At 41.8% G+C, this 144,179-nt stretch overlaps 1 protein-coding gene across 2 annotated transcripts; it reads left to right on the top strand.

Moving 5' to 3' along the window:
* Positions 1-2,637: 2,637 nt before the first annotated feature.
* On the top strand, positions 2,638-87,289 carry LOC141132027 (CD276 antigen homolog). Of its 2 annotated transcripts, XM_073619977.1 has the most exons (7): positions 2,638-2,764; positions 3,439-3,556; positions 3,675-3,749; positions 58,943-59,025; positions 59,648-59,983; positions 70,734-70,859; positions 83,243-87,289. In XM_073619977.1, the coding sequence occupies exons 4-7, from the start codon at positions 58,977-58,979 to the stop codon at positions 83,338-83,340; spliced, it is 609 nt and encodes a 202-aa protein (XP_073476078.1). In that variant the 5' UTR covers positions 2,638-2,764; positions 3,439-3,556; positions 3,675-3,749; positions 58,943-58,976; the 3' UTR covers positions 83,341-87,289. The 2 variants fall into 2 exon arrangements, with proteins under 2 accessions (XP_073476078.1, XP_073476079.1); XM_073619978.1 differs by lacking the exons at positions 2,638-2,764; positions 3,439-3,556; positions 3,675-3,749 and adding an exon at positions 39,591-39,610.
* The last annotated feature ends 56,890 nt before the right edge of the window (positions 87,290-144,179 follow it).

Here is a 144,179-nt window from a genome sequence, read left to right on the forward strand (position 1 = left end):
ATAATCAGCACTAAACCTGAACAGTCACTGAACACAGTTTGAAGCACAAAGTAACTTTTAAAACAGTTGGACTATTTTTCCACATTTTTTATTTTTTATATTCAATATTTTATATTCAATATCTAACTGTTTATTATGGAATATTCACTATTTACATCTGTGGTTATATGTTTATGGTTTGAATTCTGATACAGAGGATCAAACACACTTATTACTTTGCTTGCAAAAAGTGTTTACTTTAAACATCCTCTATTCCCAGAGGGTGTAACACTTCTAGTTTATTATAATTTTTGGTTTCATTACATGTTTGCTGCATGATTATTGTATGAGTGCAATTCATCACTTTGACCCCTACCAGAGGGTGTAACACACCTATTCTATTTGTGATTTTTGGCGTACATTTTTATTTTTTAGTTTATCACACAACTTTATATTACTAGGAACATTAAATTGCACCATTTGCACACATCTACTAGCTTTGTGACAGGCAGGGGGTGCAACACACCTTACACCAAATCTTCAGAAAATTTTATATCCTGCTCTCAAACTTTTTGTGTCGGAAATTCCGACGGAAAAAGTCGATGGAGCCCACACACGATCGGAATTTCCAACAACACAATCCAATCGCACTTTTTCCATCGGAAAATCCTACTGTGTGTATAGGGCATTAAGGTTTGACCTCATATTATATGGTTTTGGTAAATCTGAAGACAAAAATTTGCAGAAAATCCAATAGCGTATATGGGGTCTTAAACTCTGGAGTGCACTGATTTTCTCTAAAGCCTCGTACACACGATCAGATTTTCGGACGACTGTTCGTCCCTTTTTTGTTGCATGCTAGTCTCATGTCGAAAGTGAAGGTTACTCACCATACGAAAATTTTCGCATGGCAGAACTTCAGAAGTGACGTAATGTGTTGAATAGGTTTGTATGTATTATTTTGTTTCTGAGCATGCGTAGTCTTGCTCTTACGATTTTTTTTCGGATGAAAACCGTATTAATTAAACGAGTTCATGTACGACAAAAATTTTATAGTCTGCACATCCAGCTTTTGTCAGACGAAAAACCGGAAACGGCTGTTGAAAGCTCCATGCTAACGATCCGAAAATCGGCAGATCGTTCATCGAACGAAATTTTACTTCCGATTTTTGTATCGTGTGTACGGGCCTTAAAGCTGGCCATGGATCGAAATTTGGCCAGTTCACTAGGAACCTAAGTTTTGATCCATCCATGGCCATTCTTTTTCGAGAGGAGGCAATTTAATGTTCTACGTGAAAATGTTGGATGATTTTGCTGATCAAATGAAAGTTTTTCAACAGTCCTGTTTGTAAATTCTTGTTCAATCATGTTCCTAATCGACTGCTTTGCTGGTCAGTATATTCTGACAGCAGAGGAGTCGCACTGTCAGAATACAAAAGCGTAGGATTTCCCTGTCCACCTCAAATATGTGGATGGGACAATCATTTCAGTTTTTTTTGATCATCCCGCTGGCTGATGTACATTTGGCACTGTTAGGCCCCTTTCACACGATCGGACCGTTCAGGTCCGCCTGTCAGTTTTGACGGCGGACCTGAACGGGCGCTCCATGTTAGCCTATGGAGCGTCGGATGTCAGCGGAGACATGTCCGCTGACATCCGACCCCGTCCGATCCGCTAAAAGCAGACGGATGGCTTTACGTCCAGGTCCGTCGCTATCGGATCAGGTGAGATCTGATGAAAATGGACACGCTGTCCGTTTTCATCCCATCTCTCCATAGGCGGCAACGGCGCCTGACAAGCCCCTTCCCGCTCAGTGAGCAGAGAGGGACCTGTCATCCGCTGGCTCAGCGGAGATCAACGGACTGATCTCCCGCTGAGCTGGTGGACCGAGGCGGACTCCGTAGAAACAGAGTCCACCTCGTGTGAAAGGGGCCTTAGAGCTTCCTTGGTGAAGCATGAGGCATTTTTTGAGGCATTTTTGCCTCACCACATTATGGTGAGGCAAAAACAATGCTTTGCAACTGCCTCTATTTAATTTTATTGAAATGTGCTACAAGTGTACCATAACCGTACTCAGGCTTGGTTCACACCTATGCAGATTGCTTTTGATCCATTTTTGCAGTGCCTTTTGCGGTGCATTTTGCATTTTTGCACATGCGGTTTTGATGTATTTTTGTGCGTTTTTTTTATGCATTTGGAGTTTGGCATTTTGATGCTTTTTTTTAATATTTTTGGGGAAATTTGTTGTTGGGTGGATTAAAAAACACAAAACGTGGCAAAATCACGGCAAAAACACACTACATGCTTTTCTGCAGCTTCTCCAATGAGGTCTATTGAACCAAAAACGCACAGTTTTTTAAAAAAAAAGTCCCTGACCCTTTCCAAAAACGCAGCAGCTGAAAAAAAGCATAGATGTGAATGTGTCCCATAAGAAACCATGTTAAATGGATTGTAGTGCTTTTCTGCAAAAAGCAATAAAAAATGCATAGGTGTAGCATGTTCAAGGCATGGATGCAATGTGTCCCGAAATTGTCAATAATGGTATAGGTACAGTAATGCAAGTTAATTGCTGCTGTAAAAGACAGCAGCTCCTATTACAGTTGTATTTAGCAGTTCAAATATTGTACTTCTGAACCAACTTTATGAAAATAGAAGGGTGTGTGTGTGTAGGTGTGTACACAATGATAAGAGACTGTCAGCTGCTCTGACCAACTAGTACTGTAAAACTAATACTGGAACTAGATCTGCAGGAGAATGAACTTCCAAGCAACAGACAGCTGAACAAGTAAGTATAAACACTCTTCTATTGTAGTTTGTGGCAGAATTGTTTTGCTGGTATCTTTTTCTACTTTGTCACAGATTGCATTTACAGTATGTCTAAACAACCGCTAATGAAATGCATAAGAGAAAATGTTTGCTCAGCATGTTAAAATGCTATGTTGCTGCTTTATCAGAATTTGTATAATATTGCATGTATAATTACTGCAGGAGAATGGAACTAAAGTGCATCATCTAAAAGGGAAAAAAAAAAGATCTTGCCCTGAAAACATTTTTGGCCTAGGCTAAAAATCCAAAATATTATATCATGCCGGATATACTGTATGGTCTAAATGTAAAGCTGAACTCTGGGCAGATGATACACACACACACACACCCTGCCCCTGAACACTGCTATAAATACAGATCTATGTACATGGACACATTAGATAGAATGAAACTACATTCACTGGCACAAAAAAAACAATGAAAAATGCCTCTATAAACGATTTTTTTTTCCTGCCTATGTGCATGAAGCCAAAGGGTTGAAAGAAAAAGAAGGCAAAACTTAAGTTAAAGTGCATAACCATAAAACTAGGGAGTGGTAAATATGTACCTGTGAGGTCTGCAATGGAAATCTTGCTGTTATTCTTTTTATTCGAGAGTACATCCTTGTTTAGCATGTTTTCTTCTTTTTTTTAGCATATTGCTGAGCAACTGTCAAAAAAAAACCCCCACAACACTCCTGACAGGGAAATTCCACAAAGCATAGTATGGAGCAAGCAAGGACTACGTGATGAAGATGTACAAGAGGAAAGTTGTGAGTACAGGAAACACAGAGATACAGTCCAAGACGCACCAACGTTGTTTTTCAGCTTTTGCACAAATATATCTCTAACCCCAATTAATAAGTGAATGTATTTGCATTTCTTTATCAGAAAGAAGTGAAAGAAGAAGACACGGGCCACCACCGAGAAAATGTCTTTTATATTGATGGAATCTTCAGCTTTCAGGTATGAATCTTTGGTTAAGGCCTCAAAGCACACTGGACATTTTCTAAACTCTCCTAGAAGCCTTCCTCCTGGCAGCAGTGTTTTGGCAAAAAAAACCAACACCTGGCGCTTGTAAAAGTGTGTATCACGTTTAACCACATTTACCCGGGTCAAGTGTTTGGGCATTAACCAGTTGCCGACTAGCTGCCGCATTTATACTGCAGCGAGTTGGCTCGGCTGCGCGGATCGACAAACTGATACATCGGTTTGTGCACTGGCTTATGCAGGCGCACGCACCAGCGGGAGCTCACCCATGGGAAAGAAAGGCAGGACGAGGATCTGCCTTTGTAAACAAGGCTGATCCCCGTTCTGACAGGGGAGGAGAAAGAGATCAGCTGTTCCTAGTGATCAGGAACAGCGATATCTCTCTACTCCCAGTGAGCCCATCCCCCTGACAGTTAGAAACACCTCCCTAGGGAACACTTAACCCTTTGATCACCACTAGTGTTAACTCCTTCCCTGCCAGTGCCATTTATACAGTGATCAGTGTGGTAGTTCTGACTCAACTACAAGGCGATAAACGTAATCTCCAGCTTCATATAGGGCTTATAGACCTGATAACTTTTTTTATCCCCTGCATCAATTCAGACCGCTTAACTCAATGAATAAACTTACTGTTGAGGAGACAGACGATGAAGCCTTTCGAATGTTCCGTTTAATGAAGGATATACATAGGTAGAAAAACGTTGATGTTGTTAGCCACGTGGAAAGATGATTACAGCATGATAGAATACTGATCAATGAACTGGAGAAAGGAAAGGGGAGGGGATATAGAGAAGTACATAGGGAGAGAGGAATCAACTTAGACAGAGGCAGACGGCTTAAAGACAAAGAGCAATAATTAACCAAATAGTGTAACACAGATGAAATGACAATAAATCACATAGTGTAACACAAAACTCCCTGTCTGAAATCTTTAGATGTCATGACCTTAAATTTTATATATATATTCAATAAGTCCAATACTTATAAATGTCCTGGAACCTGTAATGAGAAGCATGCAACAAGTAAACATAAACATAAGTTCAACAGGACTGCATAACATGTAGTAGTCCGATATATGACCTTTTCAGAGAATACGAAAGTTCCAAGTAGAAAATATGAATCTCTCTCCGGCCAGCAGTTGAAATGGAAGTTGGACCATAGCAAAAACATAGCAACGTGAGATTTGAAGTTTTTCTTGTAACCTCAAAGAATATCTCCACCTTTCCCACTTGTGGTGTTGCTAGGTAAAGGAGTATCCCAGTCTATGTTCTCAGTAGATAATAGGGATGGGCCGAACACTCCCCAGTTCGGTTCGCAGCAGAACATACGAACAGGCTAAAAATTTGTTCAAACACGCAAACACTGTTAAAGTCTATGGGACACAAACGTGAAAAATCAAAAGTGCTAATTTTAAGGGTTAATATGCAAGTTATTGTCATAAAAAGTGTTGTGGCGCATTTTCCCCGTGTTTAGAACAGTCCCTGCACAAAATGATATTTCTAAAGGAAAAAAAGTCATTTAAAACTACTCGTGGCTATAATGAATTGTCTATGGGAGAAATCAAATGTTCTAATTTTAAAGGCTTATTTGCATGGTATTGTCATAAAAAGTGTTTGGGGACCTGGGTCCTGCCCCATGTATAAATGCAAAAAAAGTTTTAAAAACGGCCGTTTTTTCGGGAGCAGTGATTTTAACCACTTGTTGACCACTGCATGTACAGATACGTCGGCAGAATGGCACGGCTGCGCAAATGGGCGTACCTGTGCGTCTCTTTCAATTTCCTGCCATGTGGTCGCGTGCGTGCGGACCCTGCTCCGAGCTCCGTGAGTGTGATCGTGGGTCCCGCGGACTCAATATCCATGGGGATACCCGCAATCGTCTCACGGAGCTGAAAAATGGGGAAATGCTAATGTAAACAAGCATTTCTCCATTCTGCCTAGTGACACTGTCACTGATCACCGCTCCCTGTAATCAGGAGCGGTGATCAGTGTAGTGTCACATGTAGCTCCTCCCCCCAACAGTTAGAATCACTGTCTAGGACACACTTAACACCTGCAGAGCCCCCTCCTGGTTAACCCCTTCACTGCCAGTCACATTTACACAGTAATCAATGCATTTTTAATCGCACTGATCGCTGTATAAATGTGAATGGTCCCAAAATTGCACCAAAAGTGTCCGATCTGTCTGCTATAATGTCGCAGTCACGATAAAAATCGCTGATTGCTGCCATTACTAGTAAAAAAAAAAAAATATTAATAAAAATGCCATAAAACTATCCCCTATTTTGTACATGCTATAACTTTTGCGCAAACCAATCAATAAACGCTTATTGCGATTTTTTTTTTTTTTTTTTAACAAAACTATGTAGAAGAATACATAAATTCGTATCGGCCTAAACTGAGGAAAAAAATTTTTTTTATATATTTTTTTGGGGGGATATTTATTATAGCAAAAAGTAAAAAATATTGCTTTTTTTTCAAAATTGTCGCTCTTTTTTTGTTTATAACGCACAAAATAAAAACCGCAAAGGTGATCAAATACCACCAAAAGAAAGCTCTATTTGTGGGGAAAAAAGGACATCAGTTTTGTTTGGAAGCCACGTCGCATGACCGCGCAATTGTCAGTTAAAACGATGCAGTGCTGAATCACAAAAAGTGCTCTGGTCTTTGGCCAGCCAAATGGTCCGGGGCTGAAGTGGTTAATAATGAAACAATAAAAGTGAAATATTCCTTTAAATTTCATACCTGGGGGTGTCTATAGTATGCCTGTAAAGTGGCGCATTTTTCCAGTGTTTAGAACAGTCCCTGCACAAAATGACATTTCTAAAGTAAAAAAAGTAATTTAAAACTACTCGCAGCTATAATGAATTGTCGGGTCCCGGCAATACAGATAAAAGTCATTGGAAAAAACGGCATGGGATCCCCCCAGTCCATTACCAGGCCCTTTGGGTCTGGTATGAATATTAAGGGGAACCCCGAACCAAAATTTTAAAAAAATTGAGTGGGGTCCCCCCAAATCCCATACCAGGCCCTTCAGGTCTGGTATGGATATTAACGGGAACCCCGCACCAAATTTTTTTTTTTTTTTAAAGCGGGGGTCCACCTATCTATCCTTCTTCCTTTTTTTTTTTTTTTTTTTTTTTTTTTTTTTTTTGAGTTCATTCACAAACTTTTCTTCTCAGCATTACATACTCACATATTGTGTGTAATATGTCCACCTGTGTCAGATTTCGTCGGAAAGAATAACTTATATTATTCACTGCAGGCGGTTTCCATTTTCATTGTGGGCATTTGAAGCCCACAAGCATTTATTTCCTGGATGTGGTGAATGCTGTGCTCCCAGCATTCACTGCTCATTCCCGCACATGCTCAGTGGCATCCTGGGAAGCCTGAGACTAGCTCCCAGGAGTCTGGGAGAGGCTAGAAACACGCCTACTCCCACGGGAGGAGAACCAGGAAGTGCAAAGAAGAATAGAAAAATAAAAGGTAATTACGGCGATTTAAATTTTTTTTTAAACGGCATGTCAGCATCTAGGCAAGGAAGAGAATACATACAGATATTGTTCAAAATTTGTGTGGAACTCCGCTTTAAATGGCGTAGGGGTCCTCCTCAAAATCCATACCAGACTCGAAGGGTCTGGTATGGATTTTAAGGGGAACCCCTTTCCAAAATAAAAAAAATGGCGTGGGGGTCCCCCAAAAATCCATACCAGACCCTTATCCGAGCACGCAACCTGGCAGGCCGCAGGAAAAGAGGGGGGACGAGAGAACGCCCCCCCTCCTGAACTGTACCAGGCCACATGCCCTCAACATGGGAAGGGTGCTTTGGGGTAGCCCCCCAAAGCACCTTGTCCACATGTTGATGGGGACAAGGGCCTCATCCCCACAACCCCTGCCCGGTGGTTGTGGGGGTCTGCGGGTGGGGGGCTTATCAGAATCTGGAAGCCCCCTTTAACAAGGGGACCCCCAGATCCCAGCCTACCTGTTTGAAATGGTAAGGGGTACATTGTACCCATAAAAAGGGGGGAGGGTTAAAAGGTAACCCTAAGAAACAATCAAGGGAGATCAGCCACAGTATATGAATTAGTTATTAGAAGCTTTATTGGTGAAGTACAAAATTATTAACAGTGTTCCAATCCAGGCAGAACAACCCTACCCTGGTTGGATAATCATGTAATTGGCAAAAAAATCATGAATCACTAATAAAATCACATGGTAATAAGACAATATTGTCACAAAGTAACCACTTCAGCCCCGGAAGGATTTTCCCTCTTCCTGACCAGAGCACTTTTTACAATTTGGCACTGCGTCGCTTTAACTGCTAATTGCGCGGTCATGCAATGCTGTACCCAAATGAAATTTGCGTCCTTTTCTTCCCACAACTAGAGCTTTCTTTTGATGGTATTTGATCACCTCTGTGATTTTTATTTTGTGCGCTATAAACGGAAAAAGACCGAATATTTTTGAAAAAAAATGATATTTTCTACTTTTTGGCCAAAATGTATTCGGCCACATGTCTTTGGTAAAAAAAAATGTCTATAAGCGTATATTTATTGGTTTGCGCAAAAGTTATAGCGTCTACAAACTAGGGTACATTTTCTGGAATTTACACAGCTTTTAGTTTATGACTGCCTATGTCATTTCTTGAGGTGCTAAAATGGCAGGGCAGTACAAACCCCCCCAAATGACCCCATTTTGAAAAGTAGACACCCCAAGGAAATTGCTGAGAGGCATGTTGAACCCATTGAATATTAATTTTTTTTGTCCCAAGTGATTGAATAATGACAAAAAAAAAAAAGTTGTCACTAAATTATATATTGCTCACACAGGCCATGGACATATGTGGAATTGCACCCCAAAATACATTCAGCTGCTTCTCCTGAGTATGGGGATACCACATGTGTGGGACTTTTTGGGAGCCTAGCCGCGTACGGGGGCTAGGCGTTTACGGGGGGCGTAAATTTTTTATTTCACTCCTCACTACCTATCACAGTTTTGATGGCCATAAAATGCCCCCCCAAATTACCCCATTTTGGAAAGTAGACACCCCAAGCTATTTGCTGAGAGACATGTTGAGTCCATGGAATATTTTATATTTTGATACAAGTTGCGGGAAAGTGACAAATTTATTTATTTTTTTTTGCACAAAGTTGTCACTAAATGATATATTGCTCACACAGGCCATGGGAATATGTGAGATTACACCCCAAAATACATTCTGTTGCTTCTACGGGGATACCGCAGGTATGGGACTTTTTGGGAGCCTAGCCGCGTACGGGGCCCCGAAAACCAATCACAGCCTTCAGGATTTCTAAGGGCGTAAATTTTTGATTTCACTCTTCACTGCCTATCACAGTTTCGGAGGCCATGGAATGCCCAGGTGGCACAAACCCCCCCAAATGACCCCATTTTGGAAAGTAGACACCCCAGGCTATTTGCTGAGAGTATCCCCATACTCAGGAGAAGCAACAGAATGTATTTTGGGGTGTAGATTTACAGAGGAGGTACTGCTAAAATTACTGCCCTCGATCTGACCTTCTCGGTGATACCTCACATGCATGGTGCAATTGCTGTTACATTTGACGCCAGACCGACGCTTGCGTTCGCGTTTGCGCGAGAGCAGGGGGGGACAGGGGTGCTTTTTTTTTTTTTTTTTTCTTTATTTTTTTTGCTTTTTTATCTTATTTTTAAACTGTTCCTTTCATTTTTTTTAAATAATTTTTATTATCTCAGGGAATGTAAATATCCCCTATGATAGCAATAGGTAGTGACAGGTACTCTTTTTTGAAAAAATTGGGGTCTATTAGACCCTAGATCTCTCCTCTGCCCTCAAAGCATCTGACCACACCAAGATCGGTGTGATAAAATGCCTTCCCAATTTCCCAATGGCGCTGTTTACATCTGGCGAAATCTAAGTCATGAAATGCTCGTAGCTTCGGGTTTCTTAGGCCACAGAGATGTTTGGAGCCACTCTGGTCTCTGATCAGCTCTATGGTCAGCTGGCTGAATCACCGGATGCATTCTCAGGTTCCCTTTTGGGACAGGAGAGCCAGAGAAAAACACAGAAGACGGTGGGGGGGGGGTCATTCTTTCCCACTGCTTGTAAAAGCAGTCTAGAGGCTAATTAGCCACTAGGATTGCTTTTACATGAAAGCCGACCGCTGGCTGAAAAGAATGATACCAAGATGATACCTAAACCTGCAGGCATCATTCTGGTATAACCACTCAAAGTCCAGCAACATACCAGTACGTTGCTGGTCCTTGTTGGGCATATATTGTAATCTTTTTTTTTTTTTCATGCAGCCTGTGGGCTGAACGAAAAAAAGAGATTGATCGGTGGGTATGCCCACCATTAGAATACCTCCTTTCATCCACCCACTTCTAATGATGGGCATACATGCACCATTTATATATGCCGAAGCATGGGGGCATCCTCCCGCAAAAGGTAGGAGCAAATCGCTCCGCTGCCCCCATGCTTCGGCATATATCACCTCCACTGGAGTCACGGCTTTATATATTGTGGGAGCAAACACTGTTGCTGTCAAGATAAATAAATCCGTGCTGCAGCTAAATGGCGTACCTGAAGACAAAAAAATGGTTAACAATAAAACACAGTAAACAGTAATGTATAAAAAATTGCATACCTGAAAAGCAAACATGATAAAACATAATAACAATTAAACAGTTGCAGAATAGAATACAGTAAAAAAAAAAACAGAACAATAGAGAGAATAGAGAGAGAGAGATCAATAAAACGACAACTATTTTTTTTTTATTTTATATATATATTTTTTTTTTTACTCTTTTTTTGTAACTCTAACTTTTGTAACTGTAACTGGTTCGGGTCTCTCAAAATGCGATGGCATCTTGGGAGACCCTGTGAAAGTGCGCCTAGTCTGTGCAATGCTGTACTCTACGCTAATACTCAACTAGTGTATGGTAGCGTTCAAAACATTCACCAATGCAAAGACCAGGATTGTCAGGACAGGAGGGACAATAATAGCGGGTGTCACGCCTATATCCGTGCTTGTTGCAGACACGACATCTTTTTTGGGAGGGTTCGTTGGGTAGGGGTACTTGGGAGGACATAACGAAAATGCCTCTCATGCAGCCGACTGCATTTGGTTGGGGATGTGAATGGGGGAAGTACGGGCGCCGCAGAAGTGGTGGGTTTCCAATTAGGATTGGCGAATGCAGCAGGAAGGGCATTATGGGCATGACGGGCCTGTGTTTGTCTTCTTCTTGGTGGCAGCGGGACACTACTTGTGCTTGCCACCTCACCAGCTTGAACTGCACTTATGGGACTCGCCACGTCACCAAGTGTTACTGCAGTGCTGGTTTGACTATGACCGGGGTGTACTAAGCCGCTGGTGCTTGCCAGTTCACCAAAATGCTACCAAAAAAACAGTTAGCGATCGCAGGGATCAGGCCTGACTCTGCGAACGCTGCAGTTATGCGTTTAGTGTTTTGTAAGTGACAGTGATCGATCGATACTGCACTTGGGTGGGCTGGGCTGGGCCGGGCAGAGGAGCAAAAAGCAGGTGCTAGCAGGTATCTGGGCTGATCCTGCTAACACTGCGTTTTTGGGAACCCTAAACTGCTGGGGACGCTAGTATAGATCTGATCGGATGAGATATTGATCCGTTCAGATACTATACCACTAAGGGAGGTGTACGGTGTGTGCGTGGGTGTTAGCGGTACTGGCGCTAACCTGAGGCTGCCTGGGGCGACGCAGATCCTATCTGACCCTAAAACCTAAGTTATATCACCGCCGGGCGATCAGGGGGCTAAACCTTTATTAGGTAATAAACAGCGGGTGCCCTGACACTATAAAAAATAAACTAACTAACCAGCATCACCCGTAACAGTTATACGGTGGGTACCCTAGACCTAAAGGGGGCTAACACTAACTGCCCTAGCACACTAACTGTCACAAACTGACACCAATGCAGCAATCAGAAAAAAAAAAAAAAACTGCTTGGTGCCACTGTGACAGAGGGAGGGGTGATTGGGGGGTGATCAGGGGGTGATGGGGGTGTACAGTATGCCTGGCGTGTTCTACTGTGTGTGTATGTGTTGTGCACTCACTTCGATGTCTTCTCTCCTCGTCGCCGGAAAATACCGAGCCGAGGAGAGATGACATCACTTCCTCTGCTGCTGTTTACTATACAGCAGCAGAGGAAGGATTTCATTGGCTGGGAGCGATCGCGAGGGGGGGGGGGCACGAATGGATGGCCTCCCACTCACCTCTGATCGCTCCCGGACAGAAGTCGACCGCCTCGAGCACCGTACAGTACAGGTACAGGTACGTGATTTTGCCTGCCCGTGCCATTCTGCCGCAGTATATCTGCGTGAGGCGGTCGGCAAGTGGTTAAAAAGCGCTAATGATGCATGACCCTGCTATATCAAGACTAATGCCGCGTACACACGGTCGGACTTTTCGTCTACAAAAGTCCGACAGCCTGTCCGACATACTTCCGACGTACCTTCGGCGGACTTGCGGCAGACTTTCTTACGAACGGACTTGCCTACACACGACCACACAAAAGTACGACAGCCTAGTACGCGGTGACGTACACCAAGTCCGACGAGACTATAAAACGGAAGTTCAATAGCCCGTACGACACCCTTTGGGCTCCTTCTGCTAATCTCGTGTTTATCTCGTGTTAGTAGAAGTTTGGTGAGAGACGATTCGCGCTTGTGAGACTCGTATTTTTCAGTTCGTTTTAACTGTTGTTCAGTCTGTGCTTGTGAGGTTTGTATCTGCTTTTCAGTGCGTTTGGTCAGTTGGCATTGAGAAATCTTTGTTTTATTGGCCGCTCGTTCCTGATTTTCAGGTCGTTCTTCACAGGCCTTGCTGTTCTTCAGTGCGTTCTGTTTAGTGCGTTCTGACCAGCCGACCATTTTGAAACCATGTTACCTGTACGTACTCGTCGTAGAGCTCGTGCATTGTATGTGCTTGGTGCTGTAGTTTATTCTTCAGCCCAAGACCAGTCCATGAACAGGGCGAGGAGGAGTTCATGGACCAAGAATTGGTTGCTTCAGCGTGACCAGTTCTGTCACATGCCTTTGCTCCGTGAGATCCGTGAGAATAATCCTGAGGATTTCAGGAACTTTCTCCGGATGACGGACCCCGTTTTTGACCGTTTGTTGCTATATCAGCAGGCAGGATACCTGCATGAGGCAAGCCATCACTCCGGAGCAGAGGCTGGTCGCTACCTTGCGGTATTTGGCCACAGGGAGAAGCCTGCAGGACCTTAAGTTCTCGACAGGCATCTCCCCCCAGGCTCTGGGGATCATTATCCCAGAGACCTGTTCTGCCATCATCCAGGTCCTGCAGAAGGACTATATTAAGGTAAGATATTTTTCTTTTATTAGCATCACATGTTCTTTTATGTAATCTTTGATAATGTAATGTATTTCTTGCTTCAAACACTACTTACCATCATTGCAATATAGTGTGAATGTCCCCTTTTTATCCTCACACATGCTGGATTTTTTTCCTGTTATTTTTTGTCATGCATGTATATTTTCCTTCAATAACCTTCCCAGCATGAAGTGATGGGAACATATCCACCTAGTCTACTCATTTTGAATGTATTTTGTTTGAGTGTATTTAGTGTGCTTATAATTAGCAATTAGCTAGATTTCCCAACCCCCCCACCCACCCCCACCTAAACTCAGTCCAAATAGTGTGCTGCTAATTAGCAATTATCTTGATTTCCCAACCCCCCCACCCACCCCCACCTAAACTCAGTCCAAATAGTGTGCTGCTAATTAGCAATTATCTTGATTTCCCAACCCCCCCACCCACCCCCACCTAAACTCACTCCAAATAGTGTGCTGCTAATTAGCAATTATCTTGATTTCCCAACCCCCCCACCCACCCCCACCTAAACTCAGTCCAAATAGTGTGCTGCTAATTAGCAATTATCTTGATTTCCCAACCCCCCCACCCACCCCCACCTAAACTCACTCCAAATAGTGTGCTGCTAATTAGCAATTATCTTGATTTCCCAACCCCCCCACCCACCCCCACCTAAACTCAGTCCAAATAGTGTGCTGCTAATTAGCAATTATCTTGATTTCCCAACCCCCCCACCCACCCCCACCTAAACTCACTCCAAATAGTGTGCTGCTAATTAGCAATTATCTTGATTTCCCAACCCCCCCACCTAAACTCAGTCCAAATAGTGTGCTGCTAATTAGCAATTATCTTGATTTCCCAACCCCCCCACCCACCCCCACCTAAACTCACTCCAAATAGTGTGCTGCTAATTAGCAATTATCTAGATTTCACAACCCCCCCCCCCACCCTCGTAAAAATTTGCTTGAATGTTCTGTGGTGTTGATTTGTCTAAAGCAAATATATGTTGCAGTTTGCAAAATGCATGTGCACTCTACAAGTGCATTTGTTCCAGTGCTTTAGTAAATGAGCAGAAGCTCTGCTGATTTCCATCATCAAATCATATGCAAGCCTCAAAGTGTTTTCATTAATTGCCCTTGCCTGTGATTGTGTACTCCTTGCAACATGAATGCCTTTTTACATTACCTCATTTACTGTAAGCTGGTTAGCAACTGCACCTGCAGAGTGCGACAACTGTAGTCTTGTAGCCTTTTTAGTCCCTAAATTCCTGCGTGTCCTAAAAGTAATCTTTTTTAGGGATTTCACAACCCCCTAAAATGTAATCAATGTTCCATCAGAGGGGGTGAGCAATCTGATAAGTGTGCCTTTCCATATTAGTTATTCCAGAAGAATTAAATTATTTAATGTTATACTGATGCTGGGGAATAATGTTTTTAATTGTCTAATTTTCTTGCAATGTTAGCTTCCAAATTAATTGATTTTGGTTTTCTTGTTTGATTCCCCAGTTTCCTTCAACGCCACAGGAATGGCAGACTGTGGCATCCCATTTTGCCAGCCATTGGGACTTTCCCAATTGTGGAGGGGCTATAGATGGGAAACATGTCCACATTGTGCCACCACCCCATTCGGGGTCATACTATTTTAATTATAAGGGGTTCCACAGTATTGTTTTAATGGCGGTGGTGTCGGCACACTATGATTTTTTATATGTGGACGTGGGGAAGAATGGCCGGATGTCGGATGGAGGAGTATTTGCCCAGACGGAGTTCTGCCAGCGTCTCCAGAGTGGTGGCCTGGGATTGCCACCTGATGCGGATAACGTGGAAGGACTCCCCTTTGTCTTCATTGCCGATGAAGCCTTCGCTCTCAGCAAGCACCTCATGAGGCCATTCCCCCAAAGAACCCTCACCCCGGAGAGGAGGGTTTTTAATTACCGGCTGGCCAGAGCTAGAAGAGTGGTTGAGAATGCGTTTGGAATTCTGGCCAGCCGGTTCCGCCTGTTTCAAACAGCCATTAATTTGGCGGAATACAAACTTAATTTTATCATTTTATCGTGCTGCATTCTGCACAACTTTTTAAACAAACATTCTCCGAATTATATAGGCACAGTTGGGCCTGAGGCCGGACAAATAGATGCCAACCTTACGGGCCTGGATACTGTCCGTACTGGCTTGGCCCCCCAAAGTGCCCGTCAAGTTAGACAGCAATATGTTAATTATTTTATGGGTAGGGGGGCCATTGCAATGGGCCAGGATATATAATTTTTTACAATAAAAAAAATATTGAGGAAATCTTGCATTATATTTATTGCTTGCCTTTCTTTTGGGCTGTCTCCTAGGTTATGGTCGAGCAGTTGTAGTGCCAACTGTATTTTAATTTTAAATGTCTAAATAAGCTCCATTGCCACTGTAAACAACTTTTTTACAATTATAACCAAACTGATACTGAGCCTTGAAATAACAAACCACACATTTATTTCATTCCTATAAGGAGATGTTTTTATTAATGGTTGTTATGCATTCAGTTCTGCATTTAGTATAAAATGTTCATAGACAAAAATATAATGATATCTTAATAATGTAGAAAAATATAATTATATTTAAATATTTCTACCTAATCCACAAAAAATATTTTTGGCTTTTTGATTTTCGCAAACAGGCTTTTTTTGTTTTTTGTTGAAAATCAAGTTTTGTTATTTTTTTTTGTTTTTTTAAAATCAAGTTTTATTTTTTTTGGTTTTTTTAAATCAAGTTTTTTTTTTTTGTTTTTTGTTGAAAATCAAGTTTTGTTATTTTTTTTGTTTTTTTAAAATCAAGTTTTATTTTTTTTGGTTTTTTAAAATCAAGTTTTATTTTTTTTGTTTTTTTTTGAAAATCAAGTTTTGTTATTTTTTTTGTTTTTTTAAAATCAAGTTTTATTTTTTTTGGTTTTTTAAAATCAAGTTTTATTTTTTTTGTTTTTTTTTGAAAATCAAGTTTTGTTATTTTTTTTGTTTTTTTAAAATCAAGTTTTATTTTTTTTGGTTTTTTAAAATCAAGTTTTCTTTTTTTTGTTTTTTTTTGAAAATCAAGTTTTATTTTTTTTTGTTTTTTTAAAATCAAGTTTTATTTTTTTTGGTTTTTTAAAATTAAGTTTTATTTTTTTTGTTTTTTTTTGAAAATCAAGTTTTGTTATTTTTTTTGGTTTTTTAAAATCAAGTTTTATTTTTTTTGGTTTTTTAAAATCAAGTTTTATTTTTTTTGGTTTTTTTTTGAAAATCAAGTTTTGTTATTTTTTTTGGTTTTTTAAAATAAATTTTTTTTTATTTTTTTTGGTTTTTTGAAAATCAAGTTTTGTTATTTTTTTTGGTTTTTTAAAATCAATTTTTTTTTTTTTTTTTGGGTTTTTGAGAAAATCAAGTTTTATTTTTTTGTGGATTTTTTAGGTATTTACGAGAAACAGCCCTCCTTTTTTAAATTAGGTTAAACAGCCATTTATGTTCAGCCAAAAAAAGAAAGAGAAGGCCCAGAATGGGGTCAGCAAAACAGGAAATGAAGGACATGATTGATGTTTTGGGGTTTAAAAAAGGGCATTTAGATTCGACCCAAAACATCAATCATGTCCTTCATTTCCTGCTGCATACGATCCAGCCGATTACGCATTTCATCCATGTCTTTATTCCAGGCCATTATTTGACCATTTAGCCGTTGGGCACTTTCAGAGGTGAAATAGTCACTTCTTGTTGTACCTAAAGTGGAATGAAACCAAAAAATGTCTTTAGAAATATGCACACATACATAGTTTACCTTACCATAATAAAGCTGTTGTCTCAGACACTGACCTGGTGGGGTGCCCATGTAGCATAATTCCTCCACATCCTCGGGGGTGGTGCTGTTGCTTGAATCAAGCACAACCAGATCCCCTAAAATAGAGTAGACAAATTACATTAAACAAAAGGCAGCCATGCATAGATTAACGTAAGCTGGTGTGTCAGACACTCACCTGGTGGGGTGCCCATGTCGCCCAGCTCTCCTTCCTCCACATCCTCAGTGGGACTTGGGCTGATTTCCCAATCATGTTTGGCTTGGGGTGGACTGTCTTCTTGTTGGCTGAGTGATTTTTCCCCTATGTGAAACAAAAAATTATTAATCTACTTAGCACACAGATATTTTAGTACATAGTAATTTTCCAACATTTGTAGTGAAGTGGTTTGTGTAGAGTTCCTATTTTACCTCAATATTTAAAATTATAAAGACATATCGGATAGATAGATATCAATATCTCAAAATATAGTTAATAATCTTTTGATCTCTCTCTCTCTATATCTGGAACAAAATCTCTAAATATCTAACTAAATGTAAAGAAAAAAAATAAAGATAACTTAAAATATTCAAAAAGAATGTTTTACATTTCTATATCTATCTATCTATCTCTATATTTCTCTCTCTCTATATATTTCTCTCTCTCTCTCTCTATATCTATATATATATCTATATATCTATATATATATATAGATATATATATATATATATATATCTATATATATATATATATCTCTATCTATATCTATCTATCTATATATATATATATATATATATATATATATATATATATATATATATATATATATATATATATATATATATATATATATATATATATATATATATATATATATATAGATCTATCTATAGATATGTAACGAGGTTTATTAAAAGATCGTTTAAAACGATGAACAAAAAATCGTATAGGAAGGAAAAGCACATGGAGCAGTATACAAGGTAATAAACACAAGAGAAAAACACGACAAGTACTTACTTTTTTTAAGAACTTTCCGGATACGTCGGTATTGATCCGGCTCCCTGAGTTTCAGGTCAGACCATCTTTTTCTCAGTTGATCTCTGGAGCGCTGGACCCCAAAAGATGCCGGCAAAGTGTCCACGACCTTCGCCATTATTTTGGCCTTGCGCAAATTTGGCCGTGCGTACGGCCCATACTTCCCATCATAGTCGTCTTTGTGAAGAATGGCCACCATCTCCACCATCTCTTTAAAACTCATATTAGAGGCCTTAAATCTAGGCCTCATAGATTTGGTTGACGTTCCAGCCTCCGGGCTGTCTCCACTACCTGAGGTCGTCAACATTTCAGGTGTCTCCGCCATTATTTAACTCCACTACGCGCCGTAACAAAAAATGGGCGGAGAACATGAGTTAAAATCGAACGTCAGGGGCGGGCGAAGCAGGCGGAGTTTCACACATGCGTAGTGTATAAAGAGGGGCCTTGCGCACGTGTCGTACGTACGTTCTGTGCGTCGAATTAGGGGGCGGAGAACATGAGTTAATTTCGAACGTCAGGGGCGGGCGACGCAGGCGGAGTTTCACACATGCGTAGTGTATAAAGAGGGGCCTTGCGCACGTGTCGTACGTTCGTTCTGTGCGTCGAATTAGGGGGCGGAGAACATGAGTTAATTTCGAACGTCAGGGGCGGGCGACGCAGGCGGAGTTTCACACATGCGTAGTGTATAAAGAGGGGCCTTGCGCACGTGTCGTACGTACGTTCTGTGGTAGGTGATAGTGGACCAGGACGTTACAAAACGAAGGTAATTTTAGATATATATTTTTTGGGTTTTATGGTCATGACTTTGTAGCAAGCGGCCTATATGGCTTGATAGATTGATGAGGCCTACATAGGGAGAAGATGATGAGGGGTTAGCAGAAACCTATAATAAAAGTGTTTTTTGTCTTGTGACTTCATCTTTTCCAGATATAATGAATCCCCTATTTAAGGATCCAGAGTTCCTTACAGCTTTTATTTCGAAATATCGAGAGATGAGGAATTTGTGGGAGGTGAAACACCCTCAGTATTATGCAAAGCATGTGAGGAAGTCAACGCTGGAGAGACTTCTGTCCTTTGTCCAGGCGACCATCCCGGAAGCAACAATGGAGACATTGCTCAAGAAAATTGGGGTCTTGAGAAACATGTATAAGAGGGAGCATAAGAAGATCCAGGAATCAAGGAGATCAGGAGCATCAGCAGATGATGTTTATGTACCCAGGCTGTGGTACTACAATCAACTCCGTTTTCTGGATGACCAGAATGAAGCCAGGCCATCACTTTCAACCCTTCCCTCCACCCTTCCCTCCACCCTTCCCTCCACCCCAGCAGAGGCTGATGAGGAGCAAGCTGGGTCTTCCATCCTGGATGAACCAGATATGACCATCTGGAGTCAGGTAAATTATTTTAACAAATATTTACTGTACTAATATTAATGATGTTAACTGGATGTTATAATTGTCTTAAATAATTTGTCACTCAAAATTGTGTATACATATCAATTGACAGTAGTGGCTAAATATGTTTGGCACCTGCTTGAAATAATTAGGGTGTCTGATTAGACTCTTTTATTAAAGAGATGTATTCACATTGAATTTGCTATTCATGAGAAGCAAACTGTGTGTCATTGATGAACCCAAAAAAATATACTCAAACTATTGTCCTTTTTTTATACACAGGATGAGTCCATCCAGGAGGAATGTGGGGAAAGTGGCAGGCAGGAGGAGACCGGGCCCATGGACAGCCTGGAGGAGGCCGGATTCACCATCATCCTGGAGGAGGCTGGGCCCAGTGTCAGGTAGGAGGTGGCTACTCCCAGTGAGGTGGCTGCTCCCAGTGAGGTGGCTGGGCCAAGTGAGGTGGCTGGGCCCCGTAGGAGCCTGACCGAATCCCAAGTGCCTCCCCTCCACCTTCCCAAAAAAAGGGCCAGGAAGGGGATGGTCACACAGGACGCATCCCTGCGCCTCATGCAAGAGGCCACCCGTTTTTTCAGGAGCCCCCCCGAAGCGGAAGAATCCTATGGCTGCTACTTAGCCAGCAGGCTTCTTCAGATGGATTGGGAGCAGCGCCTCATTTGTGAGCGCCTATTTGGGGAAACAATCCATAAGGGGCTGCAGGGCACGCTAACACAAAACACCCAACTACATGAGGCAGCCCCCCCTCCTCCTCCTCCTCCTCCTCCTCCTGCCACAACTGAAACACCAGAGCCACAGCCTCAAAAGAAGGCTACAGGGAAGGCTGCAGGGCAGCGTGGAGGAAAGGCTGCAGGGCAGCGTGGAGGAAAGGCTGCAGGGAAGAGAAGAAAGTGATGACCTGGGTTCAGTCTGGTCTGACAGAAGACGCAGGCTGTTGTAGGACCACAGTCTGGGGACATCTAGATCATCTGCTGGTGCTGTTGATCTCTGGGATTCTTGGACCAGATTGTGCTCCCTCTTATATGGACTCCGCAAGATCCCAATTTTCTTGTACACCGACTTTTTACAGCGTTGACTTCCTCTTTATTTTATTTTGACCATGAATAAATGGATCTTTTTTGAGTTTAGCAAAAGACTTTATGTGTTTTCTTTTAAATCATTGATTTTACACACAATGTTAAATTAACAAGGGACAACAATCTCATTGAGTTTGGAAAAAACACACCAAAAATACATTACTAATGTTAATAATGTTCAAGTGGTAAGTCTTGAAAATAAAAAAATTTACATAACCAAAAACGGTGCTTTGGGTTAACTTTATCTAAAAACTAAAAAATAATCACTATAAAAAAAAAAAAGAATAATGGGTTCTTTGTGGTAACTTTACAAACCTAAAAAAAAAAAAAAAAAAAGGGGAAAAAGTATTATTAGTATGGAAACATTGTTTTTAAAATGCATACTATATCATTCATGAGATCAAAGAGAAAAAGAATCCAGAAATCAGTTTGGGAGAACTCTGATTATGAACAGCAAAACACCTTCGTTCTTTAGAGCATTTGTAAAGAAGAAATAAAATGCGCTGCATTCAACGATCACAGATTTTGTAGCGTGATGAATGTGCTACCTACAATACGAACACTAGTTTTACTAGACCGAGTGCTTCCGTTTAGTTTTTGCTTATGAGCATGCGAAGTTTTTTTGTCCGTCGGACTAGCATACAGACGAGCGGACTTCGGGGTCCGTCGTAGTTACGACGTAAAGATTTGATGCATGTTTCAAATCTAAAGTCCGTCGGATTTGAGGCTAAAAAAGTACGTTGAAAGTCCGGAGAAGCCCACACACGATCGGATTACCAGCCAGCTTTAGTCCGTCAGCGTCCGTTGGACTTTTGTAGACGAAAAGTCCGACCGTGTGTACGCGGCATAATACCAAAGGAAGGATGAACTTGAAAGGAAATGAGTTTCCCAAGGGTGACACCAAAGCTAATTGTAGCAAAGGTGTCTCCAGCTTTCAATTAACTGCAGAGATCTGCTGTTTTCTGTGATTGACCGGTATAGGTCATTAAATATGCTTTAGTTGAAGATGATTGACATCCTATTGGCTGATTCAGTCAAGTTTGAAGCTGGATCAAGGGAAACAATATAAACACCCAAAGGTAAAGATTTTTCCGTTTGTGTTTTGTCAGGTGTCCATAGTATAGGTGTTTATCAAAATGTATACGGTCTCATGTAGATGACAATTAGACTGATATCACTACAGCGGAGGAATCATCCAGTAGATCATAGATGCTGTTTACCACCGACAGGACTCCTCTCTTAGGCTGGATTCACACCTATGCATTTTTAGTGCTTTTTGCATTTTGCAGATTTGTACTACAGAAAGTGTTCCATAGGAAACAATGTTAAATGGACTGTAGTTCAAATATGCAAAATGCAAAAAGCACTAAAACTGCATAGGTGTGAATCCAGCCTTAGTGAAGGGTTTGTCACAAATTGACATTTGGAAGGTGAATGTGTTCTTGTCTTGTTTGATGTTCCACAAAAAACCTAGACTTCATTGTACAGGAGACACATCTTCTTGGTTCTGGTGAGAAGATCGATTGCTTCTTTATGGTTGGAAAGGACTTAAGCCCGGGTTCACACTACAACGGGCTGCGGATCGCACAGGAGCGCTGTGCGTCCTCGTTCCTCGTTTCAGGGACGAATCAGGGCCGATTCTTTGCCTGAATTCGGCCCTGAAACGGAGCCAAAGACGCACAGCGTTTTTGTGCAGTGCGCTCCGCAGCCGCCCCGGAGATATGTGAACCGGCTCCATAGGGAGCCAGTCACATTCTCCTGCTATGTGAATTAGATGTGCGGAAACGCACATCTAATTCGCATAGGTGGGAACCCGGGCTTAGTGTGTCGTCAACATAGAGGTTTCTTTCAACAAATTGGCGAGCATCAGATCCATTTTCCTATTCTCCAGCCTGAGCTGTTCTCCTTAGCCCATAAGTTGCCACTGCAGGGGAAGGACTGTTACCGAAGACATGTACCTTCATTCGATAATCTATCACTTCCTTGTTGATGTCATTGTCTTTGTGCCATAGAAACCTGAGGTAGTTTCTGTTGTCTTCTCTGACAATGAAGCAGTGAAACATTACTGCTATGGGCTCTTGTCTAAAGCGAATCAAGACACACGGTCGGACATTGATCGGACATTCCGACAACAAAATCCATGGATTTTTTCCGACGGATGTTGGCTCAAACTTGTCTTGCATACACACGGTCGGACAAAGTTGTCGGAAAATCCGATTGTTCTGAACGCGGTGACGTAAAACACGCACGTCGGGACTATAAATGGGTCAGTAGCCAATAGCTTTCGTCTCTTAATTTATTGTGAGCATGCGTGGCACTTTGTGCGTCAGATTTGTGTACACACGATCGGAATTTCCGACAACGGATTTTGTTGTCGGAAAATTTTATAGCCTGCTCTCAAACTTCGTGTGTCGGAAAATCCAATGGAAAATGTCCGATGGAGCCCACACATGGTCGGAATTTCCGACAACACGCTCCGATCGCACATTTTCCATCAGAAAATCTGACCGTGTGTACAGGGCATTAGACTGTTGTTCAAGTTGGGCCTCATAAGGTGCATATTGTTAAGAGCAGGGCCGATGCTAGGGTCACAGGCGCCTGGGTGCAGAAATATTTCTGGCGCCCCCACATGGGCGTGGTCATTTTACTAGCTCCTCCCCTTTACAAATATTTCGATGGCAACGACTCAACCACAGAGATGCTCCCCCACGGAGTCTTCATTACCCTGGGATCCTTACATGATCTCTTAACAATAAAAAAAATACAGGAAGAGAAGCAGAGTACTTTATTGGGACCTGGAGGGGGGTTTCTCTAATGGACACAGAGAGGGGTTCTCTTAGAGAGTCTGTTAGAAAGAGCCCCCAGACATACTGCAGACATGATACAGGAGATGGTCAGAGACCGCAGACATAGTACAGGAGATGGTCAGAGACCGCAGACATAGTACAGGAGATGGTCAGAGACCGCAGACATAGTACAGGAGGCTGTCAGAGACTGCAGACATAGTACAGGAGACGGTCAGAGACCGCAGGCATAGTACAGGAGGCAGTCAGAGACCGCAGACATGATACAAGAGATGGTCAGAGACCGCAGACATGATACAAGAGATGGTCAGAGACCGCAGACATGATACAAGAGATGGTCAGAGACTGCAGACATGATACAAGAGATGGTCAGACGGCAAACATGATATAAGAGATGGTCAGAGACTGCAGACATAGTACAGGAGATGATCAGAGACTGCAGACATGATATAGGAGATGGTCAGAGACTGCAGACATGATATAGATGGTCAGAGACTGCAAACATAGTACAGGAGATGGTCCATTAGACCCCTTTCACACTGTTTTTCAGGCGCCTTAGCGTTAAAAATAGTGCCTGAAAAAAGCCTCATCTGCAATCCCAGTGTGAGAGCCCGAGTGCTTTCACACTGGGGCGCTGTGCTGACAGGACATCAAAAAAATTCCTGCAAGTAGCTTCTTTGTATACACCGCTCCTAAAGCACCCCTGCCCATTGAAATCAATGGGCAGTGCCTGCAAAGCGCCTCGGCAGTGGCACTTTGAACCCTTTATTCAGCCGCTAGTGGGGGTTAAAAGTACCTCTAAAATGACGGTAAAGCACCGCTAAAACTAGTAGCACTTTACCGCTGACACCCCCCGCACTGTCGGTGTGAAAGGGCTCTTAGTACATCTCATTATACATCACATCTGTAGATGGACTACTGAGGTGCAGGAAGAGACAGGGGCTGTGTATCTTATGCAATCTATCATACCATAAACATCTAGAGCAGGGGCAGCCCAGAGCACGTGTAAAGGGATGCTGGGATTGCCATCCTCCAGCACACAGCACACTGAACCATGTGACTCACCTCGGTTCTCTCTCTGTGCAGCCAGTGATAGAGATGGGAGTGGGAGGCATTCCAACTGGAGTTGGTAGAGACAGTGCGGGGTCCCAGTGTGAGTAATTCATTCCCGCACATCTGCACTCAGCAGCCACTGAAAACAAAGCTATAACCCTCGTGTCAGGAAGAGGAGCTGCCCTATGCTCACACTGGTGTTCTGGACAGACACACACAAGGAGAGAAGGAGGGGAGAACTCTGGCACTTTGGCACCCCCACCTCTGCAGGTGCCCGGGTGCCAAGCACCCTGCGCACCCGCCTAGGATTGGCCCTGGTTAAGAGTAACACCTTCATGCTAAGCACTGGAATCAAAGACAACTCTGATTTGGTCTGGTTTGCGTGGGTGATACACGCCAAAGGATGTAAGGTACCAGCATTCTTCTCTCTCCTTTAGTGGGGGTGCAGGCTCTGCATGATCTCTGTCAAATATATTTTACATAACGTCCACCACGTGCTTTTGCATCTCTGTTTTCCTGCTTAAGTTGTGCTTTAAGGAGGAGAATCTACTGATGGCCTGCTGCAAGTTCTTGGGCAATCTATCTCTTGGGAGACGAAAAGGTAGGGATGCTACCCAATTATGGGATCGTCTTGAAAGAACTCATTGTCCATTACCTTGATAAATTCTTTGTCTTCCATTGAAGGAGCCAGTATATCATCTTTACTGGTTGTATTAAAGACTGTAGAGCCAAGGTCATCATCATGGCAGGAGAAAGGGCTTGTGTTACCCTGGATACCATGTTGCCATTCAGTGGCTGGCTATTTTCTTTCACCCATTAGTGTTGTAGGCATGGCTCAAAGTAAGTGTTTTGGCCATTTGGCAGATTGTTTGTCTTGAGTGACAAAATGTTAGTAGGTCTCTTTTTGTATATACAGATGTTGCCTATGATGACCCAACCTTGATCCATGCGCTAGGCAAATGGGGCATCTGGGGGTCCACTGACTTGTCTGCGTACCTTGTGAACTCATAGAAAATCTCTTCCTAAGAGAATGAAGGATCTGAGCATCTTTGTCAAGTGGTGGTAAATTATTTTCTATTACCTACAGGTGAGGGCAATGGAAGGCAGCAGCTGGAGTAGGGATTTCTTCCCTGTTAGCAGGTATCTGATTGCACTAAACAAGTGTAGGTAGGGGTAATTGCAAGTTACCTTTGAGAGAAGATACCATGAGTCCATGAGCCCTTCTTCCAGAAAGCTCTATAGTTCCACTACAGGTACCCAAGGTGTAAGGATGAGCTTCACCTTTTATTTTAAATAGATCAAACTGTTGTGATTTTGCAAGTGATCTATTGCTCTGATCATCTAAGATAGCATACGCTTTTAGAGTCTTTTCTGGTTGATCCTTGAAAAGACGAAGAGTTCAAATTTCCTGGGATTGGATGCTGTCAGACGTGCTGTTAGCGTTTCAACCTATGTTGCGAGGTCGAGCTGTCAAGATTCTTTTGGACAACAAAACTACGGTGGCTTATGTGCCTCATCAAGGGGGCACAAGAAGTCACCCTCTCCTTCAGGTGGCATGTCAATCTTCCTCTGCACAAAGAAGAATCTCGGCTCTCTTACAGCATCTTAACTCCCAGGGCCTGGCAATGTTTTAGCAGATCGCTTGAGTCGAGGCTTTGGGGATCACAATAAATGGGGCCTCAATCCCAAGTACCTACGCAAGATCTTCAGGGTCTGGGGAACGCCTTCGATAGATCTTATGGCATTGGAGGATTGTCAACTGCCTTGCTTCTTCTCCCGGACCTAGCATCCACAGGCATTGGTTCAGGGTTCTCTGCCCAGGTCTTGGAACTTCCCCTTGGTGTATGTTTTCCCGCCGCTTCCATTAGCTCTCAAAATTCTGCTGAAGATTCAGCGAGAAAGGGTCAGGGCAATAGTAGTCCTACCTTACTGGCTCAGGGAGCTGTGTTTCCCTCTGGCTTGGAGGAAAAAGTTGGGCTCACCAATCCATCTGCCTCCTTGTCAAAATCTCCTTCTGCAGAGTGGGGCCTGACACCCGAACCGCAGGAGGATAAAGTTAATGACATTATTACAGGATCGTCAGAACGAATGTAACCTATCACCGGATCTGGAATACTATAGAAAGGGTTGGAACCTTGGATCTCCTTCAGTATCTAACATTTTGGAGTTTCTGCAAAGTAGTCTCCAAGGGTTAGCTTATATATCCCTGAAGGGTCAAATCCCTGCCTTGTTGGCTATGTCGTGTACAAGATATGCTCTACATCCATTGGTGATCTGATTTTTTTAGGGGTAGCCATAGATAGCAGACCTCCATTGAAATCGTTTTTTCCAAAAGAGGACTTAACACTAATCTTGGGAACATTGCTGGTTCCTCCGTTTGATCAAGCTTTCTCTTGTTCATTATTTCTTTTAACGTTTTTTTTGTTTTTGTTTTTTACTAGCCATGGCCTCAGCCAGAAGAGACTCCGAGTTGTGCACCTTCTCATCTAAAGAACCATATTGTTTGGTGCTCCCAGACAAGATAGTCCTTAGGCCGATACCGAGCTTTCTACCTAAGGTGGCCACATAATTTCGTATGAACTGGGAGGTCATTCTCCCAGCCTTTCCGGGGGATACAGCTGATGATGAGTGAAGTAGGTTAGACCTGGTGTCTGCGATTTCAACCTACCTGAAATGGACTAAAAGCTTTGGCAAACAAGATCAGCTGTAGGTTTTCCCAATGGGGCTTAAAAAGGGTATGCCTGCAACATCCAGAGTTGTGTCTTCCTGGTTTGTCAAGACCATGCATATTGCATAAAAAACGCTGGGCCTTCCTCCACCTTCAGAGATCAAAGCACATTCGACGAGGGGTATGGCAGCATCCTGGGCATAGGCGATGGTCGCCCCTGAGGTAGTTTGCAGAGCAGCAAGCTGGAGCTTGCTCAACACCTATGAGGCATTACAAGCTTAATATGGCTTGTCCGCCTGAGGAAATATTTGGCTCTACAGTTATTACGGCAGCTGTTGCCCATTAAAAATTTTGAGTAGCATTGCATTGAGGGTTTGGCTTATTTTTTATTTTTTGTCTTCCCTCCCTTCTTAATATTAATTGGTACATCTCATAGTAGGCTGACATGGGGAGGTCCAGGAATAGGGAAAATTGTTATCCATACTTACCGTAATTTTCCTTTCCTGGATCTTCTCCATGTCAGCCGGAGGATTCCCACCCAGTTTATCTGTCGCGAGGTGGGGTTTTTTTTGAACACTGGTGTGGGCAGACGGCCGCCTTTTTATGGGCTAGAAAAGAGGTGGTCCTGGAGGGGTCAGAGGGGGCAGAGCTGACCCATAGTAGGCTGACATGGGGAGGAACCAGGAAAGGAAAATTACGGTAAGTATGGATAACAATTTTCCCAAATAAATATATATATATATATATATATATATATATATATATATTGCATCCAGTTTAGCTATATCTGACTGCAGGCCATTCCTGGTGTACTTTTTTCTATTATATACTTCAGGCAGGTTATTCAGTTAGCGGCAGTGTATTTAATATAAATATATATATATATATATATATTACAGTCTCGTGTGTGTATATGTATAGGTGTGTATGTATGTATATATATATATGTGTATGTATGTATATATATATCCACTGCATACAGTTTAGCTATATCTAACTGCAGGCCGTTCCTGGTGTACTTTTTCTAATATACTTCAGGCAGTGTACACAGTACACACTGTGCACCCATAGTGCAGTTTCTACTACTTTTCTGGTGGTGTACACACCCATAGTTGGTATTACACTTCTGTTGGTGTACACAGTACTACTTTCCTGGTGGTGTACACAATACATACAGTGCATCCATAGTTGCTATTAGACTTCTGGTGGTGTACACAATACCGTTCACCCATAGTGCAGTTGCTACTACTTTTCTGGTGGTATACACAATACAGTACACCCATAGTTGTTATTACACTTCTGTTGGTGTACACAGTACCGTGCACCCCTAGTGCAGTTGGTACTACTTTTCTGGTGGTGTGCACAGTACACAATACATACAGTACACCCATAGTTGTTATTACACTTCTGTTGGTGTACACAGTACCGTGCCCCCATAGTGCAGTTGCTAGTGCTACTACTTTTCTGGTGGTGTACACACTACACAATACATACAGTACACCCATAGTTATTATTAAACTTCTGTTGGTGTACACAGTACCGTGCACCCCCAGTGCAGTTACTACTGCTTTCCTGGTGGTGTACACAATACATACAGAGCACCAATGGTTGTTGTTATACTTCTGTTGGTGTACACAGTACCGTGCACCCCTAGGGCCGTTGCTACTACTTTCCTGGTGTTGTACACAATACATACAGTGCACCCATAGTGTTTATTACACTTCTGTTGGTGTACACAGTACCGTGCACCCCTAGTGCAGTTGCTACTACTTTTCTGGTGATGTACACAGTACACAATACATACAGTACACCCATAGTTATTAAACTTCTGTTTCTGTACACAGTATTGTGCACCCCTAGTGCAGTTACTACTACTTTCCCGGTGGTGTACACAATACATACAGCGCACCCATGGTTGTTATTACACTCCTGTTGGTGTACACAGTACCGTGCACCCCTAGTGCAGTTGCTACTACTTTCTTGGTGGTGTACACAATACATACAGTGCACCCATAGTTGTTTTACACTCCTGTTGGTGTACACAGTACTGTGCATTTGCTACTACTTTTCTGGTGGTGTACACAGTACACAATACAGTGTAGTGTAGTTTTGCTAAACAAAATTTACAGGCCACCAAGGAGAGGGAGAAGCTCACCGGCCACTAAAAGAGGGCAAGCAGGCTCTGTGTCTACAGTCGACAGTGCTGGTCATGCTGGTCCTTTTTTTCTGCAGCTGGCCGTGTTATTGAGCCACAACATGCAGAAGAGTTGGTGGAATGGATAACAAAGCTCTCCTCATCCTCCTCATCCTCTGTCACCCAGGCTCAGAGTAGTTTGCTTGCCAATGCAGCTGCCAAAGCGACTCCATGTCAACAGTCACTTCTTCCCTATCCCCACCATCATCCACGGAGGAGTCCCCCGAACTATTCGTCCACAGTGTTGGGTACATGCTGCAGGAGGATGCGCAGCGATTTGAAGGCTCTGATGATGCTACCCAGGTTGAGGAAGGGAGTAACGTGAGCCTAGAAAGAGGGGGTGCCCAAGAATGTCAAGAAACTGGCAGTCATGTTCCCCGAGCTGCAGCATACTGCTAAGTTTGCTCCAGTGACGAGGAGGGAGGGAATGATGAGGTCACTGACTCTACTTGCCTGATAGAAGAGAGGAGGAGGCACATCTCCAATGAGGCAGGATGCCCTCCAGGGGGCAGCTTAAGGGCAGCCACCCTATTGCATCACACCGCAGAGCTAAGCAGGTGCAGGTGACTCCCCACATATTTTGAAAAGTTCTTTGGTGTGGGCCTTTTTTGAAACGTGTGCAGCAGATCGCACCGTTGCTGTTTGCAACATATGTCTGAAGCATATCAAGCGTGGCCAAAACAGCAGCCGCTTGTGCACCACATGCTTGACCAGACATATGACGACCTCCCATGCAGTCCGTTGGCAACAGCACTTAAAAGACCCACATCAAAGAACAAGGCGGACCTCTCCTTGCTCCTCATCAGCTGGGATCTCCAACCCCACTATACCTCCAGTCCTCTCAGAAACCTGAACTGAGAGGAATGAAGGTATAGAAATAAGTGCCCCAAGTACTTGCGGCCAATCTGCTAGCGGTACACCAACATCGGATTTTAGCAGGCAAATTTCCCTACCTCAGTTGCTAAACTGTAAAAAAGAAATTTGGTCCCAGCCATCCACATGCTCAGCGTCTGAATGCCAGCTTGGCCAAATTGGTAGCACTGCAACTGCTGCCTTTTCAGCTGGTAGACTCTGCCCCCTTTCGTTAATTTGTGGAATGTGCGGTACCTCAGTGGCAGGTTCCCAAATGCCATTTCTTTTCATGGAAGGCCATTCCGGCTCTCTACCAGCATGTGGAAGGCAATGTCTTGGCCTCGTTGGACAGGGCGGTCAGCAGTAAGGTGCATATTACTGCTGGTCCAGCAGGCATGGACAGGAACGTTGCCTTTCTTTCATGGTGCACTAGGTAACTCTGCTGGCAGCTGGGAAGGATGCAAGACAGGGTTCAGTATTGTTGGAGCTTGTTCCGCCACTACACCTCCAAAATGCTAGTGGTGATTCTGCCACATCTTTCTCCTCCACCCCCTCCTCTTCTTCTTCCTCTATTGCCTCTTTCTTTGCAGATTTGTCCTCTGAACCAGCGGTGCTCCGTAGGCATTCAAGGGGCTACGCAAGCACTCAGGCAAAAAGATGCCATGTGGTGCTTGAGTTGGTCTGCTTAGGGGACAGGAGCCACACTGGGGCAGAGATTCTGTCAGCTCTGCAGGGGCAGACTCAGAGGTGGTTGATGCCACACCAGCTTCAGCCAGGAATGGTTGTATGCGACAATGGCACCAACCTCCTCTCCACCCTCTGACAGGGACACTTGACCCATGTTCACTGTTTGGCTCACGTCCTGAATTTGGTGGTGCAGCGGTTCTTGAGCAGGTACCCTGGCTTACAGGATCTCCTGAGGTAGGTCAGGAAACTGTGGTCATTTCTGCCGGTCATATAATGCCAGTGCAAAGAGAATGCAACCTGCCCAAGAACCGCCTCATTTGTGACATGCCCACCAGGTGGAACTCAGCGTTGGCAATGCTGTAGCAGCTGCACACAGAGCAGAGGGCCATCAGTGAGTACCTGTGTGAGTATGGCACCAGGACAGGGTCAGGGGATCTTGGCTTTTTTTTCCGCTTATCAAGGATGCATGCACTGTCCTGTCACCATTTGAGGAGGCCACAAGGATGGTGAGGAGTGACAGTGCATGCAGCAGTGATACTGTTCCTCTTGTCTGGTAGCTATGACTAAGCATTGTTAAGTGGTAGTCATAGCTGGTAGCTATGATTAAGCACTGTTAAGTGTGAAACGCGTCAGCTCGTTTGTCCCATTTTTTGCTGTGGCTTGTATCTGTTAGACTTTTTACAAATAAAGGCTATATTCTGGAGTGCGGCTGTCCAGTACTTCCTTTTTGCCTCATGTTGCTATATGCTTAGCCGGCACCTGGTGTTTCAGTTCCGAGGAGAGTTCTATATCCACAATTCCACCTGGAGCGGTGATCCCCTTCCCTTCCCCTATTGGTCCTGGATTAAGCAGGTTGTGCAGAGCTGGGCTCAAGCGGATGGAGGGCTTGCACATGTTCTTTAGAGCCACACTCCATGCACTTGATGGACACTTTTAGAAAACGGTGAGAAGAGACTGCACTCACTGTAGGAAAAACTTGGATTGTTCTTGGTCTCTGCAATGTTCCTGATGAATTTGCAGAAACAAGAGAATGGAGGGAAGGAAACCTTGTTCTATTTTTTTGTATGATGACCCTAGTGGATACCATTTTTCTTGCAATCCATACAGGAGCTTGGAGACGATTGGGTTTACCCCTCTGGCAGTGTCCAGGTAACTGAGTTCGAGTAGTTTAGGGTCTGCCTTGGCTAGCTGTAGCTCAAGGAGAAGGTCACTCAGTCTCTGGAACTCCCTGTTGTCCTTACCAGATATCTTTGGGAAAGTTTCCAGACGCATGAACAGAGCATTTTCTATAGCTTCTGGACTGCCATAACATTGCTCTGGTCGATCCCATGCAGTCGTGGGGCCTGCTGTAGGATTGTCCATGAAAACTGATCTTAATGGCTTAACACGTGCAGCAGATAGAGGATTAAGCCATCTGATCAGCAGATCCAATTCTTCAGCAGCTGTAATGCCAAGATCACTGATTGCAGTTCTGAAGGCACATTTGCAACTTCTGTATTTCTCAGGTTAGTCATCAAAACTTGTAAGACCAGTCTTTGTGAGCTCTCTATGAAGTATGTACCTCACAAACTCTCTAGTCTCGGTTGTCTCTGCCTTTTATGCAAGTTGTTGTTGGCTGAATGGTGCTGATTTCGCTATCTTTGACATTGTTGTTGAAAGACACAGGGAAATATTGCACAGCAGATGCATTCAGGTGAGTTGCTTGCTGGAAGTCAGTTGTTCCAATGGTATGTTGATTTGAGGCTGTACTTACTGATGACAGGAGATTGATGACCTGCTTGCAGCTGTATCTGATGCTCTGTGAAGTATGAAGGAAGGTTAGGTAGGCAGGCAGGAAAGGCACGGTAGTGATTTATGCTGTGAAGAAGTCTCTGTGTTGTCAAGAGCATTGGAGACGACAGAGTGTACACTGCAGTGGCTTAGGACATAGTCTTTAGTGCGTTTGAGGGGATCTTCCATATCTGCTATGTTTAGTGTGATGTTGTCTTTCTCACTTGCACCTTCGTCTGCACTGATAGCTTGTTCTAGGACCCTTAGCTTTGCCATAGCTGCATCATGTTTACACTGTTTGTTTAAGATTTCTATTGCTGCTCTCTGAGTTTCCAACTCTACTTTGTGACGTGCTGTCTGAGCTTCCATCTCTGCTCTTTGACATGATGTCTGAGTTTCCATCTCTGCTTTTTGATGTGCTGTCTGATTTTCCAACTCTGCTCTCTTTCCTGCATATGCGACCTGCACCCTGCTGGCTTCAGTGCGGGCATTAATAAGTTGCTCACTGAGTGTTGAGTATCTTGAACAGTGGGATTTAGAGGGCTTCTTAGAACATCTGGTGGAAACAGATCTGTGAGATGCAGTGTCCTGTAGCAGCTCTATCTTTGCTTCTGCCTTTAATTTGGTTTGCTGGATTAAGAACATGCAAGCTCTTTAATTTCTCCAGGAAATCTTCTGTTTTCATAGTTTGTAAGACATTAATATACTTTTTGCTGGTAACAACTTCAGCCCCAGACCATTTGGCTGGCAAAAGACCAGAGCACTTTTTGCGATTCGGCACTGCGTCTCTTTAACTGACAATTGTGCGGTCATGCGACGTGGCTCCCAAACAAAATTGATATCCTTTTTCCCCCACAAATAGAGCTTCCTTTTGGTGGTATTTGATCACCTCTGAAAAAAACGCATTATTTTTTACCTTCTGCCGACGTATATCGGCATGAGCCGGTCGGCAAGCGGGTAAACTAATTGAGCTCATATGAGGCAGAAAGTTGTTTAATGGCGCCCTCTTGTGGCAGTAGTTCACGTTCAACAGACAGTTGAGTAATTTGAGTAATAAAAGACAGATTGAGTAATAAATTTTTCCCATAATAACTTCAAGCTAGTTCAGTCAATTCAGTTCTTAAAGCTTCATAATTCTCCATTACTTTCCAAGTTGGTTTGACTGATCGTTTGGGTAACTCAGCTGGCTCAGAGTCTTGTGCTGGGGCTACAGTGTGTTCACATTCAGAGCCGTGGTAACTCATGGCAGATAATGGCTGAGTGATCAGCAAGATAACTGTAGCTGTGTGTGCTGTAATATGACAGCATGCAGCCTGGACTCAGGTTATGAGGATTACATGTGCTGCTCTCTTGTTCTTCCTTGCAATGAGGGCAGTAAATCTTGTCTGTATCAGTACTGTCATGCAGAAATCTTGTAATTAGGCCGTGAAACTCAGTTTTTCTACTGTTTTCACTTAACATAAAGGCAAAAAAAACTTATCTCCAGCTTCGTATATGGCTTGTAGGACCTGATGACCCTTTTTGTCCCTTGCATCAATTCAGACAGCTTAACTCAAAGAATAAACTCACTGTTGAGGAGACCGACAATGAAGCCTTTTGAATGCCCCGTTTTTAATGAAGGATATTCATAGGTAGAAAAAAAACGTTGATGTTGTTAGCCACATGGAAAGATGATTACAGCATGGTGGAATACAGAGCAATGAACCATAGAGAAAAAAGGTGAGGGGATATAGGGTGGTACGGAGGGAGAGGGGGTTCAGCTTAGACAGAGGCAGATGGCTTAAAGACACAGAGCAATAATAAACCAAATAGTATAACACAGATGAAATGACAATAACTCACATAGTGTAACACAACATTGGTGTCACTGGTCACCAAAAAGTGTCACTTAGGGTCAGATTTGTCTGCCACGATGTCGCAATCACGCAAAAAATCGCAGATCGCCGCCATTACTGGTAAAAACAATAAAAAATAAAACAAAGTCCTTAAATCTTTCCCTTGTTTTGTAGAGGCTATAACTTTTGCGCAAACCAATCAATATACGCTTATTGCGATTTTGTTTTTACCAAAAAAATGTAGCAGAATACATATTAACCTAAGCTGATGAATAAATTAGTTTTTTTATATATATTTTTTGGATATGTATTATACAAAAAAGTAAAAAATATTGTTTTGTTTTTTTCAAAATGTGTCAGTCATTTTTTTGTTTATAGCACAAAAAATAAAAATCGCAAAGGTGATCAAATACCACCAAAAGAAAGCTCTATTTGTGGGGGGAAAAAAAAGGACATCAATTTTGTTTGGGTACAGCATTGCACGACCGCACAATTGTCAGTTAATGTAACGTAGTGCCGTATTGCAAAAAATGACCTGGCCGGGAAATGGGTAAATCCTTCCAGGGCTGAAGTGGTTAATTTATTTCATTGGCCAGAATAAATAAATTTATTCTGGCCATTGAAATTAATTACTGCTCAAGCACTAAACGCGCCTAACATCAAATGTTTTTTTGCCCAAACTCTTCTACTCCCAGACACACTGGCAGAGGTTTTTTCTCCTGCCTCTAAACTCTCCTGCTATTAAACGCTGCTAAAAGCCTACCTGTGCATGAACACATAGGGGGTAATTTACTATAGCGCTATGGCGCTAATTCGCACTAATTGCCGCGAATTAGCGCTAATTCGCGGCAATTTAGCGCGAATTAGCGCTAATAGCGCTAATTCGCGCTAAAACGGTATTCACTATAGCGCTGGTGAGAAAATACTCCCAAAATCGAATTTACTATAGCTCCCTGAAACTAAATAGAGCCCAAACTCTTACTCTGCTAAAACCTAGAGAATTGCACATGGAAATAATGTTTAGAGCATGATATAATTGCCTAAATGGTACTGAAATATGCGGTATATTATTTAAAGATTATCTGCTTTTAAACTGTGTGAAAAAGTGATTTCTACACTGAAATATCTTTAAAAGTCTGAAAAGTGAAAAATTCCCCATTTTGGACAACTAGGTGCCAAAACAACTGAGCATGCTCAGACCTGAAAATAACTCTCATTTTAACTCAAGTGTCTTTTTTACCTGGAGGTATAGTAAATACCAAAATGAGAGCTAATTAGAGAGCATTTTTGGGAGTTAAAATCTGCTTTAATTTAGTCCAAATGAAGTTTCAGTCATTGATTCTAATGGAACAATTCTAACTTTCACAAAAAAACCTTTTAATGTTGAGATGAAATGTATCTTTCTGTGAAATAAATTTTCCTTTGCAACATTGTTGCTTCTACTTAAAATATTTTGATTTTAAGAATGCTACAATGTGGAATGTTTTGATGTTTTGGTAAAATATATTTTTCTCTGTCACTTTCACTTGTTATTCTTCATCTCACAACAATCTTTACCCCAAACTCACACAGGTGTCTTTATAATCCACAAACAATACCATTGCTGATGAAAATTTAAAATGAATCACAATTTTTTGTGCTTTGTATTATTTCCAAATATTCATAATTTGAGCCCAAAAAATGTGATATGTGTACCAACATCAGAAATCAAAATGTAATTCCCAAAAATTTAAGGGTAATATTCTACTGTCACCCACAAAAAAACACCAAATATCACAGAATAAATCAAGAAGAATAACTCTTGAGTAATGTAATTCCATCACCTGTATGTCCATAGAAATGCAGTATTTATGTGTTTTTATGTGTATTTATGAGTAGTTATGGGTAGGAGGCTCTCACACGTGGCAGCTCTGTGGCTTAGAGGTTAGAACTTCTGCTTAGTATCTCTGAGGGTCTGGGTTCAAATCCCAACCATGTTACTTCATGTAGAGAAGTTGTCTCATCTCCCAGGTCCTATAACTATGTCTAATTGTAGTAGTTATGTGTAGGAGGGTTCCACCACCATTGTAAGTCTTTTCCAGATACACTATATAGCCAAAAGTATTGGGACGCCTGCCTTTACACACACATGAACTTTAATGGCAGCCCAGTCTTAGTCCGTAGGGTTAAAATTTGATTTGGCCCACCCTTTGCAGCTAGAACAGCTTCTGGGAAGGCTGTCCACAAGGTTTAGTCTGCCTATGGGAATGTTTGATCATTCTTCCAGAAGTGCATTTGTGAGGCCAGGCACTGATGTTGGATGAGAAGGCCTGGCTTGCAGTCTCTACTCTAATTCAGCCAAAGGGTGTTCTATCGGGTTGAGGCCAGGACTCTGTGCAGGCCAGTCAAGTTTCTCCACCCCAAACTTGCTCATCCATGTCTTTATGGACCTTGCTTTGTGTACTGGTGTGCAGTCATGTTGGAACAGGCAGGAAGGGGCTTTCCCCAAACTGTCCCCACAAAGTTGGGAGCATGAAATTGTCCAAAATGTCTTGGTATGCTGACGCCTTAAGAGTTCCCTTATCTAAAACTAAGAGGCCAAGCCCAACCCCAACCCCTGAAAAACAACCCCGCACCATAATCCCCCTCCACCAAATCATTTGGACCAGTGCACAAAGCAAGGTCCATAAAGACATGGATGAGTGATTTTGGGGTGGAGGAACTTGACTGGCCTGCACAGAGTCCTGACCTCAACACAACAGAACACCTTGGGGATAAATTAGAGAGTAGACTGTAGGTCAGGCCTTCTTGTCCAACATCAGTGCCTGACCTCACAAATGCACTTGGAAGAATGGTCAAACATTCCCATAGACACACTCCTAAACCTTGTGGACAAGAAGAGTTGAAGCTGTTATAGCTGCAAAGGGTGGGCCAAATGAGTTTTGAACCCAATACTAATACTGGGATGCCATTACAGTTCATGTGTGTTTAAAGGCAGGCATCCCAATACTTACGCCAATATACTGTATATTGCTTGTGACACTGAGCATGGCTATGGACTTAGGGCTGGTTCACACCACAGAGATGCAGAGAACATGTGTGGGTCTGCCCTGGTGGCTTAGTGGGTAGCAGTTCTGTCTAGCAGCACCTGGGATGTTGGTTCAATTCCCCAACATGCTAATCCTTGTGTTGAAGTTTATATGTTCTCCCTGTGTGGGTTTCTCACCACAATCTAAAGACATGCTGGCACCTTATTTGTCTCCTGTTGAAATAGGTTCTAATGTAAGAAAGTTAATTTTGGACTTTATATTGGAAGCTCATTGCAGCCAGGGACTGATGTTAATGTTTATTAGCACTAATCATGCCCAGGGACTTGGACATTTCAAATTTTAGGGTTTACACTGCACAGGTACATATGATTAGAAAACTGTTTCTTTGTTTATGAGGATGCAAATGGACTTTGATCTTTGTCCTGTAGTTGGAGATTTGATGCACATAGCCAAGGCTAACACAGTTGTGAATACTATTATGTGTTCCTGCTCATCAGGTGCAATCACTTTAGACATACATGAAGAGACAGATTGAAAGATACTGGTGGGCGTGTACTTCTATTGGGTGTGTCAGTGTGCTAACAATACAACCTCTCTTATATAAAGGCTTGCAGTAGGGGGGTTCGTTTGGCCTGAGAAGGTCAGGTTTTTTGTTGTGATGGAGAAGGAATGATATTGGGAGATTTGATGAAATTCTTGTGCATTTTTTCAATCGAAAGTGGCTTTATGTGGCCATGCTGTCAATGTTGTGGGTGTATTGTTCCTGTCTGATCATGCAAACATCGTTTGGAAGCATCTGTTGACCTACTATTTTTGATCTCGTTTAATTGTGTACACCGAAATGCAGCTTCCAGCAGAACATGGTCACCAATGTATGTATGTGTGGATTGTGGGCTGGTGGTGGGTGTTTTGAATAAGTCTTTTGCAATATTATGTTGGAATGCTTTGTAAGAATGACTGTTAAGTATGTTTCTATAATCTTTCAGATAATAATGTGATGTGTTGCCCGTTATACACTGAAATTAAAGCTGTGTCCACGCTAAGGTTTTGTCTAATTTTAGATTGTAAGCTCCTATGAGCAGGGCCCTTAAAATTCCGTTGCTAAATGTGGTACCATATATCCTGTCCAAATTTTTTTTGAAGCTAGTAAATGTAAATTTTTTTCTGCTGGTAAAATAAAAGTACATTGAGCTTTTGGTGTGTGTGTGTGTGTGTGTGTGTGTGTGTGTGTGTGTGTGTGTGTGTGTGTGTGTGTGTGTGTGTGTGTTTTTTTTCCTTCTACTTTTCTTTCTTTAGTTTTTGTGGGTAGTGGTTTTGGGGAAGTGCAATATCTCTTTTATATTTTATTTCAATATGTATTTGTGCACCAAAAAACTAATTTCTTTGCCCTGGTTCACATGCTACTTTGAAATTGCGCTACTTCACTTGAAGTAGCACGATTTCAAAGTAGCAAGGTCAGCGTGATTTCAGGTGGCTTTATACACAAATGTCTATTGAAGTCGCACCTGAAATCGGCAAAAGTAGTGCAGGAACTACTTTAGCAAATTGATGCAGTGCCACAAAAAAAAGTTGCATCAATTGGAACAGTGCCATTGCCAATAGTCATGCGATTTGATCTCTCAAATCGCATGACCAATCGCTCCAATGTAAACCTAGGCTTCTGCACAACTGCAAGTTATATATAAAGATTCCACCTTTATCATTAACAGCTGTGGAGAATTGCAGGTAATGAATTCAGCTGGTGGATAGGCAGTGTTTGAATGTGTCAGCTCTTGTTCACATTGGTGTGATTTGACATGTCAAATCTGTGGCAATTGCACTGTTCTAATTGGTGCGATTTGTATTGATATTGGTGCAGAAACCTGCACCGATGTCTCTGATGTTGCCCCCACAGTCGGGACTGACATGCAGGAATGAAATTGTGGGAGTTCAGCTGAACGATTTCCTCCCTCTGTCAGTGTGAACCAGGGCTCAAACTGGGCCTTTTGCCTTTGTAATTCACCTGCTGCTAACCCAGGGACACCATTTCTTATCAAACTCCCTTAAGTTTACCTTCAAATATATGTAGAAATACAGATTTGCATGTCTGAAAATAAAAAATACTAATCATGGTTGAGATCAACTATTCGCAGCTGCAATCAAAAGTGTGGTTTCACCTTCTGACCTGGAAATTATTCATTGTATGCACCTGGAAGTTCCTGTGCTGGTCAGGATCTCCATCTAGGTGGACATGGCGAGGTCTCTTTAGCAGAGAGGAGGTGCTGCTCTTTGGCCGGGTAAGTGTAGGATATGTACTTGTACTTAATCAATGCGGGGGTGGATGTCATAGCTGGATTTGGTGTGGGTGGGGTTCATTGATTTGTTTGGCATCACCACACATTTGCTGCCGTCCCATGTGCACACATCACTGCCTGCATTTGTTCTGCTGATGTAAATCAGTAAGGACTATGCAAGTATAAATGAGAGCTCCTTTTCTTAAAATATATATGACTTGTTTCACAGCTGGGCGAATTTTCCAGCAAATTTGGACCTCTGCGTTGAATGATAACTTATACCCCATGATTCCCAATGACAACCATTCATATCTGTGCTACTTTAAGTCGCACCAACTTCAAAGAAGTCCCTGTACTACTTTGGTGTGACTTGAGGTATATCGGGTACAATATTACACAGGCATTCCCAGAAGTTGGGGCCAAGTTGCAGCGGCAAAGTGGCAGCAAAATAGTGTGACTTTCAGGTCGCAGCAGTGTGAATGAGATTCAAGGATAACACCTTTGAATTTGGCCCTATTGTCACTTGTGCATCCTGAAAGTGTAGCAAATTCGTCCCTGCACTACCTTGGTTTGACTTTGATGCAATTTGAGGTCCATACACCACAAGATTACACAGACATTGCTTCAAGTCATGACAAAGCTGTGCAATTTTAAGGTCGCACAAGTGCAAATGGGGCCTTATTCAAAGGTGTTATCAATTAATCGCATTAGGTTACTTTCACACTTGGGTGACTTTTCATGGAGCTTTGGACCTCAGAGTCACATGAAAAGTTGTCCCCCTTGATTTCCATGCATATTTATTAGAGCTGCACGATTAATCGTCATCGTGATTTTTTTTTTCCCCTTTACGATCTTGAAAAAAGAGTTTCACGATTCTTGCTATGCAAAGAACTCTCTCTGCTCTTCTGAAGCCACAGCCAAAAAACCAGGAAGTCTGCCAAGAATTAGAACATTCTTTATCAGTGAACTTAACTAGAAACCTTGTAACAATTTGTCAATTAAATAGAATTCTGTGTGAGGCTGGGTTCACACTGCTGCAGTGCGAATTTACCGCGATTTTACCGCGAATTTACCGCGATTTTACCGCGAATTTCAGGAGTTGGATATAGCTGCGATTGATAGTCTAGCCAATGGAATCATAATGTAAAAAAAAAAAGGGTCTTAACTTCCTGTGTACTTCCTGGTTTTTGTGGAGAGTAGTGTGGTGGAATTCGCACATATGTGAACCAATCAATGCGATTCAAGAACGATTTACATTGATGTCTATGGAGACTAAATTCGCAACGCAACACAGTAAACTCGCACAGGACCTTTTTTTCACGCAGGTTATATTCGCAACGCGTCGATGTGAACGGCACTAATGTTAATCTATGTAATTTAAATGACTTGCGAATTTGAGCGATCGCAACGGCTCAAATTCGCAATAGAATTCGCAGCAGTGTGAACCCAGCCTAAGTGAGGAAAGTTTAACTACTTAAACACTAAACATTTTTCTGACATTTGTTGGTTTCAGGTTAAAATCATTTTTTTTTTTTTGCTAGAAAATTACTTAAAACCCCCCAACATTATATATATTTTTTTTTAGTAGAGACCCTAGAGAATAAAATGGTGGTTGTTACAATATTTTATGTCACACTGTATTTGCGCCTTTCAAATGCAATTTTTTTTGGAAAAAAGTACTTTCATGAATTAAAAAAAAAAAAAAGAAAAGTTAACCCAATTTTTTGTGGGACAACGTGAAAGATTTTACGTCGCGAGAATCGTGATCTTTTTATTCTAAGCAAAAAAATTGTGATTCTCATTTTGGCCAGAACCGTGCAGCTCTAATATCTATGCAACTTCACCCATGTTCACATAGGTCTGAATTGACATGTCAAATTGTAGGCCAAATCGACGCCTATTGATGGCAATGGAACTGTCCGAATTGGTGCGACGCCACAATGATTCCCAAAAGTAGTTCCTGCACTACTTTGGGCGACTTCAAGGGGCGATTTCTTACCTCCCAACTTTTTGAGATGGGTATAAGGGACACCTATTAGCAAAAGTAGGTAGGCATAGGACACTTTCTTAAAGGAGAACAGTTGGGACCTATGTGATTTCACTAGACATCTGTGCAGGAAAGTGCACTGATGTCTCTGAAATCGCTGACAAAGTCTGGCTGAGTCACACTTGTGCGACTTTGGACATCAGAGTCGTATGACAAGTCATACCCCATGATTTTTAATGTGTACCATTCATATCTGTGCGACTTCAAGTAACACTGACTTCAACGTAGTCCCTGTACTACTTTGGTCTGACTTTGATGCAAGTTGAGGTCCATAGACCTCAAGTTTACACAGGCATTCCCTGGAATTGTGGCAAAATTGCTGATGCAAAATCATGGGAAAGTTGTGTGTCTTTCCCTGCGACTCCGGTGTCCATAGACCTCAAGATTACACAGGCATTGCTTAAAGTCGCATTAAAATCTCGCAACTTTCAGGTCGCACAAGTGTGAAAGGTGCCTAAGTCACTGTGCTGAGTACTATTTTATACCTAGAATATAAAGTAGTCCCACCATCAAACACTAGTAAACATATGTTCTCAATATAATTGTGCTCAAATGGCTGAAAATCACACAGATGGTATCACCTACTGAAAGTTTGCATTGTACTCAGCAGCATATGCTGAAAAGAGGCAAATGCCTATTAGCCAATGCCACATTGGCACGAGCATGGTTGTTACTATAATATTAATGCCTGAAATGCAAAACATTATTGTATTGAATCAAGCATTAGTAAATGTATTTTCTCTGTAGGTAAGTGCTCAGCTCTGTAGCATAGCGGTATACCCTGCTGCCCCCAAAAGTTCAAGCCATGAATTCAAATACCACTGACAGCATCACCTCCCAGAAGTGTGCATTGTACTCAGAAGCATAATTAGGCAAAGCACATCAGCTTGCTTTATTCCATATTTTAACTCTTCAAATGCATGCAATGGTATGTACTTATTCAATAATATGGTATGGAATTCCAAAATTCAAGGAAAAAAATGTCGTAGGGTCCCCCCAGTACATACCAGGCCCTTCGGTATGGACTTTAAGGGGAACCCCACACCAAAATGTAAAATAAATTTGATGTGGGGCCCCCAAAATCCATACCAGACCCTTACCTGAGCATGCAGCCTGGAGGTCAGGATAGGGGGGACGAGTGAGCACCCTCCCCTTCTGAACCTTACCAGGCCACATGCGCCAAAGCACCTTTTTCCCATGTTGATGGGGACAAGGGCCTCTTCCCGACAACACTGGTCGGTGGTTGTCGGTCTGCAGGCAGGGGGTTTATCAGAATCTGGAAGCCCCCTTTAACAAGGGGGCTCCCAGATCCTGCCCCCTATGTGAATAGGTATGGGGTACATTTTACCCCTACCCATTCACCAAAAAAAGCAGTGAAATGTAAAAAAATTAATAGCCGGTTTTTGACAAGTCCTTTATTGTAGAATAGCTCCGAGCTGTCCTTTTCCCTGAGCCATCTTCTCCAGACGCTGTCTCTCCCTCCTCCATCTTCTCCCCGAGCTGTATTCTCCCAGAGCCGTCTCTCCTGCCGCCGCCATCTGCTGTGTTCTTCCTCACCGCTGGTTACCCGCTAATAAAAAAAAAGCTGCTCTTCTTCCATGGTGGTCTTCCTCCGCTGTGTTGTCACCCGCTGTGTAGTGTCTCTTACATAGCCATGGAGCGGACTCTCCGGGTGACATTATCGGATGGCCACAGAAGGCCGCCACAAGAAGAGTGGCTTTTTTTTATTAGTGGGTAACCGGCTGCGCTGAAGAACACATCAGCGGCAGAATATGGTGGCAGCAGGAGAGACAGCTCGGGGAGAAGAAACATCAAACACTAGTGAATGTATTTTCTATGTATGACTGTGCTACACCCAATAGGCTAGCGGTCAACACTTCTACCTTGAAGAACTCATGGGTTCAAATCCCACAGAGAAATACTAAAAGATTGAATTGGTGTAAAAAAAGCAAATGACTATTAGCCAATTAGCCAAAGCAGCATATGCTGAAAATAGGTGAATGCCAATTAGCCAATGCACTTTAAATTTGGCTGATTCTATTATATTAACTCTTCAAATGCATGCAATGATATGTAAGTATTCAATACTATTATGGTGTGAAATTCCAAACACCACACACTAACTAATGGGCAGATTCAATTTTTTTTGTTTGTTCATTTTAATTCGCTTGTGCACTGAAAAAATAAACACAGTTGGGGGATGGTAGGTTGGCTGGTATTTGAACTTGTACCATGAGTGCTGTGGAGACATCTGAGCAGACTACTAAGCTATTGTGCTAAGTATGAGACCTGCATAATAGTGTAGTATGATTAAAGAATGAATATAAATAATTACCGCTTTATAGTCACCTAAATTAAAAAATAAAAAACAACATACAACAAATAGATAACCTAAATGTTTAATACATGTAACTTTACAGAATAGCAGACATTACTATGTAATAATCATTCATAACTGCATTAGTTAGCAAAAGAAGGCAAAAACTAGGAATACTAATTGCAACATACATCAATAGATGCACACGAGGTAGAGCACATCTCACATAAAAATGTTTCTTTCACATACATGGATCATGATTACAGTGCAGTACTATATAACAACTTGGTAGGAATTGGCATTTGCATATACGCGGAAGCGCTAATTAGCGCCAGCATAGAATTTACTAACATGTGTTTCTCACTAATAGCGCTAGTTTTTCATTCGCACATTCGCCTGTTGAAATTTTATTTGGCTAAAATGGGAGCTATTATTTGCCATAGTGCCCAGTACTTCCTGGCGCTATAGTAAATGACCCCCATAGACTTTAACGGTGTTCGCATGCTCGAACAAACTTTTTTCCTGTTCACATGTTCTGGTGCGAACCGAACGGGGGGGGGGGGGGGGGTCTGCTCATCCCTACCTAGCAGTAAAAAGGGTCGCTGGTTCGTATTCCCAACCACACCACAAGACTACCTGCCTGGAGTTTGCATGTTCTCCTTGTGCCTGCGTGGGTTTCCTCCGGGTAGTCCGGTTTCCTCCCACACTCCAAAGACATGCTGGTAGGTTAATTGGCTTCTGTCTAAATTGGCCCTAGTATATGAATGTGAGTTAGGGACCTTAGATTGTAAGCTCCTTGAGGGTAGGGGCCCATATTAGTGTATAATGTATATGTAAAGCACTGCGTAAATTGACGGCACTATAGAAGTACCTTAAATAAAAATAAATAAGTCTTCACTAATATTATGGTGTGAATCTCCAAAACACCATACACTAGCTAACAAGCAGTTTACATTTGGTAAACTTTATTGTATGGTATATAAACCATCAAACAATAGTAAAAGTATTTTGTATATATAATTGTGCTCAGCCCAATAGGCTAGCAGTTAGCACCTCTACCTTCAAACATTCAGTTATTGAAAGACTCATGGGTTCAAATCCCACAGAAGAATCCTAAAAGATTGCTATTGGTGGAGAAAAGGAGAATTACTGTTAGCCAGTTAGCCAATTAGCCAAAGCAGCATACAGTGAATGCCAAGTAGCCAATACACTTTAATGTGGTTGATATTATTGTATTAACTCTTCAAATGCTTGCAATGGTATGTAAGTATTCACTAATATTATGGTATGAATCTCCAAACACCACACACTAGCTAACAAGCAGTTTACATTTGATAAACTTTATTGTATAGTATAAAACACATCAAACACTAGTAAAAGTATTTTGTATGTATAATTGTGCTCAGCCCAATAGGCTAGCAGTTAGCACCTCTACCTTCAAACATTCGGGTATTGAAAGACTCATGGGTTCAAATCCCACAGAAAAATCCTAAAAGATTGCATTGGGAAAAGGAGAATGCCAGTTAGCCAATTAGCCAAAGCAACACAAATATACGTGTATATATATTTACTGAAAATAGGTGATTGCCAAGTAGCCAATGCAGTTTAATGTGAAAGTTTTTATTGTATTAACTCTTTAAATGCATGCAATGGTATGTAAGTATTCAATTATATTATGATGTGACATTCCAAACACCACACACTAGCTAAAGGGCAGTTTACATTTCTTTGTTTGTTTATTTTAATTCACTTGTGCACTGAAAAAATAAACACAGCTGGTGGATGGTAGGTTGGCTGTTGTTTGAACTCATACCATGAGTGGTGTAGAGATATCCAAGCAGACCACTAAGCCATTGTGCTAAGTACAAGACCTGCATAATAGTGTAGTATTATTAAAGAATGAACATAAATAATTACTGCTTTAGGCTAGGTTCACACTGCTGCAGTGCGAATTTACCGCGATTTTACCGCGAATTTACCGCGATTTTACCGCGAATTTACCGCGATTTTACCGCGAATTTCAGGAGTTGGATATAGCTGCGATTGATAGTCTAGCCAATGGAATCATAATGTAAAAAAAAAAAGGGTCTTAACTTCCTGTGTACTTCCTGGTTTTTGTGGAGAGTAGTGTGGTGGAATTCGCACATATGTGAACCATCAATGCGATTCAAGAACGATTTACATTGATGTCTATGGAGACTAAATTCGCAACGCAACGCAGTAAACTCGCACAGGACCTTTTTTTCACGCAGGTTATATTCGCAACGCGTCGATGTGAACGGCACTAATGTTAATCTATGTAATTTAAATGACTTGCGAATTTGAGCGATCGCAACGGCTCAAATTCGCAATAGAATTCGCAGCAGTGTGAACCTAGCCTTATAGTCAACTAAATTAATAAATAATAAATCAAAAACATGAAAAAAACAACATACAACAAATAGGTAACCTAAATGATTAATACATGTAACTTTACAGAATAGCAGACTTTACTATGTAATAATCATTCAGAACTGCATTTCTTAGCAAAAGAAGGAAAAAAAAACTACTAATTGCAATATAAATCAATAGATGCACGGGAATTAGAGCACATCTCTGATAAAAAAATGTTTCTTTCACATACATGGATCATGGCTACAGTACAGTGCTATATAACAACTTGATAAGAATTGGCATTTGTATATACGCGGAAGCGCTAATTAGTGGCAATTTAGAATTTACAAACGTTTGTTCTCCGCTTATATCGCTGATTTTCATGCACAAATTCGCCGTTTTGTTTCCATTTGGCTAAAATGGGCTCTATTATTTGCCATAGTGCCCAGTACTTCCTGGAGTTATAGTAAATGACCCCCATAGGCTGATGCCGTGTACACACGACCGGACTTTTAGTTGGACTGAACTCCGAAGGACTTTTTGACTGAGTTCCGACGGAGTTCCAACAAAACAGACTTGCCTACACATGATCACACCAAAGTCCGATCGTTTCGAACGTGATGACGTATGACTGGACTAGAATAAGGAGGTTCATAGCCAGTAGCCAATAGCTGCCATTGCGTCCTTTTTTGTCCATCGGGCTAGCATACAGACGAACAGATTTTTCGATCGGACTCGAGTCCGTCAGAAAGATTTGAAACGTTTTATTTCTAAATTCTGACAGATTTTTCGACAGAAAAGGTCCAATGAAGCCCGCACACGATCAAATTGTCCGACGGATTTGTTCCGGTCGTGTGTACACGGCATAAGAAGCAGGGGAGTTTAGAGAGAAAAAAAAGGGCAGATGACACTAGGAGCAGCTGTAAAAACATACAGAGGCCTAAAAGTGACACTAAGCTCTAGTTAAAAAAAAAAAAAATTATTTAACCACTTCCCGACTGCTGCACGACGATGTACGTCCTAAGTTTGAAGGGGTATATTGTTGTTATGGCAGCAGCTAGCTGCCATAACCCCGGTATCCCCGTTTTCGTGCGGCGGCCGGCGTTCAGATAAAAGTGGTCCCTGCGGCGGATTTGCCGCGAGATCACTTTTATCGGTGGCGGGAGAGGCCCCCCCCTCCCGCCACGATCCGGTGCCCTCCGCCGCTTACCGGAGCCGTTGGTAGCGGCGGAGGCGATCGCGTCCTGTGCCGTTGTGTGTCTGGAGACGAGTGAGGCCAAGATGGCGCTCACTCGTCTCCATGACACTGCTGGGCGGAAGCGACGTCAAAACGTCACTTCCGTCCACGCCTCTTAAAGGCATATTTTTTCAAATGTCATTTTTCTAAATGACTTTTTTTTTTTTTTTTATTGCATTTTAGTGTAAATATGAGATCTGAGGTCTTTTTGACCCCAGATCTCATATTTAAGAGGTCCTGCCATGCTTTTTTCTATTACAAGGGATGTTTACATTCCTTGTAATAGAAATAAAAGTGACACAATTTTTTTTTTTTTTAAACAGTGTAAAAATAAATAAAATATTGTAAAATAAATAATAAAAATAAAAAAAAAAAAAAATTTTTAAAACCCCCCTGTCCCGACGAGCTCGCGCGCAGAAGCGAACGCATACGCGAGTAGCGCCCGCATATGAAAACGGTGGTCAAACCACACATGTGAGGTATCGCCGCGACCGGTAGAGCGAGAGCAATAATTCTAGCCCTAGACCTCCTCTGTAGCACAAAATATGCAACCTGTAGAATTTTTTAAACGTCGCCTATGGAGATTTTTGAGGGTAAAAGTTTGACGCTATTCCACGAGCGGGCGCAATTTTCAAGCATGACATGTTGGGTATCAATTTACTTGGCGTAACATTATATTTCACAATATAGAAAAAAATTGGGATAACTTTACTGTTTTATTTTTTTATTCAAAAAAGTGAATTTTTTCCAAAAAAAGTGCGCTTATAAGACCGCTGCGCAAATACGGTGCAAAAAAAAGTATTGCAATGACCGCCATTGTATTCTCTAGGGTGTTAGAAGAAAAACCATATATAATGTTTGGGGGTTCTAAGTAATTTTCTAGCAGAAAAACCTGTTTTAAACATGTAAACACCTAAAATCCAAAACGAGGCTGGTCTTAAAGTGGTTAAAGCAAAGCTACATTTTGCGATACTTACCTCTCCTTCCCCAGCATTAACAATCTTCTAACAGCTTCTTCCGACTGCTGACTGTGCCTGACTTCATTGGCTGGCGCAGGATGACTTGCACAGCTCAGTATACATTCCAAAGAACACTACAAGACAGAAATTAGGTTTCTTTTATTGCAGAAGAGACATGCAAAAAGAAGCCTACCTACTTCCAGTTTTTGAAAGTGTGACTTTAGTCCTGTTTTAAGTAAACATACTTAAAGCGGAGTTCCACCCAAAAGTGTTTAAAGCTTCCTCCCCGATTCCTGTTTGTGAAATCAGAATCGGCAGTTCTCCCTCCCCAGGTCTTCTGGGACACATGACAGGTCCTAGAAGACTGTGGGATCTGTCACAGAGCGCAGTTCCACTTGCACATGCACAGTGGGCACCTGGCTGTGAAGCCGCAAACTGTCACAGCCGGGTGCCCTTAGTAGAGAAACCGGCGCAGCCATGTGGGAACACAGCAGTAAGTGCACCGCTGGATCGTGGGACAGGTGAGTGGCTGTTTATTAAAAGTCAGCAGCTACAATTTTTGTTTCTGCTGACCTTTTAATAAACAAAAATATGACCTGAATAGTGACCACTTCAATACAGGGCACTTATACACCTTCCTGCCCAGACCAATTTTAAGCTTTCAGTGCTCTCACACTTTGAATGACAATTACTCAGTCATGCTACATTGTACCCAAACAAAGTTTTTATCATTTTTTTCACACAAATAGAGCTTTGTTTTGATGGTATCTAATTACCGCTGGGTTTTTTACTTTTTGCGATATAAGCAAAAATAAGACAGAAAAAAAAAAATATTTGCAAATAAGTAATTTTTCTTAAAAAAAATTTGGGCCATAATTTATTGGTAAAAATAGCCCAAATAAGTGTATATTATTTAGTCTGTGTGAAGGTTATAGAGTCTACAAGCTATGGTGCCATACGTTAAAAATCATTGAAAATTGATCACACCTGATAGGCCATCAGTATATCTCATTTCTTGAGACACTAGCAAGCCAGGACAGTACAAATACCCCCAAATGACCCCTTTTTGGAAAGTAGACAGTCCAAGGTTTTTAGTAATAGGCATGGTGAGTTTTTTTGAAGTTGTAATTTTTTCCACAATTCTTGGGAAAATTAAGAATTTTTTCATTTTTCTTTTTTGACACAAAATACATTCTGCTACTTCTCCTGAGTATGGTGATACCACATGTGTGAGAATTTTACACAGCCTGGCCACATACAGAGGCCCAATATGCAGGGACCACCTCCAGGCATTCTAGGAGCATAAATTACACATATAATTTCATGACGACCTATCACAGTTTTGAAGGCCCTGGAGCACCAGGACAATGGAAATGCCCACAAAATGACCCCATTTTGGAAAGAAAACACCCCAATGTATATTCTATGAGGCATTATGAGTCTTTTGAACGGTTAATTTTTTTCCACAAGTTTTCGGAAAACGTGGAAAGAAAATGAAAACATATTTTTTTACACAAAGTTGTCAATTTATATGATATTTCTAACACACAGCATGTACATAGCAAAAATTATACCCCAAAATACATTCTGCTACTCCTAAGTATAGCGATATCACATATGTGAGACTTTTACACAACCTGGCCACATACAGAGGCCCAACATTCAAGTAGCACCTCCGGGTGTCCTAGGAGCATAAATCACACATCTCATTTGTCAACCACCTATTACATTTTTGAAGGCCCTGGATAACAAGGACAATGGAGACGCCCACAAAATGAACCCATTTTGGAAAGCAAACACCCCAACGCATAATCTATTAGGCATAATGAGTCTTTTGAACATGTAATTTTTTTTTCCAGAAGTTTTTGGAAAATGTGGGAAAAAAATGCATTTTTTTTACGCGAAGTTGTCAATTTATAAGATATTTCCAACACATGTACAGAGAACAAATTACACCCCGAAATAAATTTTGCTACTCCTCCTGAGTATGACGATACTAAATGTGTGAGACTTTTCCACAACCTGGCCACATACAGAGGCCCAACATTGAAGTAGCACCTCCAGGCATTCTAGGAGCATAAATTACGCATATAATTTTCTGACTACCGATCACATACATAGCATATACATACCAATTAACAAAAGATTACTTGTGGTTTTAGTAGTGCAGTGGTCCACAGAGGAGAGCCTCGGTCCAGGCAGCAGGCAGGGATGTGGTCAACGACAGCAAAAGCAATCATCCAGGCAGCAGGCAGGAATACTGTCCATAGTACAGGCAGATATACTATCAGCACAGCCAAAGCATTGGTCCATGTAACAGGCTGAGATGTGGTCAGTAGCAGCAAAAGGAATCGTCCAGGCAGAAATACTGTCCATAGTCAGTAGAGGCAGCAGGCAGAGATATGGTCAACACAGCCAAAGTATTGGCCCAGGCAGCAGGAAGAAACATGGTCCATAAAGTCCTGGGTCATTACAGGCAGCGATATGGTCAGCACAAAGTCTTGGTCGAGCAGGAAGGGCCATCAAGCTTAGGGCCAGGGAGACAGGGGTAGAGGCTTCTCCCACCCAAATCTCTTTGAAGCCTCCAGACTCCAGACCCTGTTCTGGGAACACAGAAAACCAAAAACTGTTTTTCTCTACTCAGAATGCTATTCTGAAGCCCCTCACATATGTGAGACCCCCGTGTACTAAAGTAGAAGGCCAAAAGATCAGTCCAAGTGGCAGGCAAAAAACATGGTCAATTAACGGGCCGAGATTGGTGCATGTGGATGTCAGAAATGTGGTTTAAAATGGCAGGCAAAGGAATCGTTGGTAAACAGGCCAGGGTTAGTTAACGTGGAAGGTGGAAACATGGTAGCAGGCAAATGATCTGCACAGGTAGTTGAAGTGGGGAAATGGCAGTCTGTTAAAAATAAGTGGAACTAATATCTTATGGCTGTGTGATAACTTCTGAAGAAATCTCCGATGCACAGGCCAGGTTGGGAGGGACATTGGGGACTTAAATAACTGGTATATCTTCTAACTCCTTCTCTGCTGCATACACAAGATTTCTTTTGGTGTCTTCTTCCTGATTCTGTGGGGGGAATGTTATAGGGAAAATGTTGATCGTGAAGTCGACTCACACTATCAGAGCGAATACTTCCTGGGGCGGGTCCTTGCTGGTAAATCAGGGCAGTGACAATGTCTTCAATATATTAGATGGGTTGGTTTTCGGTTGTTTTTTTTTTTTTTTTTTTGGTAGCAGACATACAAACTAAACATGGCCATATGAAATAGTGAAATGCAACTTTTTTATAACAGTAACGGGACCTTCGGGTTGGTAAATATGGTTGTAGCATCTGGTCATTTAAATCCACCCCCCCACCCATGAACAGATTATAATGGTGGACACATTCAGGCTTTACAATGGAGGCCGCGTCTTCTCTGATCTCCACCAAGGTGTCATTGTGGATGGTAGATAGGATGTGAACATCTTTCTTGTTCCTCCACTTCATGGCCAACACTTCCTCATTCCTCATAAATGCGAATTCCCCGCTTTGTAGCCTTTTTGAGAATACATTTTGTGGGAAGCCCTTTCTGTTTTTTCTGAAGGTACCGCAGGCCAGGGTTTTTTCATTGTACAGGTGACGAAAAAGGGGCAAGCTGGTATAATAATTGTCCACATATAAATGATATCCTTTTTTGAACAGGGGGTATGCCAGCTCCCAGACACTTTTCAAACTGGTTCTGATATATGTGGGGCACTCAGGGAGCTGGAGCTGGGAGTCTATTGCTTTCATAAATGCGGAAGGTGTACACATATCCAGTGGCTCTATCACAAAGTTTGTTTAGTTTTAACCCATACCTGGCTCTCTTACTGGGAATACACTGCTTGAACTGCAGTCGGCCAGTAAAGTGAATAAGGGATTCGTCCACACAAATATTTTGGTCTGTGACATACACTTCAGGAAATCGCTTGGAAAAAGAATTTATTAGGGGGCGTATTTTGTACAATTTGTTGTGGTTGGAATGATCTCAAGGAGGGCACTGCGAGTTATCATTAAAATGTAGGAAACGCATAATCATGTCATAGTGTGTCCTGGACATGACAGCAGAATATATCGGCATGTGGTGGATGGGGTTAGTGGACCAGAAGGCATGCAGTTCGTTCATCTTCGTAAGCCCCATAATAAATGTAATGCCCAAAAACAATTTGAATTAGTCTAGTGTGAGACGCCGGCAATAGAACATTTGGGTGTAGGATGAATTGGGGTTGGAGGCAATAAATTGCTCTGCATAGAGATTTGTTTGGTCCACCACATACTGCAGCAAATCTTCTGGGAAAAATAAATAAAAATAATCGAACTGCAAAAAATTTGTAGTGTTGGGCTGCACACCTGGCTGTGCGGTGAAAGGAGGGATTATAGCTGACCCTGAGCTGGCAGGCAACCATAAGGGGTTTGCCAGAGCATCGGGAAGGTAGGACTGGGCACGGATTGTTTAGGTTGGGTGTGTAATTCCAGTACTGGTACTGGGCTCCTCTTCCTGGGGTCTGGTGCTACTGGTGGTAGGCAGGTCTTCTGGTCTTATTGTTTCTCAATAGATCCGCGCTTCAGGCTATTTAGAGAAACTGCTGCCCCCCTATGTAAGCAGGGAACACCTAAGTGAAACCCAAAAAGGAAGTGAAAAACTAAAAAATAGGGAGTGCCGCTGTTATAGGGGAAAAAAGGAGAGTATAATAATTCTCCTTGAGAATATAAAGTGACGGGTATGTCAATATGGTGGCAAGTCTTCTTTAAATTATAAAGTGACAGGTGCAAAAGTAAAATTGATCAAATATATCAATACAATAATTATGAATATAAATTGATAAGTGCAAAATAGTGCAATAGAGAACTGTGACCAATATGCAAATAATGGTAACCCAATCACTATACCATATAAGTGAAAAACTTTAAAGAACTAAAGTGACATGTGCTTGTACATCTAATATAAGTTAGTCCTTTGGTTTGGAAATCCAAAGTGACAAGTGCAAAAGTATACTGAATATATGTCTAAATATATGAAACCCTGTGCCATAAAAATCAATAGACATGTGCATTCGTCTTCGTCCGAATGCATTTTCGTCCGAATTTCAGGTATTTTCGTTATCGTTTTAACAAACGATAACGAAAGTGCAGAATCTGAAAAACAAAACATCCGACATAAACAAATACTTTATTTTCGTTTTTGTTGCTACAACAGTTCGATATAGATAGGAGATTCGACATGATGATGACAATAACAATCTGTGTCCATCAAACCTGTGGTCGAATGTGCCTAACCTTAACTCTATTAGTCCAAGATTATTCTATATAGAGAGAAAAGATTTGATGTAGGGGCGAAAAGATTCGACGAAGGGGAGAAAAGATTCGACGTAGGGGAAAAAAGATAGATAAAAATAATGATGATGATGAATGTTATTGGTTGATTGTAACCAAAGAGGAGGAGCAGCAAAATAACTAGAACTAAGTACACACGTACTTTGGCTTATGTTGTCTGTTGAAAGTTCTAAGAAGATTCGACGGAGCAGGTAAACTATACGGCGTCGTACAGTTTAGCTGCTCCGTCGAATCTTCTTTGAACATTCGACAGACACCATAAGCCTTCAATGACAGATTCGACCTTAATTTGGATTTTCGGACTAATGCAATTTTTAACGAAAAACTAAATAAATAAAAACGAATTTCGGGAGTAACTAAATAAATTTATTTTTCGGACGAAAACGAAATTCCGAAACAAAATATTTCAGTGTGCACATGTCTAAAAATCAATATAAATAAGAAGCAACAGAAAAACAAAATGCAATTCATCCACTTGTTGTGCATCAGCCAAAAATGTATAAAATGTGAAAAAACAAAAATAAAAATAAAATTAAAATGTTCATAGAGGTGGCTTGACGTTTCTTCCAATATATCTGAATCTCTCCTTTACAATGGTATATAAATGGGGAAGTGCAGTTATTGGTGGTGGTATCCCCCTATGTAGTCACACTCACCGGAGCGCCCTACCCCTGCAGGGGTGCGAGCGTGAAATGTTGATCTCCAGGTGTCGATATCCTTCAGGTTCACAGTGGCCCGATCCGGACATCCACATGGTGTATTTCTCACACTCACCGGAGCGCCCTACCCCTGCAGGGGTGCGAGCGTGAAATGTTGATCTCCAGGTGTCGATATCCTTCAGGTTCACAGTGGCCCGATCCGGACATCCACATGATGTATTTCATAAAATGAAAAAAGTAGTCCACATAGCGTGACTCCATTTTAATTCATTTATTAAAACATTATTTTATGTATCCAAGGAAGTAGATTTGGCAAAATAAGGTAAAAAGTGAGATAAAAAACAAGTTAAAAAACCGGAGAGGGAGCTCGCAGGCTCTCTGACTCTCTAATCAACGCGGGGCAGCAGCGCTGCCTAGGATCGCCGCTTGCGTTCTACCGTTATTTTAGTTTTTTCATATTTTATACGTTTTTGGCTGATGCGCAACAAGGGAATGAATTGCATTTTGTTTTTCTATTGCTTCTTATTTATATTGATTTTTATGGCACAGGGTTTCATATATTTAGACATATATTCAGTATACTTTTGCACTTGTCACTTTGGATTTCCAAACCAAAGGACTAACTTATATTAGATGTACAAGCACATGTCACTTTAGTTCTTTAAAGTTTTTCACTTATATGGTATAGTGATTGGGTTACCATTATTTGCATATTGGTCACAGTTCTCTATTGCACTATTTTGCACTTATCAATTTATATTCAGAATTATTGTATTGATGTATTTGATCAATTTTACTTTTGCACCTGTCACTTTATAATTTAAAGAAGACTTACCACCATATTGACATACCCGTCACTTTATATTCTCAAGGAGAATTATTATACGCTCCTTTTTTTCCCTATAACAGCGCCACTCCCTATTTTTTAGTTTTTCAGGTCTTCTTAACTTGTTCCTGATCTCATTCTTTTAGGAGGGACCGTTTCCTCCTCTGACTCGGTCTCCGATCTACTACCCTCTACTGGCTCGTATTCCGAACCAGAATAGGATGATGGGAGCTCCCCGCTGCTCTCATCATCCGACATAGTAAGCAAGGTATATGCCTCCTCAGGTGTGAAAAATCTTTTGGCCATTAAGACAATACTGATGGTGGGCCTGTGTGACAGTACTTATGGCAGTACTGATGGTGGGCCTGTGTGAGGGTACTGCTGGTTGTATTAATAGGTCACTGATGGCAGGCCTGGGTGACAGTACTGATGGCAGTACTGATGGCGGGCCTGTGTGATGGTACTGCTGGTGGTACTGACAAGTCACTGAAGGCTGGCCTATGTGATGGTATTGATGGCAGTACTGATGGCGGGCCTGTGTGGCGGTACTGACAGTTCAATGATGGCGGGATTGATGGCTGTACTGGTGGCGGGCCTGTATGACAGATCCAGATGGCCTGTATGACAGATCCAGATGGCCAGTGTAACAGATCCAGATGGACTGTGTGACAGATGGGCTGTGTGACAGATCCGGATGGACTGTGTGACAGATCCAGATGGACTGTGTGACAGTACTATGGTGCCGGGTTCTCTTTATTGAGGGGCCATTTGGTTCACAGTAACGTGTAAAATACTCAGACAGACAGTACTACTCACTGATCCCCGCTCTCTCCTCACACAATTGATGTGTGAGGAGAAGAAGCAGGGATTTCCTAGTAACCACTGTGTTGTTTACATTTGTGAGTGGGTGTGATTGGACACAGGTGATCACGTGGTAAACAGCCAATTTCATTGGTTGTTTACCCTGATCGGGGATGGGCTATTTTTGAGGGGCACGCGCCAATCCCTGATCACCGCGGTGCATGCATCCTCTAGTGTTGACAAATGTGACCGGCTGTGATTGGAACACTATACTATACTGACACACTATACTATACTGACACACTATACTATACTGACACACTATACTTTACTGACACACTATACTTTACTGACACACTATACTGACACTACACTTTACTGACACACTATACTATACTGACACACTATACTATACTGATACAGCACACATTACGGCTCACTGATTAGTTGCTAGATGTTACAGCACATGATTTCTGCTTGTTGATTGGTTGCTAGAGATTACCGTACAGTAATACTGCTCACTGATTGGTTGCTAGAGGTTAAAGCACATCATCTCCTCACTGCAGTGGGCATGATATACATATGAATGCCGCCTTTACTTACATATATATGCCACCGTATGCAATTATTTACATATGAATGCTGCGGCTATTTACATATGATTGCCGGTTATTTACATGTAAACACAGGGTCTGCAGGTGAGTCATTTGTACAAAACAATAGGGCAGATCTGGGCAGCATTAGTAGCAGCACTTCACACTGAGATATCAGGACACAGCACAAGACTAAAACTTCAAGGGACAAGGGAATTTAAACTGGGATAGTTGGCAAGTATGAGGCAGCTGCTTTGGGTCCCACAATAATGACAGGGCCCAGGGCACCTGCCCCTTTTGCCCTGCCTTACAGACGGTCCTGCTAACATTGCACTACACTCAGAGTCACAATAAGTGAACACACTAAGTCGCTAGTAGCAAATTGAGCCCTGCTCTATCTATCTCCACTCCAACAACACTGCAAAAGTTTCCTATGGCAAGTTACCTTTTATAGTGTGGGTGGGACTATGAGCATTGAGCCATGATTGGGCAAAGTCATCATCACTCTAACCAATTAGGGCTCTGACAGTGCTCTTTGCCCTAATTGGCAAAGCCTTGCACCTGGTGCAAAGCTTCATCCAATTGGACCCTAGAATGCACTGTGCAGTGCACAGTGCATTGTGGGCTACTCAGAGGGCGAACATCCTGCCGAGCTCCCCACAAACTCGGGTGTTCGCTGAACGGGTGAACAGGCGATGTTCAGGCCTGAACTTTTATTGGCCCAAACTGTTCGCCCAACACTAGTGCCAGGAAAGCCCCATATACCTATGATACAATTTGTTGGACAGACTGTTTTTGGGATGTAGCCTCCAAACACACACCAGCTAGCTATCTCCTGCTAGTGATTCTGTTAGTAATGCCCTGTACACACGACTGGTTTTCCCGTCGGAATAAACTCTGAAGGTTTTTCCGACGGAATTCCGCTCAAGCTGTCTTGCATACACACGATCACACCAAATTCCAGAACGCGGTGACGTACAACGCGTACGACGGGACTAGAAAACGGAAGTTCAATAGCCAGTAGCCAATAGCTTCCGTCTCGTACTTGCTTCAGTGCATGCGTCGTTTTTGGTACGTCGGAACAGCATACAGACGATCGGTTTTCCCGATAGGAATTGGTTCCATCTGAAGAATTTAGATGTTCTCTTTCTAGGTCTGTCAGAATTTTCGACGTAGAAAGTCCAATGAGGCATGCACACGATTGGAATAGACGATGAAAAGCTCCCATCGGACTTTTTCTGTTGGACATTCGGCTCGTGTGTACACGACATAAGAGCACTGCACAATTGTTTTACTTTTTTAATAATGCAACAGTGGGCAACAGGCAGCTGGCAACCGTGGCTCCTCCTATTTACAATTATGATTAGCCTGTTAAAACAAATAAGAATAAACTGCTTAATATTTATTAAAATATTTATATATATATATATATATATATATATATATATATATATATATACAGTATATATATATATATATATATATATATATATACAGTATATATAAAAATGAGCCAAAGAGATGAAAAACAACAGCAATAAAAATACTCAGTGACAATAATGTAGAAATACTAAATTTTGAAAAACACAATAAGGGCTACAGGGTGAAGATTAATACATTCAGATGTGTTACATGCCTGGTCCCCTGCCAAGTGCTGTTGTTTCTTCCACCGACCATTTCTTCACTAATGTGCAGTGAAGTGACATTGGGGCGATTGGAAAGAATCATAGTTTGAAAATTGGTGGAGCAGTCAGGCAGACCAAAAGGGTATCAGTATAATATCTTTTCTGTCGCTTTAAGGTGGTAGTAAACCACAAAAAAAATCCCAAAAATCTTCTTCTTGTAAGATAATGGATTTGCTAATATGCATTGCTTTGGCATGCTGTCCATTAAGAGCATCACGCACATGCGCCGGTGACATCACTGGCTGCTACTAAACAAATATCTCCTAAATGATGCACGTTTAGGAGATATTTACTGTACCTTATGGACAAGCTTTATTATAGGCTTATCTAGGTAATCAATAAAATAACTTCTGCATTAATCAATTCTAGCATTTTTTGTTTGCTTTTATAAGCTTTATTTGTTAACAGTTAGCAAAATGTTTTTACAAATGTGCAATTAAAGTTATCTTTATATTTTAAAATCTTTTTTCAAATGTAGGTGTCTACAGTGAAGTAGGGATACAGTTGCCTTGATGTATCTTCTGTCACATATCCTTGTTTTAACATCTTTATTGCCTTCAGGTAATAAAAAAAATGCAAATATAAAATATTTGTATGTACAATTGTATGCTGCTGTTCTGTGGATAGTAAATAAAACAATAAATGTAACAATTATATATCATATATAACAGAGATGAAGTATACTGTCCAAATTATTTAATTTTATTCCAATAGTATGTCATTAGCGCGCTTTGTATTGGCATTAGCTTTTACTAGGGTGCTCACCTCATTTACTAAGCTGGAAGTGGAATTTCACTTTAATAAATGTGCAGCCTATACTTCTTTAATAAATTAACCCTGATTTTTTTTTTTTTTTTTATAATTGAATTCCTATTTGTTCATACATATGCATTTTCCTGTGATTAAACTGAGCAGCACAAATAACAATGAACAGTGAACGGCTTATATCTGCCAATCAGATTTCACCTTGCCACTAAGCAGTCAAAACAGACAAAGATGATTGCTATGATTGCTTATAGGTTATCATGACCAATAACTCTTTGTAGAAGATTCTTGGCCTTAACAAATTATATAAAATAAATTACTGAAATATTATATGTCAAATGTACAACACATTTTAAAATATAAAGTACTTTCTTTCAATAAATCTTGCTCAAATTAACTGAAACTTTCTGTCTTTCAGTTGATGTCAGCACGGTAATCTTCGGATTTGTAGATGAAGATGTGATCCTGCCTTGCTCCTTCCCTCCTAATGAGAGATTTTCTCACTCAACAATTAATATTTTATGGAAATTTAAAAGTGAAAACATTCCTGTTCATTATGTCTTAGAAGGGGCATTTCAAAGGGAAATGCAGCATGAAAAATTTACTGAACGCACAAATCTTTTTAGTAAAGAGTTTTCTAAGGGAAATGCGTCCTTGTTACTAAAAAATATACAAGTATCAGACACTGGGCTATATGAATGTTTTGTATGGATTACGGAGCATAAATCTACAGATATAGAGCTCATTGTTATAGGTAAGTTAAACAACTAAAACAACGCCTTATTTGCTTAAAAACAGAAAAGGCAAACTCTTGAAGGTAACACAGGAGCCATGGGGCCAAACAGGGGTTACATCTATTGTTTTTTTGGCATACAAAAAAGAACCAAACACAAGAGAAGCTTAGTGCAGTTAGGGAGACTACAATCTATGTAGCTGAATAGGCAGCATAAAGGATTACAAATATTGGGCAGACACGTGAGCAAACTAATAACGATGGTAAATAGGAAAAATGGCAAAAGGCGGAACTTTAAAGGTGCAAGAACCAATGTACAACTTTTTTTTTAAATAATAAATTGTATTAAATATCGGTTTCTTTATAAAAAAGGTTAATAACTAAAGGCATCATTTGATCCAGGAGGTTTGAGAGCCGATAGATTATGAATCCACCGGGCCTCTCGCTGTAAAAACAGCTTGTCGTCATTATCACCTCCTCTCTCAATTAGTGGTAGATACTCTAGAGCAGCGGTCCCCAACCTTTTTGGCACCAGTGACCGGCTGCATGGAAGAAAATTGTACCAAGGACCTGGGGGGGGGTCATGCAGGGGGTAAACTATTTTCCACGGGCAATGGCTGATGTTAGCGCTTCAATCATCACGGCACGTTGCTTGATATGGTGTCAGGGTCATTGAAGCGCATTATTTCTATTAATACATTGTAGTAATAAATGAAATAGTTCAACTCACCATAATGCAGAATCAGTGGAAGCTCTGAGCGTGTCACTTGCCACGTCACCTTCCACCAGATGCGGAATGTCACTTGGCACACTGCCTGCCATGTTGCCTGTCACCAGATGTGGAAAGTCACTTGCCACGCCACCTTCCACATTGCCTGTCACCAGATGTGGAATGTCACTTGCCATGCTGCCTGCCATCACTGCATTGGTGGCAGCACTGTTTCATTTAGCACAAAGGCAGGCCTCTGTGCAGTGGTGAGTTCCGAATGCACCTTCTCCTTGCCCCATTCAGAATAACAGCAGTGGTTCTGACTGTAGAGTGGAGAGGAATATGGAGGTTGTCATTGCTCATTCTGAAAATACCAGGTGCTTGGCTGCCATGCAGGTCTGAATATCCCCATGTATATCTGAAGCTGTGCTGTCACTGGCTACACGCTGCTCCCAGGCACAGAGGATCAGACCCCAGGGACAGCTAGGGACTCAGCATTTTCAGGGTGATCACTGACAGACATCCAGCAAGCACTGTGAGTGAAGCGCCCCTTGTGGTATGTCAGGCAGACAGCTGAGGGGGTGAACTACAAGTCCCAGCATACCCCACCTGTACTCCCACACACAGCTCACCTGTCACTGATGACGTCACATCTCTGTGGGATCGCCCCTCTGGATGTAGCAGGGTGTCTCCCTCCTCATGCTGCAGGCAGTCTCACCTGGCAGAGGAAGGATCTGGGACTCCTTTGGCTGTCACTCTCTGGCTCCGCCCTCGGCCATTCCTGATTAGCGGGGGAGGAATCTGTGCCGCTGAACAAGGAGAACTCTATGCTCAGTTTTCTTACAGCGAGAAGCCACAGGAGAGCAGTGATGTGGGGGGGCGGAGAGAGATGATGTCATCTCTACTTTCCTTCCCACTTGCTTCTTCCATCCACCCAGCTCTCATGCCGGATGCCCGGCTCTTTAATGCAGCCCATCCAGGTGTCTCATGCCGGCTGCCCGCCCAGGTGTCTCTTTTTTTTTTTTTGCCACCTCAGCGAACCCTTTGAGAGACTTAATTCACCTTTCTGTCCCTTCTCGTTTTCACATCTACATGGGTCCTTATTTGGCGCATAAATGTTTGCCAGCGTACATTCCCATCCCTCCAGGGAACCTTTCAAGAAGATGAACCTTCCTTCGGGGTCTAAAAATCTCTCTTCTAGTTTGAAATTCACTCCCTTTGCAAATCCTATTGCCACACCTCTTGCTCTCTTCGTTATTGTGTCCCCATAAAACCAGTTTGGAAAGGTATCCGACCATAGCTTAATATTTGAGACATGGGTCAGGTGGGTCTCTTGAAGAAATACTACCCCAGCTTTGTACCTCTTCAGTTCTCCCAATACCTTATGCCTCTTCGTGGGTGTGTTGAGTCCCCTTACATTATAAGTCATGAAATTTAATTCTGACATCTCTTCTCTGATATCCTAGACCGAACTTGCGCTACTGAACTGAAACTGGGTTTTTTAGACCTTATACACAGAATACCTTCCCCCCACTCTCCTTCCCCTCCCCCCCTCCCCCCAACCGGCCACCTATTGGCCCCCGAGTCGTTAAGGGCTATGGATACCATAGTCCTTACCGAATTCTCATATTCTTAAGGTGAGACTTTGAGTGTGCCCCCTACCCCCTCCACTTGATGGTGTTAGCGGGGGAGGGTGAGCCGGGTTTCCTCACTAGGCTCCTTCTCAGCCTTCCCCAAGCCGCCCCGCACCCTTCCCGGAGATGCATCTCTATTTAACTTTCCATTTGTCTCCCTTTACTTTCCCCTGCCCTTCTTCATCCCTTCCCTCATGTTCTGTCTCCCACTCTTCTTGATTTTAATCTCTCGATATTATTCTTCCAGCCAGCCCGGCAACTTTGGCTCTTGTATGTCCAATCTGTCACAAAAGTCTCTCAATTCTTCAGGGAACCGCAGTCTGGCTGATCTTCCTTCTTTATATCCCACTAAACTGGGCTCTCATCTGTTCCAGCAGTGGTTTCAAGAGCCTTCTTCTTGCTAATGTTTCTGGTGCAAGGTCAGTGTATACTTGAATCTCTGATCCTTCAAAGTTCAGGGGGGGTTTTCCTCTCATTTTAGCTAGAATTGCAGCTTTCTCTTCAAAAAATCTGAATCTTATTATTATATCTCGAGGCCTGGAGCACTCTGAATTATATAGTCTTCCCACCCGATGGATCCTTTCTATTTTGGGGAGGTCTTCTAACCCTTCCCCAAGGAGAGGGCCAAATATTATGGAGACGATGTTCCTCAGATCTTCTCCTTTATTTTCTGGAACTGATCAAAGTCTTATATTTAGCCTTCTTTCTCGGTTTTCTTGATCCTCTATCCTGTAGAGGATTTTCTTCTGGTTTTGTATAGATGTTTTTAGTTGCTCTTTAAGATTCATCAGCTCCTGATCTAATTCGTCTGTTTTTTTCTCCGTTGTTTCAACTCTTTCCAGAAGACTTCCCAAGTCTGCTCTCACCAGGCCTATTTCTGATTTTATTGAATTCTCCATCTTCTGGAGCATATCACTCATTACTCCTTTGGATAGAATTTGGGTACTTGCTCTTCTTTCCTCCACCCGGCTTATTTCCGTTGTTAGATCCTCTCTGGAGTAGTCCGTCTTATCCCCAGTTTTCTTATCTATTCCCCCTTTTCTTTCCGACCTTGACCCTCCTTGTGCCTCTTGCTCCATATTTCTTGGGCTGGCTCCTTGGGACATAAATTGTTTGATCGGCCTTATCCTTCGGGGTTTTGGGGGTCCCCCTTTTCCTGACTTGGCTGCTGTCTTATTCATCATTCCCCTCTTTCTTGACCCTCCTGTTTGCTTCCCCAGCCTTTATTCTATCTTGCTCGCTCCACTTAAGGGGCGAGCCTTCGGGAAGGGGGAGAGCAAAGGAAGGAGAAAAAAAAAAAAAACACAAAAGGACCTGTTCACCACAGGGGCAGTATCTTATACCCGAGATGATAAAGGTTGGCAAGGCAAATAAAATTTTATATCCTGAAATGGACTCCCTGACCACTCGTGGACAATCCTTCCTCTTCTCCCAAATCCCTTCATAGACCTTCCATCAGTCCATATGCACTTTATTCCTTCGTTTACCCTTCAGAGCGGGTTGGGAAAATACTCATTTCGGTTAGCCTTCTCTTTTCCTTTTCTCTCCTTCCTCCCTCCTCCCTCCTCCTCCCTCCCTCCTAACCCCTTTTTTGCAGCAGCCCGCTATATTATGTAAGGCAATGTATCTCAGTCCTTATTTTTCCTTACTTCAACAGTTTCTTTGCCTTCCTTCTTCTCCTTCCTCTTCCTCCCTCTGTTGGACCAGCCTTTCCTCCTTACTATCCACAGTATGGGCCGATATACACAACTTATTAATAGCAATTTATCTTTTGTCCCAGTCCATTCATTTATTTACTTATCGATCAGTGAGTGGGAAGAGATTGCATACTTGGTATTTTATCCCCCTATTCATAGCCCACAGCAACTTTATGTAGAGCCAGTCTCAGAATTTATGGCACAAACAGTCCAACGCTACTTGGGGTGACAGGGATTTATCTGAACCTCCCCTCGGCGTGGGTACCTCCGTTTTCTTCCCCTTTCCCTCTTACATAGCCACTTGTGTTCTGCGTAGTGCCATTCATTTAGCCCGGCTCCTTTGTATGCTTTCTTAGCACAAAAAACAGACCAGTCTACATTACCCTCTCCCGGATTCCTGGGTGACAGGTGCTGGTTCCCGCAGGGTAATGGTCACGAACATGCCAGGAAAGAAGTGAAGAGGGAGGGGGGGGCCGGGCAGACCAACGCCTGTGTTCGTCTCGGGCCACTCTGCTTGCCTGCCGCTCCAGCCTCTCTCACCTCTCCTCCCAAGTCTGCTTGGCTATGGCGCGCGGGGATCCTCCTCCTTCCCCCATACAATATTGCGGGCTGAGAACCTACGAACCACTCCGTCCCGGGGACACCATGGTTGGCCTCTCAGGAGACTCCGATCACTCCGGCGGACACACGTCAGTGTAGGCACGTTCCACTGCCTACACTGACAGGGGTTCTGCCCAGGTGTCTCATGCCGGCCGCCCAGACCCGCGGCCTGGCTGCAGAAAGGCCACGGCCTGGTAGTGGCAATGAAAGCAAAGAAATGCATCTTTGATAAATCAAATCTGTGAAAGACCCATATGTCTACTGATGGGTGTCTCCATCTTAGACTTTGAGACTAAGGAAACATGATCACGGATGCAGTGAAAAAAGGGTCTCTTTGTCTTCCCCACATAATATGCTCCACCACCGCATTTCATAATGTAAGCCACTCCCACCGATTGACAATTGGCCAAAAATGGTGGCCTATAGATATGTCCATCAGGTAGTGTGATTTTCTGGGCTCCATAGATATACCTACAGAAATTACATTTGTTGCAGGGAAAGGTTCCCTTGAGTCTTTTTGCTTCCTATTATGGATTGATGGTGACTGTGGATCAAGCTATCTTTTAGTGATCTTGACCTTCTAAAAGTTATTTCAGGATATGTTTTTAGATGTTTGGATACGGTGTCATCAGCGAGTTGTTGAGTTGTCCTGAGAAACGGGTAATCATTCTTACCCCCACCTCCTGATTTTTTTGTTTTTTTTATCATAAATGAGTTGCACCCTGTCTTGATTTTTGGCTCGATAGCAGGTCTTTTTAAGGCATTTCTTACTGTAGTCTCTTTCATAGAGGCACAGCTTGTGCCTTTGACTTTGGCTCTAGAGGAATTGCAATATTCAATTGATTCAAGTATTTGATTTTAAAGCATCTGGTAGGCATTTATTCCCAGTTATTCCCAGTTTATTATCTGATGATTCTATGTAATTATGTTTAGCAAAGTGCTATGTGCTCTCTTATGACATCATTGTCATAAATTTATTGTTTAATATTCTCAATTATTTGTTTCTTTCATAGTATCAACTTTATGCAGTACTTTTAAGTCTCCTGAGGAAGCTCCTTTGGCGAAACATGAGCAGAAGTGGCTGCACTTTTGTATAAACTATATGTCTTTTGAACATTTATTGTCATTTTAAAGAAACTGATATTTATATATTTAAAAAAAAAAAGTTGTACATTTGTTCTGGCACCTTTAAAGTCCTGCCTTTTGCCATTGTTCCTGTTTATCGAATGGTATGTGGTGTCTATTTCTGTTCTTCATCGCCCATATCTTCTAATAGATGGTAACTGCAGACTAAAAGGCCTGGACAGGTGGGCATTCCCAGCAGACCATGTGATAAAATGTACCATCCACAGAGGGGCACTTAGCACAGACAGCGGATAGTAATTTACCCAGGTGGAAAAGGAGACAGGGGGTATAATACAAATAATAAAGAAATTTTGTTTGTATAACCTTATCTCTAAATGAGCTGTCACATATGAGAGGTCACATAACAGGTTTTTCAGTGCAGAAAGCTGCAGAGATACATTAGTAAAGCCAAATTGTGCCACTGCAGTATGTCGTAATTGTAAATACCTGAATTATGCCATGAAGGGAAGATTATGGTCCCATTGAAAATCTCAGAATGGTCAAAAAGTACCTCGGGAGAATAAATGGGGAAACTAGTTTTACCCCATGCCTAGCCCGGAATGATCCAACGTGCGCAGGAAAAATTCCCTTCGATGGGGGTTGTGCCAAAGAGGAGCATTAGGGGAGCACTCATGACCTGCCCAAGGAGTAGTCAACTTAGGAATTTTGAATATACGTAGCGCCATAGACAATATTTTATTACTCTCCCTAGACATGGTGAACTGTCTATGAAATAAATTTTGCAGGGATTCATAAGAAGTCAGGATGGCTGCTTCTAAAGGTGAAGCAGCATTATTAGTCTCAGGGCTCAGGGTAAAACCACTAATGGGAATTATTATTATTATACAGGATTTATATAGCACCAACAGTTTGCACAGCACTTTACAACATGGGGCAGACAGTACAGTTACAATACAATTCAATGCAGGAGGAACCAGAGGGCCCTGCTCCTTAGAACTTACAATATAAGAGAGAGGGTCAAGTAATACAAAAGGTAATAGCTGTGGGGGATGAGCTGATGGAGAAAATAAAAGTACAGTTGTTAGATGGGGACAGGATAGGCTTCTCTGAAAAGAACAGTTTTTAGGGATCGTCTAAAAGCATGCAGAGTAGGAGATAGTCGGACAGATTGGGGTAGGAAGTTCCATAGGATGGGAGAGGTTTGGGAAAAGTCCAGGAGCATGGGAGGGGGTGTCAAGAGAGGTGGAGAGCAGGAGATCTTAGGAGGAAGAAAGAGAATGATTGGGTTGGTGTTTTGAGACTGGGTTAGTGATGTAGCTGGGGCCTGAGTTGTGGATGGCTTTGTAAGTTGTTGTTAGTATTTTTTAATTTAGTTAGTTGGTTGAGCAGAAGCCAGTGGAGGGATTGACAGAGAGGAATAGCAGATACTGAATGGTTGGTAAGGGGGATGAGCCTGGAAACAGCCTTTTATGATGGACTGAAGGGGGGATAGCCTATGTAAAGGTAATCCAATGAGGAGGGTGTTTCAGTAGTCAAGATGAGAGATGACCAGGGAGTGAATTAGAAGTGGTGTCATTGGTTAGGAAGGGGGATATTTTGAAGATGTTGCAGAGGTTGAGACGGCAAGCTTTGGACAGGGGGACGTGGGGGCCTAAAGAATAGTTCAGAGTCCAGGATTGCACCTAAAATCTTGGTATGCGGGGACGGGTTGATAGTTGTACCATCAATCTTGACAGAGAATTGAGGGAAAGAGGCACGTGGGGGAGAAAATATTATGACCTTGGTTTTTGATAGCTTGAGTTTGAGGAAGTGGTGTGACATCCAGGCTGATATGTTTGTCAGTAAATTAGTGATGCGTGAGGATACTGCTGAGGGGTAGATTGATAAATTTGTGTGTTGTCAGCGTAAAAATGGTATTGGAAGCCAGGGAAGGCTATCAAATGATGGAGGTGTGGATTGAGAATAGGAGAGATCCAAGAACAGAACCTTGGGGGACCCAGATAGAGAAAGGAAGTGGAAGAAGTAGAATTGTAAGTAAAGGTGTGGTTGAATAAGTAGGATGAGAACCAGCGAAGAGTACAGTCATGGAGACCAAAGGCGTGTATTTTTTTTGAGGAGAAGGGGGTGGCACACTGTGTCAAAGGCAGCAGAGAGGTCCAGGAGTAGGAGTACAGAATAGTGTCTATTGGTTTTATTCGTTAGCAGATTGAGTTTTAGGAGAGCAGTTTCTGTGGAGTGTTGACCGTGAAATCCAGACTGAAGGGGCTTAAGAAAGGTTATTCTCAGTGAGGTGGTCGCTTGGTTGTAGACTCGACATTCAAGTGCGTAGATTGATAAGATTGGTGAGGTCCAATGAGGACTTTTTAAGTATGGGTTGACTAGTGCATGTTTTACAGAGTTTGAAGATGTGAGTTAAAGAGTGAACGATAGAACCAGAGGGTGACCATAACATTTGCGAGGGAACATGGTGAATAGGGCAGGTGGGTATGTGGATGTTAGAAAAGAGTTTAGCAACTTCGTCTATAGTGGCTGGGTTAAATGAAAGAAGTATTGATTGTACCTATGGACATGGAGTGTTTAAGTAGGGAAGGTATCTGTACAGCGGAGATCTCCTCACGAATTGGCTCAATCTTATTTTTGAAGTGATTGTCAATCTCCTGGGTGAGTTAGTTTTAGTGGGCGGAGGCAGTGGAGGACAAAGTAGAGATTTAAAGGTAGAAGAGAGTTGATGGGGACGGGATAAGTTGTCAATGAGAGTCATAAAATAGGTATGCTTGCCAATGATTGCTTTTTTCCAATTTACCTGAAAACCCAAGAATTGTCCAAATCTCTGGATGACACTCAATGGAGAGGAACAGGCATTTGCTAAATAAATAAGCATATCGTCTGCATAAAGAGACACATTTTCTTCCTTCCCAGTAACAACCAGCCCTGCTATAGTGGAGTTGGATCCTATTAGTTCTACCAGTGGTTCTCTCTCTAGGACAAATAACAGGGTTACTCCCTATCGCCTCTTTCTGGTGCTCCATGATATGGTAAATGGGTCCGAAATACAGTATAATTGTTCACCTATATTCTAGCCCGTGGTCTGTGATAAAGCAATTTAACCCACCAGAGGAAATGATCTCCCAAGCCAAATTTCACAAGTACCTCCTGAAGATAGGATCATTCAAACACGTCAAAAGCTTTATGGTTATCCAGTGCTAAAGCAACCCTGGATCTCATAGCATCATGTGTGGCATGCACATTAGTAAAAGCCTATACAAGTCAATCTAGGTGGATCCCCCTGGCATAAACCCAATTTGATCTGAGCATACAATGACTGCAGCATTTCTGCACTGGTCACCAAAACATTGATCTAACATGTTGAAATCATTTTAGTTTATTAGAATCCTGATGAGAAAGTAATGGTAAGCTAGTAGTAAGTGTGGCACATTATGTCAATCTTGTCTGAAAAACATTGTCCAGTAGCATGCATGCTGGTTTGCAGAATAAGTTCTTATTTTTCCCACCTAAATTGCTAGAACTCGTCACCTACAGTTAATTTTTCGTGTACAATACATTTTACAGCTAAAGGTGAGAAAAAGAGATCTAAGAAATGATGTCTGGCTTGGCTTGTCCCAAGTAGATCTCCGTGGCTGTCCCTATTCTTACTGATGCAAAACTCTTCTGTCTCTGGCAAGTTCTATCAGGCTCTCATAAAGAATTAAAAAACTGCTGATAGCATAATTGACCAGCAACAAGATATTTCTAATGAGGGAAAATTGGCTGAATTGTACTAGAGAAAAAGAGTTCAGGCAGGTGATTTCCCACATATTTTATCTAGGAGGATAGAGAGCTGCAGTGAATGTAAGCAATGTGATGTGAGATGATTTATGTGTAAACTCTTGCAGTTTTTGTTCTTTCAAGTGATGCAGCGGAAAGGCCCTATAAACAAAACAATAAGAAAATAACCCCACAAAATACCACAAATATAAGACAAAAGCCAACATAAGGAAAGTCATGCAGCAAAAAAAAAAAATTAAGGATTAAACATCACCCAGTTATCACTGACCTCAAATCAACCACAAAAAAATTTAAGACAAATAATCTCACAATAATAAGTACAAAAAAGGCATCAACGCTGTTAATTGGCCAAAAAGCTAGCAAACCTAAATAAAGTACAGTGACCCTAATGTCTTCATGTGCAGTTTGTTAGCTTTTCCTGTGCTTTCCCTACAATAGCTTTCAATTCACTGATACTATGGCTGCCCCATTCCTCCCACCTCCACATAGTGAGGTTTCTGACTTAACCAAAAGTTCCCTTCTTGACCCTTCTAAGCCTCCCGGTCATAGTTAAAGTTCTCCTGGACAAATCTGCACATAGTATTATAGTACATAGTATTATTTGGATCATGAATCTCTAACCTCAAACCTCATCTCTATTTATAACATAACAAATCATTACTTTTTGAGTTCAGGTTTATTTGAACAGTTACGATAGGCAGCAGAAGTGGTGAATGGGCATGCAATTTTCTGTTTGTTAAGTGCAACTTGTGGACTTTAGGACTATATTTTTCCAATGCCACATTAGTAATTTGGTCCATTGATCTAATTAAACAATTGTAAGAAGAAAAGGCGCACATAAACCACCTACACAAAGTATTCTCACAACTCCATGGAGTGAAGGAAAAACACTCCAATGGTAAACATAGGCTGGCATTTTATGCAGGGGAGCTTATACTTCTTTATGAGCTCTTGAGGTACCAACTTGATGCTTTGGACACATGGGCTAGTATGAATGTTTTGCAGTGGGTTATTATTCTTTCTGGCCTTCAAGCTATAGGAATGCAAGCCCATGTGGTGTTTTTTCATGTTTTATAAAATTTCCATTGCCAGATCCAGTTCCTAGAATCAGATTTCTGAAACACAGCAGATGTTTTCATATTTGTTCATCTCTAGTTACAGAAAACAGCAATTTGATTTGGTGTTTTCATTTGCACTACAGGAAAATTACTGGAAATTTTATGTTTTCAAAATGACTTCTCACTCCTTCTGTATTTCAGCAAAAACATATGGATATACAAACAAAAGTTCAATAATCGCTATTTCACTGCCTGTGGTAATTTTCAGCATTGTGGTTGCATCATGCATTTTTTCAAGGCGAAGAAAGAGAAGCAGGGGAAAAACAGGTACATACTGTATACACCATATTATAAAACATTAGCGGCCGGTGAACATTTCCAGATGCCAGTTGTAGAAGTCATTTTCAAAGTGTACCTGCAATACTGCAAAAAATATGTTGCATATAAGTAGGATGGGGAAGCTAGAAAATACAATTTCTCTTTTAAATAATATCTCCAGTCTAATTAAAAAGAAAAAGTACTGTAAACCCACTCACCCCAAAAAGTATATATTTTCTGAAAGCAGTGGCCCTAGACAATTAAATGGTGGTAGTTGCAATTTTTTGTGACACGATATTTGTGCAGCTATTTATCAATGACAGATTTTTGGGAAAAAATACACTAAAATGAATTTTAGTGCAAACAAACACAATATAATACCTATTTGTTGGTAAACTATTAAAGATGGAGTTATGTAAATAAATAGATACCAAACATGTCAAGCCATAAAATTGCAAACACCTGTGAAATCACAAAGAATCTATGGTACACAATATTCTCCATAGGCAACGCCTTAAAAGCCTTTACGGGTTATCACTTTAGACAGATAAAGTGATAATGTGTAGTCACACAATACACTATTTTGTGTGACAATATTTGTTTGGGCTTTTCTATGTAAAAGCAAGTATTGTGTAACTGAAGATGTGTGATTTGACTTTTTGTTTTTGTTTTTATTGTTCCCCTATGTGTTGACACAATCTGAAATTACTATGTAAGGCTGTTGATTTTGATACTAAGCATTCTGGAATGTACACATATACAGTGCCTTGAAAAAGTATTCAAACCCCTTAAATATTTCCACATTTTGTCATGTTACAACCAAAAACGTAAATGTATTTTATTGGGATTTCATGTGATAGACCAACACAAAGTGGAACATAATTGTGAAGTGGAAGGAAAATAATAAATTGTTTTCAAATTTTTTTACAAGTAAATATGTGAAAAGTGTGGCGGTTTTTGTATTCAGCCCCCCTGAGTCAATACTTTGTAGAACCACCTTACGCTGCAATTACAGCTGCAAGTCTTTTTGGGTATTTCTCTACCAGCTTTGCACATCTAGAGAGTGACAATTTTGCCCATTCTTCTTTGCAAAATAGCTAAAGCTCTGTCAGATTGGATGGAGAGTGTCTGTGAGCAGCAATTTTCAAGTCTTGCCACAGATTCTCAATTGGATTTAAGTTTGAACTTTGACTGGACCATTTCAACACATGAATATGCTTTGATCTAAACCATTTTATTGCAGCTCTGGCTGTATGTTTAGGGTTGTTGTCCTACTGGAAGGTCAACCTCTGCCCCAGTCTCAAGTCTTTTGCAGACTCAAACAGGTTTTCTTCTAAGATTGCCCTGCATTTGGCTACACCCATCTTCCAACAAACTCTGATCAGCTTCCATGTCCCTGCTGAAGAAAAGCATCCCCACAACATGATGCTGCCACCACCATGTTTCACGGTGGGGATGGTGTGTTCAGGGTGATGTGCAGTGTGAGTTTTCAGCCACACATAGTGTTTTGCTTTTAGGCCAAAAAGTAAAATTTTGATCTCATCTGACAAGAGCACCTTCTTCCACATGTTTGCTGTGTCCCCCACATGGCTTCTCGCAAACTGCAAACAGGAATTCTTATGGCTTTCTTTCAACAATGGCTTTCTTCTTACCACTCTTCCATAAAGGTCAGATTTGTGGAGTGCACGACTAATAGTTGTCCTGAAGACAGATTCACCCACCTGAGCTGTGGATTTCTGCAGCTCCCTCATAGTCACCATGGGCCTCTTGACTTCTTCTCTGATTAATGCTCTTCTTGCCCAGCCTGTCAGTTTAGGTGGACGGCCATGTCATGGTAGGTTTGCAGTTGTGCCATACTCTTTGCATTTTCAGATGATGGATTGAACAGTGCTCCGTGAAATGTTCAAAACTTGGGATATTTTTTTATAACCTAACCCTGCTTTAAACTTCTCCACAACTTTATCCCTGACCTGTCTGGTGTGTTCCTTAGCCTTCATGATGCTGTTTGTTCACTAAGGTTCTCTAACAAACCTCTGAGGGCTGCACAGAACAGCTGTATTTATACTGAGATTAAATTACACACAGGTGGACTTTATTTCCTAATTAGGTGACTTCTGAAGGTAATTGATTCCACTAGATTTTAGTTAGAGGTATCAGAGTAGAGGGGGCTGAATACAAATGCACGCTACACTTTTCAGATATTTATTTGTAAAAAATTTAGAAAACCATTTATTATTTTCCTACCACTTCACAACTATGTGTCGGGGGCGTGGTTTGCCTTGAGAGAAGATGGCTGCCTAATCCTCGGGCTCCTTCTCACCGCAGCCTATAATCCGCTTCCTACGGGGATTACCGATAACACTTTGCTACCCACTATGGGGACTTCTTCCCACGGAAGCTCGCAGTCTAGATCCCGATCCCCGAGAGAAACCACCGGCCACAACAAGCCAAACAATACCGGAGATATTCAGAACCCAGCGGGCTAATATGGTGGCTCCTCTTCCCGCCTCATCTCCTACTCAAGACCACAACCCAACCGAACAACGCCCCACACCTATGGAGAACAGACTGGCATCTCACCGTCAACCGAGTCTACATGACCTCCAGGCTGTAGCAGCTGACATAAAAGATACCCTGTTCTCGGCCATTTCGGACCCGCGCCATGAGCTACAGGCCATTGCAGGGAGACTGCAGCATGTAGAGAATACCATGGCACAACAACAGACAGCGGTAAAGAAAATCCACCACAAGGTAGACTCACATACCATGCAACTTCGAGATCTTCAGCGTCATGTTGAAGATCTCGACAACAGGGGTCCCAGGCACAATTTACGGGTGAGAGGCCTCCCCGAATCCGTGGAACAGGACCAGATTCTCTCGGCTGTCACGGATCTCTTTAACCGCCTCCTGGATCGGCCCCGACATACCCCAATTGCAATGGAACGAATCCACAGAGCGCTTCGTCTCCGAGGCAGAGACACTGAACCCCCGAGGGACATTATATGCCATGTCAATGACTTCGCTACCAAAGAAGAAATCCTCAAGAAAGCCTGCGATAAGATACAATTAGAATATGAGGGTTACTCTATCTACATTTACCAAGATCTCTCAGCAATTACGCTGAGACACTGCAAAGATTTACGTCCTCTGCTGGAAGTCCTGCAGACCAGAGGGATTCGCTATAGATGGAAATTTCCCTTCGGCCTCCCAGCTTCTCACCAGGGCCGTTCAGCGTTACTGAGAGTTCCAGAGGAACTAGATGCCTTCTGCCGTACCCTAGATATACCATACGTAGCAGTCCCAAACTGCTATGCGGAGTTCGAAACATCTACTCCTACCCACCGTTCACCAGAGGAAGAACCGATGGAAGCCCACAACACGAGTTTCCGGAGACGACTATCGCCGTCAACTGCCAGACCCAGTTCTTCCTCAAGGCTCCGACACCCACCTCTGAGTCCCATGACAGCGCCCTTACCTCGTCGGGCACGCCGAGATCGCTAATCCTCACTGTTAAAGCCCAAGATGTCCGAACAGGATGAACACACCGACAACTTTTGCTTTCTCTTTCCATATCTCCCCTCCGTGTGTGAAAACAGACCCCTGAGCCATACTCCTTCACACCCGTGGATGCTCCAATGATGTAACACTCACCCCACTTATCACCCGAGCCCACAGGAGTCTCACCACGCTGCTTTGGACCGTCTCTACTTAGGGGTCATACAAGACTGCTCATTGACTAATGTAATCCATCCCTCCAAACCCAGTGCCTTAGGCGATCACCCCTGGAGTTACAAACAGCTGACCACATTATAAATCTCAGATTGTGTAAGACTTGGATGAGTGAATGCCCGAAGATGCCATGGACGCCAAGGAGAGGATATTGCCAAGCAGTGGTCTGCAGAAAACCCACATGAGACATTCTATCCCTCTCCCAAACTACAAACCTCGGCTACAGATGCACGCTCATCAACCTGTATCCACATTGCTTGATTCCTCGGAAACAATACAGAACTTCCTCTTGCTGAGAAACACTTTATGGGTAATATGTTATGTTCCTTATGTTCCGTACTGGAAAGGTCTTACTGTTATACGACACACACTGACAACAGTTAAGAGGGCTTTAACCCTATAACACCTCATCCCCAGCTTAACCCCCCCTCGCTAATGTTAGTATATTAAAACCTAACAAATTCAAGGTAATTTAGCCTCACATCGCCCTCTACTGGCGCCAGGGTTGTATTGTCACTACCTTTAGGCATAGAATCGCATCACTCACCTCAGTACTTCACAGACCAGTAAAATGCAAATACACGCCTCCCAATGTGGGATGAACCAGATTACATCACCGTTGTTACCAAAGCAAAATATTTCATGCGCTACATGAATCAGCCAAACAGGCACACATACCCATGCTCGGGGGTCTGACATACTCCTACCAAGGTAACTCTGGTCTAGCTTAGACCCTCACACCTCCACCCTTCTCCTATTCACGTTGTGTTATGTGTGATTTTTTGCTCCGTTTACGAGTAGTTACTATCCTGTTGACAATTGTTGAAATTAAACCACTGCAATGTTTGCTCTCCAAAGAGCACACTTTCTTAATGGGCCTGCTACTAGGCTACCTAGGTTGTTAGCTCAGACGAAAGCTAGTTATTGTTTTCCCTCTTTGTATTTTTCCTGTTAGACATCCAGGTAGTTTCATTATATACCCCCAAACCAGACAGCTGCTCACCCCCAAAGGGTCTCACCCATAACAACTACTGAAGACAACACCCTACTAAGCCTTTTAGCCAGAGCTTGACATACAACTTACCATAAGCATTGCTTCACTCCCTTGAACATCCACTTCTACCTGCTACAAATAAATCCCCTATCTGCTCCCATCACTACGAACTAAGGCTGTCGGTGGGATGGCCCTCACTGTTCAATATTTCTACATCTGTCCATTCCTCCCAATTGACAAACCAACCCCCACCGACCCGAACTAAGGCTGTCGGTGGGATGGCCCTCACTGTTCAATATTTCTACATCTGTCCATTCCTCCCAATTGACAAACCAACCCCCACACAGTGGATACACACAACTCACAGGGACCTTAACCACTCAAGTAATATAAACACCACTGACCTCTACCGGCAAATCTAATATCGTGGCCCCACTCACCGAGTCAGGTGATAGGGATCCCACTTATCGCCGGAACCTTTCCCTCTACCTCCCACACATTACCTAATACACCTCACTAACCAATTCAGACCCTCATACTCACCTTACCACACCCCCTGCCACAGCTCCTGCAATCTTGACAGATACGTTAACATACTTTCAAAATGACCACAGCATCCCCTACTACAACCATCTCCTTGGAAAAAATCGTTTTGCTCAATGCGAGGGGCCTTAACACGCCAGAAAAGCGCTCCCAACTCCTCCTAACCATACACCGAAGCAAGGCTGACATCATATTCATACAGGAAATGCATTTCAGCTCCAACGCCACGCCAAAACTACACAATTTCCGATATCCAGCGGTGTATCATGCAACCAACCCATTGAACAAATTGAAAGGAGTCTCGATACTTATCGCAAAATGCTGCCCCTTTCAACTTACTGACTCGCTTATAGATGTGGAGGGCAGATACCTCTTTCTGAAAGACTCGCTTCTAGGTAGAAAAATCACCTTAGCAAACATATATGCCCCAAACGTCCGTCAAGTACCATTCTTCCGAACCATCACTGATACATTAACAACCTTCCAAGAAGGTACCCTCATACTAGGGGGAGATTTTAACGCCCCGCTCAATCCTATCCAAGACACATCTACCGGCTCCTCATCACTCCCATATGCAGCCCTAAAGACAATTAAATCCCAACTCAAACATGTACTACTCCATGACACATGGCGCACCCTGAATCCCAATGGCAAAGATTATACCTTCTACTCAGCACCTCACGACCTATACTCAAGGATAGACTATCTATTCTTGATGCAAAAAGATCTATCCATGCTCCATCAAACTTCCATTGACCCCATGTTCATCTCGGACCACCACCCCATTTCCCTGACACTAAAGTTCCCTGACACATCACCTCGTCCACAAACGTGGAGGTTAGACCCATCCTTACTGACGGATCCCTCTATTGCTGCAGAAGTTGAAACCCGTCTCCAACACTTCTTTCTCGAAAATAAACCTAATGATACATCCCTGCTCACTAATTGGGAAGCCCATAAATGCGTGATTAGAGGCACTCTACTTGCGGCGGCTGCCAAACGAAACCGAGAACGGCAGAGACAATATTCAGAACTTATCGAACGGATCCACAGACTTGAAGGTGCACACAAACACACTCAAACTCTAACCACTATGAATGATCTGATACAAGCCAGAAAAGATCTGTTGGACCTATTAGATAAACAAATACAACGCAACTATATCCTTTCTAAGAAAACATTGTACGAACATGGCAATAAAGCTAGTAAAATGCTAGCAAGAGCCTTACAAGCGAAAAAATCCAACACGAGGATACATTCCATTACTGACCCGTCGGGACACAAAATAAACACGACCCCAGACATAGCTAAACAGTTTGTCAAGTATTATAAATTATATAACCTCCCCCCATCAGATCCATCCATAGATGGAACCACAAGGAAACAAATGATCATTGACTTTTTGGAACAATACGGCCCAACCCCAATATCAGAATCAATTGCTCAGGACCTAGATTCCCCCTTAAAAAGAGAAGAGGTTGACTTGGCACTTAAACAGATGAAAACGGGCAAAAGGCCCGGTCCCAATGGTTTGACCGTCAGGTACTATAAAACATACGCAGGAATACTCACCCCTTCTTTTATAGCAGCCTTTAACTCCTTTGCAACTCCCATGGACCCCCCCGCGAGACCTTCTAACTGCCCACATAGCAGTAATTCCGAAACCAGACAAAGACCCTTCCTTAGTTAACAATTACAGGCCCATCTCGTTACTCAACCTTGACCTTAAATGGTATGTAAAAACTTTAGCGAACCGACTCCTCCCTTTAATACCCCAACTTATCGACCTTGATCAAGTTGGCTTTGTCCCGGGGAGAGAAGCGAGAGATAACACTCTTAAGGCCATCAATGTCCACCACTGGCTCACGTCTATGCATACTAAGGGATTTATGCTTTCGCTCGTCGCGGAGAAGGCGTTCGACAGGGTGGCATGGGACTACATGTCAGAAACCCTAAGGGCTATAGGCCTCCCCTCAACAATGTTAAACTTCATATTAGCACTCTACTCTAGTCCCACTGCAAGAGTCCAAGTAAACGGTCACCTGTTGGATGCCTTCTCCGAGTCGAACGGAACCCGCCAGGGCTGCCCGCTCTCCCCGTAAATTTTTTATCCTCTCCCTTGAACCATTACTACGACGCATCACGGCCAATCCGGATATTAAGGGCATAGATATAAAACACCGCACATATAAACTAGCAGCTTTTGTGGACGACATTCTCCTCTTTCTCACGGAACCGCTTATGACAATCCCAAACCTACTTAAAGATTTTCAAACCTTTAAAACCCTAACTAACTTTCAAATAAATTTTTCAAAATCGACAGCCCTTAACGTTTCGCTTACCGCTGAAACCTGTCAACAATGCCAAAATAATTTCCCGTTCACATGGAACAGCCACGCAATTACATATCTTGGCATTCAATTACCAACCTCCCTAAATGACCTGTATTCCCTAAACCATGCCCCACTGCTACAAAAAATACTAATAGACTTAAAGAAATGGTCCACTGGGCTTTTTTCCTGGTTCGGCAGAGCCGCGATCATTAAAATGAATATCCTACCCAGAATCCTATATATCCTACAAACAATCTCAATTAAACTCCCGCAGGCATTCTTCTCTACCTACCAAAAAGCATTTTTCAACAAACCTAAACCCAGACCTGATTGGTCTAGACACACTACCACATTTGAAAACTTATGTTTAAGTGAGGAACCCCAAAGCCACCTGATATCACAAACTTACACTCTATTATTTACTGTCCATACGCCCACAAGGCACTGGGCCAACCAAAATGGGAACAAGATCTCTCCATAGACTTCACTGACCTAGAGTGGGAAAACATTTACACTCTGATCCATAAAGGTTCGATGAATGTGCAAATACAGGAAAATGCTTTCAAAATACTTTCTAGATGGTACAGGACACCTCTTATATTACATCAAATCAATCCAGCAATCTCCCAGACCTGTTGGAGATGCAAAACAGAGACAGGCTCGCTCTTACATATTTGGTGGACCTGTACCAAACTCCAACCTTTCTGGAAAGAAGTCCACAAACTGATCAACCAAATAACCACATACTCCCTAAAATTCACGCCTGCACAATTCTTGCTTCATCACTCAACGACACCATTACATGCCTACTTTCGCTCTCTAGCCATGCATTTGGTAAACGCAGCTAAAATGTGTGTCCCTCTCAAATGGCATTCCACCGATCTGCCAACCATAGCGGATTGGTTTAACCGTATACAAAAAACAATGGTCATGGAAGACTTCATACATCAAGCCAAGGATACACCCGTTAAGTTCACCAAAACATGGGCGTGTTGGTTACACTTTGTCACACTGATGACTATAAAAAAAACATGAACTGAATGAAATACATGAGCTGTGGCAGGAACAAAGAGACTTCATATCTCCACCACCCTCAACACTCTCCAATCCCCCCCCCCCCTCTTTTTCACAGGCACATACCATACTTACCCACTCACACGCTGAAACACACAGCGAACCCCCCCACCAATGACCTGACGTGCATCCTCTCCCCCTCACCTGCCTATCCCCAGACAGTTCCCTTTACACTCACCCGCTCGACTCTGACACCATTAGGATTAAACCTACAGCCAGATCTAAGAGTCAATAACACACGAACCGGTGGTTGTCCTTCTCAGTTACTCTACAATACCCATTATCTAAAGCACTGTATAGGATTACTACCATAAAACGGAATAGTAGATATTGACTCCGTGCTATAATGTATAACAGGGTGTAAAACCTTTTTGTGTACCATTCCACCACTTTTTATGTACAATAACTCTCTCTCATTTCACTTTAATGGCGGCTGCGCCCGCACACATGTATTATAATGTGCTCATTTCAACTTCTTTTTATTTCTGTTACCTTTGTTCAAAAACTCAATAAAAACTTTAAAAAAAAAAAAAAAAATTATGTGCCGCTTTGTGTTGGTCTATCACATAAAATCCCAATAAAATACATTTAAGTTTTTGGTTGTAACATGACAAAATGTGTAAAATTTCAAGGAGTATGAATACTTTTTGAAGGCACTGTATACTTTTGTATGTACATTAAATCTTTATAATATTTTTTTTTACCTTTATACTGACAGATTGAAGATCCACATTATGCTCTGAGCCCTGATGAATCGGTTCCCATGAAATAACATGGACATAATACAGTTGTGTTAGGGTGCAGATTTATTAAACTTCATTTGATGAGTTTTTGGCTTTAATGATGCATTAGGGGTTGATTCTATCCAGCTTTGTGATCTCTTTTGTATAATAATGAATCATTAGATTTTATTTATTTATATATATATATATATATATATATATATATATATATATATATATATATATATATATATATATATATATATATGTATATATATATATATATATATATATATATATATATATATATATATATATATATATATATATATATATATGTATTTATATATATATATATGTATATGTATATATATATATGTATATATATATATATATATATATATATATATATATATATATATATATATATATATATATATATATATATGTGTATATATATATATATGTGTATATATATATATATGTGCATATGTGGTTTACAGTATGTGTGATCTCCTTTTTAACTTTTTAGCCTACATTAGAGTTTGTATGGTATTGGGGTATTATATCAGGGGTATTTTTAATTTCCAATGTGAAGGGACCCCTAGCCTTGGTTCATGCTGGCTGACGAATTTTGAAGAAAAGTCCTTCTTCAGAGCCAACAGAAGAAGAAGGACTTTTCTTCTAAACACGTCAGCCAGCATGAACCTGTCAGGTCACCTAGAGGCTGGGTGACAGATGCACACCGTTGGGATCAGGAGTGCACCACAAGGTAGTGGACCCTACGGCTGACTGCTGCGGACTGAACCCTGGGGGGTCCAGGAAGCAGGTCTACTGGATCACTGACACAGATCCCACTGGGACCTAGAGCATACATTCCCCAGGGCGTGGAGTCTAAGAGCCAGCAGGTGTTCACCAGAGCCTTTAATGGTAAGGATGGACTGCGCTGCAGTCTGGCTCCAGGTCGCGGCCCCCAGGGTCTCACAGCTCAAGCTCACAGTAGACTACAGGAGAAGAGGAAGGAGGCAGCAGGCTGGAACAACAAGGAAAGTAAGGGACAAGCCAAGGTCGGGGCCACAAGCAGACAAGGACAACAGAGTACACGCCAAGGTTCAGAGTCACAGGCAAACAGGGATGGTCGGGAACACGCCAAAGGTCAGGGTCACGAGCAGACAGGAATAGTTAAGAACAGGCCAAAGTCGGTAACAGGAATCAGATGTAGGAAACACAGCAAGTACACACAGAGGCTAACACACAATGGTTGATCAGCACTGCTGGCTTGCAGTGCACAGGTTAATATAGGGTTCCCTGATAGGCCCTGGGGTGGGGCCATGCTTAGAGGAGAGGTTACAAAAGCAGTCAGGGGAGGGTCAGCTGGTCTCTAGAGATGAACACATGGAGACAGGTATGCTGATCGACAAGCTCTATTGCATAACCATGACAGAACCAAGGCTAGGCCCCCCCACACTGGTGGTTCCAGGTGGTCTTCCAGTGTTCAGCCACATGTTGTGGCTTGATGAGCGCATTTTATCATCTCTGTTTGTGAGTATATTTTAATTGTTTACTATTTTTTAATAAATATTTGTTGGATAATGCACTAGGCCAGTGAGCCCTCTTTCTTTTATTAATTTCTGAAGTGCTGTAAGGACAACCCCAGTCCTAGAGGGCAGCAAGGCTACCAAGGAACATCCACATAGGCATGGTGGAACAGTCACTATTGGGCCCATTCACGTGTACGCAGGAGTAATGCTGTTGTATTTTTAAATTCTACCACTTCCTTTTTGGCTGGTTGTAGCAGTTGCATCACACTTGATATTTTTTATTTGTGTGAAATATAGTTTAACATTCCCTTTGGGCCTTAAACTTTGTGTCATGTGGCTCTGGTGCTGAAATGCCGACTTAATATTTAATAAAAATAAATAAATAAATATGTGTGTGTGTGTGTGTGTATATATATATATATATATATATATATATATATATATATATATATATATACTATATATACTATATTACCAAAAGTATTGGGACGTCTGCCTTTACACTCACATGAACTTTAATGGCATCCCAGTCTTAGTCTGTAGGGTTCAATATTGAGTTGACCCACATTTTGCAGCTATAACAGCTTCAACTCTTATGGGAAAGCTGTCCACAAGGTTTAGGAGTGTGTCTATGGGAATGTTTGACCACTCTTCCAGAAGCGTAATTTGTGAGATCAGACACTGATGTGGATGAGAAGGTCTGGCTCACAGTCTCCCCTCTAATTCACCCTAAAGGTGTTCTACCGGGTTGAGGTCAGGACTATGTGCAAGTTCCTCCACCACAAACTCGCTCATCCATGTCTTTATGGACCTTGTTTGAGCACTGGTGCACAGTCATGTTGGAACAGGAAGGGGTCATCCCCAAACCCTTCCCACAAAGTTGGGAGCATGAAATTGTCCAAAATGTCTTAGTATGCTGACGCCTTGAGAGTTCACTTCACTGTGAAGCCCAAGCCCAACCCCTGAAAAACAACCCCACACCATAATCCCTCCTCCACCAAATGATTTGGACCAGTACACAAAGCAAAATCAATAGAGACATGGATGACCTCAACCTGATAGAACACCTTTGGGATGAATTAGAGCTGAGACTACGAGCCAGGCCTTCTCATCCACATCAGTGTCTGACCTCACAAATGCGCTTCTGGAAGAATGGTCAAACATTCCCATAGACACACTCCTACACTTTGTGGACAGCCTTCACAGAAGAGTTGAAGTTGTTATAGCTGTAAAAGGTGTGCCAACTCAATATTGAATCCTTTGGACTAAGACTGGAATGCCATTAAAGTTCATGTGCGTGTAAAGGCAGGTGTCCCAATACTTTTACATATATATATATATATATATATATATATATATATATATATATATATACAGCAATTTTCAAATTCCTCTTCGTCTATTGCCTCTACTGGGTCATCAGCAAATGTACCAACTACATCTTTTTTACTTCCAGCAACAACCGATTCCGCACCAGGAGAGGAGGCAAGAGACATAAGAAAAGACACAGCCAGAGAAGTGACTACAAGACGACAAAAACGCCAGAGACGCTGAACAACAACGTGGTATATAATATTTCTTTAACTGAGACTGAGATATGGGTTTTGAATAAGGGATTAGGATTCTGTCCAAAAAAGAAAATGAATGACTTTGTTTTAAAACAGGACCTTTTATTGTTTTTTTTAGGCAATTAAGGTTTAAAGCATATTTTGCATGTCAGACAGCTATTTTGAATAAAGACATTTTACTGTTATCTATATGAAATTTAGATTTTAAGTCGAAAAGAACCAAGGTACCTCCCACATCCTGTTCAGCTGTCGAGGTGTTCATTGATAGAGTTAATAATGAGATTAAATCATTTATAGATAATGGGTGTAAGATTGACCATAGATGGAACAATTTAAGTCAGGAAGAAATTACGGCATTAACTTCCTTGTCAGCTCGGCGTGATATAACTATCAAACCAGCTGACAAGGGGGAGCCATTGTGATTATGGACACCTCTAAGTATGAACTAGAAGTGTTCAAACAACTAGCAGATGTCTGTACATATAGACAACTGGACTCTAGTCCGGTATTTAAAGTGCAAACCAGGGTTAAAAAGGTTCTGACATTAGCATTGAAAGATAAAATCATTGATGATGAAACTTATAAATTCTTATTATGCGAACATTCTATTCTTCCTGTGATATATATTTTCTCTAAAATACACAAGGATTCTATCAACCCACTGGGACGTCCCATAGTTTCTGGGATGGAATCAGTGACAACCTCATTGGCACAATATCTTGATAAATGTATAACTCCATTATTAATAAATACCAAATCATTTATACGGGACACTACAGATTTTCTTGATAAGATTAAAAGGATTAAATTGTTATCTGATTCCAACCTAGTCACATGGGATGCATGCAGTCTCTATACTACTATTCCCAATGAATTGGGTATTGAAGCCTGAGAATGACTTTTGAAGCAATCAGATTGCTACAATAGTCGACAAATTGACTTTTTGTTGGACCTACTAAAAATTGTCCTTGAATTATTTTCTCTTCAAGGAAACTCACTACTTACAGCTTAAAGGGGCAGCGATGGGTTCCAATGTCACACCCCCATACGCAAACACATTCATGAATATGATCGAAATGTCCTTTATATGTAATAATAAAATCTTCCTGGAACATTGCCAGGGATGGTTTAGGTTTGTGGATGATGTGTTTGCAGTGTGGGGTGGCGAAATTGGAACCCTATTATTGTTTGATCAATATCTAAATTATCTTATTCCTGGTTTGAAGTTCAATATGGTGTACAGTGGGATTGAAATTCCCTTTCTGGACACCATGTTTAAAATCAACCAGATGAAAATTGAAAGCGATCTCTATGTCAAAAGTACAGATCGCAACCAGCTGTTACATTTTGACAGTTTTCATCCTCAATCTGTATTTAACTCTATTCCTAAGAGCCAACTAATGAGAGTTCCGAGAATAGTTAGCGATCCGCAATGTCGTGAAGAAAGATTGAAAGAAATGGAAACTAAATTAATTAACAGAAATTATCCAGAAGCATCAATAAGAAAGGAACGTTTACATTTAAATAAGATTAGAACAAATGAAAAACATACCAAGAGGATACCTTTTGTTACACAATTTCATCCGTTTTCACATATGGTTTTTAATATAATTAAGAAACACTGGAATTGAGGGAAAGTTATCCCTCTATAGAAGAATTTTGGAATTTAGCATTACCTTCATATAGAAAGGGTAGGACTCTGAGAGATCGATTAGTAAGATCCGATCAATTTTCCCCCTTTATTCCCAAAATAACTTTTTTGGGACCAAAAAATTTGGGATAATTTCCATGTCTATCATGCATCCAATGTAATTCTATGATAAAGGGAAAAAGTATATCACACTCACATAAAGGCTTTAATATTCCAATTAAGGGCCACTACACCTGCCAATCATCATATGTGATCTATGCCATAAAATGTCCATGTGGATTATTATATATTGGAGAAACAACCCAAAAAGTTAAAGATCATGTAGCCAGACACAAATACTCAATCAGAGATAAATTAATACAATTATCACTAGCTAGACACTTTATAGAGAAGTTAGTGAATAATGAGATGAGTTTCTACATTGTTAACCATTTGTGTATCAGTGGTGTTGAGTTTCATCATGGTTAACCATTTGTGTATCAGTGGTGTGAATTGACTAACGAATGAAGGAATATAATTGTACTAATGAGCAATTAACCATAGATTGATTCCATATGTGACTTTTTTGGATTTTTTTTTTAAATTGCAATGTTTTTGATCAAAATGTTAGATGTGTTCTGATCTGAGGAAGTGCGCAAGCATGTAAGCCCAAAACGGAAATATTTTTGAACACTTTTTCACTTTTTGAGATGTAACTTTATAAAGTGCAGCAATCCTCCGGACTTTTTTCATATATATATATATATATATATATATATATATATATATATATATATATATATATATATATATATATCAAATTTTAACGCTATGCAGTAGTTGACCCATCAACTCTGCTGGTGTATGATCAATATCAAACAATGAACTTATGTGCCTTTCCTGCTAACATCTATATAAATTTAAGAAAGGTAGAAACCATAAAATGTGAGCAAGCATGCGGCCTTTGACTTGTAATAGGGATTCATCTTCAATAAGCCCATAAACAGCTGCAGGAGAACCTATAAAATCATACATAATTAAGGGTAGAGGGGAAATCCCTTTTATTTTCAATGAAGATATGACTAGCAGGGAAAGCTCTTTCCCTTGACATGTTTGATAACTACAACGGAGTATCTTTGAGGCCTCTCACTATCTTGTATCTCACTATTTACAAAGATAAGCACCTCTTGGCATGTTTAAAAATAATTTCTTCAGAGCCGAGAGTGGTATCACCTATTTAAAGTAGTATTAAACCCAAAAACACAAATACATCAGTCATTAGATGTGGTGGCTGCATTAGTGTTATTTTTTTTAGGCTTTTTCTCTCTGTTTTCACCTGGGGATCTGACCAGTAACACACCCCCTGTATTATAGTGCTCCCACTCTGGATGAAGAAGCACAGGGGGCACCTTTGGACAGCAGCATTGTCAGTCTGGGACAGAGGGAGTGGAGTGTTAGATGTACTAGCAGATTTAGATACAGTAACAAATTGAAGCCAAACTCCACCTAACACTTCATAAGAAGTTAAAGCAATTGTTTTTTTTTTTTTCCTTTTGGAATTAAGGTTTTTCATAAATTTATCAAACATGATCATAGTAAGTACTCCTATCAGTAGTAATGGTTTGTCTCAACACCCTAACTGCCAAATCTGCAGAACAGCTTGCTCTGTTATAAAACAACAGACTTACTGGCCAGATGGCTGAGTGAAAATAAAGGAAAGAAAGCCTAAAAAAGAAAACAAATTCAGCCATCGCATCTAAGAATTGGTAAGAAATAAAGTAGCAGACATAAATTACACTTAGTGCTCTGGATTGATACCAGTACACACTGTTTAAGGATATACTTTGTTCATATTTCATGTCTGAGGTTTAAAACCACTTTAATATTTGAATAACTTAATTTAAAGTGTTCCAATTCCAAACTCTTATTAACACATGCATACATAGCAAGTTTGCAACCATCAGCCTGTGAATCTCATAGCAATTCTTCCCACCCCTCAACAGCCAGGTTCAATAGAAGGGAGCTAGATCTCATAAAACTTTACAAATTTCATTGGTCCTGGACAGGACAGATGCACTGCTGGTGCTGCTTGCCTCTCGGCTATCCATATGCTACTCAGTCACTAACAAAAAGGGCCAAGTTTATATGATGTGCCCCTCCTGGCCATCATTATTCTGTTGCTTCATGTGTCTTGATACTGTTGATTGCACATTGATCTGTTAAAGTCATACAAGGTGGTGATATTTTTTAACCAATCATACTGTACATACAAATATATAAATAAAATAATAAAACATATACAAAATGGTTATTGCTCTGTGGCTTAAAAAATGCCCTCCTAGACCCTGACCTGTGACTGTATAGTATAAGCTTTATTTATGTAACGATTAATGGCAGTAGGCTCTATAAGTACATCAAGAACTGAAGTTGATGCCTCCTCAGAAGTCAGGGCCATAGTGGTAACCAAATAGCTGCTTTGATGATATTTCTGCCACAGCTATGGGAATTTAGTGAAATACATTAGATGGCGATGAAACATTATTGCATTTTGCGTAGCAACTTGACAGGATCCAATTTCTATCAGTTTGATTTATAATAATTGTAATATTTGCATACCACCTTCACTCATGTACAGTATCATTACTAAGTAAATCATTTTTGCTTAGTGCTACATGATACATGCTCCTGGGTTTATAGACACTTTAGAGGAAATTTTGTTTATTTGTGGTTCTTTTGTACAGTGAATCATTAAAAAGAAAATCTTTATTGTGAAAAAAAAAAAAAAGAAAAAGAAAAAAGTAATCATCAGCATATTTAATAAAGACACAATGGGGCTTTTTATTTTATTACAAAATTATTAATTGACACTGTGCTGATGCTATGCAATTTGCAAGTCATTAAGACATAAACCAAACTAGTTGTAGGAAAATAATTAGTAAAATCATTTACATCCTGTAGGAGAAGGCTTGATATGCAACATTTATTGTGTTTAAAAAGCATTGCCATTGTATTGCTAAGGAAGGACTGTAAAATTTATACAGGAAATCATTGCATGTACAGAAAACTTGTGATGGCCAAAAAAAAAAACAAGAAGTCTGCTATTTCACATTTGTTTGTAAAGGTGCAGGCTCCAGGGCTGCCATTCGGATCCTGACTTTTTAGTCTTCACTGGAGCATGCTTATCTCAGTTTGGTGGCTCACTATGTAGCAATCCAAGATCAGATTGAAAGCTCTGTAGTTTGTACTGTTAAAAAAAAACAAAAAAAAAAAAAACAAAAAAACAACATTCATGTCTATATTTGGGTACTTATAGGTTTACTTCAAAGTGACTAGAAAAAAAATACACAGAAGAAAGCGGGATTCAAATGGTCACATATATTTAAAGGGTAACTCCACTTTCGTGGGGAAAAGAATAGCAAATAAAGAAAAAAAAAATAGCATAAACAACTGCAACACAAGTCATATTGTAATTGAATGTTATTAAAAATTACCTTTTCTTTTCAATCTGCAGTTCTGTAATTTTCTGAGAAAGGAAATGCAATATGGCTACCTGGAAGTGTTCGGTAAACAGAATATCCCCAGAAACATAATTTCCTGCTTGTGTGATTGGTTCACTGATTTTCCCAGAAGTCTACACTAAGATACAAGTCAGATTTCAGACATCCCCTGTAACAAAAATGTCATTTTTGGTGAGATACTTTCAAGAAAAAAAATCACCGCTGAAGGGATGCAGACCCAGCAGCTTTCCTCATTAGTGCCCTGCAGGTGCACAGCTGATTGATAATTATGAAACCACTCCCATTAGACTCACTCCTCACAGGGGCACAGAGGAACAAACTGATTTCTTCAGAATAACAAAAGATAGGAATCTGTAAAAAAGTTTGTTAAAATCCTTGCAATGTACATAAATCACCCAGAGGGGAATGATTTTTTTTTCTCAACAAAAGTGGAATTAAGCTTTAAAGATATAGTTTAACCTGCATATAATTTGCCCTTCCAGGTTCATCTCTCATCAGTAGGGATGAGCTTAGCGTTTGAGTCAAGGTTGGGTTTGCGTCAAACGCATTTTGTGGACATTGTGAACAAACCAACTATACCAATAATCCACTTCCTGGACTCTAAACTTAGGCCAGATGGTTTAGAATGGCCAATAATGGAGGCTTTGTTGTGTGCCAATGCCTCACTATATAATAGCAGAGTTCCCAGCATCCATATTGACAATGTGCTTAATTGGGATTAGGGATGGGTCGAACAGACCCCTGTTCGGTTTGCACCAGAACTTTCGAACACCGCAAAAGTTCGGACACGAATAACGAACCCCAATAAAGTCAATGGGACTCGAACGTCAAAAATCAAAAGTGCCCACTTTGAAGGCTTATATGCAAGTAATTGGGCATTCAATGGTTATAGGGGTCCGGGTCCTGCCCTGGGGGACATGTATCAATAAAAAAAAGTTTGTGAAAAACGTCATTTTTAAATGAGCAGTGATTTTTTGATTTTTTAAAGTGAAAGCATAAAAATGAAAAATTAGAGATTTTTTGGATACATTCTGGTGTCACTTTGACTTTGGATAGAAGTAATGGGTGCCTAAAAATTGATCTTTGGGTGTCAGTGGCGCCTTCCCACCGTAACCCTATAGAGGTGCTCTTGATGAAGGCAAAAAAAATTGGAATGATATGCACCTGTCAAACAGGTGCTGAAAAATTGGTCTTTGGGTGTTAATTGTGCCCGTGAAACCTATACCAAAAACATTCTTCCAGATGAAATGATTGAACACTCTCAAAGCTAGGCAGCCTCGAAGTCCTGGAGAGATTCCACATCCCAAAAAGACTTAATCAGTGAGATTGGCATCAGGGCCTTCATAGCTGGTAATCCAGGACTGATTCATCGGTCCATGGAGTCTGTGGATAGATGCGTTCTATGATCAGTAACGAAACCTCCTGCAGCACTGAATGCCCATTCTGAAAGCAGGCTGGATGCAGGGCAGCCCAACAACTCAGTAGCATACTGGGCAAGTTCTGGCCAGTGGTCTATTCTCATGACCCATTAAGTCAGTGGATCATCAGCTGGAAAGCTCTCCATCTCTGTTTTGGCCCAGAGGTAGTCGTCAACCCTATGATACAGACGCTGCCGATGGGATGTGGAAGCTGACAGCTCTGGGCGCCGAGGACTAAAAAAATTCCAAAATGCCTCACTTAGGTGGACGCCTTCTCCAACGATCCTCTCTTGACCAACTGAAGACTCAAAACTACATTTTCCACGACACTGTAACCTACTGGAATCAGGAAAAATGTTCAATAAAATCGTCTTTAACATGTCCTCAAGAGATTTTATCTTCTGCACTCTCTGTGGGGACGGGATGAGTTCTGAGACCCCCCCCTTCTAACGGTGGTCAAGGAGGGTTGCCAACCAGTAATCATCCCATCCTTCTCCTTTATGCCACTTACTCTTGGGTCCTTTCGCAGGCTTTGAAGCATGAGGTTGCCCATGCTTGAGAAGCAGTCTCCTCGGCGTCACTCAGAATGACAGCATCTGGAACTTCCTCCTCCCAGCCACGTACTACTCCCAAGGGTCTTGGGGTTGGAAAGTCATCTCTTACAGATTGACATGCCTTCCTCTTCTTCAAAGCCTATGAAAGTGCCAGAATCCTCCTCCTCATTCTCCTCCCCTCTCTCCTCCTGTGTGTTCTGTGACATAGGAATGATGGTGTCTGGATAAAGTGGGCCTTGAGAGGAAAGGAAGTCCTCCTCTTCCTCCTGCTGCTCTGCCTCCAGTGCCCTGTCCATAATGCCACTCAGAGAACACAACAGGGTTTGTGTCACTGATGCATGCACTGTCACGGCTCACCATCCTTGTGACCTCCTCAAATGGTGACAATACAGTGCATCCTTAATGATCAGCCATTGGCGTGGGGAAAAAAAGCAGAGGCAGCCTGAGCCTGTCGTCACAGGTGCTCGTTGACGGCCCTCTGCTGCATGTATAGCCACTGCAGCATTGACAAAGTCGAGTTCCACCTGGTGGAAATTTCAGCCAACCGAGCACTGGCTGTGTATGACCGCCCGAAATGGCTACAGACTCTTTTGGCCAGCTTTAGCACATCTTGGAACCCTGGTTACGTATTTAGGAAATGCTGCACCACCAAATTGAGGACATGTGCCAGGCATGGCACATGTGTCAACTTTCCCTGTCTAAGGGCGGACAGGAGGTTTGAGCCATTATAGCACACCACCATTCCTGGCTCCAGCTAGTGTGGTGTTAACCACCTCTGGGCCTGTCCCTGCAGAGCTGCAAGAATCTCTGCTCCGGTGTGGTTCCTGCCCCTAAACACACCAGCTAAAGCACTGCATGGCACCTTTTAGCCTGACTTTGGCAATAGCCCTTTGAATGCTTAGGGGGTACCTGATGTTCATAGGACAATTCTGCAGAGGAGGGCATGGAGGTGGTAGAAGAGGAGGAGGAGGGGGTAGAGCTCACAGGTCTGGCATTATCACAACAAGCTGTATGGAAAGGTGGGGGCACAACAAGCTGCAGCACCAACCCCTGTCCTGCATCCTTTTCAGTTGCAAGCAGCATTACCCAGTGTGCTGTGAACTAAATATATCATCCCTGCTCATGCTTGCTGGACCACGTGTCAGCAATACGGTGGATTTTACAGCTGACCGCCTTACCCAATGAGGCCAGAACATTCCCTTCCACGTGATGGTAGAGAGATGGATCAGCCTTACGTGAAAAGTAGTATCGACTGGGAACCTGCCATTGTGGTACAGCACATTGTGTGAATTCATGGAAGGGGGCAGAATCCACCAGGCTGAAAGGCAGAAGTTGAAGAGCCAACATCTTTGACAAGCTTGCATTTAGAAGCTGGGCATGTGGGTGGCAGGGTGTGTTTTTTTTTCCGCTGCAGCAGAAGGGGCAGAGAAATTTGCCAGCTACAGTCTACAGCTGGTGGTGTGCTGCTGGCAGATGTGCTGCTAGGACCTGGGCCACCCTGTGCTATACCGTCATCCCTGTCAGTGGAGGCTGCTGAGAGGTAATGACTCGGTATAGCAGGGGCAGGCTGAAGTGGGTAAGGAGAAGGAGGAGGAGGGACAGATTTGTGCCCCTTTTGTGTGGCTTTTAGGTGCTCTTGCCAACAGGCAGGGTAGTTGGACGTTAAATGCCTTGTTAAGCATGTGGTACCCAAATGGCTGGTGTTTTTGCCAGGTTTGATGTGCCTGAGACACAGTTTGCAGATAGCAACAGTGCGATCTGCTGCAGATGTGCTGAAAAAGGCCCAGACAGCTGAGCTTTGGGGAGTGGGTCGGGAGATGACCGCTGCAGAATGTGATGGAATAGGGCGTCTGCATTCTACTCTTTCTTGATGTCGGCCTCCTTGGGGTTGTGACACCTCACCTTCTGTTTCCTCATCTGCTCTATCTGGCACCCAAGTCGCATTAGTGACCTCATCATCATCTCCATCTCCTCCATCATCATCATTACCACTGGAGACAACTTGGCAATACGCTGCGGCCGGGGGAACATGAATGCCAATTTGTCTACCAGTGTTCTCCCCTCTCTCTAAGCTCATGTTCCTGTCATCCTCAATCTCAGAACCAACATCTGATTCCAGTAATGGCTGGGCATTATCAAGGAGCAAGTGGCTGACGCTGTGGTCAAAAAACTCAGCTGACTCCTCTATGGCTGATGTTGGGGCTATGGCAGGAATACATGTGGACAAAGAGGCAGGTTTATCCACTCTGGAAACTGCAGGGGACTGCACACTTATCTCTGCTTGCGTGACAGAGAATGAGGAGGATGAGGAAGGTTTAGTAAGCCAGTCCACCACCTCCTCTGTATGCTGTGGCTGGATAGCACGGGCAAACTCACTAAACAGAGGAAATGATGTCCTGCCTGAGGACTGACCACCACTTCCACCTTTGCCTGTGGACACATTTGTTGCTGGCACCCTTACAGTGCCAAGGAAATGTCTGCCTCTCCTTGTTGTACTCCTAGACATTATTGGGAGAGAGGGGGCGGTGCTTATAAGCAAGTGTAAAGAAGAAGTGGAAATCTGTATGTAGATGCACTTTAATCAATGTAAAGTGGTGTTTGGTGCACTTTAATTTGAGTACTCACACTATGCAGACACACTCCATGGATACACTATAATATACTGCAATATAATGCGCCAAACATACAGTGACGGACAGATCTATATGGTTTAAAACTTGCAGTAACGCACACAGAAGTAAATGGCGTTAAACTTGCAGTAACACACAAAACCATATGGCGTTAAACTGGCAGTAACGCACACAGAACTATATGGCGTTAAATTGGCAGTAATGCACACAGAACTATATGGCATTAAACTGGCAATAACGCACACAAAATTATATGGCGTTAAACTGGCAGTAACGCACACAGAAGTAAATGGTGTTAAACTTGCAGTAATGCACAAAACTATATGGAATTAAACTAGCAGTAATGCACAAAAAACTTTATGGTGTTAAACTGGCATTAACACACACAGAACTATATGGCGTTAAACTGGCAGTAACGCACAGAACTATATGGTGTTATTCTTGCAGTAACGCACACAGAAGTAAATTGTGTTAAACTGGCAGTAACGCACACAGAACTATATGGCATTAAACTGGCAGTAATGTACACAAAACTATATGCCGTTAAACTGGTAGTAACGGACACAGAAGTAAATGGTGTTAAACTTGCAGTAATGCACAAAACTATATGGCATTAAACTGGCAGTAATGCACACAGAACTATATGGCATTAAACTGGCAGTAACGCACACAAAACTATATGGCGTTAAACTGGCAGTAACGCACACAGAAGTAAATGGCGTTAAACTGGCAGTAACGCAATCATATAGATGGTGTTCTGAACTGTCCCTACTCTAGCTATACACTAATGTCAAGATTACTGACACTGTTTCACTACACTACCCTGAAACTATCTGAGCTGTCCCTATTCTAGCTGCACACTATGCAAAGCTGCATGATGGTCCTCCTCACACTCACACCATCCCTAGACTGACACTAAACTAATATTCTACACTGACAATTGAATCAAAATAGCACAGTATAGCACACTAACTAACTAATAGCACTGAACAGAGCCCTGTTCTAGCTCTCTCCACGCCAAAATCACACTGAAAATGGCTGCCATTAAAAGAATACTTTTATACTGTGGGGCAGGAATGAGCCATGATTGGATAAAGTCATAATGACAGTGTCCAGTCATGACTCTGGCAGTGCTCTGTGCCCTGATTGGCTGAAGCTTTCCCTGCTTCAGCCAATCAGGGCTTGCAATGCACTGTTCAGCGCCGCAATGCATTGTGGTCAGTTCGGGGGGCCGAACAAATGGTTGAATGACCCGTTTGTTGGGCTGAACATCCGCACAGTGAAAGTTCAGCCTGAATTTATGCTCGGACTGAACCGTTCGCCCATCCCTAATTGGAATATGTAAATCTTAGAAAATTCTGCTGATAAAGTACATAGGGATAGATCACTATAGACACTGGTCTCCTAAAGTAGTTGTATACCTTTCATTGAATGTCCTTCATGTAGAAAAATGCTATGTAACTTGTGGGGTGGGGGAAGAAAAGGATTATTACATCTTAAGATGGATTTAACTGTATTTGATCACTGCAAACTGAAAAATGCTATTTAATTCATTTTTAATATCCAAAACAAATTCACCCATGTATTCATGTTTCCATGTTTTATATTGTTGGGAAATCACTTTGAAAAGCACCCTTCTAGCATTTCTAGCTGTGGCCATCTTGAATAAGGGCAGATGATTAATGTAGCATTTAAAGTGTTACTAAACCCAGGACCCTGCATTCACCATATCTGGTCTCCCACAGTACACAGAACATGGAAATGCAATAGTTTTATCAGCAGTTAGCACAGTCTTGTGATTTCTATCAGTGTCCAGCAGAGCACGGGTCAAAGCTTGTAGGAGGATTTTTCATTCTCTCCTGATTGTTCCATGAGGCTGCAAGACCCCTGACCCTCTGTCTGAACAGTGCTTATTGGCCCTGTGCTGATCACATGCACTCTCTTAAGAAAAAAAAAACTCTTTAGCAATGCACACAAAACTGAGAATGTGCAGCTTGCCCCCAAGGCTCAGTTCTACCAGGAGATGGTTTGGGGACTGTGGAAGAAGGGAAGGATTAGAGAAGACAGGATCAAACAGCCTTTTTACACAATGAAGAGGATTAACCCCTTAGGTTCCACAGTGAGTATAATAAGCATGCTTTACTGCTGTACGGACTGATTTTACTGTTGTGGGTTTAGTAACACTTTAATTCCTGGAATCCATCAGCTTTTAGCTCAGGCATGCAGACAGGAGACCGTACAGAAAGCCCCTCCTCTGGATGAAAGAAAAAATGCTCATGAAGACTCCTGGAATACACTGTATGGCATCATTTTGGCCTAGGCCAGAAACCAGGAGGCAGCTGAAGAAATTTAGAAAAAAAGTTAAAACAAATAAATAAAATATACCCTCCTATCTACTTACTAATGCTGGCAGCATAAAGATTACAAATGGTTAATGTTGATGTTGATTGAGAGAATTTAGTTCCACTTTAATGCTGCTGAGTGTTGACGTGCATCATGCAGCTTTTTTGCAGCCTTTCCACGTGTACTCTACAGTCATAATAGGCTGAATGTGTGTTTTTAAAATGGAATAGTTTCTCATTTTTGCTGGCTGCAAATAACTTTTTTCACAGCCTGTGTCTGATTTCACATGCCCTTCAATGCTCTCCGGCTTTATTCATGTTTTGGCAGGGCATATTTCCTAATTGTTGCTTGCTGCAATTTTTTAAAGCCTTTTTTGTAAAAACTGTAATAATCCTGGGAAATGTGCAGGATGTTGTTGTAGATAGGGGCAGAACATTGTCCATTTATAGCAAAAATTGCCCAGCAAGGACCACTATATTAGTATTACCAGCTGTTAAGCCTTCTATGACATTCTAATTGTTGGCTTTACAACTACTTTAACAAACTATGCTTAAATTATTAAAATTTTAGTGCTGAGGTACATTTTCTTATGTACCCTACCTGTGTGCACACCCAAATATCCTTTAAGAATATATGTTCATAAAACTGGTTTTACCAATGGGAAGGACACTTAGGTGTAGGCAAAGGGATGACTGTAACACTATGGGAGTGGTCTATGTTTCGCTTTGTGCCTATGGGTCATTTTACATCGGCAAGATGATATGGAAGATATGAAAAGGGTTTCAGGATCACTTATATGAGATCCCCACATATCATCCAAATTTTCCCCTAGCGAGAACACAATAGTGACCCTAGATCCCTGAAGTGTTGGATCATGGAAGTCGTTCCCCAGAGTATTAGGAAGGGGGGACTTCAACAAGTTCGTGCTCGAACATGAAACTGGTTGGATCTGGGAACTTGAGGTGACCAGATCACCTGGATTAAACGACAGTCTTAGTTTTGCCCCCTTTGTGAGGAAGTAACTACGATTTGTCACTCAAGTACAGCATGGGTTAACATTACTCCCCTCCTTTCCCTTTTTTTTTCTTCTTCATTATAATTTTTGGATCGGGTTTCTAAGAGAGAAAAGTAGGACACCTTTATTCTTTTTAAGGGTGTATTTGTTAAATAATATATATATAAAGTGTGGCGCTAGTGATGATGTCTCGTAAGAGGTAGTGTTAACCTATATCAGGTGTGTAAAAAAAAAAAAAAAAAAAGAGGAGAGGAGAAGGGGAGGGGTTAGGGTGAGGAAGATATCACTTTACCCACCCACACTTCCCCATAAGTGGGTTCAACAATAATAAGAAATAAGTGCAAAGATATATCTATATCTGTATGCTAAGTAAGTGAGAGCGTTTAGAAGATAGATGTTCCGTATCCTCGCAGATAGGGAGCGCCTATCAGGATGGTGCCTGGAGGTTCAACTCCAGGTTCTAATCAAACAGAAACAAAAGGAAAATCAAAAGACACAATGTTGTTAGGGCTAATACAATGATGTATACCGGGTATTATGCCTCCCAAAGGAGAGGGGGGGTAAAAATAAAAATGTGTAATCAAAAGTTCATCAGAGTGATAAGTACATAAATGCAAGCATATTTGAAGTCCACCATCTTAGATATGGGGTGACTAGATGTCACTCTAGGTATAAAGAGTTCAAAAAGCTGTAGTGAACAGGGACTGGTATCCCTGTTCAGAGGGAGGTTCTTCCCTTAGAGTGGTGACTTTGGCCCAAAAGGGAACAGATATATAATGCCCTTACCAGATCAGGTGTACTCACAGGCCCTTGGCGGTGAGTCAAACGAGCTTTGTACCGTCAAACGGTGTGGTGCTGTAAAGCTGTATGTCGTTCCTGGATAGGGGTTCCCTGATGGCACCGGAAGGCACGCCTCTGGCTCGATGGGTTTTCCCAGATGTCATCTAGTGGTGCGTCCTTGACAGGGCACAACTGGAAGCCGGGGTCCACCAAAAATCTCCAGGTGACGAAAACCTATTTCTCAGCAGCCAGCACCATTTTTGTAAGTGAAACCAGAAAAAAAGAAAAAAACTTCCACATAGTGTGAATCTTTCTTAAACGTGGCGACGTTTATTAAAATAAACTTTTAGCAGTAAAATACAAAAAAAAGTTTTTTTGGGGCGGTAAAAACTAGGCTCAAAACATAGTAAAGAGTCCCAAGATTAAAAATTTGCGCAGTAGGTAATGGTGAGGGTAAAATCCACGGAAAACCGACGCGTTTCGTCCTCAAAGACTTCTGCTGATATACCCATATCTAAGATGGTGGACTTCAAATATGCTTGCATTTATGTACTTATCACTCTGATGGACTTTTGATTACACATTTTTATTTTTACCCCCCCTCTCCCTTGGGAGGCATAATACCCGGTATACATCATTGCATTAGCCCTAACAACATTGTGTCTTTTGATTTTCCTTTTGTTTCTGTTTGATTAGAACCTGGAGTTGAACCTCCAGGCACCATCCTGATAGGCGCTCCCTATCTGCGAGGATACGGAACATCTATCTTCTAAACGCTCTCACTTACTTAGCATACAGATATAGATATATCTTTGCACTTATTTCTTATTATTGTTGAACCCACTTATGGGGAAGTGTGGGTGGGTAAAGTGATATCTCCCTCACCCTAACCCCTCCCCTTCTCCTCTCCTCTTTTTTTTTTTTTTTTTTTACACACCTGATATAGGTTAACACTACCTCTTACGAGGCATCATCACTAGCGCCACACTTTATATATATATTCTTTCACGTATACACAGGTCAAGTTGTTGTGTTGGCTGCTTTAATTTCTGAGAGTTGGCGCAAAAAATTTTTTTATATACAAGTTTCAATGTATTTGTTAAATACTCGAGATATGATAAGCCAAGGCATTGTCTATTTTTTTCTTTTTTCTATAGATACAGATACTAATTGTTTTTAATATTATTTTGGCATGCACCCACTAGATATTTTTGTTTAGTGGGTGGTCTGTAGGCCATCAACATGTGTGTTAACTATATTTTAACATGACTATCACATAACATGACTATGCATTTCGTATCATTGCATTGCATTTTGGTGGCCTTACCCCATTTTGTTCAATAGATGGCAAAAACCGCAATTACCTTTAGGTACTTTTTGGTGCCTCCACATCCATGTACCATTCAGTCTGAGATGCGCATGTGCATGTAAATTATTGTACACATTTTAGCACGTGTGACATCAGGACATGTGCAGAGGAAACCGGGCAGCCATTTTAAGACCAGATGGAATACATGCCAAACATGGGAGCCTTACCTCTGAGGCAGATGGTAGAACCGTTGAAACGGGTCAGGTTGGCGATCTTTCCTCCACCACTTTCAACTCAGATGACCCAGTTATGGGCGCATGCATGGCCGAGTGATAAGTATATTAATCACTGGGAGTGGGACATATCCATCATGGAAACTCAGAACTGTTTTTTACTTGGTGATGCCTGAACATATGAATTCCATGGAACTGTTTTTTATAATAAGTTTATGTATGACCAGTATTTGAACACTTTCATTTACACATTCTGTTGGTCATTGATGGATATATGGTGACTTATTAAGGGCGTCTGAGGGAGGTAGAAAAGATTTCCATGTCTGGAAGCCTCCTCTGGACCACTCCTCTACATTTACCGATCACAGGATTTACAAATGTAATCTGCGTTCTAACATCAAGGACTTTGACACACTATTTACTGGCATATACATGCATAAATATAGTCTAAGTATCGCGTGCGAGGGAAGCTTTATGATATTGAAATCCTCCCCTGGACCACACTACTGTTTATCTGGTATCAACCTATATATGTGACCTACATCATTATTATATATTCAAGCCAAGCAATTCCCTGAGAATTGTACTGTTACGTACCTCTACATTCAGCTTTAAGGCATCTCCCTGGCATATCATTTAAAGGATTTGTGTTTTTCCTATATTGCTTTCAAAGTTACCAAAAAATAGGCCCTCCCCCCACTGTATGGCATTTTTTTTTTTTTTTTGCACTGGTACATGTCCCTAATGTCAGTGCCTAGCTTTTTATACTTTTTTGCAATCCTTTGCATATTAACCTTGAAAATGGTCAGAAATTATTTTAAATATTCATCTCCCATAGACTTCAAAAGGGTTCAGCTTTAGATTTTGCAATTTCTGGACTTCATGGTTTCGCGAACACCCCGTGAACTGAACCCACACACACTTGCTCATCCTTACTCATCAACATTCTACAAATTTTTTTTTACTGTTTCAGCATTATTGTTGCACTAAATGTGATAATACTGCATGCACATAATTAGATTTTTTGGTATGTATTAAAAGGACACTTCATTTAAAAAGGGTAGCGCTTCACATAGAGGTTTACATAAACAAATATCAAAATACCTTGATGCGTTGGTGTCAGTTGGTGTCAGTCTGGAAGAATGAGTACACAGTAATAGGCAGATTGCTTTTGCGTGCAAACAACCCTAGGTAATGCCTGCATGTGATGCCCAGTCTCCTCGATGCTGGATGTTCTTCAACCAGACAATGAGTGATTGACCTATCTATCTTAATTTTGCACTGTTCCTTTAAACATGCACAGTGCACTGAAATAAAAATGTTTTTGATGTGATAAGTAGATTAACCTTAATAAATTATATAACAACATAAATTAATTATAAATAAACATTGGAGAAAAAAAACTTTGATTCAGAATTCATCCAGTGAACAAAGTGCTCTAAAATTATTAAGTGTCCATAATATAGTATCAGTGTTCCTATAAGTCCACACTTTAAATGGATATGAATAGGGTGAATACCCAAACAGTGCTTTAATCATTTATCATCTCTGGGTGCAATGGTTACTCACCTTAAACCCTGACCATAAAGGTCAGTAAACGCAGATTGTATTAATGGCTTTAATAATACAACATGCGGATCTTTACATCAACTTCATACATGTTTTTCCCTTTAAAGGGCTTGCTTCACTCCACAGAGATGGCTCAAACATAAAAAAGATCCGCTCGTAGCGCAATACGTTTGCATAAGACAATTTAATAAATTTTCTTAATGCACTCACATGCGATACATCTTGAATAAAGCGTTTAAAGTGTTTAAAATTCATCAGCGATCCTCAAAACTGCAAATTCCGGGTCTCGGAGACTATCGGAAGTGACGTCACTGGCTCCGCCTGGCACATTGCGGCACTGGTGACGTGACTTCCTCAGACGTCGGGTGGAGACCCGAAAGTTACAGTGGAGAAGATCGCTGGTGAACTTTAGACACTTTTTATGATCTATTCAAGATGTATTGCATATGAGTGCATTAAGTAATTTTAATAAATTGTCCCATGCAAACGTATTGCACTTTGAGTGGATCTTTTTTATGTTTGACCCATCTCCGTGGATTGAAGCAAGCCCTTTAAAGGGCAAAACATGTATGAAGTTGATATAAAGAAGTGGATCAATAAAGCCATTAATACAGGCTGCATTTACAGACCTTTATGGTCAGGGTTTTAAGGTGAGTGAGCATTGCAGCCAAAGGTGATTTGTGGTTAAAGCACTGTTTGGATATTCACCCTATTCATATCCATTTGAAGTGTAGACTTATTGGAGCACTGATACTATATTATGGACACTTACTAATTTGAGAGCACTTTGTTCACTGGATGCATTTTGGATCAAAGGTTTTTTCTAATGTTTATTTATTATCAATTTATGTTGTTATATGATTTATTAAGGTTGATCTACTTATCACTTCATTTTTTTTTTATTTTAGTGCACATTATTGTGTATGTTTAAGGCTCAAGTCATACTGCAGCACGGAGCGGCTCACTGCACTGGTCCGGTGTGTCCCTGTTCACCGTTTCAGGTCTAATTTCAGTCTGAATTTTTAGCTGAATTTAGACCTGAAACGGACCATAAGACGCACAGGACTCCTGTGCAATTTTCACCGAAGCCGCTCCGGAGATGTGTGAACCGGCTCCATTTAGAGCCAGCCACAATCTCCTGACATGCAAATTGAATAAGGGAGAAACCCACATCCAACTCGCAATAGTGTTAACCCAGCCTAAAGAACCAGCACACCACTTTTTTTTTTTACCGTAATTTCTATTTGTTTTAGAGTGATTGAGTACACTTGGGGGGGTGGTTGCGGCAGTTCTAAGCATGCACACAAATTTTTTTTATATATTTAGCAGCACATGGGTTTATCATTATAGAAGTACATAGTCAGCTCTCCCTATACTGACACTAGAGTATCCAATTATTTCAATGAAAAATCTGACTACAAATATTACAGGTTGCACAATGACCATCAATGTAAATCTACTCCCATAAGGACTAAAATAAGAAAGTTTACATTGAAGATTTGCTTTTAAAGGTTCAGGCTCCAGGGGGATTTTTGCATGATTTTTACACTGTTTAGCTGTATGGATTCCCAGTAGTTAAACTTCATGTAATGCTTGCTTTTACCTTACATGATTCTTTGTTTCCTAAATTTCCTTACATCCATATTTGACCCAAAATGGATGTACATGTATGGCTGCTTTAGGATCAGGATTATCTTACCCTTCAAACAGATCAATAAATGTTTCAGTTTTCATAAAGGAGACATTACTGGTCCTCTCTCACTTCGAATTTGCTTTTCAAATATTCATGGCATTCCTACAACTTTAATTTACACAGAATTAATCTATCTGTACACATTCATTATACAAGAGCTGCCTCATAGATAATATTTAATTTGAGCATCACATTTCAGTTTACCTTCTATTAACCTTACCAAAATATATTGAGGATTGACCTTAGCCCACGTTTCTTCTGTCCCTAAGAAGATTACATTTCATGGTTTGTGTAGTATGGTATTGCATATTTCATAGGTACTTAAGTTATGCATAAAATATCTAAACAGATTAGAAATGCATGTCTTAGACTAATGAGCATTCCTTGCCTATTAGTAATGATAAGTTACCAAACAGATCCTGCATATTGTTCCAATAAAATTATAGTTTCAAATAACTGATCATTAACAAATTAATTTCATTTAACTTTAAAGGGCCTTAAACATAAATTAGCATTGTGGCCCCATAGTCACTTCTTACCAGGAGACCCAGCTGCTTGGAGTTCTTTCCATGCCTGTAATTTTTGTTGCTCTGGTTTACTCTCCAAATTCTAATATATAATGCAAATTTAATTTGTGTCTAATACAGATGGTACTAGAGTATGTGCATATATAGTGGAAAGAAAAAAATCTACACACCCCTATAAACATGTCAGGTTTTTGAGATGTAAAAAAAAAAGAGACCAAGATAAATCACTTCAGAATTTTTGTTCCACCTATAATCTGTACAATTTAATTAAAACAAACTGAAATTGTTGTTTAGTGGCAAAAAAAAAAATAGATAAAAAAAAAAAATACTAATAATAATATGGTTGCATAAGTGTACACACCCTCCTATAATTAGTATTGTGGCTGTGTTCAGAATTAACCAATCACATTCAAACTGATGTTAAATAGTAGTCACTAGTCAGCACACAACAGCTATCAGTGAAAGTGACACTGATTAAAGCCTTGTACACACAATCAGATTTTCGAACGAATGTTCTTCCATTTTTTGTTGCATGCTAGTCTCATATCGAAAGTGAAGAGGTTACTCAACATACAAAAATTCTCGTATGACAGAATTCAACTTCAGAAGTAATGTAATGTGTTGAGCTGTATGTATTCTTTTGTTTCCAAGCGTGCGTAGTCTTACTCTTACAATTTTTTTGTGGATGAAAACTGTACTAATTAAATGAAAAGCGGACGCTGTGTTCACGTATGATTAAAATTTTATAGCCTGCACATTCAGTTTTTGTTATATGAAAATTTGAAATCGGCTCTTGAAAGCACCATACTAACAATCAGAAAATCAGCAGATCGTTCGTTGGACGAAATTTAACTTTGATTATCATATCGTGTGTACAGGCGTTAAGCCTATATAAAGTTCAGCTGTTCTAGTAGGATTTTTCTGAAATTTACTCAGTTGCCTCTAACAACAAAAGCCATGGTTCGCAAAGAGCTTACAAACCATCAAAGGGATCTCATTGTTGAAAGGTATCAGTCAAGAGAAGGCACAAAAAAATTTCAACGCATTATATATACTATGGAACACAATGAATACAGTCATCAAAAAGTGGAGAAAATATGGCACAACAGTGACATTACCAAGAACTTGACATTCCTCCAAAAATGAAAAAAAAAAAACAAGAAGAAAACTGGCCTGGGAAGCTGACAAGAGGCCTCCAGCACCATTAAAGGATAAGTCCACCTTTTGTAACATGTTACATGTTCCACCTACATTTAGGGTGGAAAATGTAACATATTCCAGCAGCTGCAGCCATTCCCCCTGCTGGAAAAGTTTTAGTGTTTATCGTGTGACTATTTTATCTAAAATGGAGACTGATTTCTAAAATGGCTTCTAAGGACACGTTGCTTTAACTTGTTTTCTTAGTCTATTGTTTTAACTAACTGCCTAAGGCCAGAAAACCACAAGCTTTGCTATATAAGGGAATAGATTGTAAGAAGCTCACTGTGAATTTGCAATAAAGCTGTTATGTGTCATGAGCCACCAGTGAGCTTTTAGCTAATAGGATTCTTTTTGTTGCTCTCATAAAAGAAAGCTGCATCCTGTATTCTGGATGGCTTCTGCATTTTCCCTTAGCGTGTAAGAAGTTCATCCTTTTGTGTCGACACAATTGAAATAAATTGTCTGCTTTTCAATACATCTGGAGTTTGACTGATCACAGGAGAAGAATATTCCCAACATTCCCTCTCCCCTTTCTCCCCAGTGACAGCGTGGCCAGGTGGGGCTCTGCCTGCCCGGCTACATCGTTCATTCACAGTCCTCTGTGAATTGGAAGCTACAAGTCCTGACGGCCTTTGCGGCTCAATGAACTACCACAGCACTGTTGAGCAGTAGTTCATTCATTCTTCCTGTCAGTGAGTATGTGCTTGCCCATACGAGGTACAAGCAAACAGATACACCGACAGGTCTGCAGGAGTCCTGCATGGCATTGGCGATCTGCTGATCTCTGGGGCAATGCTTTATAGGCTTCCAAAACCAAAAATAGTAAATGCATTTTTACCATCAAAGCATGTAGAAAAATGTTTTATGGTCTAATGAGACCAAGATTGAACTTTTTGGCCATAATTCCAAAAAGTTATGTTTGGCATAAAACCAACACTGCATATTATGACAAAAAAAACACCATACCCACAGTGAAGCATAGAGTTGGCAGCATTATGCTTTTTCTTTAGCTGGATCTGAGGTTTTAGCCGGGGTGGGGGGACTTGAAGTAGATCAAAGTTTTGGGATGGCCCAGCCAGTGTTCAGACCTGAATCCAATTGAAAATCTGTAGGGTGACCTGAAGAGGGCTGTACACAGGACAGATTTGAAGTGCCTTTGCAAGGGGGTGTGGGCAAAGATTCTCAAGACTAGATGTGCCATGCTGATAGACACCCACCCAAAAGATTAAATCCAGGTATAAAATCAAAAAGCGCTTCAACAAAGTATTATTTTAAGGGTGCACAAATTTGTGCAACCACATTATTGTAAGTTTATTATTTTTATTTTTTCCCCCCTTTAAAAATTTCAGTACGTTTTAATTGAATTCCACAGAGTATAGGCCACATTAAAGGTGGATATATTTCAGAAGTGATTAGATGTTTTTACATCTAAAAAATCTGGTATTTTTACAGGGGTGTATGGACTTTTTCTTTCCACTGTATGAATGTGTTGTATGTGTGTATGTCTTATGTGAAGGGTTTTATGAAGCTTGGAGCTCTGCATGCTGTGTAGTTGCTTTGTACAGTAAATACAGCCTCATAACACACTTATGTTATTTCCTGTAGGTAAATAAATAAAATATTGTTTCAAAAACATTATTGATGACTCCTTGCACATTTCAAGGTCCTTTTCAATATAATTCTGATTCTCCAATGATTTGTTATATATATATATATATATATATATATATATATATATATATATATATATACAGTAAAGTGAGTACACCACTCACATTTTTGTAAATATTATATTATATCTTTTCATGTGACAACACTGAAAAAATTACACTTTGCTACAATGTAAAGTAGTGAATGTACACCTTGTATAGTTTAGATTTTCTGTTCCCTCAAAATAATTAAACACACAGCCATTAATGTCTAAACCACTGGCAATAAAAGTGAGTACACCCCTAAGTGAAAATGTCTAAATTGGGCCCAATTAGGCATTTCCCTCCCTGGTGTCATGTGACTTGTTAGTGTTACAAGGTCTCAGGTGTGAATAGGGAACAGGTGTGTTAAATTTGGTGTTATCGCTCTCACTCTCTCATACTGGTCACTGGAAGTTCAACATGGTACCTCATGGCAAAGAACTCTCTGAGGATCTGAAAAAAAGAATTGTTGCTCTACATGAAGATGGCCTAGGCTATAAGAAGATTGCCAAGACCCTGAGACTGAGCTGCAGCATGGTGGGGGAGGTTGAAGGGGTGGGGGATCAGCCTGTCAGTGCTCAGACCATATGCCGCACACTGCATCAAATTGGTCTGCATGACTGTCATACCAGAAAGAAGCCTCTTCTAAAGATGATGCACAAGAAAGCCCACAAACAGCTTACTGAAGACAAGCAGACTAAGGATATGGATTACTGGATCCTGTGATCTGATGAGATCAAGATAAACTTTTTTGGTTCTGTGACATATTGAAGCAGAGCATGATCCCCTCCCTTCGGAGACTGGGCCACAGGGCAGTATTCCAACATGATAACGACCCCAAACACCCCCCCAAGATGACCACTGCCTTGCTAAAGAAGCTGAGGGTAAAAGTGATGGACTGGCCAAGCATGTCTCCAGACCTAAACACTAATGAGCATGTGTGGGGCATCCTCAAATCCAAGATGGAGGAGCGCAAGGTCTCTGACATCCACCAGCTCTGTGATGTCATCATGGAGGGGTGGAAGAGGACTCCAGTGGCATCCTGTGAAGCTCTGGTGCACTCCATGCCCAAGAACGTTAAGGCAGTGCTGGATAATAATGGTGGCCATGCAAATTATTGACTCTGGGCCCAATTTGGACATTTTCACTTTTGTTGCCAGCGGTTTTGACATTAATGGCTGTGTTGAGTTATTTTGAGGGGACAGCAAATTTACACTGTTATACAAGCTGTACACTCACTACTTTACATTGTAGCAAAGTGTCATTTCTTCCGTGTTGTCACATGAAAAGATATAATTAAATATTTACAAAAATGTGAGTGGTGTACTCACTTTTGTGAGATACTGTATATATATATATATATATATATATATATATATATATATATATATATATATAAAACAAGTGTAAATGAATGTAGTTAAGGCACAAAATCAAAGGGTATCTTATGAATGACTGAAAAGTCTGGTATGCCCATACCCTTGCAATATTACAGTTATTGAAATCTTATCATACTTCAGGTATTTTCCTACTGCTCACAGCAAAAGAGTGTCTTGGGAAAAATACAAAGATATTCCATGCAGATTTAATAAGGTACCCACTGCTTCATAGAGAAAATCCCTGTCATGATATACAGAGGTTATACAAGGTAAATCACAGTTTAGAGATCCAGGTTATCTTGCTGGGAATAGAATTGCATCCATTACAGACACCATTAGTTTGTTTCATAACACCAGCGTAGAGATGTTACATTGCAAACTACAAGGGAGCATTGGCATGGCATGATATAACAACATGACTGTCCTATTAGATTCTATAAACCTACAAGGTCAGCACATTACAAATCACAACAAAAAATGTCTAAAGTGATTTCCACTGGACTAAGACGACAATATCTAACTGTACATATCTAGGCAAGGTGATGGTCTCTTTCTAAAATACCTTTCTAAAATAGGAAATATGGACATTTTAAATAGGCAAGAGCAGCGCAAACAAACCCTGTGCCTTGTATAACTTTATCCGATTGGTGCATGACTGAGGGACCTGCAGAGTGTAGAGGCTCTGATTATCTATAAAACATTAAACACTTGACCAATCCCCAAATAACAACCATAAAGTGATCCCGCGCTACAGCAAAAATTATAAGATAAATAATAAAAAATATTATTTAAATATCCACTAAATATAAAGAGTAAATCTAACGTGTCTAAGAATAATAAAAAAGTGAACCTAAAATGTTTCTTATTTCATAATAAAAAACATGCAAATGTGAAACATAAATAGATCAATCCCAGGGCATGACAAAGAGAGTACTAATTGTCTCTTAATAAGATCTTCAAAAAATCCTATGTATTCTTCAAAAAAATGTGTCTAAAAGAAGGAATCATGTATAAATAGTTCCAGTAAAAACAGTGGGCAGGGAGAGGTATATATCCAAAGAATGAGCTCACAGAGCCCTCACCTTCACAACGTAATAAATCAGCATGTAATAGAGGGAGTCATAGAGGGAGTGGCCGGAGGTTGAAGTGCACCGGAAGTGACGTGAGAGTGGCGTTCAGACGCCTTGTTTGCTGATACATGCTTATTTTTAACATTGCAGTGTAAGAGTCCAGCTTTAGTATTAAAATAAACCTTATATGCTTTAACTTACTGCACTATTGGAGCTCTCTTTTTCTCCCACCTTTTGCCTTTCACCCTCGTCTCCCCCCCCCCCTCGAGCGGAGGTGACGAGGTCCGAGGAGGACTCTGATGGGAAGTCTAGCTTAGGTGGAACGGAAGACCCCCTGGTGGTCAAGGTTGGAACAACAGAACAGGTCCCCTTTATTGCATGCTGATTTATCACGTTGTGAAGCTGATCGTACTTAGAGTGGAACGGAGGACCCCCTGGTGGTCAAGGTTGGAACAACGGAACTGACTCCCTCTATTACATGCTGATTTATTACGTTGTGAAGGTGAGGGCTCTGTGAGCTCATTCTTTGGATATATACCTCTCCCTCCCCACTGTTTTTACTGGAACTATTTATACATGATTCCTTCTTTTAGACACATTTTTTTGAAGAATACATAGGATTTTTTTGAAGATCTTATTAAGAGACTATTAGTACTCTCTTTGTCATGCCCTCGGATTGATCTATTTATGTTTCATATTTGCATGTTTTTTATTATGAAATAAGAAACATTTTTGGTTCACTTTTTTATTATTCTTAGACACGTTCGATTCACTCTTTATATTTAGTGGATATTTAAATAATATTTTTTATTATTTATCTTATCATTTTTGCTGTAGCGCGGGATCACTTTATGGTTGTTATTTATTGAGAGTGGACTGTGATACACTTTAGGTTCTGCTGCAGACAGCAGTTGTTGTTATATTAGATTGCACTTTTATGCACTATATGCACTTTGTTTATTAATTAGTTACTGTTTATTTACCATTTGGTTTTAGTAATTTGCATACAGCACATTTTAGTGGCGCGAAGGCCCTTTTCACATTATCATACTTGACCAATCCCCCCTTCCAAGATGACTAGAGGACACATTTAATTTGGAGTCGAATGGCCATAGCAGCCTTTTATTACAAATGATTACATACAACATTCACAAGAAAACAAGTTTAATGCATATAATACAGTCAATGCATAACAAATAAACCAACCTCAGCTTATGCCCGGTCTAAGGTCTTTGAAGGCCTATATACTCACGATTAACTGGTTGTATCTGCCACCCAATCAAAGGCCCCCAGCCACAACTACACCGGCTCAGGAACAATTAACCACTTACGTACTACCAGATACAACCCAATTAATACCCCGATGTTACCTCCGTATTGTTAGGAAGGGACACCCATACCTCAGATGGACAACCTACAATTTTCCACAATTATTTAACTAGCACCACCTTCAAAGACCTAATAGACCCCCTGCCTGCTGCTATGACAAGAAAATAAGGTCTAAGGTCTTAGAGAGCCTATATACTCACGATTAACTGGTTGTATCTACCACCCAATCAAAGGCCCCCAGCCGTAACTACACCAGCTGAGAAACAATTAACCACTTACGTACTACCAGATAAAACCTGAATTATATCCTGATGTTACCACCGTATTGCTAGGAAGAGACACCCATACCTCAGATGGGCCCAACCCACAGTTTTCCACAGTTGGGAAAGGACACCCATATCTCAGATGGGCCCAACCCACTATTTTCCACCGATATTTAACCAGCACCTCCTTCAAATACCCAATAGACCCCCATGCCTGCTGCTATGACAAGAAAATAAAAAGACCAAGAAATTGAATGGCAAGCTAACATAAAACCCGAAAACCCACTACAAATACCCCAGCACCTTGAGAAAGTAGGAGGCTCCTCCAAATCAAAACACACAAGGGAGGGAGGGTGGGAGTAAACTGTCTGATGCTGTGATGAGCTCTGACTGAGCTGTGACACAATCCCCCTGTTAGCAGAGCATTGAAATCATGCTGGAAGTTTGTTGTATGCAGTAATACGACTTAATGCAAGTCTTTACAGAATGGAGAAACATGAACAAAGGAACAAGGTGCATCCAAGTACATAGAGAGACGATAGACAAACATACTGTTATATCATAGCTAGCATAACTATGCACTATAATTCTACAGTGCCACCTACTGCTTAGACAGGCATAATGCATATGCAGTATATAGTCAGTTTATAAGCAACTTTTCTGTTGTACTTTTCCAACACCCACCTCCTCTATCGACTACAGGACACACCCTCTGCCTTGAACTCTTCAATCTGCTAAGCAGACTGCAGCATATCAGAATCACCCACTAATCCTCCGCCTCTTCTGCAGGCCCCAGTCATGCTGGCCCTCCTCCTAGTTTCACTCAGCTCCAGGCCATGTACTTTCTCATTTATGTATATGCAATGACAGTGCGAGTGAAAGAATCCTCCCATTTTAAGAATGAGAAATGCTGGAATGATTTCAAGTAAGGAACCTTAGAACTACCATTGTCTGCAGACTTATCTGTCTATCTCTGTCTTTGCGAGTGCTTAGACCAGGGATCCTCAAACTACGGCCCTCCAGCTGTTGCAGAACTACACATCCCATGAGGCATTGTAAAACTCTGACATTCACAGACATGACTAGGCATCATGGGAATTGTAGTTCCTGAACACCTGGAGGGCCGGAGTTTGAAGACCCCTGGCTTAGACTATTACATCTTCCTGTAATTTTATGATAATTTCAAACCTGACACTATAGATCAAGGGGCATAGCTAAGAATATTATAAACACCTAAAGAGAATGACAGCCTTCTGTGTATGTATAGAATTTTTACCTAAACTTATTTGTAATAAAGAAGGCAGGCTGAGATTTGATCAGTAAAATGTAGTGTTCCCAAATATAAAATTATTTATTCTATGGCTGCACAATGGCACCAGATTTCACAGTAGGTGCCTGGTGCTCTATTTATAAGTCTCTGTTTTAGTTAAAGAGGAACTTCACCCCACATGTGTTTTTTGTCTTTCCCTCATACTTAGTTTACTGGGCTATCAGCAAAACACATACATGTCCAGCAAATCCAGTGTCGTTCTGCTGCAATGCACCCAAGGACACGTTATGCTGGGTCCTGCACCACTATGTTCTTTGCTGATGTCTTCAGGAGCCAGCTGCCTTTTCCAGGTTCTTCTGCCTGGCCCTATGATGACACATGGACAGTGCATTTAAGATTCACACTGCGCTCAGTAAAAAAAAATATATTTTCCCACCTCCTATTTTTAAAATTTTTTGATTTCTTGAAAGAATTGGAGGAGGGGGCTGTTTAAATCCTTGCTATTTCAGCACATACAGTACTTGAGGTGTCAATAGTTTTCACTAAAGATTATGCATATTGAGTGCAAAAGAGATCTTTCTGTGAATATTTTTCTCATACTCTTGGATATCTCCAAAACCAATGTTGCTATACAGATCTTTGTATTTTGCTAAAAAAGAGTTTTCACATGAAAGATCACAAACACCTGTATATATTGAGTGTTCAATCTCACTTTAAAGTGGACCTTTAGGCTCTGTTTGCACTACTGCGAGTTGTTGTGTGACTTGACACATAAGTCACACACTTCATTGTGTGAAGTCACATAACAAGTCAAAATCCATGTATTTTAATGGTCCCCGTTCTAATTGGTGCGACTCAAGTCGCAGCGACTCCAAAAAAGGTTTTTGTACTACTTTGTTCCGACTTCGGTGCAACTTGTTCTCCCATGGTTCTCACCAGCCGCATGATATTGCATCAAAAATTGCATTGCAAAGTCGCAAGGTAAATCATGTGACTTTGGGGCCGCAATAGTGGAAACCTAGCCTTAATCTAATTTTCTTCATTAAGGAATATTACTTCTTTAATCTCCTCTCAGGAGATCACAAATAAATTGTTTTTGAGGGGGAAATATCTTCTTTTAGGCAGTGCACCCCAAGCTTCTGCTCTTCTTTCTGAGGTGGGAATGAAGTCCCCAGTTGCCTGAAGTCAAGCTGGATACTCATGTCATGCATCCCAGGAGGCTTCAGGGGGAATCTCAAACACACTGTGCATGCACGGCTGTGCTAAAAGAACCTGGAAGAAACAGCTAGCTCCTGATGTGGTCAGCAAAGAAGATGGTGGTGCAGGACTTGACATGCAGTTGCCTTTGGTGTATTTTGTACTACTTTGTTCCGACTTCGGTGCAACTTGTTCTCCCATGGTTCTCACCAGCCGCATGATATTGCATCAAAAATTGCATTGCAAAGTCGCAAGGTAAATCATGTGACTTTGGGGCCGCAATAGTGGAAACCTAGCCTTAATCTAATTTTCTTCATTAAGGAATATTACTTCTTTAATCTCCTCTCAGGAGATCACAAATAAATTGTTTTTGAGGGGGAAATATCTTCTTTTAGGCAGTGCACCCCAAGCTTCTGCTCTTCTTTCTGAGGTGGGAATGAAGTCCCCAGTTGCCTGAAGTCAAGCTGGATACTCATGTCATGCATCCCAGGAGGCTTCAGGGGGAATCTCAAACACACTGTGCATGCACGGCTGTGCTAAAAGAACCTGGAAGAAACAGCTAGCTCCTGATGTGGTCAGCAAAGAAGATGGTGGTGCAGGACTTGACATGCAGTTGCCTTTGGTGTATTGCAGCGAGACAATGTTGGATTTGCTGGACATGTATGTGTTTTGATGATAACCCAGGTAAGAGGGAAGAGACAGGCTGAAGTTCGTCTGTAAATCAGCCTGCAGGTTCAGCATTCATCAGCTCTCACAATGAAAGCTTAAGCCGTGTACACACAATCGTATTTTCCGACGGGAAATGTGTGATGTCAGGCTGTTGGCAGAAAATCCGACCGTGTGTATGCTCCATTGGACAATTGTTGTCGGATTTTCCGCGGACAAATGCTGGCTAGCAGGTTTTAAAACTTTCAGCTGATAAATGTCTGTTGTCGGATTTTCCGAGCATGTGTGCACAAGTCCGTCGGACAAAAGTCCAAAGTACAAACACGCATGCTCGGAAGCAAGGAGCAAGGTCTTGTAAACTAGCGTTCGTAATGGTGAATTAACATTCATGACGTGGCAAATGATGAAATCTTGAAATGCAGCGCACAATTCTCTTTTTCTTTAATGGGGTAGCAATGAAGCTGCTTTTCTGGTGATACTGATGGAGTTATTGCAAACAAATTTTCAAAGGCTTTTTTTTCTAGTGATATCAAGAATAATATTATTATTATTATTTTTTTTTTTTTGGGCAAGTTACCGCAACACCATTATCACGTAGTTTTGTTGTTGGTGTCCCTTGTAAATTTTACATTGTATTGTTTTAAATGTAACTGCCTACTCCCAAACTGTCATTTCAAGTAAAACACATAGCCAAGTATTATTCTACACAATTTTTTTATTGTGCATTAAAAAAAAAGAAAACAAATGAAATTAGACATGCTATCTGCCAATAGAACTTAACCAAAAAGTGCATTCTATGCATCCAAAAATATAGAAAATATACCAGATCAAATCATTATTATTCAACCAAAAAAATTATGTCAAAGCAATAACTCCAAGGCCAATAATAAATGACACGTTATCCCCTCCGATTCCGCAACATGTCTGGTTGACGAACGGCCGCTCAAAAACAAACTGAAAAGTGTGAAATGAAAAGCGCAAAATGAAAAGCATGAATCAACACTCACCAAACTTCTACTAACACGAAATTAGCAGAAGAAGCCCAAAGGGTGGCGCTAAAGAGCTGAAAAACCACGTAGTATGTCACTACGTTTGTGATTGTTGGCCAACAATTGTATGCCGTGTGTATACAAGACAAGTTTGGGCCAACGCCCTTCGGACAAAAGTCCACGGTTTTGTTGGTCAACAATTCGATCGTGTGTACGAGGCTTTACTTTTTCTGTGGTACACAATAAATTAAAATAATGCATCCTGTTATAGAACCATAAGCCTGGCAGCCTTTCCCAGTTATTGAGAATCACTCCATTTTATCTGTGTTGATCTAGCTATATTTTCATAATATACAGTATATTTGTGAGTGTGCTATTGTGTAAAAGGAACCAATCAGAATAGGAATATGAGAGTTATCATTGCAAATACAGGTCTGAAGATGTAAGCTCCATAGCTATTGTTTTTTTCTTTACTGTGATATTTAGTGGCTTACTGACCTTATTTGACAGAATAAGCATTCAGCCAGCTAAGTGCCAGGATACACTGACATACACATACTTGTTCTAGGTCAGTGACTAACTAGGTAATCACTGATATTTTTTAACTGTTGTGTGTATACAGTGCCTTGAAAAAGTCTTCATACCTCTTGAAATTTTCCACATTTTGTCATGTTACAACCAAAAACGTAAATGTATTTTATTGGGATTTTTTTATGTGATAGACCAACACAAAGTGGAACATAATTGTGAAGTGGAAGGAAAATGATAAATGGTTTTCAACATTTTATACAAATAAATATGTGAAAAGTGTGGCGTGACTTCTGAAGGCAATTGGTTCTACTAGATTTTAGTTAAGGGTATCAGACTAAAGGGGGCTGAATACAAATGCATAAAAGACTTCTGTATAAGTGAAAAAAAATGTTGAAAACCATTTATCATTTTCCTTCCACTTCACAATTATGTGCCACTTTGTGTTGGTCTATCACATAAAATCCCGATAAAATACATTTAAGTTTTTGATTGTAATATGACAAAATGTTGAAAATTTCAAGAGTTATGAATACTTTTTCAAGGCATTGTATTGTCATCCTTCTGATTTTTTCAGTTTGAGCTAATAAGTTCTACAAAGGTCTTTAAGCAAATGTGAAAGCTAAAATAGCTAAACATACTAACAAAATGATACTAGAGCTCCACCTGTTGACTAAAAAAGAACAGAAGGTATTAAAGTGGTTGTAAATCCTTACTTATACCTAATGAATTGACTGGATTTGGGTTGTACACAGAGATTAAATAAATCTTTGTGCATAAGTTTACCTGTCTATCTGCAGTCTTCTCTTCTCTACATCCATTCAAATTTCATAATTTATAAAGCTTGTCTGAGCATTCAGAAAAAAGGGGGCAGAGGGCAGAAATTACATTCTGCAGAGCTCAGTGAGCAGAGCACTGGTGGCTGATTGGAGGGAAGAGACACACACCCTTTCACACAGCACACAGGAACAGAGCTGAGGCCGTCAATCTGCTAGAGCTCCCTCTCCTGTCACCTTTTTGCTCTTGGTGTCAGGAAAACTTGTCAGAAGTAATTCATGCTGATAGCAGAGGAACGAAACAGCAGACAAAAATGGCAATTAGTGCTCCTAATTGAGACAAATACACACTATACCGGGATATGCTTTGTTTATATTTCATGTCTGAGGTTTACAACCACTTTAAAGCTTAACTGTAATCTCCCACTTTTCTTCCCTTTGTATAATTCTCTACCCCCTACATGCTACTATTTTTAACTGATTGTAGCTTGGAAATGCATAAAAGTGACTTAATAGCAGAGTTACAAAAAAAAATTGTTAAAATTTATCACAAGACACAGAGGATCTCACAGAGGAATTGAACAACAGAGGACAGTAGAGGGTGGTTGTGAGAATTCTGCCAGTAGTTTTGCTTTGCAACAGAACAGAGATTTAAAGTGTTACTAAACCCACAACAGTAAAACCAGTCTGTATATGCAGTAAAGCATGCTCGTTATACTCACCGTGGAACCAAAGGGGTTAATCCCCACACTGTGTAAAAAGGCTGTTTGATCCTGTCTTCTCTGATGCTCCCCTTCACCCACTGTCCCCAATTCATCTCCTGATAGTACAGAGACTTTGAGTCACTCTGCACATGCTCGGTTTGGTGTGTATTGCTAGAGAGTTTTTTTTTCTTTGGTGTATGTGATTAGCACAGGGCCAATCAGCACTGTCCGGACAGAGAGTCAGGGGTCCTGAAGGCTCATAGGTCAGTCAGAGGAGAATGAAAACTTCTCCTACAAGCTTTAACCAGACATTGATAAAAGTCACATGACTGCTATATACTACTAATGAGAAAAGGTATTTAGCAATTTATATTTACTAAAATAATTGCATTTCCATGTTCAGTGTACTGTGGGAGGCCAGATATAGTGAATGCAGGGTCCTGGGTTTTAAAGGAATGGGCAGATGCATAGGTAAGTACTAAGTAAGTATTAAGTCTTTTTTTTTTTTTTTATTCTGCGACAAAGCTATTTTAACAAACCCTTTTCTCTTATTGGTAATGCACATCTTGGCTGCACACAGCAATGCTTTCCATATATTCACTATACATTATCTATTACTTCCAAACAGTCAAATTGGAAATGCACATCTGCTTTTTTAAAGTATGGTGGATGAACACTCCATAGACAGTTACTTGCAGAAATAGGGGAAAGTTATAATGAATAATGTAAAATATACAGCATGCCGAACCTCCCTGGTATGCACTGTGGGTCTCCTGGGGTCCTTTATTGGACTCATTAGCATAACCTATCAGCAGTTTAACTCAGATCTGCCAAGTCTGCATGTATAATGATATCACCACACCATCATTACCCCATCGGGACACTCTTAATTTTGCACATCTAGAACCGACAAACAAATCTCTGTGGATGAAGAAGGCTTTGAGCACAAGTCCCATACATTTTGCACACAGGTCCTACAATCTGGCATTTTGTGACAGTCTCTCTATTTATTGCCTCAATAATGTCTGCATGTACAATATTTTATTAATATATTAAGCACTCTGTGCAACACTGTGCAAAAAACACCTAAGGAAACATTATTTCTATCATCTGTAGTATATGACTGCCCCTGTATCTTTATGACTGACTGGTATCCAGTATAATTTATATACATCATGCATAATAAGTGATAATGGGGGGGGGGGGAGCATAAATCTTTAGTTAGTACTACACCCTAGAATATTATTTCCAGTGTTTACAAATTTATAAATCTGTGAGATGCAAACAACTTTCTCAGTTCTTCAAGTAGAACAACAGAATCCAGACCTGAGGATCATGTAATTTTATATGCATAAAGGAAATTCATTATGCTTTGACACTTCTTCCCTGGCTTCGAAAATTAACATTCGTGCCCCTGGCTATCAAACATCAGTGCACAAAATTATTCACAAAGGGTTTAAGGTTCAAGTGGTAAATCCAGTCATCTGCAAAATGTTGACCCACGTGAGTCAGAACAGAGAGCTTGATCTTTCAATATGATGAAAATGTAATTTTATAGATGCCAAGGCAAAGTTCAAAAGTGACACACAGTGTCATCCAGATAAGCAGTTTTGCCGAAAGCAATGCCACACTTCATAAGCATTTTTTGTCGGTGCTACCTATTATGCTTACAGAACTGCTAAACCACAGGAAATATTTTAATGAGTGACACTTCCTAATGACACTCATTGATTGCTAGGCACTGCATACATCTGTCAACAGCAATACTTGCATCTTTAAAAGTTTTAAATAAGTTGAAGCAAATGGCCTTCCCTGAATAATGAATATAACATTATGCAGTATTGTATAGCTGTCATAAAAAAAAAAAATAAAGAAAATAAAAGATTACCTAAGGGCAAAAGAGACCCAAGGGACTTTTATGTGCTACATGAAGTAGAGGACCAGCGAGAGATAAGGAAAAACTATGATCAAGATATCTCTAAAGTTACATAAGATCAGATCCACCTAGTATTTCTTCAGAGAGATTCTATGGTATTTAGTGAGTTATTACTTCATTGGCTAGGAATTTTGGGACTGAAGTCTACATTTTAAATGCTTGTCCCTTTATAATTTTGTTACTCTAATCTCCATTTAGTAAATGATTAGGGGAACCAAACTCATTTCCATTTAGTGAACGATTAGGGGAACCAAACTACCTTAGCTGGGGTTTTAGGAGGTGCCCCATGCCAGTTTTTAGTACTTTTCTCTTAAAGCAATGGCCCAATATTGAAGAGGTATGGGCTGGTATTAGTATTGAAAAATACAACACACTAAACTTCCACATTTCTATATAAATATCAGCTTTATGCTTCTGCCTGTTAACCGATTGATTGAAAAATTGGATTGGATCCAGGAGAATAGCCAATATTTGAATTGATTTGTTAGATCCATGTGGTTTGGTTTATCTTTACTGGTCATCATCAGACATGTGTAATTTGAACAAGCACTATGAACATTCTCAAGATACCATGAAAAACATACTTACCCGCTCAATATACAAAGCAATAGCCTTTTTCGCTAGAATCGGTTCACACAGTCATTGCTTTCTACAATGTTTTTACAGTATATTTATTAAAGTATCAGTTTGAAAAGATTACTTTTGATGGTGAAACATTTTTCTTAAACGCATTGGGGGTTATTTACGAAAGGCAAATCCACTTTGCACTACAAGTGCAAAGTACACTTGAAATTGCACTGAAAGTGCATTTGGAAGTGCTGTCCCTGTAAATCTGAGGGGTAGATCTGAAATGTGGAGAAGCTCTGCTGATTTTATTATCCAATCATGTGCAAGCTAAAATGCTGTTTTTTATCTTCCTTGCATGTCCCCCTCGGATCTACAGCTACTGCACTTCCAAGTGCACTTTCAGTGCAATTTCAAGTGCACTTTGCACTTGTAGTTTGCACTTGCAGTGCAAAGTGGATTTGCCTTTAGTAAATAACCCCCATTTTCCATAGTTAACTTTATATATAGAATTTGCAAAAATATTTATTTAAAACAAAAAGTGGTTATTTTTAGGGCTGCAGAAATATTTGAAACATTGGGGAAAAATGTGTATATACCAAGACTGGCTACAGAGCTTTTCCTAGGCTTCATGAGTAACTTTTGTTGATAAAAAGGGATGTGTTGATTGCAACCAGGTTCGGCTGGGTGAAGGTTATCAGAGTTCAGATTCCAAACTGAATCCCACTGAAATCGATGGCAGTTGAACATTAGGTAGTAAGTACTGGTCATTAGATAGAAGTAATGGTCATTTTCTAGGTTATTAAAGTGGTTGTTAACCCACTGTACTAAAATAGCGTTATCCCCTCTGTATCATAGTAACATTTGTCCCGGTGTCTGTGTAATGTAAAAAAAACTGCCGATCTGTACCTGTATAAGCTGCACTCCGGTGCTCAGCTGACATGTCAGCTCCCTTGTTTCTCCAGCTTAGTGCTGAAGTGGGCGGGGCCGATGTCAGCCGATGGAGGAGGGGGAGAGATGAGAGAGAGCCGACAATCAGCTGAGCGGCGGGAGCCGTTTATACACGTACAGATCGGCTGAGTTTTTACTTTACACAGGCACAGGGACAAATGTTCTAATGCTACAGAGGGGATAAGAAGATTTATGATCAGATACGAAAGGAGCAGGAGCAGGGGGGTGGGCACAGATACGAGCAGGGAGGGGAGGGGGGAGGAAGACAGAGGACACAGACACAGGGAGAGCTGCAGAGAGGAGAGCTAAGCTGATGGTATCACGCAAATAGATGTCAGCGGTTCAGCAGCCATGATTATCGTGGTCTGTTTGCAGGGGGGAGGGTATAGCCAAGCAGGATCAGCCAGGTTTTTTAGGGTATACAGGGGGCCAAATGACACAGCACAAGCACTGTGCTGTATAACATGCTTTAAGGGAACAGGATCTGTGTTTTTTTTTTTTTTTTTTGGGTTAACAAACGCTTTAAGTATGGGATTGTCAAACAAAGGGCATGGGGAGCTGAGCAATGGCCTGGGAGGCATGTACAAATACAAAAACATTTTCCGAAAATTATTGTTCAATGGGAATGACTTAAATCTACATGATTTTACAGATCATCATTATTCTCAATGACAGCATTAGCGACACCCTATTGTAGTATCACATAAATTGCATATGTAATAATTTAGTTTACTTTTAAATTTTTCCTTAGCTTGCAGAAAGCAGAATCAACTTAAAGGGTAACTCCACTTTCGTGGGGAAAAAAAATAGCAAATAAAGAAAAAAAAATTGCGACACAAGTCATATTGTAATTGAATGTTATTAAAAATTACCTTTACTTTTCAATCTGCAGCCGCTGTAATTTTCTGAAAATGCAATGCAATATGTGTACAAAATGTGTACAAAACGCCCCCCCCAGGAGCATAATTTCCTGCTTATGCGATTGGTTCACTGATTTTCCCAAAAGTCTGCACTAAGATACAAGTCAGATTTCAGGCATCCCTTAGGATAGGAAATCACATCTAAGGGATGCAGGCCCAGTAGCTTTGCTCATTAGTGCCCTGCAGCTGCTGTAGCTGATTGATAAATATGAAACCACTCCCATTAAACTCACTTTTGCACATGGGCACAAACACACAGGGATTTCTTCTGAATAACAAAAGATAGGAATCTGCAACAAAGTTTGTTAAAATCCTTGCAATTATGTATAGATCACCCAGGGGGAATGTTTTTTTCTCAACAAGAGTGGAGTTACTCTTTAAGGTGGAGCTCCACCTAAAGAAGCTCCGCTTATCTGTTTCCTCCCCCCTCCGGTGCCACCTTTGACATCTTTCAGGTACCCTTCCTTACTTCCGGAAGAACTGGCTGCGACGAGGTCCCCTGGAAGTTCGTCCCCCTCCTCCTTCCCCCGCCGCTGGGCCATTCAGAAAGCCCAGCGCACTTCATGCATGCACAGTAGAGAACTGGCTGTGAAGCCGCAAGGCTTCACTACCGGTTTCCCTTACAGGCAATGGCTGCGGCAGCATCTAAGAGCTGATGGAAACTGTGGCTGGGGTTCTGACCCTGAATTTCAGGACAGGTAAGTGGCCTAATATTAAAAGTCAGCAGCTACAGTATTTGTAGCTGCTGACTTTTAATTTTATCATAGTAGTGGCAGGAACTAAATACTCAAAATCTAGTATAGATTGAAACATACTTGAGCTAAAGGTATCAACTTCATACAAATATACCAACAGCAGTCTATAGCCAAGAATGTGTTTACATTTGTAGAGCAGGTGGTTGCCTTTAATGGGGAAGTGAATGGGGAATGGGGATGTCTCCGCCGGCCGCCATTTTCTAGGAGACTGTAGGCTGGCTACTGATGGCTACAATAGAGATTCAGCTGCGGCACCGCGCACCCCCCGCCCCGCTCCGCCCCGCTGCCAGTCTCTGTGAACTGTTATGGACACGGGGGGGTGGTCTGGATGTCACTGGGGGCGGTCTGGAAGTCACGGGGGGCCAGTCTGGATGTCACGGGGGTGCGGTCTGGATGTCACGGGACATCTGATGTAAGGGGGGCTCCACAGGGGACACCTGATGTAAGGGGGGCTCCGCTGGGGACATCTGATGTAAGGGGGGCTCCGGTGGGGGCACCTAATGCAAGGACGGACTCTGCTGGGGGCACCTGATGCAAGGACGGCCTCTGCTGGGACACCTGATGCAAGGACGGACGGCTGGTGGCAGGCGACGTGGCAGGTGACATGCTCAGGGATCTCACTGATTCAGCATTATGGTGAGTTGAATGATTTCATTTTTTTATTACAATGTAATAATAGAAATAATGCACTTCAATCATCCTGACACCATAACAACCATGGTGCCGGGATGATTGAAGCGCTAACACCAGGTGTTTGGAGTATCTTTATCTGCTGATTGTTAAACTTTCTAGAATACACATATTTCCATTGTTGTGTAGGATCTGGGGCTGCTGTCCCTCCATCCCTCTCCTCCCCTTTCCCTCTCCATCCCTCATTCATCTCAGACTCTAACCACACCAGCTTTGAGCCACGCCCATTTAAGACCCGCCCACTATTTCGCGTAAACCACGCCCACGCTACGCGCGCCACATTTTTACTTTCCCATTATGCCACGTCCACAATTGCATGCCCCGCCCCTGATTATAACAAGACTCCGCCTACAGCCAAAAAAAGTGTCCCTAAAAAAATTTTTACAATGTTGGCAACTATGCAAATGATCACAGAAACCATCTCTTACAGATTTAGCTATTATTTTCCCTGCTGCTGTGGCTGCAAACGAAGCTAATGGAGTATGATCTGTGTTCATTTAGCTTCAGTGGAAGGCAGGGGAGACACCATGGGTCTATGTAACCATGGGTACTAGTTAACTATGTAAGTCAATTTCAACCTACATATGAAATGAATGATCATTAGCACCTGCTTGGTATAATTGGTTAATCATACACCTAACTTACATATCTAACCTAATCCTACAAAATCCTGACTTTGTGCAAGTGTACAAATGTGAACATGTAAGGATTGATGATGGTTTAAAGCAAAAGGATAGTCACACCAAATATTGATTTGATTTAGATTTTTCTTCTGTTCGCTCACTTTGATAAATTTGCACAATGAAAATATATATTTGTTTAACCACTTGACGACCGCCTCACGCCGATGTACGTCGGCAAAGTGGCACGGACAGGCAAAATCACGTACAGGGTACGTGATTTGCCTTCCGCGGGTGGGGGGTCCGATCGGACCCCCCCCCGGTGCCCGAGGCGGTCGTCTTTTGTCCAGCGGCGATCCGTGATGAGGGGGAGACCATCCGTTCGTGGCCCCCCCCTCGCGATCGCCGCCGGCCAATGAAAACACTCCTTTGCTGCTGTATGCTAAACAGCAGCAAAGGAAGTGATGTCATCTCCCCTCGGGTCGGTATTTTCCGTTCCGGCCCGAGGAGAGAAGACATCTATGTGAGTGCACAACACACACACACACAGTAGAACATGCCAGGCACACAAAACACTCCGATCCCCCCCCCGATCGCCCCCCGATCCCCCCCCAATCACCCCCCCCCCCCCTGTCACAAACTGACACCAGCAGTTTTTTTTTTTTTTTTTTCTGATTACTGCATAGTGTCAGTTTGTGACAGTTACAGTGTTGGGACAGTTAGTATTACCCCCCTTTAGGTCTAGGATACCCCCCTAACCCCCCCTAATAAAGTTTTAACCCCTTGATCACCCCCTGTCACCAGTGTTGCTAAGCGATCATTTTTCTGATCGCTGTATTAGTGTCGCTGGTGACGCTAGTTAGTGAGGTAAATATTTAGGTTCGCCGTCAGCGTTTTATAGAGACAGGGACCCCCATATACTACCGAATAAATGTTTTAACCCCTTGATTGCCCCCTAGTTAACCCTTTCACCACTGATCACCGTATAACCGTTACGGATGACGCTGGTTATTTCGTTTATTTTTTATAGTGTCAGGGCACCCGCCGTTTATTACCAAATAAAGGTTTAGCCCCCTGATCGCCCGGCGGTGATATGCGTCGCCCCAGGCAGCGTCAGATTAGCGCCAGTACCGCTAACACCCACGCATGCAGCATACGCCTCCCTTAGTGGTATAGTATCTGTACGGATCAATATCTGATCCGATCAGATCTATACTAGCGTCCCCAGCAGTTTAGGGTTCCCAAAAACGCAGTGTTAGCGGGATCAGCCCAGATACCTGCTAGCACCTGCGTTTTGTGCCTCCGCCCAGCCCACCTAAGTGCAGTATCGATCGATCACTGTCACTTACAAAACACTAAACGCATAACTGCAGCGTTCAGAGTCAGGCCTGATCCCTGCGATCGCTAACAGTTTTTTTGGTAGCATTTTGGTGAACTGGCAAGCACCAGCCCCAGGCGTCAGGTTAGCGCCAGTACCGCTAACACCCACGCACGCAGCATACGCCTCCCTTAGTGGTATAGTATCTGAACGGATCAATATCTGATCCGATCAGATCTATACTAGCGTCCCCAGCAGTTTAGGGTTCCCAAAAACGCAGTGTTAGCGGAATCAGCCCAGATACCTGCTAGCACCTGCGTTTTGCCCCTCCGCCCGGCCCAGCCCAGCCCACCCAAGTGCAGTATCGATCGATCACTGACACTTACAAAACACTAAACGCATAACTGCAGCGTTCGCAGAGTCAGGCCTGATCCCTGCGTTCGCTAACAGTTTTTTTTGTAGCGTTTTGGTGAACTGGCAAGCACCAGCCCCAGGCAGCGTCAGATTAGCGCCAGTACCGCTAACACCCACGCACGCACCGTACACCTCCCTTAGTGGTATAGTATCTGAACTGATCAATATCTGATCCGATCAGATCTATACTAGCGTCCCCAGCAGTTTAGGGTTCCCACAAACGCAGTGTTAGCGGGATCAGCCCAGATACCTGCTAGCACCTGCGTTTTGCCCCTCCGCCCGGCCCGGCCCAGCCCACCCAAGTGCAGTATCGATCGATCACTGTCACTTACAAAACACTAAACGCATAACTGCAGCGTTCGCAGAGTCAGGCCTGATCCCTGCGATCGCTAACGTTTTTTGGTAGCGTTTTGGTGAACTGGCAAGCGCCAGCGGCCTAGTACACCCCGGTCGTAGTCAAACCAGCACTGCAGTAACACTTGGTGATGTGGCGAGTCCCATAAGTGCAGTTCAAGCTGGTGAGGTGGCAAGCACAAGTAGTGTCCCGCTGCCACCAAGAAGACAAACACAGGCCCGTCGTGCCCATAGTGCCCTTCCTGCTGCATTCGCCAATCCTAATTGGGAACCCACCGCTTCTGCAGCGCCCGTACTTCCCCCATTCACATCCCCAACCAAATGCAGTCGGCTGCATGAGAGGCATTTTTATGTCCTCCCGAGTACCCCTACCCAACGAACCCCCCCAAAAAAGATGTTGTGTCTGCAGCAAGCGCGGATATAGGCGTGACACCCGCTATTATTGTCCCTCCTGTCCTGACAATCCTCGTCTTTGCATTGGTGAATGTTTTGAACGCTACCATTCACTAGCTGAGTATTAGCGTAGGGTACAGCATTGCACAGACTAGGCACACTTTCACAGGGTCTCCCAAGATGCCATCGCATTTTGAGAGACCCGAACCTGGAACCGGTTACCGTTATAAAAGTTAGTTACAAAAAAAGTGTAAAAAAAAAAAAAAATATGAAATAAAAAAAAATAGTTGTTGTTTTATTGTTCTCTCTCTCTCTATTCTCTCTCTCTATTCTGCTCTTTTTTACTGTATTCTATTCTGCAATGTTTTATTGTTATTGTTATTGTTATTATGTTTTATCATGTTTGTTTTTCAGGTGTGTAATTATTTACACTTTACTGTGCTTTATTGTTAACCATTGTTAACCATTTTTTTGTCTTCAGGTACGCCATTCACGACTTTGAGTGGTTATACCAGAATGATGCCTGCAGGTTTAGGTATCATCTTGGTATCATTCTTTTCAGCCAGCGGTCGGCTTTCATGTAAAAGCAATCCTAGCGGCTAATTAGCCTCTAGACTGCTTTTACAAGCCGTGGGAGGGAATGCCCCCCCCCCCACCGTCTTCCGTGTTTTTCTCTGGCTCTCCTGTCTCAACAGGGAACCTGAGAATGCAGCCGGTGATTCAGCCAGCTGACCATAGAGCTGATCAGAGACCAGAGTGGCTCCAAACATCTCTATGGCCTAAGAAACCGGAAGCTACGAGTATTTCATGACTTAGATTTCGCCGGATGTAAATAGCGCCATTGGGAAATTGGGGAAGCATTTTATCACACCGATCTTGGTGTGGTCAGATGCTTTGAGGGCAGAGGAGAGATCTAGGGTCTAATAGACCACAATTTTTTCAAAAAAGAGTACCTGTCACTACCTATTGCTATCATAGGGGATATTTACATTCCCCGAGATAACAATAAAAATGATTAAAAAAAAAAATATGAAAGGAACAGTTTAAAAGTAAGATTAAAAAAGCAAAAAAATAATAAAGAAAAAAAAAAAAAAAAAAAAACACCCCTGTCGCCCCCTGCTCTCGCGCTAAGGCGAACGCAAGCGGCGGTCTGTCGTCAAACATAAACAGCAATTGCACCATGCATGTGAGGTATCACCGCGAAGGCCAGATCGAGTGCAGTAATTTTTCCAGTAGACCTCCTCTGTAAATCTAAAGTGGTAACCTGTAAAGGCTTTTGAAGGCTTTTAAACATGTATTTATTTTGTTGCCACTGCACGTTTGTGCGCAATTTTAAAGCATGTCATGTTTGGTATCCATGTACTCGGCCTAAGATCATCTTTTTTATTTCATCAAACATTTGGGCAATATAGCGTGTTTTAGTGCATTAAAATTTAAAAAAGTGTGTTTTTTCCCCAAAAAATGCGTTTGAAAAATCGCTGCGCAATTACTGTGTGAAAAAAAAAAATGAAACACCCACCATTTTAATCTGTAGGGCATTTGCTTTAAAAAAATATATAATGTTTGGGGGTTCAAAGTAATTTTTTTGCAAAAAAAAAAAACTTTTTCATGTAAACAATAAGTGTCAGAAAGGGCTTTGTCTTCAAGTGGTTAGAAGAGTGGGTGATGTGTGACATAAGCTTCTAAATGTTGTGCATAAAATGCCAGGACAGTTCAAAACCCCCCAAAATGACCCCATTTTGGAAAGTAGACACCCCAAGCTATTTGCTGAGAGGCATGTCGAGTCCATGGAATATTTTATATTGCGACACAAGTTGCGGGAAAGAGACAAATTTTTTTTTTTTTTTTTTTTTTTTTTGCACAAAGTTGTCACTAAATGATATATTGCTCAAACATGCCATGGAAATATGTGAAATTACACCCCAAAATACATTCTGCTGCTTCTCCTGAGTATGGGGATACCACATGTGTGAGACTTTTTGGGAGCCTAGCCGCGTACGGGACCCCGAAAACCAACCACCGCCTTCAGGCTTTCTAAGGGCGTGAATTTTTGATTTCACTCTTCACTGCCTATCACAGTTTCGGAGGCCATGGAATGCCCAGGTGGCACAAAACCCCCCCAAATGACCCCATTTTGGAAAGTAGACACCCCAAGCTATTTGCTGAGAGGTATAGTGAGTATTTTGCAGACCTCACTTTTTGTCACAAAGTTTTGAAAATTGAAAAAAGAAAAAAAAAAAATGTTTTTTCTTGTCTTTCTTCATTTTCAAAAACAAATGAGAGCTGCAAAATACTCACCATGCCTTTCAGCAAATAGCTTGGGGTGTCTACTTTCCAAAATGGGGTCATTTGGGGGGGTTTTGTGCCACCTGGGCATTCCATGGCCTCCGAAACTGTGATAGGCAGTAAAGAGTGAAATCAAAAATTTTCACCCTTAGAAATCCTGAAGGCAGTGATTGGTTTTCGGGGTCCAGTACGCGGCTAGGCTCCCAAAAAGTCCCACACATGTGGTATCCCCATACTCAGGAGAAGCAGCTAAATGTATTTTGGGGTGCAATTCCACATATGCCCATGGCCTGTGTGAGCAATATATCATTTAGTGACAACTTTATGAAAAAAAAAAAAAAAAAAAAAAAAAAGTGTCACTTTCCCGCAACTTGTGTCAAAATATAAAATATTCCATGGACTCAATATGCCTCTCAGCAAATAGCTTGGGGTGTCTACTTTCCAAAATGGGGTCATTTTGGGGGGTTTTGTGCCACCTGGGCATTCCATGGCCTCCGAAACTGTGATAGGCAGTGAAGAGTGAAAGCAAAAATTTACACCCTTAGAAATCCTGAAGGCGGTGATTGGTTTTCGGGGCCCCGTACGCGGCTAGGCTCCCAAAAAGTCCCACACATGTGGTATCCCCATACTCAGGAGAAGCAGCTAAATGTATTTTGGGGTGCAATTCCACATAGGCCCATGGCCTGTGTGAGCAATATATCATTTAGTGACGACTTTTTGTAAATATTTTTTTTTTTTTTTTTGTCATTTTTCAATCACTTGGGACAAAAAAAATAAATATTCAATGGGTTCAACATGCCTCTCAGCAATTTCCTTGGGGTGTCTACTTTCCAAAATGGGGTCATTTGGGGGGGTTTTGTACTGCCCTGCCATTTTAGCACCTCAAGAAATGACATAGGCAGTCATAAACTAAAAGCTGTGTAAATTCCAGAAAATGTACCCTAGTTTGTAGACGCTATAACTTTTGCGCAAACCAATAAATATACGCTTATTGACATTTTTTTTACCAAAGACATGTGGCCGAATACATTTTGGCCTAAATGTATGACTAAAATTTAGTTTATTGGATTTTTTTTATAACAAAAAGTAGAAAATATCATTTTTTTTCAAAATTTTCGGTCTTTTTCCGTTTATAGCGCAAAAAATAAAAACCGCAGAGGTGATCAAATACCATCAAAAGAAAGCTCTATTTGTGGGAAGAAAAGGACGCAAATTTCGTTTGGGTACAGCATTGCATGACCGCGCAATTAGCAGTTAAAGCGACGCAGTGCCAAATTGGAAAAAGACCTCTGGTCCTTAGGCAGCATAATGGTCCGGGGCTCAAGTGGTTAAAGCATTCTTGCTTTACAGAATTTCTTCACACCTGACAAAAACTTTTGCACAGTACTGTATTTCAGCCATAAGTATTAAAAGAAAATATAACGCTTCCAACACAGTATATTAAAGTATTTTTAAAATAGGAGTCAATTTCAGAACAAAAGAATATTTCTATTACAGCCATAAAAAAAATGACACTGTATTTTTTTTGAGAGACTGTGTAAAAATTGTAAAGAATCTCATCCTTTTAAATAGGAGTACATTTAGGAATCGGATTAAAGTCATCTTTCAGCCCAAAATATTCAACTAGACAATTTTTCTTTTGGGTACATAATTTGTAAATTATATCGATTAGCTGCACAGTATCTAATTATTGTTATAGGGGGCAATTCAAGAGAGAGCAGGCAGGCTCCCTCGATGATTTAAAAATATAAAATTGCATTCCTCCTGTGCCAAAGGAGAAACATTTTGTGCAAAGTAGTTGCAAAAATGTAAAGTATTTTATATAGGCATCAAAATTCAGCGTTAGAGAGTGAAAATTGGTACTTTCACTGTTTTCACTGTAGGTCCACACTACTTTAAAGAGCATGTATCCACGTTCATTCTGGATTGTGCTAGTGTGCTCAAGCATGGCCAACAGATTGATACAAACAGCATGCTGGCACAAAAGCAAAAAAATTTCCCAACTGTGGAGCACCATGCAAAGACATTAAATAGTGTATTAATACAATTCACCCAGTGAAAGTTCATATATATATTCGGTCTTTATAATGACTTTATAATGACTCGAAGGGGACCTGGGTCCTGCCCCAGGGGACATGGATCAATGCAGTGATTTTAATAATGCTTAAAGTCAAACAATAAAAGTGTAATATTCCTTTAAATTTTGTAGCTGGGGGGTGTCTATAGTATGCCTGTAAAGGGGTGCATGTTTCCCATGTTTAGAACAGTCTGACAGCAAAATGACATTTCGAAGGAAAAAACCCATTTAAACCCTGCATTGCTGACAATACACATAGAAGTTCATTGATAAAAACGGCATGGGAATTCCCCACAGGGGAACCCCGAACCAAAATTAAAAAAAAAAAAATGATGTGGGAGTCCCCATAAATTTCATACCAGGCCCTTCAGGTCTGGTATGGATATTAAGGGGAAGCCCGGCCAAAATTTAAAATGAGCAAAATGACATTTCGAAGGAAAAAACCCATTTAAACCTACTCGCGGCTATTGCATTGCCGACAATACACATAGAAGTTCATTGATAAAAACGGCATGGGAATTCCCCACAGGGGAACCCCGAACCAAAATTAAAAAAACAAAATTAAAAAAAAAAAATGATGTGGGAGTCCCCCTAAATTCCATACCAGGAAGAAGGAAGAAGAGAAGAAAACGAAGAGAAGAGCGGGAGCCTCCCCCCATGCCATGGGTGCGGAGCGGCCCGAGGAGAAGAAGATGACGCCGCTTAAGAGATGCTGGACGAGAACGCCGGAGGAAGAACCAGAAGAACCAGAAGAAGAAGATGAAGGAAGATAGAAGAAAGAAGAAGCAATGAAGAAGTTTTTATCAATGAACTTCTATGTGTTTTGTCGCCAATGCAATAGCCGCGAGTAGTTTTAAATGGGTTTTTTCCTTTGAAATGTCATTTTGCTGTCAGACTGTTCTAAACATGGGAAACATGCGCCCCTTTACAGGCATACTATAGATACCCCCCAGCTACGAAATTTAAAGGGATATTACACTTTTATTGTTTGACTTTAAGCATTATTAAAATCACTGCATTGATCCATGTCCCCTGGGGCAGGACCCAGGTCCCCAAACACTTTTTATGACAATAACTTGCATATAAGCCTTTAAAATTAGCACTTTTGATTATTCATGTTCGTGTCCCATAGACTTTAATGGTGTTCGCGCGTTCGATCATACTTTTTTCCTGTTCGCATGTTCTGGAGCGAACCGAACAGGGGGGTGTTCGGCTCATCCCTAATCACTACCTCTCCTAGATTCAAATTCCTCCATTTGCCACTGTACAGAGATCACCTTTTCAGCTTCACTCTCAATCTACTCTGATGTCTACTCCTCTGCAGTAACCAAGCCTCGATCTGGATGCCCTATGCTGACCTTCTTCCCCACTGGAAGAGCCATGCATGTAGCAGGACATGGAAGAGTCCAGGAAACGAGGGAGGGGTAGGAACTGAAGTATGGAAGAATCTATGAATAAGAAAGGAAGAATGGAAAAGTCAGGGGATGGGGATGGAGGACTCCATGAATAGAGAATGGAAGGCTGGAGGAGTCTGGATAGGAACTGAAGGATGGAGGAGTCTGGGGATGGAGATGGAGCAATCCATTGATGGGAACAGAAGGATGTGTAGCACCCTCTACCTGAAGGTAGGTGCTAGACTAGTATTTTATAAAGCTCAGGGTCCAAGTGCAGGTAAATTTAGCCAGGCCTATGCTTTAGGCTAGGCCTGGTTGTTTGGATTTGGGACTGGGAGTGTTGGTGTAGTGGGAGGTGTGGCCACCTGTGCTCTGACTCAGAAGCGCCTCCCCTGCTTTCAGACAGATTGTTCTGGAAGAGAGGTTGGACCTGAGGTTTGAGTGTCAGGCAGCTCATGTGAGGAGCTCTGACCAATTACCCTTGGGTACTGGCAGGGGGCAGGCCTCCCATATAAGCAAAGGTCACATGCTGCCAGGGGGAGTTCTGAAAAGCAGGAAAAGACAGAATGGATTATTGAGCTGCTGTTCCAGGCATCCCCACACAGGGATGCCCCGAGCGCGGAGGAGGGATCGAGGAACTGCTAGGAGGGAGTCTTAGGTAAAGATTTTCATTTCTGAAGTGGTGTCAAGCTGCTGTGACCGGGGAACACAGGACTTATATGCTGGAGAAGATCGGTCCGGAAGAAGTAGTAGTAAAGCGGAGAAGAGTAGATCAGCGATCTGTGACCGGGGACACAGAACTATTCCCTTTTTTTTGGGAGAAGGTTAGTGTGAGAAAAACAGAAGATGAGAAGCTATTGAGAGTAGTGCAAAATGCTGTGGCTGGGGAACGCAGCATTGACAGTTATGGACTGGCTGGGAACAGTAGTCCGCCCATTACCATGTGTCAGGCCGTCGGGGGGAGGTACCGTGTATCTCTGGTCTGGTTAAGCGCATTGGTAATACCTTCCAAAAGACTGTGTGGCTGTCTGATTCACTGAGCCATCGGGGAGAGGCTGTGTAGGCTACTGGCTCATTGGTTCGCTGGGGCAATAACATTATGGTCTGAAAGGAGGAATTATTCAGAGTGATTCTTTCTTGTCCCAATGGAAGTGAAGAAATAGCATTTCAGTAGTTCACAGTAAGGATTTGCACAAGAAGAGAAGGAGCAACAGTCTACAGAGAAGTTATTTAGAGGAAGGAGACAGAGGGTGCAAGGTGTGCATCAATTTGCAAGGCCAAGGTCACTGAATAATGTCTTACAATGTGCTAAATGCTATAGGCATCTCATATCTTTCTTTATCCCACCCAAGTTGTATCCAGCAATAAACATAACAAAACTGCACAAATGACTGTTCATTGTCTTAACTGATGGATGGGGGTCTGGAAGCAGGGTGATTGGCGGATTGCTAGTAACCAAGTGGTGACCACACCGCTACAGATGGAAGAGTCCAAAGATAAAAATGGTGGTGGGGGCACTGAAGGATGAAAGAATGAAAGGGAGGATGTTGAGATGGTCATCATGGACTCCTGCAGGAATATCAGAGGTAGAGAATCCCCTGTGCTGTGTACATGGCAGGGTTATGATGATATGGTCTCCTCCTGAGTCCAGGGTTGGGGATGTCAGGGTGGAGAAGCTCCTGTGCTGTGACATCTGATTCCCAATTAAATTTGTTCTGTGTATGGCTATTTACATTTATTTGGTGTATTGTGTGTTTTGTCACACATTAACATGCACTGAAATCAATGGGCTGCCAATGTACCAAAAATCAGATGTGCCACAACATTTTTAACGCAGCGCACTATTATGCATTGTGGCACACCGCATTGTTTAGTGCATTGGGTTGCCATTCAGAATGTATGGTGCAGCAATGTGTGGCTACACATAGAGGTAAATGGGCTTTTCCCATCCCACTGCCTGAAATGCTTCCCTGTGCTTATATGGGAAGGGTCTTTGGTCTTTGTACTTAAGGGTCTTTGGAGAATGGACAATCGGAAACGGGGTGGGCCGGAGCCCCACAAAAAACTGGATATGTTAGAATTTAGCCACTTAAAAAGTGCCTTGGGTATCCACATTGGAGAATGGCGCACCACATATATAAGAGGAGGTAGTAATTTAATTTTGATTAAATTGATCCTTCCGATCAATGTGAGGGGGAGGTTGGCCCACGCCTTCAACCTATTCTGGAATTTTTGTAGGAGAGGGAGAAGGTTAAGCCTGCAAAAGTCCTGTACTCTGGGGGAAATATGGATGCCAAGATATTTTATACTCTCAGCCCATTTAAGTGGAAGTGACAGATCCGCCAGCTGAGTAGCACCCGGATCCACTGGGAGGATCTGGGACTTGTCCCAGTTAATTCTCAGTCCTGTCAGCGAAGTGTGAGAGTAGCTCCAACGCTGCCCGGAGGGAGGGCCCTGGATCCCGGAGGAAAAGGATAATATCATCAGCATAAAGTGCTATTTTTTCCTCCAGGGATCCGACTCGCACCCCCCCGACAGCCTCCAAGGACCATAGTGCAACAGCCAGGGGCTCGACCATCAGGGAGAAAAGGGCGGAGGATAGAGGACACCCCTGTCGGGTGCCTCGCTCCACAGGGAAGGAAGAGGATAACAACCCTCCCATTTTAATCTGTTCTGTCTGTTTTTGATATAAAAGCTGAATTCATTTTCTGAAAGTGGGGCCAAAACCATATATCTTGAGTACCTCTTCCATGTAGGGCCAGGCAACAGAATTAAATGCCTTTTCAAGGTCCAAGGCAACCAAGACTCTGGTACTCTGTTCTGTAGGAGGAATTTGTAAGTGGGTGAACACCCTACGAATATTAACATCCGTCAACTTCCCTGGCATGAAGCCAGTTTGGTCCATGTTTACTAAGAAGGAGGATCCCCATTAGTCTGGTGGCTAGCACTTTTGTTAATATCTTTAAGTCATAATTTAGAAGAGATATGGGTCGATATGCTGAACAGTATGAGGCATCTTTCCCTGGCTTTTGTATCAGGACAATGTGAGCTTGCGACATTGAGTCAGGTAGGCTTCCTGCTTTTAAACTAAGGGCATACAATTTTTGAAGATGCGGGGCTAAGTCAGCTATGTACACTTTATACCAGTCTCCCGGAAGCCCATCAGGGCCCGGTGTCTTGTTAGGGGGTAGTGAACGAATTGCCATTTCAATTTCGGTCACCGAGATCTCCGCCTCCAGGGAGGCAACGTCTTCCTCTGTCAAGGCTGGCAGAGTCAGTTCACGGAGATAAAAAAGGTGATCAGGGGATATCTGTGAGGTGGTAGAGCTATACAACGAGGCATAAAAATCTTTAAATTCATTAAGGATGTCAGACAGGTTTGAAGTGACCCCCCCTTGCAGCAGTATGTATTCTGGGTACAACTCTTTTAAATTTGGGGTCAGCCACCAGACTGGCCAGAAACCTCCCGTTCTTGTCCCCAGACTCAAAGATTCTGGCCCTGAGCAACCTCTCCGATGAGGCAGTTGAGCCGGAAAGGTGTAAAGATAGTGCCCTTCTAGCCTCTGCCAGGGAGGAATATGCCCCAGCAGAAGAATCTAACGCGAACACCTCCTCTGCCGTACTCACCTGAGATTCAAGTTCTTTAGTCTCAGAGGCACAGTCCACCCTGGCAGCTTTAATTGCAGATATGTAGTCCCCTCTTATAGTTGCCTTAAAGGCATCCCAGGTCACCTGTGCATTGGTTACATTGTCATTACAGTCCCAACATTGGGCAATTTTCCCTTGCATATTCTCTTCTACTTTTTCATTGCTAGTCGCCAGCAACCTTTGCGCTCCCCCCCTCCAAGCTGCAGAACTACCTCTAGGGGGGAATGGTCTGAAATCCCTGCCAACAAGTAGGTTGCTGAGGCCACATACGGAAGTGTAGCCGGAGAGCAAAAAGCCAGGTCAATTCTGGAGCCCGAGCGGTGGACCGCAGATAAGTAGGAGTAGCGCTGCATTTGTGGATTCTTCCATCTCCAGACCTCTGTAAGCTACATGGCCGAGGCCCATTGCCCCAATTCGGGGTCCGGCAGCCTGGTTGGATTAGAGGTGTCCAAAGTCCAGAATGCCAATAAAATCCCCTGCTATGATGAATCTAGTGACCATATAGGGAGCCAGCCTGTCATATATCTCCTAAAGTATAGACATGGAAAAAGGGGGCGGAACATATATGTTCACAAAGGCGAACATCTGGGCCTCAATGGACAACAGCAATATGACAAACTGTCCCCCAGGGTCTGAAAAAACATGTTCCACCTGGCAATTCAGGGATCTGTTCAGGAGAATGGACACCCCTCTGGCATAGTTAGAGTATGAGGCATGGAAAGACTGTCTCACCCATCTACTATGGAGAGCCAAATGTCTACTGCCCGTCAGATGGGTCTCCTGGAGAAACAGGATATATGGCTTATGTGCTTGTAGATACTTAAACATAAGTGCTCTTTTGAAGCGACTGTTCAAACCCCGCACATTCCACGATACCAATTTAAACTCCATCTAACATAAAAAAGTGAAATGGGACCACCCACCGGAGGAGGGGGGGCAAGAGCCAATGAATAGCAATATAGCAGCAAGCAAACAACCCCTGCCAACCCGCCAGAATCATTAGGACAGGTCAGCTTCATCCCTAAACTGAAAAACTGAAACAGTCTGTAATCCAAGCTAGTTGCTAAACTAAGAGAAACTAGTCAGTCATATTCCTCCTAAACTTTTGTGGTGCAACAACAGTACTTTGTAGTGGAAACAGACTTAAACTCAATAGGGGGCAACGTCCAAGGTGTAAAGATCTTCCGTTCTGCTTACTCCAGTTATTAAGGATGAGAAAAGTAGTGTACAGGAGAGAACCTAAGTAAGCGCCAGGATGTTTAGACCCGTTAGGGTAGGATAATGCATCTGTCAAACACCATTGGACATTTCAGGTAGCAGCTTACCACAGAGCAGAAGACCAGGAATCAGCCTCCTCCAGGGAGTCAAAGAATTTTGCAGTGCCTGCATGAATAACTCTCAGGCGGCTTTGGTATAACATGCTGTATGGTAGACCTTTCTCTCTGAGGCGTCTGCGAATGTCTTGGAAGGTTTTTTTCTTCTTCTGTAGGTTCGCCGAGAAGTCAGGATAGAAGTGGATGTCAGCATTTTCATATTTGAGGTTAGGACGCTTCCTGGCTTTGCTGAGAATGCGGTCACGATCCCGATAATTGAGGAACCTTATCAGGAATGGGCGAGGTGGCGCCCCAGGAGGTCGACGGCCAGTGGGGACTCGATGTGTGCGTTCAACTACATAGGTTGGCGGAACAGACGCAAGCTCGAGAATGTCCTTCAAAAAAGGTTCCGCGAACTCTGCAGGTCGTTCGCCCTCTGTTCCCTCTGGCAGGCCAAGCACGTTGTTCCTCCTGAGGTGATTCTCGGCATCATCGGATTTAGCTACCATTGATTTGACCGCATTCTCCAGCACTTCAATGCGATGGTCATGACTGGCGGTCAGGTCCTCTGTGGCTGATATACGTGATTCAGATTCTGTGAGGCGGCCTCTGAACTTATCTAGATCTGCCCTAATGCAATTGCATTCATCCGTGAGCTTATCAATACGGGTCAGCAGGGAGGATCTACTGTTTTCTATGGCTAGCAGGATCACCGCCATGTCTCCAGAGGTGGAGGACTCCGGGGTCGCCGAAGCAATCGGGTTTTCCCGGCTCGTGGCCATGTTTAACTCAGCCAGCAGCGTGTGGAGCCTGTCAGCTAGGATGGCATCTGGGCGTCTGGCCGGCACCGGCGGTTGCTTCTTACTGGAGTTTGGAGCCTCAGTTTACCCCTTTGCTGGCATGGATGGAGGTGCAATGACTGTCCGTTCCGGGCACCAAGGGCCACCAGAGCAGAGTCCCGTTAGCTTGAGGAAGGATGGTGTTATTTCAGGATGGCAGGAGCTCCTCTTGATGCAGCCTTCCCTCTGCCACCCAGATGTATTTCCAAAAGGCAGCTAGATGCGACCCAAGCTGGCTGCAGACCTCCAGCCCCTGATGGGTACACCTTGTACAGTCAATGATCCCCAGCAGCCTCCCCCTTCACATCAACAAACAGGCAGAGGCAAGGTAGTAAAGATGTTGTGCCAAGGGTGCTAGGGTGCAGAAGGCCCAGAACAGTGTGACAGAGGCAGCACCTAATAGGGCACACCAAGCCACCAAAAACCCCCCGCTCAGTCAGGCAGTCCTTGTCGGCAACCCAGGCCTTGGCAGGGACCCGGGGGATTGATAGGGCAGATGCAGAGAGTTGGCCTGTGCTTGGATGTGGGCCAGACCGGATGACTCCCGGCGGGGAAGCAGCCTCAGGAAATAGTGGGGATCCACAGGCCTCACTAGGCCACGCTAGGCTCGGGGCTCGGCTAAGCCTCCGGACCATGCCAGATGGGCAGGGGATAGGTATAGGGATAGATGAGGGTCCCTTACCTCCAGATCCATCCAGGTTGAGAGTCCCTCGGGAGGCCTCGGATCGGCAAGATGGTGGTGGCCGCGGGAGTCTGAAGGCTATGTCCCCCCCGCCGCTTACAGGCCGAGTTGCTGGAAAATATTGGCAAATAGCACTGCAGGATGTCCAGATGAGCAGTCTGGTAGGTTTGGGGCGCTTATCAGGTCAGTAAAGACACGGATGGCGGTGGATTAGTATTCAGGATTCTGGAGCTCTTCACAAAGATGTCTACGGCCTCTCACATCCGGACATGCCCTGTATAGCTATTTGTAGCAGCACCTTGGAACCTTGGACAAAACCATCATTGGCATAAGTCTTGCACCTGACGAGACAGCAGGTGCAAGATTTTGGCCAATGATGTTTGTTTGCAATGCCTTGGGATGTTCAGCCAATAAGTCTTGGTGGCTGTTCCAGAAGTTCAGATAAAATCTGAACTTTCGAACAGTGCATGTTTAGTCTGAATATATGCTCAGGCCAAACACACAGCTCATCCTATTAATACATGAATTCATAACATGCTCTTGCTGCCTTTACGTGTCTCTATGTATATAAAACAAATGTTGTAAGACCACAGTATTACTAGTTTCTAAATGTCACTCATCAAGACATTCTTTTGTTTGAAGTCATACATCAGTAGGAATACCAAAGAGATTATTCTTAACCTCTGTTTCATTGATTATTCAAAATGAAAGTCATATTGAAATAGGTTAAATTTCATGCATTTTAATAGAAGGATATTTGCATAAATGGACCTGCCATGTTCTATTACTTTCTTTGCTCCAAGGTATCTACCTGGTTTCCAGGATATTTTTATGAGTAAAATTGCAATAGATAAAAATACACTTTCAAACTACATATACCATTTGAGCTTAGAATTTAATTCTCAACTTGAAAACACTGCATGGCAAGTATTGTAATTGAAATCTATTGCCTTTTCTTATACCATTGTGATCAGTTCATTCCTCTTTATCTTGTTACATGTTCTATGCAAATTGATTGCATATGTGCAATGTCAGCAGACATATTTTCTGTGATGCTGTGCTTTATTTTGCTTTCTTATTTTTCTGAAAATACCCAAATAGCTAATTTTGTTTTAGAAAATTGGTGTTTCAGTGAGCAAATCCTTTTCAATAAGATGCATCTATACTCTGTACAATGTATATGTTTCCCTGTATCCATACAACCAATACATGAACTTTGCCTGTTTTATATACTGGTGTCAACATGTTTTATCATGGTCTTAAATATGTACCTGTATGATTGCATGTGGCTCAAGTACCTATGTCATTAAAACTTTTTATACCATGATTATGCTACACTATCAGTTGTGGAGATTATATCAATTTTATTATTAATATCACCAACACACTCCATTCAGTCTAACACACTCACCCACATGCCTCATGCAAAGTCCCGCTTCTATTCTCCTATTTCTTTTCAATAAGAGTACAGTATTAGAAATTAATTTAGGAGTTTTATAAAATTTTAGGTTTTGGGTGAGAGTTTCATTAAAGTGGTGTTCCGGCCGAAATTACACTTGTTAGATAAAAATACCCCTATAATACACAAGCTTAATGTGTTCTAGTAAAGTTAGTAAACTAAGGTCTGTTTTGTTAGGTTATTACAGCATTTTGAAAGTTTATAAACTAGCAGCAGAATGTGGGCATCTTAAGTGTGGGCATCTGAAGCCAGACTGTATTTCTTCCTGGATCTCATCCTTACAGATCTCGCACATGCTCAGTGCTGCACAAGCGGCCGGTGTAATAGGTTTCAGGTCAGGTTTCCATAGCAACGGCAGTGTCAGAGGAAGTTGCCGCTCCTTATCTATGCAAACCTCCCCTCCCCTCTTCCCTCCAGGAACCAGGAAATATACTGCATGTACAAGGAATATTATTCAAGAAATATATCTATCTCTTGTTTATCTTGTTCTGTGTATATACATACATATATATATATATATATATATATATATATATATATATATATACGAAGTTCAAACTGCACATATTAAAAATGTAGAAAAATAGGGCTTGTGTTTTGGTGTTATATGGGATGGTGGGAGTATTTAAAAAACTGCTTATTTACAACTATTTGCACAAACAACTTTCTCTATGTTACATAGATAATTGTGTTAAAATTGAGAAAATATTCCCCCATCACATCGCATTGCCCCCCACATCAAATTGCATCGCCCCCTGCCAAATCTCATTGCCCCCAGCAAATCACATCGCCCCAGTACATCGCATCGCCCCCCGCACATTGCACCAGCACATTGCATCGCATCATCCCCAACACATCGAATCGCATCAACACATCGAATCGCATCGCCCCCAACACATCCCATCGCATTGCCCCCAGCACATCGCATCACCCCCAGCACATCAAATCGCATTGCCCCCAGCACATCGAATCACATCGCCCCAGCACATCGAATCGTATCGCCCAAAGCACATCTCATCACCCCCAATACATCGAATCACATCAGCACGTCGAATCGCAACGCCCCCAGCACATCAAATCGCATCGCTCCAGCACAACAAATCGCATCTCCCCCAGCACATCGAATCGCATTGCTCCCAGCACATTGCATCACCCCCAGCACATCGAATCAGATCGCCCAAAGCACATTGCATCACCCCCAACACATCAAATTGCATCAGCACATCGAATCACATCACCCCCAGCACATTGCATCACAATGCCCCCAGCACATCGAATCACATCACCCCAGCACATCGAATCGCATCTCCCCAAGCACATCGAATCACCCAAAGCACATTGCATCACCCCCAACACATCGAATCGCATCAGCACATCGAATCGCATCGCCCCAGCACATTGCATTGCAACACCCCCAGCACATCGAATCGCATCAGCACATCGAATCGCATCACCCCAGCACATCAAATCGCATCTCCCCTAGCACATCAAATCGCATCACCCCCAGCACATTGAATCGCCCAAAGCACATTGCATTACCCACAACACATTGAATCACATCAGCACATCGAATCGCATCGCCCCCAGCACATCAAATGGCATCGCCCCCAGCACATTGCATCACCCCCAACACATCGAATCGCATCAAGAAATGGAATTACAATGCCCCCAGCACATCGAATCGCATCTCCCCCAGCACATCGAATCACATCACCCCCAGCACATCGAATCGCATCGCCCCTAGCACTTTGCATTGCATCACCCCCAGCACATTGCATCGAATGGCATCGCCCCCAGCACATCGCATCAGCACAGTGGGGTGGGATGGGATGAGGTGGGATGGGATGAGATGGAATGGGATGAGATGGGGTGGGATGGGATGAGATGGGGTGGGATGGGATGGGATGAGGTGGGGTGGGGTATATATATATATACACATACACAAAAAAATTCTAAAAAACAAAAGACAGCAAGAGTAGGCCAGGTCTGACAAAGGAGCCTCACATGCTCCGAAACACGTTACCGCCCCCTTCTCTACACTGACACCACCAGCCTTGTGTGTCCCACAGTGAATACAGGCTTCCCTGCTGCCTCCTCTTTCCAACACACATGAGAACGCTTTACAGCTGCTGGACGGCTCTACACTGCTCTCTACCACCATGCTGAGGATGGACACATGCCATAGATGAGGACTCCTGATTTTATCATGTCTTTTAACACTCAACAATCTTGTAAGTGCTTTTAACCCTTTGTGCACTTTATTAAATTTTGCATACTGCACTTAGAGGCGCCTTTCTTTTCCTTTTTTATAGACTGTAGAGCGACTACATTTAGTAATAAAATATAAGTTTGGTAGATATATGAGTCTTTTGCCGCGTACACACGGTCGGACTTTTCGTCTACAAAAGTCCGACAGCCTGTCCGACAGACTTCCGGCGGACTTCCGGCGGACTTTCGGCGGACTTGCAGCAGACTTTCTAACGAACGGACTTGCCTACACACGACCACACAAAAGTCCGACGGATTCGTACGTGATGACGTACACCGGACTAAAATAAGGAAGTTCATAGCCAGTAGCCAATAGCTGCCCTAGCATGGGTTTTTGTCCGTCGGACTAGCACACAGACGAGCGGATTTCGGGGTCCGTCGTAGTTACGACGTAAAGATTTGAAGCATGTTTCAAATCTAAAGTCCGTCGGATTTGAGGCTGAAAAAGTCTGCTGAAAGTCCGGAGAAGCCCACACACGATCGGATTACCAGCCAGCTTTAGTCCGTCGGCGTCCGTTGGACTTTTGTAGATGAAAAGTCCGACCGTGTGTACGCGGCATTAGATTTATTTTGCAATAATGCATTATTTCATGTATTTCCTACACAGAATTTGAAATGCAGCAATAGGAAAAAAACTTTGTGATATTATAATATAAAAAGTTCAGTATTAATTTTATGATATATGCAACAATGCATTGCATAGCACATTGCAATCTGTGAAGTGCAAATACAGCTTTTCATTATTCTGTTCTAGATATACAACAATTACTGCTCTCTGTAGGGAGGAAAATGAAAGCATTCAAACTAGGGATGGCCATTTTGAAACAATATCCCTTCATATTAATGTGAATTTTCAAGAATGTGGCTGGGGAAATAACATTTATACCAGGTATAGCCCAGAGATGAGAAAGAAAATTGAAAACGTAATTCTAACCTCTGTAGTAAAAACTTGTGAAAGAGGAAATTTAAATTTCTGGAACACGAAGTTCCCATACAGAAACTATTTTCTTAACTTACAAAGATATAGCACATATTGTAGCTTAGTAAATGAAACCTTATAAATAAATATTTTACTTGTATATTACTAAAGAAGAGAGAAGTAATCGAAAATCAAGACAACCTGTCATTCAACACACACACACACAATATGCACTGCCTAATAATGAAAAAAAAAAAAAAATAATCAATGGGCTCCAATCTTTCCTATCACACATTACATTTCTTGCTTTGCAGAAAACACTATTGTTATAGAGATTCAAATTCTCAGTTTTGTGGCTGTTATGGTTCAAGGTGTTCATTCTAAAATGTTTGAGACCAATGAGAACAATGTTTAATATGACAGACTAAATTAATCGACCAGTGATTTAAAGAGATTTTCACACTTTCCATATACCATAATAAACTTCTTAGAGGTTCTTTAATGCCGCATACACACGATCGGTTTTGCCATCTGAATAAACTCCGAATGTTTCTCAGACGTGACTCAGACGGAATTCCATTCAAGTGGTCTTGCCTACACACGGTCAAACCAAAGTCAGACCAAAGTCCGACCGTCCAGAACGAGGTGACATACAGCACGTACGACGGGACTAGAAAAAGGAAGTTCAATAGCCAGTAGCCAATAGCTTCCGTCTTGTACTTGCTTCAGAGCATGCGTTGTTTTTGGTCCGTCGGAACAGCATACAGACGAGCGGTTTTCACGTTAGGAATTGATTCCGTTGGAAATATTTAGAACATGTTCCATTTCTAGATCCGTCAGAATTTTCAAAAAAAAAAAGTCAGATGAGGCATACACACGATCGGAATAGACGATAAAAAGCTTCCGTCTGACTTTTTCTGTCAGACATTCCGCTCGTGTGTACGTGGCTTAACACGTAGGATAGACCCTCTGTGTCACCGCCAGCAGGAGGAAGGCTTTAACTGAAGTGCTGGCTGTAGAAGTATATGGTCTGCACCAGTGGTCCTTACACTGGTGATGGATTTTCTATTGGGAAATATCTTGGGGTGTAGCCTACGATTGTTTGGTTGGTGAAAGCTGACAGTATCATCTTTAATAAAAAGCACACCAAAGGATCCCAGTGCTGGATAGTAATATATACCAGCAGTTTTAGGAGGTACTGACACAACTATCTATTAATCCCTTACCTACGATCGTGAATGAGTTGAACTTCAAATTGAGCATGGCATATGAAGCGAACCTGATCTCAAGGAAAGAACTGGAATATTTAAGAGTAACAGAATTTAATACATCTATCATCTATATTATTCCTAAAGTTCACAAATCGCTCCAAAATCCACACAGCAGACTATTATTTCAGTTATTAAAGGCCCCTTGGGGGCAAATACCTCGATGCTCTCCTTAAAGGGATGGTCACTGAGCTACCATCGTTTGTGCAGGATACCAGACATGTTTTGATGAGGACTGATTATCTTCAATACCACCCGTTGCTATCTTGGTCAGCATAAATGTAGAATCTCTATACACCTTGATACCCCATACCTGTGGTCTAGTGGCAATAGCACACTTCTTAGATGCCAATTTTCCAACAATGGGAGCACAAAACAAATTCCTACTAGAACTCCTGCAATTCACCCTTACAAACAACTGTTTTCAATTTATGGGAACTAGTTACAGACAAATCCGGGGCACATCTCTGGGTGCCCCGTGGGCACCAACTTATGCCTGCCTTCACCTGGGGTGGTGGGAATCAGAAGTGGTGTATTGTTCCGAAGGGTACCTCAGCCAAGCCCTTTTGTGGCTAAGGTACATAGATGATGTGCTCCTACTGTGGAAGGGGAGTCCTGAGACCCTTATAAATTTTGTCAGAGAGCTGAACTCCAATAGTGGGAATCTACGCCTCACCTTTAATCATGATTTCCATCAAATGTACTTTTTGGATCTTTGGATTAGAATTGAACAAGGTAAACTCTTCACAAGTACCTACAGAAAGGAGACGCCTGCAAACTCTCTTCTTGAGGCAAGTAGCCACTATCCCAAATCGCTGATAACAGAGATACTTACTGTACAGTTTCTGCGGATACGTCCGAACTGCACACTAGATTCAGACTATCAGACTGAAACTGCAAAGCTCTATGTGTGATTTAGGAAGAGAGAATACCCGCATCAAACATTGAAAAGATCCAGAAAAAGGCATCCCAGCAACCAAGATCAGACCTGGTAAAAGTGAAAGGAACCAAAGATCAGACCCAATGGAACTATTCAGACCCTGTGAGAATTATCACTACCTATGGCTCTCAATGGGAAGAAGTTTGCAACATACTTACTAAACACTGGCACCTGTTGACTCGCTCACCTCAATTGGCAAATATTGTGGGTCTTAGACCCCAATTGGTTGCCAAAAGGGCCAAAAACCTCACTAATGAATGAGTGAGATCTGAATTCATTAAGACCATGCCACGTAACTGTCTGACCAATCTTCCAGAACTTAAAGGCAAATTTCCATGTGGGAAGTGCCATATTTGTAAATTGGTCCATCAAACAAATTCTTTCACTGATGCTGACAGGCGGAAAAGTTACAAGATAAAGCAATTTATCAACTGTGACACCACACTTGCCATAAATTTTATATTGGCAAAATGAAACACCTCCTTAAAGTTCGAATAGGGGAACATCTGTCCAGCATCCGTGCTAAGGATGATGAG

The sequence above is a fragment of the Aquarana catesbeiana genome, linkage group LG03, assembly GCF_042186555.1.
Source record: "Aquarana catesbeiana isolate 2022-GZ linkage group LG03, ASM4218655v1, whole genome shotgun sequence".
Taxonomy (NCBI): Eukaryota; Metazoa; Chordata; class Amphibia; order Anura; family Ranidae; genus Aquarana; species Aquarana catesbeiana.

Bases quoted from the DNA above. Each gene is read 5' to 3' on its own strand.
- LOC141132027 (XM_073619977.1), top strand. From the start codon at position 58,977: ATGTATCTTCTGTCACATATCCTTGTTTTAACATCTTTATTGCCTTCA. The intron at 59,984-70,733 runs GTAAGTTAAACA...TCTGTATTTCAG, and splicing joins TATAGAGCTCATTGTTATAG to CAAAAACATATGGATATACA. The intron at 70,860-83,242 runs GTACATACTGTA...TTTTACTTCCAG, and splicing joins GAGAAGCAGGGGAAAAACAG to CAACAACCGATTCCGCACCA.